The sequence below is a fragment of the Rhododendron vialii genome, chromosome 13a (assembly GCF_030253575.1).
Source record: "Rhododendron vialii isolate Sample 1 chromosome 13a, ASM3025357v1".
Taxonomy (NCBI): domain Eukaryota; kingdom Viridiplantae; phylum Streptophyta; class Magnoliopsida; order Ericales; family Ericaceae; genus Rhododendron; species Rhododendron vialii.
Window position 1 is genome coordinate 26981762 of NC_080569.1, and position 118678 is coordinate 27100439.

The 118678-nt window shown below is 38.7% G+C and overlaps 9 protein-coding genes, 1 long non-coding RNA gene and 1 pseudogene across 11 annotated transcripts; 4 read left to right on the forward strand and 7 right to left on the reverse strand.

The window, feature by feature from the left end:
- Positions 1-5759: 5759 nt before the first annotated feature.
- On the forward strand, positions 5760-20298 carry LOC131313477 (receptor-like protein 4). Its single transcript, XM_058341797.1, has 9 exons — positions 5760-5993; positions 7991-9046; positions 10990-11137; positions 15824-15895; positions 16191-16262; positions 18009-18080; positions 18160-18237; positions 18365-18546; positions 19738-20298. The coding sequence occupies exons 1-9, from the start codon at positions 5924-5926 to the stop codon at positions 19857-19859; spliced, it is 1872 nt and encodes a 623-aa protein (XP_058197780.1). The 5' UTR covers positions 5760-5923; the 3' UTR covers positions 19860-20298.
- A 5131-nt stretch (positions 20299-25429) lies between these two features.
- Positions 25430-32167, reverse strand: LOC131314061 (cucumisin-like; annotated as a pseudogene).
- A 1578-nt stretch (positions 32168-33745) lies between these two features.
- On the reverse strand, positions 33746-34766 carry LOC131313478 (FBD-associated F-box protein At5g22730-like). The gene is made up of 3 exons (XM_058341798.1): positions 34669-34766; positions 34423-34563; positions 33746-34329 (listed from the first exon to the last, which is right to left on the reverse strand). Exons 1-3 carry the CDS (start codon positions 34717-34719, stop codon positions 33997-33999), a joined length of 525 nt encoding a protein of 174 aa, XP_058197781.1. The 5' UTR covers positions 34720-34766; the 3' UTR covers positions 33746-33996.
- A 5329-nt stretch (positions 34767-40095) lies between these two features.
- On the forward strand, positions 40096-51151 carry LOC131313479 (MACPF domain-containing protein NSL1). The gene is made up of 7 exons (XM_058341799.1): positions 40096-40615; positions 44076-44314; positions 45755-45953; positions 46913-46996; positions 47097-47280; positions 49185-49351; positions 50212-51151. The coding sequence occupies exons 1-7, from the start codon at positions 40352-40354 to the stop codon at positions 50896-50898; spliced, it is 1824 nt and encodes a 607-aa protein (XP_058197782.1). The 5' UTR covers positions 40096-40351; the 3' UTR covers positions 50899-51151.
- A 2335-nt stretch (positions 51152-53486) lies between these two features.
- Positions 53487-56874, reverse strand: LOC131313480 (uncharacterized). The gene is made up of 2 exons (XR_009196209.1): positions 56366-56874; positions 53487-53803 (listed from the first exon to the last, which is right to left on the reverse strand). It is a non-coding gene; the product is annotated as an uncharacterized LOC131313480 (long non-coding RNA).
- Positions 56875-61924: 5050 nt separating this feature from the next.
- On the reverse strand, positions 61925-67249 carry LOC131313481 (protein DEHYDRATION-INDUCED 19 homolog 4-like). The gene is made up of 5 exons (XM_058341801.1): positions 66786-67249; positions 66547-66686; positions 63946-64023; positions 63291-63574; positions 61925-62290 (listed from the first exon to the last, which is right to left on the reverse strand). The coding sequence occupies exons 1-5, from the start codon at positions 66868-66870 to the stop codon at positions 62182-62184; spliced, it is 696 nt and encodes a 231-aa protein (XP_058197784.1). The 5' UTR covers positions 66871-67249; the 3' UTR covers positions 61925-62181.
- Positions 67250-68655: 1406 nt separating this feature from the next.
- LOC131313482 (uncharacterized) lies at positions 68656-71311 on the reverse strand. The gene is made up of 3 exons (XM_058341802.1): positions 71054-71311; positions 69652-69816; positions 68656-69107 (listed from the first exon to the last, which is right to left on the reverse strand). The coding sequence occupies exons 1-3, from the start codon at positions 71063-71065 to the stop codon at positions 68859-68861; spliced, it is 426 nt and encodes a 141-aa protein (XP_058197785.1). The 5' UTR covers positions 71066-71311; the 3' UTR covers positions 68656-68858.
- Positions 71312-86459: 15148 nt separating this feature from the next.
- Positions 86460-87437, reverse strand: LOC131314062 (protein E6-like). Its single transcript, XM_058342558.1, has one exon. The coding sequence runs from the start codon at positions 87435-87437 to the stop codon at positions 86460-86462; it is 978 nt and encodes a 325-aa protein (XP_058198541.1).
- Positions 87438-93139: 5702 nt separating this feature from the next.
- On the forward strand, positions 93140-97339 carry LOC131313483 (pentatricopeptide repeat-containing protein At5g46100). Of its 2 annotated transcripts, XR_009196210.1 has the most exons (4): positions 93140-93384; positions 93856-95572; positions 95780-95844; positions 97130-97339. XR_009196210.1 is itself a non-coding variant. In XM_058341803.1 (3 exons), exon 2 carries the CDS (start codon positions 94111-94113, stop codon positions 95521-95523), a length of 1413 nt encoding a protein of 470 aa, XP_058197786.1. In that variant the 5' UTR covers positions 93145-93384; positions 93856-94110; the 3' UTR covers positions 95524-95572; positions 96663-97339. The 2 variants fall into 2 exon arrangements, 1 of the variants encoding a protein (XP_058197786.1); XM_058341803.1 differs by lacking the exon at positions 95780-95844 and having other exon boundaries at positions 93145-93384; positions 96663-97339.
- Positions 97340-100463: 3124 nt separating this feature from the next.
- Positions 100464-101925, forward strand: LOC131313484 (serine/threonine-protein kinase-like protein CR4). Its single transcript, XM_058341804.1, has one exon. It carries the CDS (start codon positions 100640-100642, stop codon positions 101672-101674), a length of 1035 nt encoding a protein of 344 aa, XP_058197787.1. The 5' UTR covers positions 100464-100639; the 3' UTR covers positions 101675-101925.
- A 1322-nt stretch (positions 101926-103247) lies between these two features.
- On the reverse strand, positions 103248-111430 carry LOC131313485 (glutamate--tRNA ligase, cytoplasmic-like). Its single transcript, XM_058341805.1, has 3 exons — positions 110410-111430; positions 108358-109280; positions 103248-103596 (listed from the first exon to the last, which is right to left on the reverse strand). Exons 1-3 carry the CDS (start codon positions 111312-111314, stop codon positions 103331-103333), a joined length of 2094 nt encoding a protein of 697 aa, XP_058197788.1. The 5' UTR covers positions 111315-111430; the 3' UTR covers positions 103248-103330.
- Positions 111431-118678: the final 7248 nt, after the last annotated feature.

Here is a 118678-nt window from a genome sequence, read left to right on the forward strand (position 1 = left end):
AGTGAGGAATAAAGCGCCGATAGAAAGCTGCCAACCCATGAAAACTACGGACGTCAAAGAGGGTCTTTGGTTGAGGCCAGCTCTGAATAGCCTCAATTTTCGATTCATCAACTGAAATTCCATCCTTGGACACGACATAACCTAAGAATAAAACTGAATCAGTCAAGAACACACACTTTTTGATCGCCCCGAATAACTTCTCTCTCCGGAGGACAGTGAGAACATCCCGTAAGTGCTGTAAATGTAACTCAGGCGAGGCACTATAAATCAAGATATCATCGAAATATACCACAACAGACTTACCGATAAAAGGACGCAACGCCTGATTCATCATCCACATAAAGGTGCTTGGTGCATTTGATAATCCAAACGGCATGACCAGCCATTCGTACAGACCTTCCCGCGTTTTGAAGGCTGTTTTCCATTCGTCACCAGGCCGAATACGAAGCTGGTGATAGCCACTTTTCAAGTCCAGCTTTGTAAAAACCTGTGCCCCTACCAATTGATCCAACAAATCATCCAGGCGCGGAATTGGAAAACGATACTTTACTGTTATTTTGTTGATTGCCCTGCTATCAACACACATTCGCCACGTGCCATCCTTCTTGGGAATCAATAATGCCGGTACTGCACAGGGACTAAGGCTCTCTCTAATAAACCCTTTCCTCCGCAGCTCTTCTACCTGCCTCCGCAGCTCTTCATGTTCCTTCGGGCTCATCCGATAATGGGGCCGGTTTGGCAGGCTTGAACTTGGCACTAAGCCAATCTGATGTTGGATATCACGCAAGGGCAGAAGCCCATCCGGTAACTCTATTGGAAACACATCCTGAAATTCTGACAATAGGGGCTGGATAATAGTTGGAACATTCTGATCATGCACTACCTGCGAGCTTACTTTACTCACAAGTACAAAGAACACTTCTGTTTCCAAAATCTCCTCCTCAAACTGCATCCTTGTTAGCAGATTGGTACCCTCCCCAACTGGTGGTTTGGATACAATCTTCTTTGAAGGCAGCAACACCACCTTCGTACCCCCAGAAATGAGTGAATATGTATTAGCGCCCCCGTCATGCATAATCCTGCGGTCAAACTGCCATGGCCTCCCCAACAGGAGATGGCAAACGTCCATCGCCACCACATCACACCAAACCTGATCCTTATATGTAGCGCCAACACAAAACGATAATAAACATCTTTTAGAAACTGACTTCGTTACCTCTTTTTAACCATGCCAGCTTATAAGGATTAAGATGAGGCTCCGTCTTCAACCCAAGCTTCTGGACTGCCTCCTCTGAGACCACATTTTCACAACTCCCTGAATCAATCAAAATCGGCACACCTTTTCTCCGATGGTGCAGGTAGACTGGAATACATTGCTTCGCAGCCACGAGTCACCATTTGCTTCACGAGGGGCATAACAGGCTCGCCGAACCACCAGCATTGGTCCAACATCCCCTACAACTTCTTCTACGTTCTCTTCTGGAAGTTCTGTATCGAATACTGGGTCGTGCTCATACGAACCAACTAGATTATCCTTAGCTTCATCATATTCCAGGAACAAGGCCTTGCCTTCGCGATCACTCTTTCGACATTCGACAGCACGGTGGCCTGGTTCACCACATTTAAAACACTTGAATCTCGGACCACCCGTTGCTTGACCGAAGGGTGGGGCAGCCGGTGGCAGGAGAGCCGCTGGTTTGACGGGGGTAGGAGTTGTGGTCCTTCCCGCACCACTCCAAGTAGTCGGTGGTTTATGACTCGCCTGCTTTTCCAATTGTAATGCCCGTTGATGGGCATCCGACACAGAATACAAATCAAGCATGTTCAAAGAGTATTGAAAAGATTGTCGCAAACCCCCAACATACCTCGAAATCACCTGTTCATCGGTCTCGGCTATGTCGTTTCGTGCTACCAACTGATAGAATTCCATGGTATAATCATCCACGGAACGAGTATTTTGTCGGAGATTCTGGAAGCGTTGGTACATCAATCGGCCGTAGTTGTGTGGGAGGAAAGCAACCCGCATTTTTTTCTTCATCTTTTCCCACGAAGTAAGCTTCTCTTTACCCTGCCTCGATCGGGTCAACTTTAACTGCTGCCACCAAGCCGCAGCCCTACCCCGGAACCTTGTGGCAATTAACGGAACCCGCCTATTGTCCGGAACCTCCTTAAAATCCATGGTTTCCTCAACAGCAGCCATCCAATCCAAGAACTCTTCAGGCGTCACTCCCCCGTGGAACTCAGGAAGTTCAACCTTCAATCCAGCCTCCCACCGGCGAGAATCATGGCGTTCTGCCACAACCTCCCGATCCCTTGGGCGATAGCGACCGGGCCGGCCACTTTCAGCAAAGGGGTTAGCATAAGACTCACCATCCGAGAACCCGTCCTCCTCCTGAAGATGGTGGTTCACAGGACGATGGCGAGGGGGATTACCCATCGTCATGGCAGCGATTTGTTCGGACAGGGCCCCGAACGCATCTTCCACCCGCTGCTCAAGCCGATGGAATCTCTCCTCTGTTCGTGCTTCTCGCGCGACGTCATCACGCTCATAAACTTCTTCCACAAAAGCCGTACGGCCTCCTCCCCTTCGACCTCCAGCACGTCTTGCGGCCATAGTCGAGATCAGAACCTGGCTCTGATACCAACTGATGTAGGGAAGCGTATAAGAAAACTGATGATCGAAGCGATAAGGACAATCACAAACTCAATATTTTAGAGAAACTCTCTCTGACTCTTTTCTTTATCATTAATCAACTGTTTAGCCCTAAGGCATAAAACAGAATATAAAGAACCCTAGAAAACATAAGGAAACAATACCGAAATTAATTCGGACCCACAAACTAGACGGAAAAACAAAACATCAGAAAAAAGAATGGGCTGAATTGGACTTTCCTACGGAAAGTTATTAAAGCGTAAAGAATGGCCCGAAATGGTTCGAAGGCCCAAACGAAGGCCTAAACGGCCTCAAAAGGCTAAAAAACACACGGCAGAGGGCCAAAGGCACTGTGTTCTGACCGTCGGCCCGTTTCCAATCGAACCCAAGCAAGCCCATCGCCTAATTCCACGATCAGTAATATTACGAAAATACCGGTTAGTAGAAATGGGCCTTGGCATGCTTAAAATGGAACTCCTCCTCTTTGGCTACTGCATCAAGTTGCCAACTACTTTGATGCAACTTATTCAAATCATAACCAGAAAATAAAATCATTTCTCAACTTATTTTAAATCATCTTTACTTAATAAAATAAAATAAAGTAAAAAACAAATACTTTAAAAATAAAAATCTAGTCGAAAAATTATTATTTATCTTCATTGAAAGAAAATTTGTTGAAGATATCGACTCAAATTCGATAATAAATTATTTTTACTCTTTAAAATGTAGGGTAAAACTTCAATAGTGCATATTTTATGTACTTTTCTTTTGTTTCTTTTTTAACATTTACGTGTTTTTTACAAGTTTTCTGGATATCAATTATAAAATCTTTTGGATTTTTATATATATACACATATTAGTTTATTAAATTTTGGGTTAGTATTGGACTCTTGGTTCCACCATTGCATATGTGATTCTCTGAAACCCACCAGTGCCATGTGTCCAACCAGTCAAGTGAGGAAGAAAGCTCATAGAGCATTTGCACATACATTTTTTCATCGTACAAGTTAAGAGGACATATGACGATATTGCGACTATAAATACCAAAAGAATGTTCATCTTAAGGGAATCAAAAAACCAAGAGATACATGAGCGACGATAAGCGAGAACCATCCGAGTGTATTCTTTAAAGCTAGAGAGAAATTTGATCGTACGAGGACACGTAACCGGTTGATAACACCGGACCAAAAATGTCCCTAACGATTTTCCTTTTCCATAGTTTGTAAGGAACTGTGCTGCACACACAGTAATCTGTGCACAGATTTCGTTGTGGGGCCCATCACGGATCCCACACAAAATCATCCGAGCCGTTCATTAAATGTAAAATATTTTTTCAAGGGTCCCCGTAAAAAATAAGCTCAATCCAATACCTATAGTTGCTTCATCCAACCATCTAACTTTTCATTCAGATTTTCGGATAATGAAAAGTTATATGATTGGATCGAGCACCTATAAGTATCGATTGAGATTATTTTTTACGGAGATTCTTGATAAAATATTTTACATTTAACAAACGGCTCGAATGATTTATGTGAGCCCCACAACAAAAATTTGTGCACAATCTGTGCACAGATTGTATGTTTGTGTGTAGACTTTCTGGTTTGTAAGTCTAACGGCCAAAGTGTGCATCTTCTAAGCAAGAGAACTCAAAAGAAAAAATATCATAATATCACAAAATGTAGTAATTACATGTGCTCCGGTGATTGCGCAACAAGTCTTGCTAATTGCCCCCTTGATGCGGCCTGATAAAAGGGCCAAATGTCAAAAGGTCTCCAATGCGCAGCCCAAAGTCCAAGTCCTGTTAGAACGACAAGAGTCTTCATCAATCCAATTCAATACTGTATTTACGGGGCAACGTCATCAAAGATCCATCTCCCGTTTTTTAGGGGCTTATAAATTTCAACTAATATAAACCCCCTGTCCACGTCATCACGTGACAGTATTTTGCTACTTCCCCCTCAATTTCTCCTCTCTTCTGCCCACAACAGTATTGTCAAATGGAGTAGCATATGCAAGTGGAGTGGAGTGGAATGCAATTGGTCTTCCTTACATACTCTTATGCACATGGACAGGGTTCGATTCCCGTAAGCCACATCTCCTTCACCCAAGTACCCCTAAGATAGTGTAGATTAGGATTAACGAATTGCAAAAAAAAAAATTACACATCAATTTAAACATTTATATTTTTGTAATTTGATGCAAGAAAAAAAAAACTAAATTAGACACAAAAGTACTTAGTTTTTATTCAAAAATTACATAATTTTGGGTAGTAGATCTTTAATATAGAATGAAAACTTAAAGAGGAATTTGACCAAGTAGATATGAGAAAACAACTAAAGAGCTTGCCTCCCAAAGGTTGCAAGTTCGTATTCCATGAAGAGTCGAAAACCAAACATTCTTAACCTTGAGGCCATTGGAATTTTATCTAGTCGTTAACTTTAGAGTCACATAATTAATCCAGGTGCGCGCAAGTTGATCTGAAAATCAAGTATAACTGTATAAGAAAAATAGTAGTAGAAAAAAGGAGTCCAAAATATTTAAATCTATTTATTTTTCAAAAGTTACATAACGATATTGTAGTTGCCTAAGGACGGAGGGAGTAACAAACTTGAAAAATTATGTGTGAGCTCGGCTGATTAATAGACGAACCGATCTGAAATAAACTTGAATGGAGTCGATCACGATTCACGAGCTAATTTCCAGTAATTTATTTTTTTTAAAACATTGTTAACAAAAACTTGTTTAAACTTAATTCCAAATCTAATTCTGTAATGGATCTAAAATTTTAAACTTAAATTGAAGTTAAATACGAGCTCAGAATGGTAAAGTGAAACTAGCAAATCCTCTTTTCCTCTATCGAAGAATTAATGACGCCACCAATTTGCCCCAGAAGAAATGATGGTCCCCAACCAATCTACGACGCAGGCTCACGCTACCAATGACGCACCCGTATAACTGACCTTACACGTGTCTTCCCTGTCAATCAACGTCGGTGGTTGTTTTTCTTTGGGTCGCAAGCAAATAACTGTGATGACACCTTCATCGAGTTTATGGAGCCTGAGAAGCACATTAACGCCGCCTCTGCACCGGTCAACTAAAACAAAGAAGAAATTACAGTAATTTATTTCAACTGTTTACCTGCCACCACGTCCTAAACAGTCTCTCTCTTCTCTCTCTCTCTCTCTAAAAGCTTGTAGAAATCAGATAGAAGAGGAATGCAGGGGCTTTAGACAGAGGGAGAGAAGCAAAGCAAGGGATTTCGAAGGCACGATGCTCAGGCACAGTCTCGTAGTGTTCCTTACCTTCTGCTTAGCTCTCCGCCTTTCGTATTCTCGACGTGGTTAGCTCTCTCTCTCTCTCTCTAGTAATGTATGTATCCCATGGTTTATCTTCAAATTGTGGTGTAGAGTACGCTTCGAGATTAGGTTAGGCATTCAGAAGTAGAATTTTACTTGCTACTTGATCGATCGGTGTAGTTAACGAGTGCATTGATTTAGTACAAGTAGGTCATGAGGTTATCTTTTTGTTGATGCTTAAATTGCAGTATCAACATGTACAGTTACTCTCGATTAGGTTCACAGAAGTTAGTTGAAGTAGTAGTCTTCCTATTACTTTTTTTCTCCTCTTTTTGTTTTTTTGTTTTTTTGACGAGTGAGATGGCTCAGTCTCGGACTTGGGACTATTGGTTTGGCAATGTTGGAACCTTTTTGGTTAGTGTTAATGGGGATGAGTGTTGGAGGAGAGAGTTACGGGAACAGTTTATTTGTATTTTAGTGTATTAGTTTTGGGATCAATTGGAAGAATTGATTCTTTATTAGCTTATTCCTCAGGCATAATAGAAAGAGTATACTTGCTCCCCAAGTAAGTCCGTGCTAGGCACGAGGCCCATGATGTCTTCTCCGACCGTTTCTGGTCGGTGACGTCATGTATCACGCTCGGTGTCCACGTGGACGGACATGTTTTTGGAACGTAACATTGGGGCGCCATGTAAGTTGCTTTGTCTGTTGAGTCACCTCGCCTGTCGGGCATACTCCTGCCTGGTCCAGCCCTACGGTTTCTATGTGTTGGATAAAATATATGCGATAGGAATTTTCTGATAGAATAATAATTCTAAATAATATTCATCAATCCAATTGACAAAATTAAATAGATAGAGAAAGGAATAAGAATAGCATGTGGGGTGGTCGAGGCACGTGATAGTGCTCTCCTAAGGAACGATATACCCCCTCTTGCACAGGGTTGTATGGTACTCCTCCCCTAAGTTACATCGACCTTCAAGTTTCCTTCTGTGCAGTGAAGCAAACTCACGAACCATGTAGTTTCCCGACACTCGAAATCCGTATGAAATCAGTAGCAAATATATGTATGGAAATTATGATGAAAAACGAGCCGAACGTATAGTAGTAGTATGAGAAGACATAGTGGAGCACAAGATGTTTGCATGAAAAAGAGAAGAAGAGCAAATTCTGCCATATAGAGAAGTCAGAGTATGGAATTAAGAAAAGTATATATTGGCAAACACTACTCCCATCAAATTTATAACCAACGTCCAAGACCACTTGGTTTTTATTTGTAACAAACCATTCCTATAAATTTGCAAGAAATAATAGGAGTATTAATAGGATAATGGTTTGATTAGTTAGAGTAAAAGTAGGAGACTAAGTTAATAAGAGGGTTTACAGCTAATTACCCCACGTTACAAGTCTTACTAGGGGAATAACCTTTTTAAAAGCACACCTTAGTCTCACAAGTAGGTGACAAACTCATTTCAAAGACCAATCAAATTAATATATATGTAAAATATTAATTTAGTAACAACAATACGGACTAGACTCACATGTCATGGGCTTTAATGTACATTTGGCCCGTCCACCCTGCCCGCATGCATTCGGCCCAAGCGGAATGCTCGTGTTGTCAGGCCCTATGTCTAGGTGGGTTCGACCCGCTACATAGCAAAACATACTGGGCCAATACTGTCATAAGTATAAAACATGTGAATGTATATTGGCATATACCATCCATTGATAACGCATTTGATGGGAACATTAACCAAAATATTTAGTGGTTACAATGTTGGTATGAATAACTGAATGAACTGTAAAAGAAATGTGGTGTCCCTTGCCGGGTCAGTGCCCCCATTTTTTGAGAATTGTTGTGGCCCCAGCCCATGTATGTGCTACATAGTCAATTAGTACGAGCACAGTACGAAACTACGAATAGCTATTGTTGCATTGATTTTGTTTGCCAAAGCATGCAGTTGAGGGTTAGAGATTTTTACTTAATCATCTGACTTCTATTATTTGGTGTTCTATTCTGCAAAACTTTTTTTCGATACAGCACCCTATGCTATGCGAATAAGCTGTGGAGCTCGGAATGATGTCCATACTCCACCAACCAATACATTGTGGTATAAGGATTTTGCATATACAGGAGGAATACCCACAAATGGAACACGTCCAAGTTTTATCACACCCCTACTTAATACAGTCCGCTATTTCCCTCTATCTGAGGGTCCAGAAAATTGCTATAACATCAACAGAGTTCCCAAAGGCCACTATTCCGTTAGAATATTTTTTGGATTGGTGGCAGAGCCTAATTTTGACAATGAACCTTTATTTGATGTTTCTGTTGAGGGAACCCAGATTGAATCTCTAAAATCAGGTTGGAGCGAGCACGATGATGAGCAGGCCTTTGTTGAAGCCCTGATATTTCTTACTGTTGGCTCAGCCTCCCTTTGCTTCCATAGCACTGGTCACGGAGATCCCGCAATACTTGCCATTGAAATTCTTCAAGTTGATGATAACGCTTACCACTTTGGCTCACAATGGGGGCAAGGGACTATTCTGAAAACAGACAAAAGACTGAGCTGTGGTGCTAAGAACCCAAAGTTTGATGTAGACTACAGTGGGGACCACTGGGGTGGAGATAGGTTCTGGAACCCCCTTAAAACTTTTGGTCAGAGTTCTGATCAAACTTTCACTACTACAAAAAGCATCAAGCAGACCTCAACGTCGCCAAACTTCTACCCAGAAGCTCTTTATCAGACTGCTCTTGCTAGTACTGATATTCAGCCGGATTTAGCCTATACAATGGATGTGGACCCCAACAGAAACTACTCAATTTGGTTTCACTTTGCGGAGATTGATCCTTCTGTTACTGGCGCAGGTCAAAGGGTATTTGACATCCTAATAAATGGTGATGTTGCTTTTCAAGATGTGGATATTGTGAACATGAGTGGGGGCATTTATAGTGCTTTAGTACTGAACAAGACTGTTGCTATTAATGGGAGAACTTTGACAGTAACCATGCACCCTACAAAAGGTCATGCCCTGATTAACGCTGTGGAAATCTTTGAGGTCATCACAGCTGAGTTTAAAACTTTGCCAGATGAAGGTAATTTATCCTACTCCTTGATTTCAGACGTTGATGAGGGTGGCTAGATTTGCATTTTTAAGTATGAAGACTTCATTCTCTGTTTTGTGATACAAAAATGATATTCATATATATATATTTTTTTGGATCCGCATATTCTTATTTCAAGTGGTCTTGTTTTGTTCTGAAACCCATGCTACTCCATGGAAGCAAACCCAATTTTAACTCCCTCAATGTCACCGAGATCCATATCTACAAAGTTTACATCCAAAGTTACAGTTTATAAATATGCCCATGCCCATGTCTAACATGCAACTCCAATCCGATGTTCAACCATGTAACTCACCAAGCACATGAGCCACTATGCCTCAAACAAGCACTCATGTTGATACATGTTGCTAGCTTGCACACACAATCACACCAATGCACCAATAGTACCAAAACAAAAAGTTTTCATATAATCCAAGCCATAGCCACTAGTCCAATTTCTGAGGCGGCACAAACAAAAACTGATTGAATTATGTTCTGTTTGATTAATTGCCCTGAATCTAGTATATGTAGGTTGACACATTCTTACCAATAAGGTTAATTGGAAGCAGGTGTCACCAAAGAATTCTTACCCTAATTGATGCACATAATTACTGATCAAACTATCGCAGTAGCTTAAACCATTAGTCGTCCTTTTCTTTAGACCCTTTAGAAGACTTCTCTCTAGAATTCTGTGTGAGTATGTGGTAACTCAACAACTGTAAAGCCTAGCGGGAAATTTTTTACCCTATTATGAAATAATTAGAAATAAGTTTACCCGAATTATAAAGCTGCCCACAAGGAAATTATCATTTTTGCTGTATAGAAGGAATATTCTTGGCATTACATTTCTATTTTCATGCCTACAATAGCTTTGCTGCTACATGTGATAAAGTGGAGGGCTGGGGTTTGGTCTTGATAGTGCCTTTTCATATTCACCGTATGATAACCTTGAAACTACCTACCTAAGAAACTCCACTTGTTGGCTGTTGGATGTGTATCTTATTGTTGCGTGAGTTTTTAGCAAATTAGCACTATCAGGGGAACAAAATTGTCCACCAATTGGTTACTGGGGGATATTTGAAATTGAATTTTCTCACTACTATAAAGAAGATACAAAATTGATGAACATTTGTTTCCTTGTTTTTTTTCTTACTTTTGCAGTTTACCTTGTAGAGTTTTTGCTTCTTTCCTTCTATCTTCTACTCCATTTTCTTTATTCTGAAACTCAAAGCCTTGCATGAAGGAAATATTGATTAGTTGTAAACATTATGAGTGCAAAATTGTACTAGGAACTTGGTAAATTAGACGACATCTGTTAAAAAGGAAGTTTAAGTTTGGAAGAAGAAAAATCAAAAGGTTGTACCGTGTGCACAAGTCTCATACGGGCCTGGAAGAGGTAGAAAATGTGTGGGAAGAAAGACCCCTAAGATGCTGTTTCAGCAAGTGAGCAACACAAAGTTAGCTGCTTATTTATTCTTTTTTCCGATTTTGAAAGCACTTTTTTCATTATCATGAGGTACTTCTTCATGTATGAAGTGGAGTTCGTTTATCTTGGATCCTACCATTTGGAAGGTTTCAAAATCCTTTGTGGTGCATGGTGATGCTTTCTGCCTGTGTTTATGAAGTTCTGCAGATTTGTCTTAGTTGGACTCATGCAATACCCAATATGGCTGTGTCACTTGTTTCCATATCTAACTCAGTTATCTTCTGTAGTTCTAGTAGTTAAGAAAGTTGTAGATGTATTGGTGAACTTCCTTCGTTTGTTTGCCAAAAGCAAAGGATTTTCTCCTTGCTTCTTATGAACCTTTGATCTGTTTGCCAAGATTGACATTGGAGATTATGCTTCTTTTCTTCTCATTGACTTTCCATATTTGTCGTTCAGTTTTGGAACTTTTAATGAGCTGTTATCAAAATTTGTCCTCTGTTTATTCTAGTTAGTGCTTTACAAACGTTGAAGAGCGCATTAGGGCTCCCTCTTCGTTTTGGGTGGAATGGTGATCCATGTGTTCCGCAACAACATCCATGGAGTGGGGCAGATTGTCAATTTGACAAAACTAGCAGTAAATGGGTCATCGATGGACTGTAAGTTCTTGATCTTGTGCTTCGATCACATTTATTTCATTTACTTATGTGATCATTGTTTTTCAGGTTACATCGTTATGTCATCTTGTTATGTCTTCAATACGATATTGACACATTTTTTCCTGAAAAAAAGTTGTGTTATGAAGCTTGGTGCAGATCTTCTACTTTTGCCTTAGTTCTCTGTTGCAAACAATCTGATAGCACTCCAATCAAGTTTACTGTATGAGTACCATTGATGGATATAGGTTAAATAATTTCTATCTGACTGCGAGCTTCCCTTTGCAGTGGTATGATTTTAGCTACTAGTAGCTTAATATTATATCATCTCAGACCACGCATTTTCATAAGACTCAAATATTACTGCATGGAGCCATGGACGGGTGGAAATTGTTTCATTGAAACTATTCTGAACTATACTTTAAAACTAACCCTAACTTACTAGTCCACAAATCAGGGGAAGTTAGTGCGCAAATTTTCGGCGAATGAAGAGCCAAAGCGTCGATGTGCGAACTAGCTCGCAGGCCATCAGGACTGTCACCCATGTACCCCGAACCGTGTGACCAAGGACACACTCTATATCTTGTAATCATTTTGAGGCTACTGGCCTCTCCAGTTATTCTATCTCAACTGAGATAAGTCTTATCCTTAGCACTGAGAGCAGGCCACGTGGATCCTTCTTCACAATTCTAATGTTTGTGGCTTTCTTGGACTTCTCCCTTCCTACGTGATTACTTATTGAGACTGGCGCTCCCTATACTAGTGCAAGTTAACAGAAACACTTTCTTTTAATTTTCTGGTACTGCTTTGTAGCTTTTACATAGATGTATCCCAAGCCAGTTTTGACTATTAAACTGTACTGTTGTATTGGATTCGTAGGGCACCACAATATGCTGGTGTTATTTGTAAAAGGAGCATAGTTGACTCAAGGATCACAACAGTAAAATCTCGGGCTTTCATAGCATCATCACAGCAGAGCTTGGATACGTTAGATTCCCCAAATTTTAGAATTTTTTGAGAATTCCTCTCCCATTTTATACTTCCCAAAATTGCTGAACACAGATTCTCTTGCTCCTTCTCTGTACGTATGTCCGTTTCAATCTTCTTCTTTTTTGATAACCGAGGAACAACCCTACAACCGGTCCACAATTGGACCCGACTGCGCAACCCAAACCTCGGGGGAACTAGCGCAGTCACGGCCAACTGTAATTGTGAAAAGGTTGGAAAACCTCTTCAATTTCAAGCTTTTTCCCTCGTTCGTCTTATCTCTCTTGGACACAGGGACTAGAAAGAAAGCACAAAGAAGGAAACTATCCATTCCTACCTGCTAATCTCGATTGTGATAATTCTTCTGTCGGAAGGATAACCACCAAGGCGAGCGAAGCCTTGACTTTATATGTCCTATCTTTTCTTAATAAAGAGATCTGGGCTTGAGCATCTCTCCAGCAAGAATGATTGGTCGATAACAACAGAACGTCACGTCGTCACTTCTTTTTTTGGATGAACCGCTGCGATACGGACTCGACCCGCTCCTGCCCATGTGAGACCCTCTCAGACCTGATATTGAGACCAAGCAAGTCTTTTCTTCGGAAGCGTAATAGAAATAGAATAAATAGAAAAAGCTATTTTCATTCTTTTTCTTAGCTCTTCCGGAACCGGTACAGAAACCTTCGTTTGAGGTTTTTTCCAATTCTTCCAAAAACGGATTCTACGGGCATCCCACTTACTATCAGGGTACTCACCCGGTGGGAAATCGAACCCCTGACCAAGGGGAGTTCTCCCAAAGTCAGTCATTCGCCGTTTCAATCTTGCTATTTTATGTCCATTTCATTCATGTGGCCTTTTTGCCAATGAAATAATAGGTGTTTACATGTGAATGCTACCTCAAGTAGGTCTTTTCTCATGTCTCAGTTAGCATAACGTCTTAAGTTCCAAGTACCAAAATTCATTTTCCTAGTTGTCTGGAACCAACACCAGGGGAAGACCTCTCCTGTTCATTTCTTATATGGCTTTCATGCTTCGAGTTCTACATTAATATGACTTTCCATCCTTGTCAGAATTTGGCAATAAAGTGAGTGTGTTCTTTTTCTCATATATTTTTATCTAATGTACTGGAGATTGATTCATTGCCCGATACATTTCCACCACTGGGTGTAGCATTTGTGCTTTCTAATTTTGTTTTTGTTCTTCAGCTTGCTTCGTTGAGTTCTCGACTCAATGACTCGTAATAAATCTCCTTTCATTTCTAAGTTGTTTTTAACGTTATACTGATGAGACAAGCAATTCAACATCTCAAGTCGTCTATTGTTCCGACTTTAAGAGGGCTGTTCCTGGTGGGGATACAAATTTTGGACTGATTCCCTATTTTCCCACCTTGACTCATCCTGCTTGGCTGCTTATCATAGGAAATGATGAAGAAATTTAGAACTTGTGGAAGGGGAGATTTTGGGTAAAAGTTGTTGACTCAGTTGGGTAGGAGACTGCATTGGGACTTTGCCAGAGCAGCCAGACCAGGCTTATCCATCCCCATAACGACGCTTATGTGACAAGCCACACGGGCTGTTTATTTGAAGTATCTGTGTCTGCTATGGGTCATGACACTACGACATAGGTGTATGTGAGAAAATGGAATATTCGTGTGTTTTCGACTCCTATAAGCACTAATAAAAGCATATCCACAGTCGAACTTGCCGTTGTAATTATACAGAACTTTTTATTATGTTCCTTTATTGTGTGGTTCTTCATGCTGACTCATGTTCCAACCTTGAAGGTCTGTATTGCATACAGACATAATTTACCCAAAGAAATGAAAGGAAAGTAATACAAAAGTTAGTTTTGAGCCATCTACTTGGGTCTTATATTAATAGGATGCTTATGATGCTCATATTTCCGTTTTAGCAACCTATTTTTAAATTTTCAAAAGTACTACTACTGACATAATATATCAGGAGAGTATTGTTGGGATTTGTCCCACATTGGTTAATTATCTCCTCCAAAACTAGTATATGAGCCTGGGCGGCCTCTCCACTCTTTGCCAATTGGTTTGGAGTTGGATGCTTTAACATGGTATCAGAGCTAACCCTAACCTACCACCATAGCCACTGCTGCCCTACACCACCCACCACCACCGCTACCTCAGCCATCATCTTGACGCCAAAAAAAAAAAACCCTAAAACGACCTACCCAAACCCTTTGGAATCCTAAAACAACCTACCCACACTCATCAAAACCCTAAAATGACACTGTTCACGTCACTGTTCATCGTACTGTTCATGCTCACTGTTCATCGGTACTGTTCACACGACACTGTTCGTCGGGAACTGTTCAAGCGGCATTGTTCATTGCGGCATCTGTTGGCGTCAATCTTGCCGTTTTCGATCTGAAACCCCTATTCAATCTACTTCTCTTGGCGATATGATTTAAGGTGATTTTCTAAGATCCAATCTGTTCCTTCTTCGCCCTTGTTTGTGCCATAAGTGCACCATTGTTTATTGTGATCCAAGTGTTATGGATCCTTTGTTTTCCTTTCCATGTGTGAGTTATGGGTCGCACGTGCGGGGGAGTGTTGGGATTTGTCCCACATTGGTTAATTATCTCCTCCAAAACTAGTATATGAGCCTGAGCGGCCTCTCCACTCTTTCCCAATTGGTTTGGAGTTAGATGCTTTGACAAGTATGTCCTGACAAAATTTTGGCAAACGATTGTGGATGCGCAAATTAGAAGTGTTGAACAACCTTATTCGAAAGGTTGCATTCTTGTTCCAGATAACAGAATTCAGTGGTCTCTGATGAACCTAAACTGGAAGGAAGACAATTTTTTGCCCCACTTGTGCTGTATTACTCAAGAAAATGGGAACCCTGTTACATCAACTTGTCAAGGTGTGATCATTTGAGACATTTTCTCATCTTATGGGTTTCAGTTTTGTGGCTAGTCTACTTGGCATCTGTGTGGAACTTTAAAAATTTGCCTCTAGTGTGCCACTATTTCATAAACTCTTGTGGATGCCTGAATGGTCGTTCTTAGTCTTCCTATATGGCAGGATCATGGGAGCGGGTCTTATCTTGTGAATGTTTCGTTGGGACAATTGGTGATGGGTCATGTAATGTGAGTCTGGTCAATGCCTCCTACAATTTTTTTTTTTTATGGACCATTAGGTTTCTCTCTAAGTTCTGTGGCATTGTTACTGGGCTTCCACTTCCGTGTTTTGGGTTTTCTCTTCATGGGTAAACATGTCTTGCCTCCCTAAAATGATGGTTTAGGTGCCTCTTCTTATCACATGTTAAACCAAAATTTATGAGCCATGCAAGTGTTTTCAGTTTTCACTTTGTTGTCTGATTTTCTCTAGCTTATGTTGGACTATATGTCTTTGTTTGTGCCACTCAAACCAAATTCTGGAACTTTTTGCAGGCAAGCTTTTTTTGTAGGTAATTTTATGTGCTTCAATGTATTTTTGCCTAGGAAATTCGTTGAGAAATTAAAGGATCACTTTAATTTTTAGTGTAGTTATGCGTTTCTATATTAATATCTAGTTTCCTTGTCACGTACCAGTTTCATACATGTACTTACCTTTCTAGTATGTTGATTAGTGTGAAATGGTCTTTCTGAGGCTTGTTTTGTCAAAGTAGTTGAGCCTTTTCCATTACTTTCTTTGCACGTTTTCTATTAACTACTTGTGCTCTGCTTAACCAGGGGTTTGGACAACCAAGGTTTGAAGGGATTCTTGCCGAATGACATATCAAAACTGCATCATCTGCAGAACGTGTAAGAGTTTTACTCGAGTTCTTCCTCAACTTTCTTTGAAAAAGTAAAGCATGATTTTCCAGGTTCCAGCTGCAAGGATAACAATCTGCTGTACTCTTTGTGTGTCATAGCAATATTGGTTAGAACTTAGGAACACTCGCTTGTAAATTGTTCAATTTCCTTGCACTTACCTTTCTTCTTGATGAAGTGGGATAGATTCTCCTTTATGACATACACATCTGTAGCTTAGTTTCATTATCCTCCTTTTTAACTTCTTTTTTTGATCCGCCCCTGTTTTAACTTGTTACATTTGCAGAAACCTCAGTGAAAATAGCATTCATGGGCCCATTCCATCTTCAGTGGGAACAATAACAAGCTTAGTGATATTGTAAGTATGCATGTTTATTGTTATATAATTCAACACTGTTGACTGCTTTAGGTTTGTTCTCTAATTGTAAAATCATGTAATTTGATGCAGAAAAGGGGGTGTAATTTTCATCGTATCACTGATACCAATCAAAGTGCGCTAATGTAGTAATTTTAATGGGTTCATAACTGAAATTTTGCAGATGTGTTTCAAAGCAGCGAGTAGGTGGCTTTTTTTGTTTTTGTTTAGTACCTTGATGCTTTCATCAGATAACATGTTCCGCTATACTGATTGTCACTAAATAACTTCATAATTTTTAACTGCCCAAATTCGATCTGCGATTTGCCACGTCTCTGTAGTGTCGTTAGACATCCATATTCTTCCAGAATCATCTGAAACCAGATGTTAAAGCCCATTATATTTCATGCCTTGGATCTTTGTTGCAATTGTTCTTGGAAATGAGGTTAATCATGTTGGTTCCCATCTTGTTTCTTTGTGGTCCACACTTCTTAGCAATATAAGGGTGTGTTCGCAAAAGTTGGGGACACAGATTTTAGATTTTAGCTTCAGATTCTGCTGTAGATTTTAGATTCCGAATTTTAGTGGAAGTTGAGGAACCTGTTTTTTTACAACTGTGAGAGTTTGAGAATTTCATTCCTTTTGTGGAAATTTGTGTTGCAGAATCCCAAAAGCTACCCAAACTCAGTTTTGAAATTTTGAGAATTTGTTTTCTTTGTCAGGTTGTCAGAGATTCTAAAAATCAATCATGTAGAATTTTTGACAAACATTCTTAACTGATTTTTAGAAGCTAGAATCTAAAAATCTATCAAAATAATTTTCACAAACACCCATTGGGTCATGGAGTGTTGTTTATTTGGTTTATGTGTTTATTCCATTATTCTCCCAGGGAAGAGAAGAACACATTTTTTTGGTAGAAGAGCCATTATTAACTCTTGTTAAAGCATCCAACTCAAAACCAATTGGCTATGAGTGGAAAGACCGCCTAGGCTTATGTACTAGTTTTGGAGGAGGTAATTAACTGATTTGGGACAAACTATAACACTCCCCCGGCATGTGCGACCCCCAATGTACACGTGAAGAGGTAAACAAACGATCCATAACACATGGATCACAACAAAAAATGGTGCACTTATGACACAAACAAGGGAGAACAAATTCTCAGAAACCCTAGCTTTGATACCATGTTAAAGCTTCCAACTCAAAATCAATTGGCTATAAGTGGAGAGGCTGCCCAGGCTCATATACTGGTTTGGGAGGAGATAATTAACTGATGCTGGACAAAACTTCAACAACTCTTTTTAATGAACTTGTGTCGAGAAGTTCAGTTATCCATGTGAATTAGTTAAATCTTTATATACGTTAGTTCCCTTTCTTAATCTTGGTGTTCCTTTGTGCATTTTAAAGGTACTAAAGTTAACAAGCTCGATGACCATGAAATGAAACTTGACTAGGCTTGGAAATGGGAATCCTTGATTTATTTTCAAGCTTGTACTTCCAATGGCTCTAGCGAGGAGCAGATAGAACCACTATAGCATTGTGTATTTGTACATTGATTGTGTGATAAGATTGTGTAATGCTGCCATATTTATTTTGAAGACATAAAATGCATTTTCTTGAGATGTTGCACACTGATTAAATGATGTTGTATATAACTCAAGGCATACGCATCTTCATTCCACTTTTTGTGGTTGCCTTCATTTTAAGTTACTCTGTTAATATAATCCTGATGACAGGTCTGTATGACAGGGACCTCTCCTATAACTTTTTCAATGGATCCATTCCTGAAAGCCTTGGACAGTTGACATCTCTACGAAGACTGTAAGATCTTGCTGATGACCTGTTACCGTGAAATGAGAACATGCAAAATAGATTTATAACCTACGCCGTGATGGTGCAGGAACCTCAATAGCAACTCTCTCTCTGGAAGAGTCCCGGCCACTCTAGGTGCAAGGCTTTTACATAGAGCGAGCTTCAAGTATGTATGCACTCAATGAGTTTAAAATCGAGTCAACTTGAGAAAATAAATATAAATGCTAGGGAAATATAAGATGTATGTATAGTGTTTAACTTCTGTCTCAGATGCTTACCCTGGATGCATGCAGCTTTACTGATAATGCAGGACTTTGTGGTATTCCTGGACTCCATTCATGTGGTCCCCACCTCTCCTTTGGTGCGAAGATCGGCATTGCGTTAGGTTCTTGTGTGGCACTCTTACTTATTGTCACCTGCTTAATGTGCTGGTGGAAAAGGCGGCAGAATATTCTCCGAGCTCAGATAATTGCAGGTAACTATGTCCATCCTAAGCTTAAAGAGATAGGAAACATCAAACACATTACGGTGTTAGATATGGTACAGTATTACTACCTGAGTCCCTTGTCCCTCATTTTAGTCCATCTTTCCATTTTGGGATGTCCCAAAATTTTAGTCCTATTTGAAATTTCAAAGGAGAAGTTTGTCAGTTTCCACAATTATTCCTTACCAAGGCTCCGTTTGTTTGGCCGTAAAACCTTTTCCTGTAAAACATTTTACTCACTTTCCGGTGTTTGGTTGCACAACTTATGAGTAAAATGTTTTCCTTTGTTAAATATTTTCCGTCAGTCGGGGTAAAACAACTTACCACCAAAACATGCATAATTCATTTTCCAGTGCCACCGATTCTGTCACTTCCAGCCGTCCACTATATCCATGATCCATCCAGCCATTTATGATACCTCAATTTGACTCTCTCTCTCTCTCTCTCTCTCTCTCTCAATATATATATATATATATATATATATATATATATATATATATATATATATAATATAAATGTATATAAACATACTCGATACAACTATATAGAAGTATATATCTTTACATATGTTACGAAAACCAAAAATATTTTTGTTTTTGCCAAAATATTTTACATGGAAAATAACGATCAACCAAACATCGGAAAAAAAAAAAAAAAAACGGAAATTTTCTTTTTTGCCAAAATGATTTTACATGTGAAACATTTTACACCAAAAAATATTTTACATTGAACCAAACGGAACCAAGTGCTTATCATTTATCAATATTGACAAAAGTGGGAATCCAAGTGTTGGGAATATATGCTTTTCAAATTGGATTTGAGAGTTTAACTGTAAGCCCCCTTAAAAAGTTGGCATCCCAAAAAAGGACTAGCCATTGGTACGCGGAGGGAGTATTGGTCATTTTCTTAGGAGGATTTATTACATGGAAATGTTGATGTTCAATAGTATAACATAAGATCAAGCGTACTAGTGACAACATATCTTCTTCACCACCACCACCATTGTCACCAACATTGCACAAGATAATGGTGGTTATATTAGAAATCCCGTACATAAAGTTTTTGTATCAGCTTCTTCATAACCACCACCACACCAGCAACGTCATCGCCACCATCTCCACAAGCACTCATGCATGGAGTAGCCTTTCCTTCACTAAGATAGACCCTTTCTATTTTCCGCAGCAAGAGAGGCTCCCTATGCAAAGGCGAGGACTCACTTCTCTCGCGATGTGCAAATGACTAGGCCTTATGGGAACGAAAATGCTCGGACAGCTACTGAGAATGGGCCAATCTTGCTTTCATAACCAGTCAACCATATCTCTGAGATACTTGGCATTTCAAGTGTGCTCCTATTTTTTTTGTGGCTGGATGCTGAAGCCTGCCTGCCCACCAGTTCTGTTTGGCTTTACAGGTTGTTTTGATCTTGGTTTATTGCCTCTGGGAATGTGCTTTGATTTCTCTTGTTCCACTCCCACCTCTTGGGCAATTATTATTATTTTTTTGAAAAGTCTCTTGGGCAATTTTTTGTTGTTTTATAAACTCAGGAACCCTGGAAAGAATCACTCTAGAATGTTAGTTCCCTCCTTGGACATAGTGTGTAGCACGATTTGACTAATGCTGTATGGTCCTGCTGTTCCTCAGTTTTGGCAAAATGTGTTACCATGAAGGAAAAACTCCTATATTGCTTCCATATTTAATTCTTTTGGGGCAAAATGTCTTAACAAAATCAAATTTACATGTTCAGTTTCATGCTTTATTTTTATTTTCGGTAAGTTCACATGATATCACTGTCGTAAACTAGTTAATTCTTATATTTCCTTCTTGTTTGGATTTATTCTCACTTATTTTCGCTTACAATTAATAGCAATCGTAGTGTTAAAGCTGTTGGGCCCGGAGTACCTCATGGATTTGGTAATATAATGTCATTTCCAGCAACTGCTCTAAAAACATATTTGCGGGTGCAATGTCGAATGTCATAAAAGACTTAATTGATACCCTCATTAACACCAATTGATTTTAGGAGAGATGGTGGAAAAGCAGTTCGACAAGTAGTATCAGAGCCAGAAAGTCATGGGTTTGAGTCGCGGGAGCCTCATCGCCATGAATTTGATTATACAATGTCAAGGGTGCGATGTTGAATGTCATAAAAGATTTAATTGAAATTCTCGCTAACATCAATTGATGTTAGGAGAGATGGGGAAAAAAGCGGTCCGACAAAAACATTTTATTGAAGCAAACTTTTGGTGATGCAGCATACTAAATTTAGCAACAGACAACTTAGATTTAAACTATCCCCCACCCTATTAAGAACATCCACATCTCTCTCTTTACTCCCCTCTTCAAACTAAATTAAAGAGCCAAAAGAAGAAAAAAAACACCCAAAACCCTTTGCATCAGTCTCTCTTCTTTCCTCTCTACTTTGAAAAACATTGCTACAGTTGCTCGTTTCACTTGCTTCTCATTTTTATATTGTTTCCCAATCCCTCTTATGTACTCCACCTCTTTCTCTCTCTGACTTTTATTCCTTTTCCTGCTTTTGTTTCTTTCTTCGAGGCAAGGGAGAGTATTTAAGGAATATTTAAATATTCATCCTCTTTTTTCATGCTATGTAAGAATTCATTCCTCTTTTTTTCATGCTTATGTTTTCATCCTTGCAATATGTAAATTACCTTTATTACCCTTTATTCTATTTTATATACATATATTAAATATACATACATTTACACATTTATAGGGGGGATAAAAACTGTTTCCTAAATCTGTGGGAAACAGATGGGTTGAATATGGAAGCATCTATGGAATTAGGTGAGATATAATAGGGGAAGAGATGAGGATTTTCAAAATTTCAAATTTCCAACAAAGAAAATCCCACTGATTTCTTGTTCCATTTATATTCCACAAACCAGATGGCCAAAGCCCTGTTCATCATGAATCGTTCTGGTGATTCCACCGTGCAACATGTATCGAATATGTACATGAACATTTCAGCATTATCAATCATTGCAGAATATTGTTAACCATGTTACCTACAAGTTTTGGTGGCATATTAACCATGAAACGTTGGCCAATACATGCCCATATCTCAAATGCCCACAATCAAATTAATACATTTTGAATGCCAATCAAAATAGTTGTGAAACAACTACACAAAACCACATGCACATATTAGATTATACCAATTGAAAAGTATCCATCCATAAGTTAATGGACACTCCAGTTAGGTACATGCAAAATATCAAAATAACATCCAGACTTGCCCGATACGCTGTCTCACGTATTTCTCCCTTATTTTCATCTCGAGGTTTCCTCGAACGAGGATGTTTTACCTTAACCCCTTGTGCTACACTCTCAGATCTTGTGCGTCTCTTGAAGGATCCTTCCATATCAAGATTTTCTTGTGTTCTTGTACCTTTACTACTTCTCTAAACTATCTTCGAAGAAGGTGTATCCTCAACTATTGCAGCCACTTTTCTTTGTTCCAATCTAGCTCCATTTTCCACATCACGAGAGAGCCATTTTTCTTTGTTTCAACCTAGCTCCATTTTCCACATCACGAGGAGTAACTCCTGTGATGATGATAAATAAACCATTATTTCAGAAGAAGCATGGAATATTTCGTGACTAATCACGACCATTTCATGACCTCTCAATACTGGACAATTTATGAAACATGAATAATTTACCATCAAAACTAGTATTGCCTATTGTTTCATGTTCAGTTGACAAAAATTTTGCACGATTTGAATAAGTTAAATTGTTCATGGAAGTATTCAGTTCATGTAAAACGATCAAATCAAAACCGTTCTTACTGAAAACGCCTTATGATTTCATCAATTATTTTGCAACAAAAATGTTCATCCAATATTTTAGCAATAATTGATTATTTTGGCCAACCAGACATGATACGCTGACCATGATAAAGTGACTATGTTTAAGTAAACACTAACAAATAATTATTGGCTAGTTTCAAATAGACTGGTCTTGACTAATGGCAAATTTATCACCTACTAGCATCATTGGACAATGAATTCAGGTTGTCAAATTTACTTCACGGTTGACCATTACAACATGATAACTTGACCCCATATTTGCATGCCTTATTCATTAACCAAGTTAGCCAACCAAACGACAAAAATTCATATTTCCCACTGATCTTGTTTCAACATACATGGCTGAATTACCATCAAAACAAGAAATAACATTACATAATCAAACCATTACATGGTTAAATTACCATTACGATTACAACGTTACATTACCATTCCTAAAATAACTTCGATCCGATTTTAAAAACACATGACATAAACAATTTTAGGATATATTACCACTCCTAATCTAGCTTCGATCCGAGTTTTCTTCATTGTTCAAATTGGCCAACCAGACAACGAAAAGTCATTTCTTCCATGTAGTTTGTTTCACGGAACATGGTTAAATTATCATTAAAAAAAGCACATACTCAAACCTTTAAATGGTTAAATTACCACGACAATACATGGTAACATTACCATGTCGATTAAAACAACAGATTACTGTTAACATTGAAATCATGGAATGCAACTCGCACACTAAAGGATAAAGAATGTATATCATAGTAGGTTGTTTTTTTTATATCGGCTTCAATCTTAATTAGGAACACGAAATCATGAAATTATGAATATCGGCTTCAAGCTTAATTAGGAACACAAAATCATGAATTGATGAATATCGGCTTCAATCTCAGTGAACACAGCCAATTAGCCAAGTGATTCATGCCTTATTGTGACACACAACAACAAATTTAGCACAATGGGCACAAACAAATCAGTTCTATAAGCGTAACCTAGCTCCAACTAGACAAACCAAACAAAACAACCAAAGAACAAAAGGGGATTTGAGGGATATACTTACGAAATCTGGTCATGTTGGTTTCGTCACCTTCTTCTCCGCCGGTTTCTTCGACCACGTACGACTTGATTGATTTTTTCCGTCGCGAATTTTTTCGGTTAAAACCTCGTTCGGAAAGGACGAGGGAGTTCATTCGCCGTTACGGCACCACCGGTATTCAGAAAAAATGGAGGACAGACGAGATTGGGTTCTCCGACTGGTTTGGATTTATACCGACTAGGGTTTTTCAAAAACTTGCAGCCCCAAATTCGAATGGATTGTTTTCGTTTAGGATGGATATGTCGATTGATATCAATCACGACAATCTCGGGACGAGAACGCGAGGATTTCGCAGAACTGCTTCCCAGAAGAAATGAAAATCTTGCGAGGACGAAAAGATTTGGGATCTCGTTCCCAAATTCAAGTCTCTCTATATATAATTGATATAATAGGTAAAACAACTAAAAAAGGGCAGAAGCGGCATAATAACTAAGAGGAGGATGGAATCATAAATAGCTGTAAATGGGAGGACGAAATCATAAATATGGTAGGCTTCTAGGATGAATAATTAAGCTTCCCAGTATTTAATTGAGGTGGATTTGATTATTTATTGAGAGGAGAATGAGGATAATGAGCCTGTAGTTATTTTAAAAGTGGGTAGTTAAAATAATAAAGTGACTTTTTAAGGTATACATTGATCCAAAATATAGAGAGTCTGGTGCGGATGCCTTAAGGACCGAGAGAAGGACCGAGAGAATACAATTCCAAGAAAATTATCCCTCAAAAACCATACACCAAAACTGCAATTTTTTTTTAGTGAAAGTACACGGAAATTCCCTCAACTATCACTTTTTTTACAAAGACCCAATAACATTTAAAATCACTCATATAGACCCATGAACTATAACCGTTAACCAATAAACACCATTTGGTTAAAAAGACCGTTAAGATGAACGGATCAACATGGATAATTTTTGTAGATGAGGAGATCAGTGTGCGATTTTTTAGGGGTAGAATTATCATTTTCCCTTATTCCGTTAATAGAGGTAGTCAAATTTTCATTTCATATAGTTAAGAGGGTCTATATGGACAATTTTAAACGTTAGGGAGTTTTCATGGAAAAAAAAAAGTTGAGGGGGTCTTTATGTACTTTTGCTTTTTTTTTTGTGGGTCCATCGATAGAAGAGATTAATTACAGGTGTGTTTAGATTAAAAAGTCATAATTTTTTTTTTGTCTTTATGCAATTTTTTTATATTTGTTTGTTTTGCGTTAAACTTTTGTAAATTATTGATTCATCACGTCGAAAGCAATCGTAAAAGTAAAAAAGTATGATCAAAACTCATACTAAATTTTTTAATATAGACAAAATAAGTCAAAAAGATAATTTTTTTTATACTTATTTTTGTCTTTTTTAAAAAAATTATAAGTTTCGATCAAAATTTTATACTTTTCTGATTCCTCTCATCGAGACGAATCAATAAGTTATAAAAATTTGACGCAAAACTAACAAATGCGAATTTTTTTTGAATAAAGACAATAAATTACTATTTGACTTTTAAAGCCAAATCCACCCTATATCATATATGAATTTTAAAGTACAAACCCGAAACACTAAATTAATTACTCCCTCCGTCCCAAATTGGATGTCAATTTTTGATATATGTGCCAATTTCAATTACTTATATCTTTCAATATGGATCTCAAAATATATGCAATATGGATTTTGTTTGATAGTTCTTGATTAGTTCTATTATACAAAGTTTTCAAACTCATGAAAAATATTATAAATTGAAAGATATAAGCGATGAAAAATGACACGAATTTCAAAAATTGTCATCCATTTTAGGACGAAAAGAGTATAAAAATTTACGAGATAATCAAATCTAACAACTCAACTAAGCCTGTCATAACAGAGAAAGAAAGGAAAACCCTTAGGAGAGAAAACCCATGTACGGCTGGAGAGATTCGAACCGATGGCCTGATGAACCCAAAACTACTTAAGCCGAAGAACCCAAAACTACTTAAGCCGAAGAATGCGCAACAATGGGACTCCTCACCTGACTCACCCCATCATCCCAAACCAAATAACCCGACGCCAGTCCCCTGCCCACCACTCCACTCACCTTCAACACGAACGCCTGCCTCTGCCTCACCGCCTGAAACGACACCGCGCTCGTTCGACCTCGGCCTCCAGCCCGGGTGGAGCCACCACGGTCGCCCTGTAAGTCGAACCGGGCGGCCCCACGTTCGTCACGGTCCGGCGGAACGCCCGGGCCACGGAGGTTCCGACCGGGCCGGACAGGGCGAAGGAAGGGTAGTTGAGGTCCCAAACGGTGGTGCCGTTTGTGGATGTGGTGCAAGTGGTGGTTTTGGAGCCGGTTATGCGTTGGAGCGAGGCTTCGGTGTAGCCTTGGCCGCAGAGGAACTGGACGTAGTCGGATTCTCCGGCGTCGTAGATTAGGCCCGGGTTCGTGGCTTGACTGGGTCGATTTGGCCGAAGGCGTCGGGGTTTTTTGATGCGTTAAGTGGAGTAGCTGAGGAGAAGAACAAGGAAGGAACGGGTAAGTGATGGGTAATTGGGTATATTTGAAAATTTGTTAGAGTAATGCCAGTCAAATTAAACAAAGGGATCGGATCCTCTCCGGTCCAAAACGAAACATTCCTGATAAAATCAATAGTTCAGATATGTTCCAGGATTCTTGGCGCCAAGAATTCAATATTCAATTCTTCTAGCGACAAGTCCGAACAATTGATTTGCTGTATGCTAGGATTGGACGGTTGAGATTTCGACTGGCTCATCCGGTCCAAAATATGTACCGGGGAGGATCCGCTTCCTAAACAAAACTTTAGAATACAATTCCGCAGAAAAGTGTATCCAAAACCCGTTTATGCATGTATTGAACATCAGGGTGGCCCAATCTTAGTACTGAATTAAAAACTAGATAGTTTGATCAAGGATTGAATTAAAAACTAAATGGTTGGATCAAGGCGTCAAACACCTACATATATGGGATTGAGCTGATTTTATACGTGGGGAAAATTATTTTAAAATTATTAAACGGCTCGAATTATCCGTGTGGAACCCAGAGTGAGTCCCAAGGACCGGGGTGTGCACCATCGGGTGCACTCGTTGGTGCTTGTAGTCAGGTTCATTACTCTCTCTAGCATTTACAATTTTAGTATTTTACAAAAGAATGTGTAATATGAGAGAGTAATCTTATAGAACGATCAATTTGGACGAAAAGCTCATTTGTTTAACAACCTTCTCCCTGGGAAACACTTTCCTACAAAGTAGGTTTTGCCAAAAGGAAGGAATTCTTGTTTTTTCTGCAAGATTTCTTGTCTATAGAACACTCAAACGAAAATGAATTTCATTTTCCTTTACTTCACCTCACTTCACTTTACTTTTCCTGGGAACCAATTTCTTACACAACATTCCCGACAACTGAACGGAACATAAATGAGGCCTTTTTATTTAATAGTTTTGGGAAAGTAAAAGCGTGAAATGTACAATCATACATACACATACTAGCGTCTTGCCCGTTCAATGTACAGGGACGGAAAAAAAACATCAATGAGAACTTTTTTCCTATTGTCTTGTGTATCAATGGGGACTCTTAAAATTTACTCCATTTTCTCGCAAAAAAATTAGGAAAATTCTACAACAATAAAAAAGCAAGATAAAATGAAAGAAGATAGGTTTTATGCAAAAGAAAATCTAGTATTTGTTATGTTATTGCTTGAACTTAGTTTACTTTTTGAGCAAAATAAAGTTCTATACATTTTACATTTCGTAAAAGTGTAGAATAATGAATAAAAAATTGAAAAATTGAGGAAATTCCATAAAGGAGAGAGTGTTGAGGGGAGAGCTTCCTTTTATTTTTGGTAACTACATTCTTTTATAGTATATGGTATGGATGTAGTGAAGCCTCTCAAAATTTGAGGCCCTAGGCACTAGCCTTAATTGCCTAATGCTTGGGCCGCCCTTGTTGGACATAATAGATAATCCTACACCATTTCTACGAATAGTTTGTAAAGTTGCGTCTCCTCCATGATTGGGACCTTTTATCATGAGTCCATGACTTCTACCATCGCAAACCTTATCTGCTATCGTATGAGTAGCATCCCAACGGCTCTAGAATTGTGTTTTAAAGTTGGGGTTTTTGGTTATACACTTGTATTAACTAAACTGTCCATGGGCTAGAAAATTTCTTTATGTCTATGAGGGACCTTTGGGTTTTGTTTCCTATTCAGATTCAAGAATGTAACTAATTCAGCAATCATTATTCTATTTCACTTCATCCAAAAATGGATATTATAAGAACTCCAGATCACATCTCTATATTCCCGTTAAGATTTTTCTTTTAGGCATCTTTTTGGTTTTGTTTTGTTTTTTGGTTTCCAATCAAGATGGCTAAAGAAGGATTCAGTTGGTGTCAGCGCAGTTTACCCTAAATTTTATGTACAGAAATTGAGTCATCTTGTTCCAGTTACCAGTAGTCATAAGAGCAGACTTAATAGCAGCAGGAGACCAAGTTGGGTGAAACGACTTCACATAAGCGGCCGCCCCAGAAACATGTGGGCACGACATGGATGTGCCTGAAATGATATTGTAAGGAACCACTCTCTTGTCTCCTTCTATTCCTGTAACAGTCGTAGCCTGTGACCAAGCAGCAACAATGTCCTCTCCTGGCGCTGTTAAGTCCGGCTGCGCCATAGTTATTTCCCAAAAGTGATCCAATTAAGGATGTACGTTAAATTATTAAACATATGTATTAGTTGCGGATAAATAAGGAATGGATTTACGATTAGTTAATTAGTTAACCTTGAGTATGTCCGCCGTTATTGGATTGGGCCCCCTTGATGAAAACGATGCAACAACGGGTGCCAATTCGTCCTTACTGTCAATATTCTTCACTATGATCGCCATTGGATTACTATAAAACTTATAACATATAAGCATTAATAGTGGCACTGATTTAGAACACATTCCTTGAAGAGTGCTTAGAGAGTATCGGATTTTAGACATTTTTTCAAGAAAAATTTCCTGATTGGGGTTTTTTTTTTTTTTTTTTTTCCCCCATATATAAATGAACAAATCGTTTGTCAAAGTTTAGTACTATAGAATATCATTTTGTTATTCCTCTTTGCATGTACTTGGATATAGGTTTTTCGTCTGGAATCCACTCAGAATATACAATACTTAGGGTTTTAATCAATTGGGACCCCAGGAGGAGTGAGAATTGGAGATTTAGAAGGAAAAATAGAGATGAATTTGAGAGTGAGAATACCTTTGAGCAACAAGGCTTAGTAGTTTGGGGCTCAATTAAGGAAAAAGCTTGAGTAATGGAGTTTGGAGGTTTTTTTTTTTTCTCATCTCACACTAATCTTTATTGATCAATTGTAGATTCTCACCTACCGTGAATGCAAAGTTTTAGCTAAATGCCTATGTCACATCATTTATGGTATTTCCATTTTTTGTTGTGCGCGTTTTTGTATTTTCGTTGGTAGGAGTGGGATATGAACTCTCAACGATTAAAACTCCGGCCCGGATATATATACCTAGTTGCATTGATGTAGAGAGAAATCGCGTGCCATCCGTCAACCCCATGTAGGATGCAGATAAGGGATAGGAGTAGGCAAGATCTTGGAATCCTTCACCTTGCATTATGACACCAATTGCACCTGCATTGAATGGTTCTGTTGCAGTTAGGTGATCACACAAAATGAGTTAACCCTTCACCAAATTCTTGTCCGATGAGCCCAAGACGCAGAACCTGGATTTGATAGGAATGAAAAAAAAAGCCCATGAGATGTAAAAAAAAAAAGTTGCATCCTTCAAAAAAAGAGGTTTTGTTATATGATATCTGTTTACCTAGATCTGGATCCATCGGAACCTGGTTTAGTGTTCGGTACGTCGCCACCATAAACTAGAGGATACATGCTTTGGTTGAGGGTGAAGGTGTTTATCGACACACCCTGCATGTGTTTAAAGAATATTAGGGCTGTGAATAAAGCACAGAGGTAAAACAAAAACAAGACATGAAATTTGGTCCAACATGTTCGTGATACAAACATTATAGGTCTGCAGAAAAAAAGCCGCCAAGAAATCTTCACACCTTGACCTGACAGATGCGACCGCACCATTCCCACAGTAGCCGTAGTTGAAGGGTTTTGGGTGGGTGGGTTGAAAATTTTCATTTAGTTTGTGCAAAAGCTAATCAGGAAATTCCTCTTTGTTGGGGCTATTCTCGGACTTTTGAGCATTTCAGGAAATGATTTTCTTCGAAATGTTTGGAGGAACTGATTTGCCCGGAAGGACTATGATTTTGTACAACTCCAGGACTTGGGTTACGAGTTCTGAATGACAGGATATAATGCAAGTTGATGCCTTACAGAACATTTCGTGAGGTGAGACTCGCATTGTTGCACGTTTATGGGGTTCTCCCATGTAAGAAGTGTTCTGTTTACTATTCTGTGGTTACTAGTTTTTGTGTAAGAAAGAATGTTGTTTTGCATAGTTGCGCAGACAAGAAGAGGATGGGCTTGCTCGCCTCGTAGACCTCATTGTTACCTAGCTGCACCTTGGTGACGAACTTTCTGTCGATGGTGCTAGCAGCAACGGTGAGAGACCAAGGTGAGACATTTGAGATACTTTTGGCACCAGGGCCACTATTGCCGGCTGAGTTGGATGTGAGTATGCCATTCTTCATAGAATGGAAAGCTCCGATGGCTATTGAATCTTTAAAGTAGTCCCTAGTGAAACCCCCAACCGGAAGAGAGATTATATCCACCCCATCTGCTATGGCATCATCAAATGTAGCAAGAATGTCAGCATCCGTACAACCCTTGGACCAACAAATCTTGTACACCGCGATTCGGGCAGATGGAACCCCCCCGCGGGCTGTTCCCACTCCAAGACCTAATAAGCTGGCATTGCTGACTACTCGCCCTGCAGCTGTAGAAGCGGTATGGGTGCCGTGGCCCTGTGAATCTCCGGCCTGATAGTTCCGCGCTCCTATGATTTTACTGCAAAGTTTTGCAATTTTCATTTGCACGGTTACATGGAACGATTCAGAGAAGGTAGTAAGGAGGACACGGGTTCTCTGTTCCCCAAATTACCGTGTTGTATACCTCAATGCTGACAGAAGAAGATCCCAAGATTATGAGGACAGATTTCGGGGACACAAGATCCCATTTAACGTGATTATTGTCGCATGGGCATGGATTTTACCTCAAAAATCACTCCCTACCCCCTGATGCACTCATATGTTTGATCGTAATTCGAGATATGTGTATTTCAGGATTAACCTGCGGGTGCATTGGGAATGAAAGGACAATGATTTCGGTGACAAAAGAGCCAGTGCCCTGCTTTGGTGTCTGTACTGCATAGTAATTTTCTAAATTGGAAGTTTTACTTGTAGCAAGTGAAATTAGATTGGGATTGGCAAGTCCCCTTCCATTTCCTGGGAATGGGACCAAGCCCTTCGTCGTTGAAGCTTTCAGATTCAGGCCAGATCCCGGTATCGAGCACCCCCGCTATAACGTTGCTTTCCAGCCCCGTTGCTCTCGTGACTTCTTGAGGAAATCCCATGACCTCGTTGTGTGCAGCGTCTTCCTTTCGTTTGGGAACACAGAGACTACACTCTCCATGCCTGAACATCGAAATCTCATCAGATTGAAATGGAGACTGCTTTTTTGTAATTCAAGGTATCATTTCTTGATTGTTATTCGCTTACTAGCTATTTTCTTCATCTCTTCTTCTGTCAGTTTTGCTACAAACCCATTGAAGCTCCTCTCGTAGCTGTGGAGTAAAGATTCTGATGCCCTACTGCTGTGATATAAAGTTTCATTTGGTCATAAATAACAAACTGCATTTTAACGAGTTACTATTCTCTCTGCTTTTTTATCTTTCAACTGGCAGGAAAGAAAAGAAGAGATTTTACCTGCCTACAACTTGTTCCAGCATGCTTTTGTGGATGGATGATGCCGAAAAATCAACGCTTGGGCGGTCACCCATGTAGACAATGTAAGTCTGTAGACGTAGATAATAGTAATCACTAAGGTGAAGCAGGGTCAGGAACGCGAAGAACGACTATCTCTTTATGATAAATAGATCCATTATGCAAGTTTGAAAACACTTAGCAATTGAAGCTAGTCTACTTAGCGAAGAAAAAGGAAGTTGTTAAGGAGAATATGCAACTAGAGGTGCTTAGACTACTAAAAAAACAAAGAAATTTGTTAAGGTGAATACAACTGGTGGGTTGCTTATATATTTATTAGGTTCATAGTCCCTCAAAACTATATATATCTTTTTCTTGAAACGTAATGTGAATATTGTGTAGTCCTCATCGCATCCATTTGGTGAGATCCACCTTCACTCTGATTGGGCGTCTTCCGTCGGTCAAGATGATGCTACTGCCACGCTAGACTCCAAACATATATGGGAATTTTTGTTTATCAAAAGAAAATGTGTATAGAAGAATGCTAGTACATGCCAACAAGGCCTAGAAAAGTTTTCAGCAAGAATAAGTAAATGATATCGGCAAAGCCCTTTTCATGCCAAGATGTAACGTCAAAAAATCCACAAGTTATTGAACCTTGAATGGAACATTAAAACCATGTCATATAAAGTAGGGATATATATGCCTTTTGATCACCCTTAGATGCCCCACTGCAGCTAATAAGCTGAGAAAATGCAAGGCTGATTAAGAGAAGCCACGGAGTAAGATGTACGTTGGCAGCCATTGGTGAGGGGTACTTCTTAAGTTGTTGATATTTTCATGCAAACAACCATAATTGGGATTTTATAGCTAGAAAATCTTTATTACCTCGCTTACCTCCCCCGATCGGGGTTTCAAATTGACGTTATTGTAATTGCTAACACAGAAGAATAAATCTGTCCGCCGGCTTAAACGAATATTTTCAAATAGTTTCTCCCAATGAAACTCACATCTTTCTATGACAATGGATGTTATTTGATTCTCAAACATGATTGCTGCCTAATTAATAAATGTACTTCTCTATGTATTTGAAAGTCTGTCAATAAGATTTCCATTTAATAATGTAGTCTTATAGTAAGCATCCAAGAAAATGTGTTTTGAAAAATAGAATAATTCGCCCGTCTTCATATAGTATTCACATTTTGAGGTATAAATGGTTTTCGGTCAAAATATGTGGGGTGTTTTCAAATTGTACTCTCAACCGTAAGTTACTATTAATATAAAAAAAAATTCGATATGTGTTGATGACGAAAATGAAGAAAAAAATGATGCCAAATCACGATTTCTTGCTTGACAATGTCCTCGAATTGCACGGATTAACAAATGATGCTAGCGAAATTCTTGATCAAGACGAAATGACATGAGAACGCATACGTATGAAGCCGTGGACTCGTTATTTTCATCTGTTGATAAAACTCTAAAATGACATTTGGCACTAGTGGTCAGCTAGAGAGCAGGGCTATTCTTCTTCCGGGGGAGATAAAGTAGTCCCTTCTACTGACCAAAACCCATTCTCAGTCGGACGATCTATTAATCCAACTAGTCAAAGATTATAATTGGATTCATTTTTCTCCTAATTAATTTCATTAAAGAATTGCCAATGCCTTCCTAGCTCCAAGGTGCGACATTTTCCCAGTCATTCAATCAACTTGTTTTGTTGGACTATGATTCTTTTTAACATCCGTTTCTTTGTCGGTTCTTATATTGTACGACTTCTTGGACCGTAGCAACAACGTTCACGGAAGTAAACATACACGTTTTTTCCCCCTCCTTTATTGACAACTTGGTTGAAAAAAATTTGCATGGTTTTTTTGTTGGAAGAATGCGCAACTTGCAGAGCCGGTCCCAGGATAAGCCCCACAAGACCTCGGGCTTGGACAACCTCCACGATGGGGCAACAGAAATAATTTTTGGCAACCGCCTACCTGGGTTACATTTTGATTCTAGCAAACAAACAAACAAGAAAGTGAAAAGTAAATTTCCTGTTAAACATTCAAGTCGTGGTTATCACTTCAGCTCCAAATTTACTAGTCATTGATGGTACTCCAAGGTAAATTTACTTAGTCATTGATGTTACTCCATATTAAACTCCGTCAAACAGAATCATGCAAGTCATCAGCTGGTAAAAGTTGCGATATAACGGAACTTGCACGAATCACTCACCCGACGTATTCACGACTAACACTAGTCCATATGAGACCCTTGGTGACATCAAAAGTTCGTTACTACCGGTAGAATGCTTCAATCGAGATCGAATAGTGATTTGGGAAAGGTCATAGGTTTATGTTCGTCAGATAAGTAAAAAGACAGTATAAATTTTCAATGAACCATTGAAGTTGGTTGAAAAATTAAGTGCCACACCAGTATTCCTATTTCTTGCTATCCATAGATAAGAGATCCATAGATCCAAAACTAACAGTGCAGAATATAGCAGATCAGTTGAAACTAACGTATCCCAACAATGTATGGCTACCGACAACGAAACACAAGTTCAAACTGCCAGACATAAAAAAAACCACTAGGAAACCAATGACAACGGGCCTACTTAATCGGACGGGAAGCTAACGATATTGCTCACCACGGAGACGAAAATTCAATCTGACATGTCCTTGAGCTCCTTGGTAACATCAAAAGGCTTCTTGCAACCTCCAACTGTTGTTCTGCAACGTCCTCCGATCCATCGTCAATACTATTGAAAATTTCTATTGTCAGCTTCTCCAAAACTCCAGCATTCTTGAGAAAATACTCCACCATTCTCAGATCCACGGCATTCGCTTCAATGTCTACAAACTTGATTTCCTTGAGGTTCAAGAGTAAACAAGAAGGAACATTGTATTTGTTGTTGTCCTCATCCTCGTCCACGTCCTCATCCCATCCATATCCATTTGATTCATCAATCCAATCTCCCTGTTAGATAATATAGATCAGGGAGGTCACGAGTTAATACGAGTTTCCATACGATTGAAAGTTTTGCAAAGGAAGTTTCTCCGGTCCACACACCTCTTTGAAAACAAGACTTTCTAGACACGGCGACTTCTCTAGAAATTGCAACCACCATTTCCGTAAAACATAGCCCGCACCAAGTACCAAGGAAGTCAAATTATGAAACATTGGCAGCTCAGAATCAAGCTTGAGAACAGCCTTCACACAACAACATTCTACTTGGTCACATATTTGAGAATACCAGGAAATGTTTAACAGGACAAACTGCAAAAAAGGGAAGTACGTAGAATTAAGGAAGCATACCTCTGGTATATCACTGTACAAGTGTAGAGATTGGACTTTGGATATTCCCATGAGAAGATCAATTAGAGACTTACAACGAGTTTTGTCGTATTGCACCCCAATATGTAGGACTAGTAACTAGCAGCAAAAAGTTTATTTTTTTATTTTTGACAAAACTACATTATTTGTAAGTTCTTGTTTGCAGACGGGATAATCATTTTTGGAACGGACATGTTGTGCTAGGACCCAAAAGCCCTCTACTTGACAAGAATTATATTTACCCTTGCGAGGGCATGCTCCTTCCGAGTTCTACTTTAATAATCGAAACCGCTTATACCTTCTAGATTCTCATTCATTAGGAGACAGTGTAAAATTTTTGCTCAATCAGATATGGGTAAGTGCTTAATCTAAAAAAATCTATTCTCAAGTCAATAACTTTGAAGTAAGAGATTAAATTTTGAGATCCAGAACTTATCAATATCTTATTGAACTAAATTTTTGCATGTTCTTCTAACAAATAATACTCAACAATACAGACAATTCTAATTATCACAGTGGGACATGTATCGTGTTGAGAATATAAATAATAAAATTGTCTCTCTCTCTAACAGCTTAAGCTTTTAGATGAGTCGGTGATTAACAATCTAATATGGTATCAGAGCAGGCAATAGATCTTGTGTTCGAACCTCACCGCCCCTCATCGCCTACCTAATGATTAAAATTTACACGTGTTTAGCCCGCTTATGGAAGAGAGTTTGGCTACACGTGAGGGGGCATGTTGAGAATATAAATAATAAAATTGTCCCTCTCTCTAACAGCTTAAGCTTTTAGATGAGTCGGTGGTTAACAATCTAATACATAGAGCACACTTTGGCGAGGGTGAACAAAGTTGGTCTCACAACGAGCCTCAAAATTCACCCAAAACTTTCTAGGGATAAAAAATCGAAAAGTCTAAGCACACATATAAATAGAGTACATATTCTACACAGATTTTTTGTGGGGCCCGCCTCGGATCCCATACAAACGATCTGACTCGTTCATTAAATGTAAAACATTTTTTCAAGGGCTCCCACAAAAAATCACCTCAATCCAATATCAATAAATGCTTGATCCAATCATCTAACTATTCATTATCCGGAAATCAAAATGAAAAATTTGATGATTGGATCGAGCATCTATAGGTATAAAATTTGGCTGATTTTTTGCGGAAGCCCTTGAAAAAATATTTAACATTTAATGAACGGCTCGGATTGTTTGTATGGGATCCGATGTGGACCCCACAAAAATCTGTGTAAAATATGTACCTATTTATATGTGTGAGTAGCATCGTTCATAAAAAATGGAGTAGTGCTACTGGTACAGCAGCTCCTTTGCGCCCGCCTCGGGTCCCGCAAAGATGATCGAAGCCGCTCATTTTGTTCAAAATACGTCGTTTAAGGTCCCTGAAAAAATCACCTCAATCCAATATCGGGAAGGGTATTTACGAATCATCCAACTTTGCTTCAAAATTTAGGCTCTTAAAACGACGTATTTTGAACAAAATGAGCTGCTCCGATCATCTTTGCGGGACCCGAGGCGGGCGCAAATGAAATCTGTACACAGCAGCTGTGTACCAGTAGCGTTTTTGTAAAAAATGGGACTCGAAAGTGAGCTCCACGCACCGTTGGTACATTATTTGTACACTTTTTGCCCATACCAATAGTCGGACTTCACAACCATTAATTGCAACAGAAAAGCTACGTGCACAGCAGCTTGTACACAGCAGCTGTGCACAGATCCCATTTTCTCCCGGCTCGGGTTGGCCTAAATTCTGAAGTGATTTTGGATATTTTGTTAACGCCTCTAACGATATCGAACGAAGCTCATTTTTTACAGAGACCTTAAACGACATATTTAGAACAACATGAGCGGCTCCGATCATCTTTATGCGACCCGAGCCGGAAGAAAATGAGATCTGTGCACAGCTGCTGTGTACAAGCTGCTGTGCACGTAGCATAGCTCTAATTGCAACTAGATTAGCAATCAATACACACACGTTTCCCGAGGAAGTCTCAAAAATATGTAAGGGAATCTTTTCCTGAAAAAAAAAAAAAAACACAAATATTCATCATACCCTGGTATGAGAAGGCCACGGTTCGGCGGCGATGGGCGGCGATCCATATGCTGCCGGGATTTGTGCTACAAGAGGGAGTTGGGTTTTTCCTTTACCTAAAACAACTCACGTATTTCGCTGTGTATTTGTGCCAATTTTCTTATCTCAACCGTTATAGTAACTAACTAAAATCTCAAATAAAAAAATAAAAATAAAAATAACTAAAATCTACTCCGTACTATAAAATCTATAAGTGGTAAGATTGCTGTTAGGCAAGGAAGGGCGTGGGCTTTGAAGGAAATGGACTTGAGCGAATCAAGAGGTGTTAGAGCATCCACAGTGGAATAAGCAAAATAAAAAATTGTTAAAGTTAGCAATATTGGATCAAAAAAGTATTCACATTGGAATAACCAAACCTTAACAACTCATTAAATTTTGGCTATTCAATAATCAAAACTAGCAATATTTTGTCAATAACCAAATTTTATCTCTCAATCAAGTACACCAACATTACACAAAAATATTCTCTCTCTCACCAATGTTTTCAAAAAATAATTTTAAAAAACTGTAACTTTCAGATTATTTTTCTGCTTTTTTTTTCAGAAACTTTTTTTTTTTACAAAATACAATTTTTTCAAAAATTTTAAAAATTGTAAGTAAATAAAGTGTGTTTTTCAAAAAACTGTTTTTGAAATTTCAAAACTATTTTTTTTACACAAAATCTGTTTTTAAAAAACTGTATTTATAGTTTTTAAAATTTCAAAATTATTTGTGTAAATACAATTCTTTCAAAATTTCTCAAAATTGTATTTATAGTTTTTAAGTGAACAAAGTGAGTTTTTTGAAAAACTGTTTTTTGTTTCGAAAAACTTTTTTTTTGGAACTGTTTCTAACATAAACCGTTTTTTTCCTTCAAAAACCGTTTTTTCAAAAAATATGCGTAAAATGAAGGGAAAAAGTTTGAAGGGCCCATTGGTTTTGATTATGGACAAAAAATAACCAATGTGGAATTTGACATTGTTAACTTTACCAACCTCTAAATGGATAATCAAAATCTGATGTGGCATGTTTTGATTATTCACATTTGCTTATTCCATTGCTGATGCTCTTATGTGTCCTTGGTTGGTCACAGAAGGAAAGCCGAGTTCATAGGAGTATATGTGCCCATATATTGGAGCCCTTTTTTTTTTTTTTTTTTTGTCTCTCTCTCTTCCCATTATGCATTTTAAAATTGTGAGTTCGGGATTTTTGTATTGCGGTTAGGAAATAAGTTATGATTTGCGGAGTGTTTGAGAAAAATGTGCAGAATAGATCTTACAATAGATCGTAGTGTTTGAATTAGATTTTTACCATGTTGCCCTTGGTTATTATTAAAATTAAATGTGCATCAGCACCTCTTTTAGATTCACAATTATTTTTAGATATTGTTGATTAAAATATCTTTTGGTCCTTCCACTTGACAAATACCTCTGTCTCATAATTTGCAAGTCTCCTTTTGTTTTTTTTGGCGATCAGAATGTCTTATAAGGTAAGATTATTTTGTGATGGAATTTATAAAGGACGGGTATCAAATTCCCCCGTAATATCCTTTTCATTATTGGTTGACTTATCCTTAAATAGTGGGACACTTGTATTGAATTTGGTAGACAAAGACATATCGTTTTAATTTTAGGATGATTTGAGATTTATTGCCAAATGGCCAAAAGTTGTTTTTGCCATAGCATAAATCTACCGTAGTCACGAACCGAATCAAACCGATCCATATTATGAAATTCGGTCTCGTTCACATTTTCAGGATTTGATGTCTTTCGTCATATCATCGACTAATTTAAATAAGACGCACTCTTTCATTTAAAAGCTAGGGGAAAAAATTTGGCAATTTTAGGACCAATTCCACTCTTCATTTTTTGCTCGATAGGAACTCTTGGCCAAAGAGAAAGTTGCATGCATGAGACGGACTGTAGTGCACTCCTGCACTACACATGTAGTGCGGTTATTCCGGCCGTCCATCTCGGCAATAGACAGCTTAAATTTTCATCTAAACAATGGACGGTTAAAATTTGTAGGAGCTCGAATTAAATCCGAGCCGTCTGTGCCAAGATGAACGGCCGAATTGACCGCATTACCACGGTGTAGTGCGAGGATGCAGTACAAACCCTCCCATTCCGCATGAGACATACTTCGTTGAATCTTTTAGGCATCTATATATTTTTAAAATGGAAAATTCTGTCGCCTTTCCCTAGCAAAAGATTGTTGACCGGAATCTAAGCTCGTCTTTCCCTAGCAAACGATTGTTGACCGGAATCTAAGTATATTAGGTATACATACACTTCAATAGTATTATTGGTTTAGATTAGTTTAACCACTAATTCGTGAGCTAAAAACCGTAGACAAAATCGAACTCTTGTAATTTCCCATCTTGTAGATCAAGACCAAGCCAATCATCTGTAAGATCCGACCAATTCATAGGAATCGCCGGCCTACATGTTTTCACGGTACAAGCGATTTTTTTGGCTTACTAAAAAGTCAAAGAGGATGGCGCTAGCGGTCGGCGTAGTTACCTTTTCAGATTCTAGTTGTGGCAGATTTTTGAATCAAAATGAATTAGTTTAGTCGATTTTTTACCACCCTATCAAGGCGCAAGTACAAAAAGAGAAGAAGATGGTACTTCAATAACTAATTGACGGTTTTTTTGGTACGTAAAATAGATATGCAGACGTGTTAGTTCGCGTATTAGGTGGGAAGTATTGCTCTCAGCAGTCAGCACCATATCAACTATCTAGGGATCTTACTGCACTCATCTCCAACCCATGTAATTAAGATCCCACCCCATGCTATGTTAATGCAAAAAAAAAACACTATGTTGAACTCCACCAAACGACTAGCAAGGCTTAAACTCAATTATTAGCGAAGTACTCAAATACTTTATATTACCCTCTACATCCAAATTTATCTGTTCCTTTTCACTATTTTGAATCTTCTAAAGAATTGTCTATTATTTTTAATTTATATAGAATCAGGTCTTTTTTGAGAGATCTAAAATTGTTACTAAACAGAATTTTCAACATAAAAACGTAATTATAGGTTATGATATATATGCAAGTTGTTCATACCGACTAACAACTTGTCAACAATTTCTTTCTTAACAATTTTTTTCACTCTTATATCCATTTATAACTTATTTACTATCGAAAATAACTAAACATTTTGCAACAACTTATCCACTGTCGAAAACAGCTAACGACTTGATTACAACAAATTCTTTTTTAAAACTTATTTACGACCGGAAACGCCCACTGAACTGCTCCTCTTCGGTCTTCACCACTTGAAAGTGGCATGCATGAAGCAAGTTGTTTGTGCCATTGTTCTTCCCTGCGGTCCGCCCCTTAATTCAGGGCACATGGCCCAGCCGCCAGCAGGCCTTGACCGGCCAACTCCATTCACACTCACCAAAACCCAAAAAGCGCCAAAAATCAAAGTCAAAATACCATAATTTATCTCTCTCTATCAATCCCTATATCTGTACACAGTTTCAATTTTTAAATACTACTTCTCTCTCTCTCTCAACTCTTTCAACTAAAACCCTAGGCCACTCAAAAATCCCCTCAAGAAATGGCGTTCAACAACGCCAATCGGTTTGACCCTCGATCAGCGGCGGAGAAGGCCGTTTCGGTGATCGGAAGCGGGTTCGATCTCGCCACCGATCTCCGCTTATCGGCATGCAAACCCGGCTCGAGCCTGGTCGAGCTCGATCAGGCAAGGACCAAGGATCTGGTCGTGCCCGGTGGGGTCGTGGTGTCGAATGTATCAGCGTCGATAAAGTGCGATAAAGGGGAGCGGACGAGGTTCCGGTCTGATGTTCTGTCTTTTAATCAGGTGATTCCGCGCTCTCTCTCTCTCTCTCTCTCTCTCTCTCTCTTTGAAGTTGGCTTGGATTATGGAGCGTTTGGGAGCTCTTTTTTTGGCACTTTGCATTTTAAATTGTGAATTGTAGATTTTTGGATTATTGTTAGAACTTAGAAGTGATTATGAATCTGCAGATTGTTTGGGAGATATATGCAGAATATATTTGCTACTGAGTGGTGTTTGAGAGGATAATCATAAAAATAGATTGTGAATTGGTTTTTTTATCGTATTGCCCTAGGTTATTTATTGTGGTATTATAATGCGTATGAATAAATGAGAGTCCAATTTTGTTCACCCTCGCCAAACTAGGGTGAACATTACCCCCAATCCTATTGGTTTTTTCTAACTTGTAGACCCTGCCAAGTTTAACCACAATTAACATTAAAAGCCACAATTTAAGGAAGGGGTATAACTGATTCGTATCTTTCTGGGAAAATTATCTCATGCTTTGCAAGAGAATAAGCCGATTGAAACTTCTTCTTAGTTCTTAACCAAATATCAATTGCATGCTTTTGTAAGTTTGTTCATAAGGACAAATCAATTGAGGTTGGGGCTTTTTAATTTGATGGGGATTAATCAATTGACGAGAAAGGGAGAAATCATTGTATCAAAGAGGGCTATTGCTGAACAAACAGTTATAAGTCAGTTTGTTCGGGTCTTTAAAGACATCAAATAATTTCTGAACAAACAAAATATTTTGTTCAGGTCTTTAAACAGTTATATCATTGTATCAAAGACATTGTAAGAATTTGGGTCTGTGATCAAGAAACTCACAATAGCAATCCCCATGAAATCATTGTATCAAAGTGGGAGAAACCCTACTTTTTTCTCTCAATCGGCTTATTCTCTTTCAAAGCATGGGATAGTTTTCTCAATGGAAAGATACGAATAGTTATACTACTTTTTTAAATTGTGGCTTTTAATATTAACTGTGGTTAAACTTAGTAGGGTCTACAAGTTAGAAACAACCAATAGGGGTGAGGGTAACGTTCACCCTCGTTTGGTGATGGTGAACAAAATCAAACTCAATAAATGATCAGGGCAATTCGGTCTTTTTGTGGGGCAAAATGAGAATGCAAAAGCTTTTCTAGGGCTGATACTTAAATTATTATATATCTATATTGTGTGGTTTTGAGAATGCATTCTTGAAAATCGCATTCTTAACCCAGGCTCCCAAACAACCTCAATCCCATAATGCAGAATTAAAAAACTAGGCTCCCTAATGGATCTATGCTGTGTTTTGTTATAGAGAAAAAGAAACTTGGAAAATAGGAGTAAATGATAGGAAATTGGTATCAGAGCAGGTCCATTGCATCCCCAATTAAAGTTGAAATAGCTCACACACCACGATAGACCAAAAAAAAAGCTGTACGAAGATAGACAAAAAAAAATTGGCTACACATGGTAGACCTAAACGCGGCTGCACGTGAGGGGTGTTAAAGAATATTCCCACATTGGTCGGGTATGGAATGGGAGATTACTTAATAACGCGAGGGACCTCTTCCCTCATTGCTAATTGGCTTTGGGTTGGATATGTAGTTTCCATAGTTTGATTGTTGACAAAAATGTTTTCTGCTAGTTTCTCTGAAACAAGACTTCCTAATAGTGAATTATTTATGAAGCCACTGCTGCAGGTTTAGAAGTAATTCAAATGGAAAGATTTGAGAATTGGGCTTTTTGTTTTGTTCTATTGTTTTTTCCCCAAAAAAGAAGATTCACCTCAATGTTGCTTTGGTTGATGCTGAAGTCAATCAAGTGATCTCTGTTTTGTTTATTTGTATATATAGTTTGATTTTGTCTAATTATTATTTCCACAATTGAAACTTTTTGCATGCCTTCAACAACATGATTTTGTGGACACACCAACTATGATTACGAATATTTTACTGAACCATTGCAATTGGGATGTCAAACGAGCTGAGTATGGTTTCGATCTGCAGTGTGCAATCGTTGGCATTTGGCGCATTGTGATTTTAAGGGTTTCAGATGTAAGGTTTTACAGCATCGTACTTTTCAATGTTTTCATGAAGACAAAGTACCGCGCTGTTTGAGGACGATTTGAACTACCTGTGGAATTTTTTTCCCTAACCTCGTTAAGAACCAGCTAACCAAGAACAAGGAGCAAGGGGATAGCCTCGAGAATCCCTAACAACAAAAAGAGACAAGAGACCAAAAGAAACCAAGATCATGATACCAAATAACACAAACAGCCACAGCAGAAAAAGTAACAACTGCAAACGTTCTTTTGCTGAGCAAAAAAATAAAAGAAAAAGAAAAACTAACAAATGCAGAAAGAACAGAAACACCACCCATCAAACTAAGAGCTGAACATTTTGGTGGTGCCTTCCCATTCTTCTACTATTTCAGGTTTTCAGCTGTAGTGGGGAAGTTCCTCCAAGATGCCATACAGTATTTGATCTCCTTGATGATCTTAATCCGTGTAGCTTCCTTATCCATTGTTTGGCTCTGAAAGATTCAGCAGTTCTTCCCACCCCATATGTGTTATACGGCACCAGAAAGAGCAATTCTAAGAACCATAGACTTCAGGATTTTCCATTTGCATAGTGATTGGCCCTAGTAATTGCGTCATCAATCCCGTTAGGAGTCCTGAGTCTTTTGAAAAACCCACACTTTCTGAGCGACAGTTTCCTTGTCCAGCTAGAATAATGGCATTTGAGACTCTATACCATCATCGCACATTACACATATTTCGAGTTAATTATCCTCAAACTAAATAGCCTGTCTCTTGTTCCTAATCTCATATGGAAATCCATCCATTGGATAAAAGCGCATCTAGGGAGATGTTGCGCAAACCAGACCAATTGATAACATTCTGGGATTTAGCACTGAGTGTTTTTTGTGAGGTATTTAGTTTAGCACCGAGTGTTTGTTGTGACTTGTGAGGTACTTAGCTTCATCCTGCCATAATCACTGTTACTTTGTAAACTTCAAATCATAAACCTGGACTCAAGACATAGACAGGACATATACATGACATTATTGGCTACTATACATGTGAATATGACATATAAAATGGTTTCGCTGTGGTAGACAGTGGAAGAATACCCTTGAACCCCCAGTATTTTTGTAATGCATGTTTGTCGTAGTAGCACTCAAGACATAGACAGGACATATACATGACATTATTGGCTACTATACATGTGAATATGACATATAAAATGGTTTCGCTGTGATAGACAGTGGAAGAATACCCTTGAACCCCAAGTATTTTTGTAATGCATGTTTGTCGTAGTAGCTTAGGTATTTACAATGGTCACTGGAAATTTCAACTTCTTTCACAGAGTTAAACTAGTTAGGCGATAAGTTTTTGGTATAGCTTTTCATCCAATCGCTATGCTAGGAAAGATTTCTATCTTAGAATGATGCTGTTGTATTGAGGTGCTTTTTGCATTCTCTAATATTTCCACAGATGTCTGAGCAATTCAATCAAGAGTTGGCTTTATCTGGTAAAATACCATCTGGCCTTTTCAATGCAATGTTCAACTTCAGGGGATGTTGGCAGAAGGATGCAACTACCACAAAAAGTCTTGCTTTTGATGGTTGGTTTATTTCTCTATACAATATTGAGTTGGCAAGATCACAAATAATACTATCTGAGCATGTGAAAAAAGAAGTTCCTGCCTCATGGGATCCTGTTATCCTTGCTGAGTAAGTTCTTTTACTTTAAGCTTAGGAAACACTAGTTTAAAGATTCTGATTTATATGCAGTATGTCGCTTAACACAGCCATTGGAAGGTGGAAGTGGCAATTGGTTCGGAGGAACTAAAAAATGAGAAGGAAATTCATTTTCCTTTGTGCTTTTCCTCGCAATAGAAAGGGAATGAGAACTTTTCACAGAAATGATTAGAGATCACTATTAAGTCGAAGACAAGTGATATTTAAAAGTAAATCGAATGCAATTTTTCATTGTAGCTTCTTTTCGTCACTAGTTTTAGGTGACCAAACCAAATTTAGGGATCCTTATATATCCTGATGATTTTATTTCCCTTTTCTGTCATAATCCATGAATCAAGCATGGCATAAATATTCACTGTATTTTGCTTTACAAATTACACGCTGATGAATAAACATGCACTATGATTAGACCCTCAAATCATTTAATCTTCTTCTAGACGACTGATTTAAACTACCCATTACTAGAAACGTTCATATGCTGATTTTAACATTTAACCTGATGATTTTATTTCCCTTTTCTGTCATAATCCATGAGTCAAGCATGGCATAAATATTCACTGTATTTTGTTTTACAAATTACACGCTGATGAATAAACATGCACTATGATTAGACCCTCAAATCATTTAATCTTCTTCTAGACGACTGATTTAAACTACCCATTACTAGAAACGTTCATATGCTGATTTTAACAGCAAGCAAATTGATTCCCCATTTCACGACAACATAAGGGATTGATGAACATGCAATCACTTTTAAAGGCCTGGAAAACTGGCTTATCAATCATGTAGGGATACAATTGCATGGAGGAGTTTAGATCTCTGGAAATTGTATTTTTGTATCTAGTCTGTAGTCTGCACATAACTGTTTCTGAGGCATATGATCATGTATGTTGTTGTGGAATGTGGATATTCATTACGAAGCTTGGTGCCTCAATACATAGGAGGAATAGTTGGAGTTTTATTTCCATTTTAAGTTTGAGAATTTTCCTTAGAATGAATGGCAGGCACTATTATATTTATTAGATTGTTAACCACCAACTCATCTAAAAGCTTAATCTAAAAGCTTAAGTTGTTAGGTTGTTAATCACCAACTCATCTAAAAGCTTAAGCTGTCAGAGAGAAGGACAACTTTATTACTTATACAGTCATTCCTTCAACACGCCCCCTCATGTGTAGCCAGGCTCTCCTTCATAAGCAAGCTAAACACGTGTAAATATTTTAACATTTGGTAGGCGGTGAGGTTCGAACATAGGATCTATTGCCTGCCATGATACCATATTAGATTGTTAACCACCAACTCATCTAAAAGTTTAATCTGTTAGAGAGAGAGACAACTTTATTACTTATACCTTCAACAATTCTGTTAACTTGGTGATTATTTTCTATTTAATACCTAATCAGACGATTTTCCAGGTTTATTGAGAAATATGGTACTCATATTGTTGTTGGGGTAAAGATGGGAGGTAAAGACGTTATTCATATTAAGCAGCTTCAAAGTTCAAGTCTTCAGCCAACAGAAGTGCAGAAATTGTTGAAAGAATCAGCTGATAAAAGATTTTCTGAAGATGGAAGCTGCGCATCGAACAGTAATAAATTATCAGGAAACAAGAAGGTACACATGGAATTCTAGAATTAAATCACCGCAGCAAAAATTGACTCTCCTGTTTGATCAAATTTGCTTAAAGTCTTGAGCATATGTCTGCGTTCTTCCTCTCTACCATCTGCACCAAGCGGTGGTACTTCACAGTGAACTACTTTTGTTCTTCTAGTAGTAGGTTAGGACACTATTGCAACTATATGCAAATAAGAGCTCATTAGACCCTCTTGGTTATTTGTTCGAGTTTAAGCACAATCACTTTGTGCATTTGCTATGTACTCACTTTACCCATCCCAGACACCCTTTAATGGTGCTAAATGGGTGTAGTTTATTTCTTTATTTTTGTTCCCTAAACCAACAATTTGAATTCTGCAGTGGCACACATAGCCTTTTTTTATAATCCGCAAAAGTCAGTATGGTTGCTAACCTTGGAAGAGGAGTTGAACTCCTGACGTCTTTTCTTTTGACACCTAAGTGCACCCATGATGTCGTTGGACCAAAGGCCTCAAACCCAGAACTATGTTTTGACTGGAAATCCGAAAGGAAAGCAGCATAATAATAAACACTTTGTTTGGTTTTGAGAATTTTTTTTGATGTAATGAGTGGAGAGAGATAGAGAAACTTATTGAGAACCATGCAGAGAGTAAATTTTTTTCCTCAAAACTTGTAGAAGAACAAAGTGAGAGCTCTTTGGTAGTGGACATCTATATTCTATAGCGAGGATTATCCATGCTTTAAAGGTTATACATGGACGTTTTAAGTGTACACCAAATAACAATATTGCTGCAAAGATTGTCCTGCATAATCCTACCGCCTGTTCTGTGTCCTGATATAAATTGATGTCACATCATAGGGCCAGAGAAAAGGATGATGCATAACTACTATGAGACCATGTCACAAACAACATAGAGATGTTGTATAGATTATCCTCATGGCATTGTTGTTTTATTCTAAGCTCCCTGTTTTTGTTCCAGGATGGAAATACCGTCATTTGGGATCGTAATTCACCTTTTATGACTTCACTTGTACCAACCATAACTTCTCTCTCAAAGAATGACGTAAGCTTCCTCATATCTACTGTACTCGTTGCGTATTGAACGGGACCATTGGGGCGCATCCTCATTTTTTGTTCTGTATTTTGATTTTTTCCTTCTGCAGGATATGTTCAGCATTCAAATCCGAAGGGGAGGAATTGATAGCGGCCAAAGTCATAGTCAGTGGCTTTCCACTGTATCACAGTCACCGAATGTCATATCGATGTCCTTTGTGCCTATAGCTTCGCTATTAAGCGGTGTTCGCGGTAGTGGATTCCTAAGCCATGCAATTAATCTCTACCTTCGATGTGAGTACATTTATATCTGTATATCGTAAATTTTCTTCATTGAGCAAAGATTATGTTGATTGCCTTGTAAACATGAAGGAAATGTCAGTGGTTTGTTGGAAGCATGTATAAAATATTAGGAATGGCAACAAAATGCCAGACAAGTGCATATTACTAATTACTATATGTCCAAACCGCTGCCCATGTCAAAAAATGTCTTTGAAAGGGGCTGGGATTTGTCCAAACTTACATTTAAGGTATAAGGAAGTGGGACTGACAATGTCAACTATGATGTGAGAAATTGATATTTGGAGAGGTCTATTTCTGCAAGTTTTGTGGAGAGAGAGGAAGGATGTAGGTTTCTACTTGTCTATCCAATGCATAGAGAAGGGTATAGGTTACTACACAACTTAAGCTTGCTCATACTCCTTTCTTTGGTTCGGAGAACAATCAAGAATCGTTTAACAACAAAGAAAAAAATGATGAATTCCTGAATAGCAGGAAGAAGATCGTAAGATGACGACTAGACCGGTGTTCAAAAAATCTACCTAATAAGTTGTTGGTTTGAGTTTGAGGACACCCATTTTGTGCATTTAATGCCAAAGTTATGCCTATATTCAATCTTGGCTTGCCAGACACCTACGGGTGTGCACCGGTCGGGTTTGACCTTAACCCATTAGCCGACCCAAAATCATCGGTCCCCATTTGTTCACCCGTTTCTGACCGATCTTCCACTCAAACTCGACTGTGTTGCTGTTGTCAGATTGTCAGTCGAGGTCAGTCAGGTTAGTCGGAGTTGAGTCGGCACAGTGAAGAAGACAAAGATGCCAAACTCCATTTTACCCTTATCCAGAGATGAGAGAGAGTGGGACCAAATTAGGGATGAGAGAGAGAGAAGCTTGTGTGAGGTCAGATGAGAGAGAGAGAGAGAGTTAGTGTGTGAGGGCTACACACATGGGTGAGGGAGAGGAGGAACAAATCAAATGTGAGGGCCATGCGGGTGTGAGGCATGGGAGAGTTGTGTGTGAGGGCTAAATGCTTGAGAGAGAGAGAGAGGGCCACGCCGGTGTGTGAGGGGGAGGGAGGGAGGGAGGGAGAGAGTCTCTAATCTTGAGTAGTCCGCAAAAACTTTATTCTCTTGGATTACTAAATTTTGGTAGTAAAATGGTCTTCGCGGGTTCTCGATTTAGTTGGAAGTATAAATTTGAAATGAAAAAATTAGGATAGAGAAGAGTTGACTGCTCATACACATACCGCGTATTGAATGATATGTATGCGTATTGTGTTTGTTTTTATTATCAGCAGTGGGCCGGTTTTAAATGGATGAAAAATAGTTAAACCCGACAGCCAATTCGATACTGAGAATTTGGAGAAGCTGGACCCACTGTTGACAGTCGAAGCTGTCGTAACCGACAGTATCTCATCAGATTGGACTGGATCGGTAGGTTTGGTCGGGTTTCTCGGTTATGTGCTCACCCCTACAGACACCCATTAATGGGTATTAACTAGGTTTACTTCTTTCTGTTCCATTATTTTTGGGATGCCGCACTGTTATAATTAATTTGCAAGATGAAAACCACTGACGTTAATATAATGTGAAAAGATTAGGGTTCTCGTGATTGGTCTTTAGGGTTAGGACTTGGGACCCTCTCCCTCCCTCCCCAACTATGAGTGTGATCAAGTGGGCACTTAGCAACCTTAGTGCTTTTCATTTCTTTAACTATTTTTCTGTCTTGCCCTGTTAGTATTTATTTACGCTCATACATTCTGGTTAGAATGGTTGTATCTACTATGTAATTTGGACATTATAGCGTGTGGTATGTAGACTAGCATTTTATAAAGTGTAACACTTTCGTTCTTCTTACTGGGAGAGTGTTACTTCTCACTTTAGACTTGTTTTTGTATTGGATGATCAAATCATGCAGATAAACCACCTATAGAGGAACTCCATCAATTCCTAGAATTTCAGTTACCTCGACAATGGGCTCCAGTATACGGCGATCTTCCACTTGCACCTCGACACAGAAGACAAGTGTCTCCATCGCTTCAATTCACACTTATGGGCCCCAAGCTTTATGTTAATACCTCAAAGGTAAACATTTGTCTTGCACCTTGTGAAAATTGGGATTTTTGTATTCAAAATTTTTAAATGGTTCTTGTTTTGGAAAGATCATGAGGTAGTTTGTCTTGCACATGTTTGCGTATTTTTTAAAATACTCAGTCGCACATAGGATGGAATAGTGACTTTTTAAAGGGACACGATATACGGGGTTTGAATTCAAATTCAATGCCATTATTTCCTAATATGCCGTAATTTTTTATTTTTTCCACTTCCGAATACCTTTGTATCTATTTGTGATAGATAGTTTTGGAAGTTACAAACTGTTGGCTTTGATTGTTCGTAATGGACTACTTTTGGGACATCAGAAATGGACCAATGAACGGGGCAGTTTGGCCCTGCTGTTGTGCACTTACAGTAGTGTTGAGGTTGAGGGTCAACTTCTATGAAGAGACGAGGTTGATACCCTCTGTAATGGGTGGGCTTCAGCTTGGGGTTGGGGTTGTGTAGATACTTCTAATATGTGGCAAAACAAGAAGGAAGAAGAACCAAGAATATGGGACGAAGGAAGCATGTTACTATGTGAAGGAGTTGATGACCGAAACGCGGTACTTGGGTGCAGAAAATTTGCTTCAAAACATTGTTTATGACTGTTAGCCATGATTGAGTTCCTTTCTTTCTTCCTTTTTTGGTTTTTTTTGGTCTGTGTTTGGAACATGGATTTGTGGAGGAACTTATGGAGGTATAAGAAAAATCATAGAAGATGTAATGAAGTGAAGTAGCTGTATTGAAGTTGCTTCAACTTCATCTCTTCTATAATACAGCTCGAGATCTTTATAATCCAGTTCCGATAGAAAAAGTAATGTGATCTTTATGTATCAACTGCATTGCAGGTTGACTCAGGAAACCGGCCAGTGACAGGGATCCGTTTATACTTAGAAGGTAAGAGGAGTGACCATTTGGCAGTCCATTTGCAACACCTCTCAAGTCTTCCCGAGAGCCTCCAACTCTCAGACGACCCCACTCTTGAGCCAATCAACGAGCCAATCGAACGAGGTTACTTTGAACCCGTGAACTGGAGCATATTCTCTCACGTGTGTACTGCTCCAGTACAACTCGAGGGAGCGAGAATCGATGATTCTGCTTCCATCGTTACAAAGGCCTGGTTTGAAGTAAAGACAGTTGGAATGAAGAAAGTGCTGTTCCTGAGGCTGGGATTCTCTGCGGTGGCATCTGCAAGGCTTCGACGGTCAGAGTGGGACGGCCCCACAACCTCGTCTCGGAAGTCAGGGTTTATGTCGATGTTGATAAGCTCGACGTTCACTGCCGGAATGACTCCAGTTGAGAAGCCCGCCAAAGTGGATTTGAATTCCGCGGTTTATCCTGGGGGTCCACCTTTGCCGAGAAGAGCACCAAAGTTGATGCATTTTGTGGATACAAAGGAAATGGTGAGGGGTCCAGAGTGTCTACCGGGGCATTGGGTAGTCACTGGAGCGAAGCTCTGTGTAGAGGGTGGGAGGATCACGATCAAAGCGAAGTACTCGTTGCTGGCAATGATTCTAGAGGACTCTTTAATGTGAGGAAGTTAAAATGCGGACGCACATTTTTTTTTTTTTTTTGTTACCCTTTCCAATTGTATTGTGTTGCACAAGCCGCGCTGATTTTTTTGTAAAGTAATAGGAGTATTCAATTTTTATCAGTTCCTGTCGCGGTGTAATATAGTAAGTAGTTTTGGTTGATTTCTGACGCTACTAACAGATCTGTGTATCAGCCATATTATTGTTCAACACTGTTAAATGAATATATATCCATCTCAGCTGACAGTTTTGAGTATTTTCAGTTATTTTCTGATGTATCCTTCCTATCATTTGACTCTTATTTCATCCTGTTATTTCTGATGTGTCTCAACGCTGTCTCGTATTATTTCATCCTGTTATTTCTGTATGGCGACAGCTGAAAGATAATACTCAAACGTAACACTGCCTTTAGTCCTCGCAAGAACATGAGCCGTCTCTGAAATGGTGGAACCGATTGTCGTCCCTAACGATGATCTCCCTTGAATGAATTTTACGATTAATGAACTTGAACGCGGTATGGCAACAGAAGCAGACTCGAAAATTCTCCTTAATTGATCATAATTGTAGCTCCTTGCTAGGTGGCAATGAGCCCAAAAGCCACTGCAAGTTTCCCACTTTGTTCAACATCGCGAAGGTCCATCTCCAGCATAGAAACATGCTAAAACGGCAACGCTAAAGCGTGCCGGATTTAGGTCCTCATTGCAGCTTGCTTGGAGCATTCTTCCTCTTCAAAGGTACGTACATCGATCTTAGTGTTTAGTATATAAGGTGAGCACAAAAAAATGTAACTCCCTCCGTCTCATACTGCTTGTCATGTATGAGGAATCCAACTTTAGGGGGACATGTGATTAATGCATGCCTCCCTAGAAAGTTTGATTAGATTTTCAATGTTATCCTTCATTCTCTTCATTGATAACTATTTTTAATCATCAATAAGTTATTTTTTTTGTAAAATTTACACATTTTTGGTTTGACTTTTTAAGAACTACAAACATTTTGGGACATTCCAAAATGAAATACATGACCAACAATATGGGACAGAGAGAGTGGTATTTATGTCACCCCTGACTTAATTTTTTAGAGTCACTCCTCTCTTAAAGAACGTGATAGCGTTCTAAATATCAACCATATGAGGTACCGATTCACATTTCAATTTCGCAAAATCCCTGTACATGGCTTGAAGAGGCCTATACCAGTCATCAGAAGGCAAAAGGCAAATCGACAGGGTCGAATCCGATGGCGGAGACATGATTTGAATTTGGGTTGCGCTGTATGATGAAAGTCCACTTACATTGTTGAATGCTTTTGTAAAAAAATATGAAGCAAGGTTAAGTGTAAAGTCACGTTTTGTCCTGAGCTCGGTCTTTCTTTGTTAGGAAAGAATAAAGGGCTTGATGCAATTCTACTGTATTTTTTGTATGAAATCATTGGGACATTTCTTTTTATGATCCAAACAATTTATTTTCAAACGACTATTTTTTCAGAACTCAGATACTAATAAGTGCCTAATCGACTCCATTACAGCAAATTCTTTTTGAAACCCCCCCTCCATGAAGCACCACCTCTGGTCCAACCTTGGTTTTATCATTTGAAGTCCGATACATCTCCATTATGTTACCTCATCAACCCGCCGCGTAATGAGCCCGAAGTCAACGCAAATGCTCGTCAAACGTAACGGACTCTTGCCCGCCAACTCTGCAAAATCATGAAAAATGCCCCATGCCAAGCTAAAAAAACTGAGACCCCAGTGCAATATCCAGTATCATAGTTGGAAAATGCAATGTCAAGTATCGATTTACAGAGCTGGTATTGTTCCAGATGAAACCTACCCATTTTCAAAAGTAGGTGAAACTGGTAAGATTTGCTTCACCAGCTAATCAAAATCATTTTTCTTGCTCAGGCCGAGAGATGGATCTGGGGGGTGAAAAGGAGTTTTTTTTAAATATGTTTTATCCCCTAAACTATGCCCCTTTTGTCTCATTCATCCGTAAACTACAAAAATCACCTATCTTATCCCTCAACTTCACCTATTTCATCCCTCAACTTTCTGATTGGAACCAATTTAGTATACCATTAACGGATTCCCCAATTTGGACGGAAAAGTCAACGGGTTCCCCAATTTTGTCTAACATTTCATCCACTAAACTATGCTCCGTTTTTCTATTCGTCCTTAAACTATACTCCATTTGTCTACTTCGTTTTTAAAATATACTCCGTTTGGACCGTTTGTCTATTCCATCAACTATTAGTCCAAATTGGTTCCAATCAAAAAGTTGAGGGATGAAATATGTAATTTTTGTAGTTTAAGGACCAAGTAGAAAAACGGAGCATAGATTAGGGGATAAAAACATAACAAAAAAAACTCGATTAAAAACAGAGAAAGGGAATACAAGTCATTTAGATAAATTAGATCATACTCCATAATTTGTAATAACTAGGTTTTAAATAGCGGTATTGGAAAACATAACGGTATCGGTGATACGGCCATATATTGGCTGATATTGGACCGCACCGGACAATACGTAAGTAAATATCAGTATCCGGATGTCCAAAATCCCGTTATGTAACAATAGATACAATACAAAACGCCCTTTTGTTTAAAACCCTGGAACTTATAAAGCAAAAATTAGATGCCATACAATGTTTCGAGCCAAGGGTGTGAAATAAGTACATTACTCTTGAGCTTAAGAGATGGAACAAGTACAGCTTGGTTCCAACATGATGTCATTGATGGTTTCCTTCCATTTTATTCTGTGTTATATTTTCTAGCAATGCTATAAATTGCCTTAAAAATTAGGACAACTATTTGCAGATGCGCTTCGGCAGGTCCAAGCTAGCTAGCTCTCTACCCGGTCCATCGCGAGGAGATCATCCCTGCCCTTTCTATCATCCAATGAATCCCAAGAAACTGCAGCCCAGAAAAGCAAAATACATGTGAAAATATGCAGATAGGTTACTTTAGGCATCACTTTAAACACGAATGTACGACTGCACATGACATCTACCATAGCCAAGGCCAACAAGAACACGGTACTTACGCATGATTAATGAATTACAAACCGAAAGAACCACACCAGTCAGTCAAAACAACACCAGTTTCCCACCTTCCAGAAATATCTACCTCCCTCCCTCCCGTGGTTGACACTTGATATTCAATCCAATTTAGTTTGTACCGAATTCCCATTCAATTCGAATATGAGGCCATAGCTGTATGATTCATGCAACAGCTACATGAATATATATACGTAAATATGTGTATACAACTATACATGTATATCCCCAAAGATCGATTCGCCTCGGTGTCATCTCTCTTTTTCGGTGACGATGAACTCCTCCAAGACGGGGTCACCCTGGACACCAACTTCCAGGTTAACCCTAGATACCAGGAACCACCCAAAAAGTGATGTTTTCCAGTGTCATCTCCCTTTCAAAGTTTCTCATATGTTTTATTTCTAGACAACAGAAAGTTGCTAGTTGATTAAGGTATAAAACTAGAAATCTATTTTGTTGTATTCTGTCGGACTTTTTTTTTTTTTTTTCCCCTTTGTTTTAACTTATTTCCGACATAAATCTTTGTTTCTGATCAAAGAAAGACATATAACAATGTAGGGAATAATTGAGATAATGATTACTTAAATTCACATAAAGAAATGAAGTACAGTAGTAATTAAAATCATTTGAAGAATAATAAAGCAATAAATACAATGTTGCGTCACATCAATAAAATTGATCTTATCCACAAATGAATCCACCTCGTTAACAAGTCATGGCAATCTACTCCACAAAGAAATAGAGACGCAAATTATGTACTACATATAAGGTATACTGTACCTACGTTGACCCAGGAGGAGAAACTTTTATGTATCACCGGCATACATGGGGTTTGGTATCTCCTTCGGAAAGTTTCTAATTTTTCGGTCATTTTTCGATCACATTTGGATGATCGGTTCCGTTCATTTTGTAGAGTTCGGCAAGAATGTTAATCATACAGAAATAGTGTTTATCGGACTTTCATAAATACATGATCGGCACATGTGAAAATTGAAGAGAAAACTAAAACTGGGTTTCGATTCAGTGTGTTTTTGGACCCAATTTTGGTTATTTTTTTTGCAATTTTCATGTGTGCCGATCATATATCTGCTAAAGTCCGATGAACACGATTTTTTATATGATTATAGTTCTCGCCAAACTCTACATAATGAACGGAGCCGATCATGCAAATGTGATCAAAAAATGGCCGAAAATTTAGAAACTCACCGGAGGGGATACCAACTACCCTTGTATACCGGGGATACATAAAAGTTTCTCGACCCAGGAGTTGGCCTATTGTCAAGATTATTGTCAAGAACCGAGACTTATAGATTTTCTTCTCTTTTTAAGTCTCATATTCGAAACTTCTTAGATGCTATCAAGAGGATTAGTCCGTATGGGAATTTTCTGTGTTTCTAAATGAGCCCACATTTGTGGATGGTGGAACTAGTTTCTAAGAATCCGTCGGTGTTGCATAAGTTGTCACCGACACCCTGAATTATAAATTATAAATAGAATACAATATAGGCTGCGGGTTGGATGTATTTTGTGGTTGGTGGACCTATTATTGATATTTGTCAACAGGAAAAGGTCCAAATTTGTATTAAAAGCTACTTAAGTAACAAGCCAAGAAAAATCAGCAAATCATGATTAAGCTCTAACCACACCTAAAGTTTCCAAGTTTTTTAAGACAAGAACCAAATTAAAAGTTTCCAATTCAAATTATGAACTCTTAAAACACTAAAGGCCCCGTTCCGCTAAGGTAAAATAAGTACTTATTTGAAAAATACTAAGTAAAATGAGTTAGCAGAATTGGGGCCTAACTGCGCTGATTTCATGACTTATTTGGAGAGAAATTACTCAATTCCCATACAGGAAATAATAATATTTCTCCACGCTGACCACAAAAGGAACCGAAAGGGTCCTGATAACCATCACCTGATGGGCGATGGATAATAAGCAAATAATGAAAAATGAATTTGGAATTTAAAACACATTTCATGACTATTAATGCACTTTCACACAGTTCAATATATTTTTCTTGAATGTGATGCATGTTTTATGGAGTAATTAAAAAGGAAATGAGGGGGAAAGTTAAAGAGAAATTAGGATGAAAGTTGCATTTGTTTTTGAGATTTTCTCTTCTCTTTCATTAAGAACCAAACAAGAAAAGGGATTTATTTATTTTTTATTTTTGAAAATCTCTCTTCCTTTGCGCAAGTTCCAGACAGAGCCTGAAATTTAGTTTCTAGGGAAAAGAGTTGAATCAAACAATTTTGGCAGGAAACAACAGATTTGAGGACAAGAAGCCATAAATTGATTGCATAGAAAAAAACAGAGAAAAGTTTAAGAATAACCGAAAAAAAGAAGCATTGGAACAGAGTCAAAGGACCAAATTCAGAAGAAATTGGTGAGAGAGAGAGAAAGAGAGAGAGAGTACCTGAGAGATCGAAAGGCGAAGTGAGAGGAGATAGCGTGGAAGAAGAAATTGGCTCCGTGAAGGAACACCACAATTCCCGTGCAACTCAGCAGAAAGAACTCTACTACCATCTTAATTAATTACGTCTCTCTCTCTCTCAAAATCTAATCCGACACAAACACCCAAACAACAAAACCCAGCAAAATTTCCAGATTAAAATGTGGAAAACCAATGACCGGAGTGGTAGTACTTATGATCTGACCGACATGAGAAACGCAAGACTTTATATAGAGATTGCACAGGGAGGGGAGGAAAGGAGAAAGTACGACCAAAGATAAGGAGTAAATAATACAAGTAGTCCCTATACGTTAGTACCTGTGTCACTTTGGGCCTTGTACTCTCAGTTGCGTCAAATTTAACCTTAAAAACTTCAAATGTACTAACTTGGTCCATTAGGAACTAGTACCTTTCAAACGCCAAGTAGTGTGTTGAACCCAAGCTGACTTTGGTAGTCACTATCAGCCTCTTCATCAGTGACCCATTACTGCCACTTTCGACAGCAACCACTAATGTCTCTCCTTTTTCCAACTCCCTTAGACACAATCACCTCTCTCTTCCACACACCCATTTGCCACCATCATTGAATACCGCTAATGCACTGAGCATGAGAGATTTAACATATCCAATGTTGTATTATCGAGTGTGGTTGCCCATGTGGAGAACCTTGTTCCAAAACAAAGCACTACTTTATTTGTTTATAATTACATCTCAAGGTTGTTTACCATATTGATAAAAACCGAGACAACCATTGTAGTATCTACGATGAAAAGACCCAATATCTAAACTCGTCTATAGAGACCCACCATTTCACATTTTTTTAAGAAGTTACTCCCAATGTGAAAACAATCTATGGGTTGGAATTAGGTAGGCAACGAAAGGGCTCCCAATGGAAAAGAGGCGCCATGTGAACGGAGTTATAGGTGGTAATAATGGTGTATAATGGCGGTGGATGGTAGAAGAATGGGGGATTTAGTGACAAGGGAGTTTATTGAGTGTGAACTTGATAAATTTAATGGGGTGAGCTCAAATAATGGGAATATACTACTTTGTCCATAATGGGTAATCACATAACACTCATGAGAATTTACCATCCACATAATTAACCAATTACCTTTTTTAATGGGACAAAATTAGTGCAAAGTTTAAAACTTTTCAATTGAAGTTACAATTACCAAAGTGACACATGGTCTAAATTATAGGGACTCCTGGGATAATTTCCCCAAAGAGAAAATTCTTAAGTTATGATGCCTAGGGTACAAATGGAGCTACTCAACCCTGGTTTGAACATTAGTTTTGTGCGTGAGTATATGGTGCCCATTTTTTTTGGGGGTGAAACTCGAAAGTATATGGTGTCTATCATTGAGCAATCCATCCATCCACTCTAGTCGCTATAATCTTATTTGAGAGCATCGTATCGTATTTTCGTATAACTAGTGAATTCATTCTACTAAAAAATTGCCCCAGGTCTCATGACCCAAGGCCTCAAATTCTTCAATTTACCGCTTGTTTTTAGTTTTGACCTTTTTAATTTATCTGGCTTTTTTATCTGGACTTAAAAAAGAACTTTTCAATATACCATTTATCCACCTAAAAATGAGACGTGGTTTGCCCCAGTAACTGATTTTGCTTCTCAAAAAATCTAGGTACACAATCATCCAAACACAACATCATTCACATTCTCTCACATTGTCCATGCCAAGCTCTTTATTTCAATGAGAAAGAAAAGAATAATCTTGGCTTTATACTCCCCTCACAAAAAGAAAAAAACAAATCCCATGATATCTATATACTATATATATCTTGGTTGAATCTCATTTTTAGTAAAATACTTCTATTTCTTCTTAACCTTTTCTTGGTATATATGTGACTATGGGAGTGAGAGTACTCTATCTGATAGTAGTGAGTACTCTCACTGATAGTGACCCAACCACCGATACCTTAATTTGTGCGATCAGTGATGATGCAACCCCACCGACAGACTGTTGTGTGGTCTCTGCACCCGCCGCCACCACCTCCACCTTCACCCCCACTACCTTGTTCCTCTCGTGTCCTTTCTTTTTCTTTGTTTGGCTGTGGTTTTTTTATTTCATCATCTCATTGAAAACTAAGAAGATAAGAAGATATATACTCCTGTAGTACTAGGATATAATTGAGCCATTGACTTCCATCATCCTGTAGCATCAATGCGATCACCTAATGGGCATGCTCGGGAGCGTGCACGAAAGCGGGAGTAGAGCTGCTGAACGAACCAAGCTATTCGAGTTTGAACTCGTGTCGTTCGTTAAAAATTTGTTCAAGATTGGTTTGTTATTATGTGAACAAGCCAAGCTTGAACATTTTTTTGAAGCTCGTTAAGATTTCAAGCCAAGTTTGAACAAGATACTACTTGGCTAGCTCGTTCGGCTTAATTATGTATAAAAAAATTCAAGCTACTTGAGATCAATTTGTATTTGTCTTAATTAAAACTTGTTTGCGATGGCTCGTCATACAAATAAGCTAAAACTCAAAATATATTTTTGAAACTCCTTGTGTTATCAAACCAAGTTTGATCAACTACTAGCTTAACTCGTTTGATTTGTTTATCACCTCTAATGACGCAACAAAATTAACAAGAGAATAGTTGCGTACTAATCTGCGTACTAATCCAAACGAGGGTAAAACTCAATGGAATTGACTTGTTTATCACCCCTAACGACGCAACGCCAAAAAAAAAAAAAAACTTCAGCCCATTTCGTTTTGGCCTGATCCGAACTTGTCCAAAAAGTGAACTCTACTTCAACGTGAGTGAAATTTTTTTTATCGGAAAATTATGTGACCTAGATCTGACCGATTCCCAGTAATGTCATGCCACGTCAATTTTAAGAAAATTTGGATTTTTTCCAAATTATCAGAACGGAACAAATTAGTAAATAAAATGATCCTCATTGATATTCAGCTACCTACCCACCCGACAAAATTATCCCGATATAACAAAAGGTAAATAACTCTTGGTCTCACTTAAAGTCTGGATGTACCTATTTTAATTTTGTACCGTAGAAGAATTGCTATTTCCAACTTAGTTCTCTTGAACTTAATATAAACTTTACTTAAATTTAAAAATTGTTCTTATTTAAATTTTTTTCGCATTTGTTAGTTTTGTGTCAAACTTTTGTGGGTTATTGATTCGTCTCGACTAGAGGAATCGGAAAAGTAAAATTTTAGCACTTTTACCCAAGTATTTTGAGAAATAATTATTTTTTAGCAAAAAAATGTAAACTTAGCTTAAATCTGAAAGTTGTCCTTGTTTGAATTTTTTTTGCATTTGTTAATTTTTCGCTAAACTTTTGTGGATTATTGATTTGTCTCGACGAGAGGAATCGAAAAAGTAAAATTTTGGCACTTTTACCCAAGTATTTTGAGAAATAACCATTTTTTGTGCCAAAATTTTACTTTTCCGATTCTACTCTTCGAGACGAGTAAATAAAACACAAAAGTTTGGCGCGAAACTAACAAATACAAAAAAAATTCAAATAAAGACAAAATTGACAGATTTAAGTGTAGTTCAAGAGAATGGGGCCTTAGACATTCTGCATTCTCATGAACTTAACTTAAATCTGAAAGTTTTGTTCTTATTTAAATTTATTTCGCATTTGTTAGTTTTTTGACAAACTTTTGTGAGTTATTGATTCATCTCAGCGGAAAGAATCGGAAAAGTAATTTTTTTTTTTTTACTTTTACCTAAGTATTTTGAGAAATAACCATTTTTTAGGCTAAAAATTTGGCGCAAAACTAACAAATACGAAAAAAATTCAAATAAGAACAAAACTTTGACTTAAGTTTAACTTGACTTTGAAATTTAAGTTAAGTTAAAAGAGAAATCAGTATGGTTGTATATAGTAATGCCACGTCATAAATTGTTGATTCCACGCAATAGCAATTGTGTTTAATACGGAGTAATTCAAAAGAAAATGCTTCCGAGATAAGAAATACTAATATAGCAATCATTCTACTACCACACTCAACTACATACCCAATCACACACTCACACTCATAATAGGGGTAGAGCCTGCTCATACTACACACCCAATGTGTGTAGGACTCACCCCTACTGTGAGTGTGGATGTGTAGTTAGGTGTGGTGTTAGAATTATTGATAATATAGACCCTGCTCATGGATCCGGAGACCAGAAGTGAGAAAAGTCACTACAATAGACCCTGCTCATGGATTTGGAGATCCAGTGGTGAGCAAAGTCACTACAAAGTTACAATGAGCATCTTAGCCATCAATACAAATAATTGACGATCTGGACTTAAAACAAACTCTTTCATGGAAATTATTATTATTTTTTTAATCCGGGCTATTGAAAACACATTTGGACGGCTGAAATTGCTCACTGCATCAGTATATCTATACCGGTTCCGGTTGGAATTCTGTGAATCAAGAAAAGACATAGCCGTCAATGCTTGAGAATATCTCTTACTATATAAGAGTGTGTGTGTACACACACACACAACTGGAGTAGTGTGGATTGAAATTAAAGTATGTACGGATAGATGGTTATTAGCGAAAACGTACCTCCAGTGAGATTTTGAGAGAGCAACAAGATATCATTTGAATGATAATGGTAATGGTAATGGTGGAGATCTACTCCAGTTGACAATGAAGTGCTGGAGTTGAGCACTCATTCAGAAATTCCATGACTACTCCAGCTGTGAAACTGTTCCTCAGCTAATTTTTAATCTATTCAATTTGTAAGGTTTTCATGTTTCAACACGTGGTGTTGCCGAGCGGCATCTCTGTAAAGCGATGCCAAGTGGTCGATCCAGCCGTTCATCTAAGCCATCGATTGTCGAGATGAACGGTCGGATTGACCGCTCTGCACTCACTTTGCAAGGGGGGCTTGGCGCATCCCACATCCCACCTCTCGACTCCTCCAAACGAGAAATTATTAATTGTTCTTGGAGCATCGCCACGTGATAATACTCTAAGGGTCTCCACCATCACATATTCACATGAATGTGCGGTAGTAAAAGCTCCTAGAATACCACGTGGCGGTTTTTCAAGAGCATTGAATAATCACCCCTTCCAAATTACGTGAATATGTGCTGGTAATAGCCCTAACACACCACGTGACGGTATTTCAGGAACACTCAATAATCACCCCTCAAAATTTTCATCATGGGAACAGCTGAGAAGAATGATGCCAACAAATCCCACTTTAGTCGAAGAAAATGAAAGCAAAGAAAATACAGGAGCAATTTCTACCCAGGGGGAATAGGTCCTAGACCTATTCCCCCCTTCTGGCTCTATCCTTAATAGAAATGCAAAGGAGTCAAGCCGGGCTTTGTAGTGTTCCTCGGCTCGATTCATTTACTAAACAAAGCCTCTATGAACAAAACAAGCCAAACTCGGAGTGTTCGAGGCCATAACAGGCCGAGCCTCGAACAAGTAGCTTGGTTCATTTGCAGCCCAAGGAGCAAGGGCCATATGAAGCAAAAGGAAACAAAGAGACATAACAAATCACACTCCAACTCCAAATCATAACAAATATTCTCTAATGATTCAAGAAAGGATGTTAAATTTTACAGCTTTAGTGGAGTAATACATAACAACAGGAAATTTATGAGTAAGCAATTTGGCTAATGCTGCTGCTACAATTACAACACTAAAAATGAGGCAGGTATTTGGTAGCTGAAAATTGTGAAATCTTACATTAACAACAGAAACTGCCTCTTATCGGGATTACTGAATAAGTTAATTTCAACATTATTTTGTTTTTGGAACTTAAAACTGCTCCGCTAGTCACCTAGTAGAGTTGAGACTAGAAGATCCTGGAGAAATACAGCTCTTCCAGAAGCCTGTCTCCTCCTTTTCTCCCGCTCTTCTTTGCTCAGTGACGGATCCAAACTGCAGAGAAAGAGAGAGAGAGGTTGAAAAAATACTTAACAGAGAAGGGTTACAGCTGCTCTGTGCAAATCATCAAAATAATGGTTTTGCATAAACTTGTTTTGTATCAGATGATTTTCAATAGGAGAGTGGCTAACAAGGTCCCTGATGTACTTTCAAAGACATTCAATGAACATGAAGTTTCTTCAGAAAGATGGTATGTTTACCCAAGTAATGGCAGAAATACCGAATAAGTCTAAACTAAGATGACCACAAATTAATCCATTAAAAAAGTGACATGTTTCCTAAACTCGTAGAAGAACTCTATTTGTCAGAACACCAGATCGGAGGATAGTACCTGAAATCTTAAAGATGCGGATCTCTCCTAAAAGTTTACAAATATCAAAATCTTTTATGAACTCGATCCTGACTACTTGCACCATACTCCAACCTTTATAGTCCAAATTTTACCATCATGTGACCTTCCATCCTCTAAATGCAAATTAATTGATAACAAGCCATTTTTCCTTTTCGGGATCATTTTTAAAGTTTTTGGGACTAGTTTTCAGTCGTTACTTAACATTTTATTAGACCTCAGGTTGGGGAGGTCTTGGTTTCAGTGGGCCTGTTTAAATTTGTTTTCCCATTCTCATTTATCTTTCCCAGCATGTTTGGATGTTTGCATCAGCACATGTGAGACACAGTTGACGTGAGGGAGAATGCTTTTTCTTTTCCAGTAAAACCAAACAGAACTCAAAACAGGAATCTCATGTGGCAACACAGGCAAAGGAAACTGAAATCTAGGATCTTTAACTATTCAATAGCTTAGGTTGATGTGCATTTTTGGGCCATTCTCCAACGGCTTAAGCTTTTGGAACAATTGGCAATAGAGCAAAGGACCCTATGTGTAGCGCATGGGTGTGGTGAAAACAACTTGTAGATGTAAACAGGTTGAAGAGTACCTAGGGTGCTTAAAAACGAATAAGACTGTTCTATGATAAAAAGAAAATTGATCCGCTACCTTGCTTTCCATATAGGTGAGGAGTTCACACGCTTAGTAGAACCGTCCTCAGCACACGATAGCACGGATTTTGAAATATCTTCCGATTCAGATGCAGGGAAATTCAAAATAAGAGAAGAAAGGAATGGATCAGTGGCGGCATTAGTTGAATTTGCATTGCTTGACCGGTATCCACTGCCTCCCAGAAGCACCTGCAGATGGGCCTCACGAAGATCCCTTCCAAGGAGGGAGAGTGCCTGACTGTTGGGAATCGCAACTCTACGTAATCTGCGACGTCTCTGCAAGTAGTATTCCATCAAAGAAAATCTAGGAGCTGAACATAGATCTAAAGCTAACTGCTATTTTATATAGACACAAATATAGGAGTTTGGTGCAAGCATATGTCCAAGTGTCTGATTCATATTATTTTAATCTCAAGGACACGGGAACATGGCTAAATATTTATTATATTATGTGTACTTCTTGATTGTGCAGGGAAAATTTGTGTTCACAAGGTGCTAAAGAGCATGTCGGACACATCTTATAGCATCATGACGGTGGAATATCCGATGCCAGTATTCTAAAAAAACCTGAGAAGTCTTGTAATGCTATGTTTTTAGCACTCTTTAACCCAGAATGAGGAAAGAATAAACAGAAATAACATTTCAAAGGATATCTTGAATAAATTCCCATGTTGCAGAGTGATATGACTTAGCATGTCCCTTGGAACTCTTACAGAGCAAACGGGGCAAACCTGAAAGGAAAGATGAATGCAGTGTGAGATTCCTGTACAAGTTTGGTTTGACAAATAAACTAAATTAAATACTAAAGGCAAGCATTTTAAACAAATACACCCTATGATCAATCAAGACATTCACTTCTCTCTCATTTTCTCTCCTTTTGTTTCAACTTTTCCCTATCGGATGAAACGCTTTCAATTCCATTTCAACCCTTTTGAACTAGTGCAACTGTATTGAAATGCTTTCGATTCCATTTCACCTTCTCCTTTGTTTCAATTTTGTACTCCTATTAGGTAACAAACAAATTGAAACAAAGGCTTCCAACCTGATTAAGTCATCCTTTAAGAACATTGTACAAACGTGACCATCTTAGAAAAGACCACTATACAATGTAATAGAAGTTTGCCTTGGAGAAGTTAGAGACAAAGTGCCAAGACAATTTCAATCATATGCCCGTGCTTACCTCTTTATTTAGGAGAAGAAGTGATCACAAGCAACAAAAAGATGAATAAATACTCGGCAAGCCAAGAGGGAAGAAACAGGTAAGCATGAAGAATTGTTTGCCTTCAAGGATGTTGGACCAAATGCATTCCATTACCAAGAGATGCAGAGAAAATTTTACCATCAGCGTGTTCAAGAGGGGGTGGGGAACTGAGGGACGTTTGTCAGGCGATCAAGCTGAGAGATGTTGGATGACTTATGAAGTGATCACAACAAAGAAGATATGCACACAATATAAAGAGTCAAGTCAAGGTTGGGAGTTTGTATACTGGCCAGCCGCCAACCTCTCCGAAAATAGTTGAAAGGAAGGTTGTTGAAAGGCATTGACCGAGGAGAAAAAGTGCTCCAGACTATTTTGTTAGCAAAATAGAGCTTATGCAGCAATTACACAAGACTGGAAGTTTTTATGGCAATTTATGATATCGTTGTATTGTCAAACGCCTATTTAGTGTTTCACCAAATAAGGCCTCTTGTTATTCCCCTGGACTTATCCATATTAAGCCACTATCATGGTCTTATTCCTACCGTTCCTTATTGTTTGTCACTTTGTCCATCTTCGGTAGTTGGGCCTTCGATCAACCAGATCAAAAAATCATGTATTTCTGTGATCAATTAGTCATTTTTCTTACACAATTCATAAGCCTTTTTCAAACTTGTGTACCATGATGCATGAGAACCCCACGCGAAAGACAAGGAAGTGATATTCCCTCTGTCCCTTATATGGCTTTAATTTTCTAAAGTAAATCCTTTTGCCTATTGAACTCTCTGCTTTGAGAAAAGACTTATATCTGCAGAACTTCAACTGTTATATCTTTCAACTAGTATACTTTATTTTCAACCAATATGAGGATTTCAGTCACCACAACATCCATATTACTTCTCCATTTCATGTGGTCTGTCATGTTACCAAGTTAAATAGATATCCTCATCTGCAACGTTGCAACCAATAGGATAGTCAAATATGATATCCATATATCCATTCAAAAACCCCCTTCTTCTTTTTTTGGTCAAGCGGAAAATACCATGCTATTTGAAATTCACTTACTAGTCTCAGTTTTGAAAAATAAATATGTCCGAAATTCACAACCTGCTAACCTACTCCCTCTGTGATTTCTATTTTGTCCCACCAACAAAAAGTAGTTCACATAACACCTTAATGTGAGGTCAGATTGGGAATACAAAATACATCTCCAAATGTAGTAGAGCTACCTTGTAAACCTAGGTTATAGCCTATCTTCCTATGTATGACCGACGGACCAACCAAACACAAAGATAGCGACCCCCCCCCCCCCCCCCCCCCCCCCCCCCACATACCAAACCAGGTAAAACTATTCTTTTTCACTTAATACTTGAAATACTAGGCCAAGGGGAGCCTCAATTCACTTGGCCCAATATGGTACAAAGGATATGAATTTCTTAAACGTAAGCAAACACACAGCCGGTCACAAACGACTTGGCGGAAAAGTGAAATCAGGTTCGTGTTGATTGGTACAAGGTTTTTACTGGCTTGGTCTCAACTTGATAACCTATACCCACTATACGGAAAATGAAAAACGTAAAAAAAGATTGACAGAATCAAGCCAGACCTAAAGGATCACTTAGCACACCAGGGTTTAGAAAATTTATTACTAACACTTTCCACAAATAGATCGGATCAGATGAATTCAGACAATCAGCAGCACAAACAAGATCACAAATTTCCAACAAAAGATGCAAACTTGAGCATAACCCAACAGGGAAAACAATGGTAAATACAAAAAATGATGAAAATCTTGTCCAATTTTTAAGTTCCCGTTTTGCGGACAGGACAAATATTTTGGGCTGGAGGTAGTAACATTTTCCACAAATAGATAAGATCAGATGCATTCAGGCAATCAGCACCAAAAAGATCACAACTTTCCATCAAATGATGCAAACTTGATCATAACCCAACAAGGAAAACAATAGTAAACACTAAAAATTGATGAAAAAACAATCACATCATTTACGACATACATCCGTGCGTTGTCGTACACCACGTTTAAAGAGAAACTCACGGCGGATTTGGACTCGAACGAGTGCTCATCCTCTAGGTGGGAGCAGAGGGACGCGATGTCGAAGTCCTCGTAACAGTACGGACACGGGAAATCGGGTCGGACCTCATCCTCAACCTCGAAATCGTCGATGTTCAGCCGATCTGAAAAAACATTAAAAAAAAAAAATACACCGCCAAATTAGTCAAACAAAAAGAAAACGTTTTGGGAAACCATTTACGGATAGATCAAAGGAAACGGACCCAGTTGGGAGGTGTTGTGGTGGCTCTGCAACGTGAATTGGCGCTTGGCGGCGGCCAGGCGGGAGGTCCAGAAATCTGAATCCATCTAGAGAGAGAAGGAGAAGGGGAGAGAGAGTTTGGAGGTGGTTTTTTTTTTTTTTAATGTTGGGTTGTTTGTTTGGTGGTGGTTTTTTTTTTAAAGATTTTGGTTTAGATTTTCGAGAGGTTTTTTTTTTTAGACTTTTTCTTGGTTCGCCGTGTGCCAGGTTCCAGATGACTCGATGCGGAGAGAGAGACAGTGTGTGTGTGTCACTGTGTGTGAGAGAGAGAGAGATGTGGGGGAATTTTTACAGTATGTGGCCGTGCAATGACGACAAATGAGGTGAGAGGAGAGAGAGAGATTGTCGGATTATTTTGCTCCAGTGGTTTTTGCTTTTTTTGTGGTCTAAAATTACTCGTATACTAGTAGAAGTGCGGTGTTTTCTGTTTCATCAACGAGTATTGCTTACAGGATCCTATAAACAGACAATCAGGGACGTTGAAACGGTGGACGGAAATTTGTGTTAGCCTGCCAAGACCTGATTTTTCCATGTCGCCAATCATATGGAATATCTAGTGGTATTGGAGCATCGTCACGTATAATGTTTTGTAATTGTTTTTACTACACATTGTGCCGGAATTCTAATACAAAGTATGATCTTGGCTCAAACTAGAATGAATTGCGCTCTCAAGAAAGAAAAGAACTAAAATGAATTGAAAATGGTTTAGAACACTACGAGATGATGCTCTTTGAGCAATGAATAATCACTCTATTCTAAGACTCATCGTGCATGTTTCTTCGGCCTGAGAGGAAATGCATGTGCTCTAGTTTGACGGATAAAGAATTAGCTTGATGCAGACGGTGATTTTTCTATTCATCTCCACAACCGGATTGATGGGCTCTAACATGAAGGCTGATTTTTCATGATTTTTTTTTTTTGTATTTTGTATTTTTTTTTTCCTTGCATTTCCTTGGATTTTTTTTTATCCAATATTTGTTTGGACTTTACATCCTTTGTATCAGTTGTTTTAGTAATATATAACTGCATTCTACGATTTTTCAAGAAAATATTTTGTTTGTGTAATCATTGGTTCAAGTAATTGTGGTCGTAGCAAACCTCTTACGCCCAAACAGAAGGAGCTTGGTTTCACTTTTTTCTATTCTTACTGGTGATTTTTGCTCTTTTTTTCTGTCATTAACCTCTTTCACATGGTTTTCAGAATGAAACCAACAATTCAGTAGACATGCCTTATCATTTCCTTCCCAAAGGCCACACCCTGCCCCTCTTTCCCCCGGTCATTATACGAACTTCTGTTGATTCTAAGAGCTCAATGCTTAAACCAAGAGCCATTTGAAGCCATCGCCAATGATTTTTTGAAGGTTATCCCCCACCTTCTACTTTTTCGTTGAATTGGACATGAAAAATACAAGCAATTTGAGAGTCTGATCATTTTTTAACAATCAAGCAATCCAAGGTTGAGACATTACTGTCGGTGGTTGCGCTGGGGTGGTGTGGTGGCTGCGGTTGGTGGCTGTTGTTGGTGGCCGGTCTTGGAGGGGGACGATGGTTCTGTTGTAATCGGTAGGTTTAGGGTTTTTTCTTTTAGGTTCTGGACTTGGCCTAATAGGTGTTCTGGGGCTTGGTCTTTTAGGTGTGGGCTTGTCCCAATGGGTGTTTCCTTGGTTGACATCTTACCAATCTCAGATTTGGGTCTCGAATTGTTAGGCACAAGATTGTTTGTTCTCTTAGCTTTGTTTAGAGATATGATGCCGTCAAATCCTTGTTAAAAAGAAAAAAAAAAAGTAATCCAAGGTTGACCCTCTAGATCATCTTTACATCAAGACCTAGTCTTAGGGAAATCAAGAACCACCATTTCATACTTCAAAGAACTTTTGTCTAGACAATTTGCCCCTCTCCATATTATTCGAAAAGCATTCCAAGTAACAAGTGAATCACACTATGAATCAGCCATTTACAACGCATACAGGCGACAAAGTTTGTACATGAAGTATGCCTTGAACAAATGTCATCGAGACATTACTGTCGAACTCGCTCACCGGCTCGAGTTGCTTCTACTTCTGGTCATCTTCATTAAGATACTAACTAGTAGAGGAACACAAATTCCCCTACTAGACAATTCTTCAACTCGGTTCCCAGTTGCATCCGGGAACGATATCCTCTCTGATGTACTCTCATGTTGCTCAACGCTGCTTGTTCTTGGGAAGTACCCTCTGTCCTGTGGTTTAATTCCCATTAGCCGGCCCAGTGAAACGCTATGGTCTTGGAAGAAAGATGCTGTGGACTGCGCAAGCAGCAACATCATATACACTAATTAGATCGAAAGGCTTCAATATTTCAATCCTAATAAAGCAAAAATTCAAGGACAACAGAGATTTAACTTTCTTGTTGCCCACCGGAATCTACACAATGGTTAACTACCAATGCCCTAAAAAAAGACTAGCAGAATCCTTATTTCAAAGGCTGTGTTTGGATCATGGATTTTGTGGTGAGATTCAGAGAAACGAAAAGGATAGGCCGGGGGGCCAAAGAAGGAAAATTTCTCCTTCGCTTTGTCTTTTCCTTCCCCTTCTACAAAAGTTCCTCCACAAATCAATGATCCAATCATGGCCTCAATCTGTAAATCTCTCTAACAAATGGAAAATGGTTCTAAAATTTTCTACAGGAGACTAGCTTCAGTCTAATTAACCACCTCTAAATTGACAGATAATGCTAGAAGAGACGTTCTTTCTTGAAGTTGCCATTGACACGATTTTAGGGTGAAGGAGAAAGGGATGGAAATAAGTAGATAAGCGAAGAAACCGATAAGGTGATGAAGAACAACTTACCTCGGTTTCAAGGTTGGAGGACAAAAATGAAGAGAAACTGGATGAATGTGCATGTAAAGAGTACGGTTCTGCTTCTGCTGCAACAGGTTGTTGGCTCTCTGTCACTCTGAGTCTTAGGTTCAAGTTTCCCAATCCGAGAGGCCATCCGGTTGGCGTACCACGGTCCTGGGACAATCATCAACACATAGCAGCATGAAATTCGTCATGATCAGCTTGAACCCCCGAAAGTCACCCAAAATCCAAATCCAAAATCCTCAAAACGAACAGGCCCCAACTGGTAAAATTTACCACTCTTTGGTAAAAAATGTAAAACCACTGCAAGGCTTTCCACTGTTCTGGCAAAGAATTTTCCTGTTTTACGAAGTACCATTCTATTGGGACTAATTTAGGCGGTACTTTTTCACCTTGCATTGGCTAATTTTGATGAAAACCTGCGCGCATTAGGTCTGTTTTGAATTGTTTTTGCTTTCTTCGTTCTCACTTTCATTGTTCCCGCAAAAAATGAATGAAAAGTTTGAAAACAATCATCGTTTCTAAAACGGTTTCCAATTCTGCGCCAAAAGCAATTTTCATCAATTCGAAACAGTAACAAAAAGGCTACAAGGTGCAGGAGCCTCCCGTTGGCTGCTATAGGGTCTGGGAATGGGTTAGATGAACGCAATCTTACTCCCACAAGCGGAAAGGCTATTTTCACGACTCAAATATGTGACCGCCAAGTCAATCACATTGGGACAACCTTACGGTTGCACTCGGGCCGCCCTTTGCAGCAATAGCAATACCAAATGGGTATCAATTGCTATTCCATCTTTGTAATTGGCTTTAAGAGCAATAACATGGGTGAATGGTGATGGGTACCACAATAATTGTTGTATATGTAACAACTCCAGGGTTTCAGAAAGTAACTTTTAGAAACCTGTCCAAATTCTCTCTCTTTTTCAATCAATCAACAAACTGATTGTGGTATCACCCTCCAAAATAAAGAAAGGGGAAGGATTGGTCGCAGGTTCCCTGGTTTATTTTATCCCATTCAGTTTTATAGGACATAAAAAAACAAATCCTGGAATCGAAGTAATAAAAATTTGTGGGGTCTGAAACTTCTTAATTACTCCTAACTAATGTCACCAAACAAGAAATTTTCATAAACTACTCAAACCAAGCAAGTCGTATGAAACAATAAAACAACAGAGTAAATAACCAGAGATCATTCAATAGAATGAAACCCATGAAATTGAGGCAAGGCTGCGAGAGAAAAATCTCTTGTGAATTCCCAGTCCCAATGGTATGCCTTCAATCGGACCGGGGAAGAGAATACTCGAAGTGTGCATAAACTAGCTCGGACACCTGGCTGTCGAAAAAAGAAAGAGGAATAAAAGTACCCCGGGAAAAAAGTTGAGCTATTTACCTGTTCAACCATGGTGTAAGGAGGGATGGATTCCGCAGAGCAAATGGATGAATGAGGAGGAGGAGGAGGAGGAGGATGAAGATGGTGATCACAGATTGATTTTTCAAAGATGGGTAGTAATTGGTTTCGGAAAGACGAAGACCAATGATGAATAGGGAAGACTCCAAACTCTGAAGAAGCACTGTAGGCCACTGGGTCTTGGTCCCACCAAAGAGTTGAAGCCTCTACATCGCCATGGATCTCCTTCGTATACCACTTTTTCACTCAACAACTGAACACTAGCTAACAAAATTATACTTCTTTCGGTTGTGCACGATCCGGATCGGTTCGGATTCTTACGAATTCAATCCTAATTTGTGAGTCATGATTTTTAAAAAATATAATTCGTGTTCGAATCAAAAGTCTCACGGTCCGGTTTTAATCCAATCCGCGAGTTACGGATCGATTACGGTTTTAACCACGGATTAGAGTCTACCCACCTGCGTGTGGGTGTTCTTTCCTTAGAGGGCTTTTTCTTTCTTTTTTTGTCTCATAAACTCTCACAATTAATATAGTGTCCCAAATTTATATTTTATATTTTATATTTTATATCTGATGTAAAATAATCTCTTCCACCAATTTATAAAAAAAAAACCAAATAAAAAGTGAAAGTCTACTATCGGGTGATTATCAAACATCTCGTTACTGTATTTTTTCCACGCACGATATGATTGAAATTCTTACACGATGGCCGGTCAGATGTACCCAAATCGCACGGGTCAGGCTCCCATCCAGTGGGCTTTACTATCCAGTTCAGGTCAGTCGGTCATTTTTCCGAGAACGTCAATTTCAGTCAATGATCGGATTCGTTCATATTGTAGATCTCGTTGAGACGCATAATCATGTCAATCGGATATTGTTCAATACACTATCAGAACACATTTATTTTGAACAAATGGATGAGAGGGCTTCCAATCTTGTGTGGGTGTGTATTTTTTTCCGAAATAGATGTGTTCCGATGGTGCATTGAACGATATCCATTGGATATGATTTTTGAAATCATTATTCGTCTCAACAAGATCTACAATATTAACGGATCCGATCATTGAAAAAAACTGATGTTCACCAGAAAATAGCCGACTGGCTCAAACTGGACAATAAAGCCCACTGGATGGGAGCTTGTTGCACATAGATGCCGTGCCAGGCGTGCAACATTCTCAAAGTCACTCAGCTTGGGAGTCGGTGGGATGCTGGGGGGCTGCTGTCCCCTTAGGGGCAGCAGCGCGCTGCTATCCCAGAATTTGGGCCCATTCCGGTCTTGATCCAATAATCGGAAGCGTTCACTTCGTAGAGCTCGTTGAGTAGAACAACTATGCAAAAAATTAGCTTAATTGGATATCATTAAGTGTCTGATTGGAACCCATATAATTCTCGGTCCATGGGTTACAATGGATTTGACCTAGTGTTTCGGATCCATTCTTTTCAAGATATAAAGGTTCCGATCAGGCACTTAATGATATCCAATTAAGCTGATTTTTTACATAGTTGTTCTACTCGATGAGCTTTACGAAGTGAACGCTTTCGATTATCAAAGCAAGACCGGAGTAGACCCCAAATTTGGGGGTTAGCAGCTCCCAGCGTCCGAGTCATATTCTTGCTGTGCTAGATTTATTGCGCAACATTAACCCCAAATCCGAAGTTATTGACTTCAACCACCAAACCTTTTTTCCCTTAAATGGCGGAAGAGTCCTACAGCCAAGCTATTAAATGGACCCGACTGTATGTGCAATCCAAACCTTCGAAGAGTCAGCGCGACCAGTGGCGGACCAAGAATTTACCTCACGTGGAGGCACATTATAATAATATCTTTAAGCAAAAATCGAAATTAAGCGCAAAGGCACATGCTATGAAAAATTGAATTATAAATTTCATTCATTAGGTAAAAACTAAGTAAAGAAATGAAAGCCTAATTTTTCCAAACAATTAAGATATGTATTACGAACCTTATAAGAAAAGAATAAAAAGTCCTAAATTATGTAGCCCCAAATTAAAAATTATTTCAATAAAATGTTACTTTTGCCGTCCGAACCTTTAAGGGTAATTTTTTTTTATTAGGTCTTAGGCACTAAAAATCTTTGAATTGGCCCCGACTTCCAAAGTCTTGATATCCGTCCGAACCATTGGGACAACCCCAGGTGTGTTGAACCACCAAACTTGAAATCAACTTTCTGGCATCAGATCCGATATGGCTTTCATTTGGGGTTAACTAAAAAGAGTTACTAATGTTTAGTACCGATATGTAGGGTCAAGTGAGAGACAATCATTAGAGATTAAAGAATGATGGGTCCCTTGAGGGATCAGTAGTAGCAGAAGATAATTGATCGGTCAACAATTTGCTGAAAGACTGAAGTTATGGTTTTGATGTGCCCTAATTTTGGATTTATTCATTTCAAAAAAAAAAAAAAAAGGATTTATTAATGAAGGGACTAATATAATTAAGGTTGTCGGTTATTACCACCGTGGACTGCACGTAGTTTGACTCATCTTTAAATCTTGTTTTTTTGAGTTAGTTGTTGTCAGTTGAACTTTGAAATTGGCCCCTAAACAATAAACATATATTTTATCCGGACATCAGGAGTTGCAAACGAATCAAGTCGGGTTAATTTACTTAATGCTCTCATTAAACGAGCATAATCTAGCCGATAAAAAAAAAAAACGAGCATAGGGTATACAAACGAGTCGAGCTTTTGAGTATTGAGCTCGGCTCATTTACTAAACAAGACTAAAACTCGAGTTCGACCTCAGCTCGATTTCTTAAAGAATCGAGCCAAGTCAAGCTAAGCTTTAACGAGACGAGTCACAAGCGGCTTGGTTCGTTTGCAATCCTGGCGGACACCATTTGTTGTGTGAAAATAAGCACTTCCCTCGTGGCCTGTGGGTACTACACAATGCAGTTGGCTTTTTACGGGGCCATATAGGGTTCACGTTAACGATAGAAAACAGACCACTGAGAAGTCGTTTTCTAATAAGTAGGATTAACTATCCTCGTCTCTACATAAGATGAGGAAATTCCTCATCTTTATGTACAAAAGTAAAAACCTGTTTTCTTTCCCTTTAAAAATAAGGCTCCGTTTGTTTGGGTGTAAAAATATTTTACCTATATTTTATCTATTTTTCGGTGTTTGATTGTACAAAATATGAGGAAAATATTTTACAGGTAAAACATTTTTCATTAATTGGATAAAAATGACTTACCCTTAAATCTTTCGTAAGTTATTTTTCGAAATAAACATGCTACATCTTACTGCAATTCTCACTACTCAGTTTTCTCGATCGTTAGTCTTGACCCATGTTCAATTCCCCTATTTTCAGATATCTCTCTCTCTCTCTCTCTCTCTCTCTCTACACTATTTTGTCGATTTCTGAAAATATTTTTCAAGTGCCAACCAAACATCAAAAAATAAAAGTTTAAAGTTTATTTTCTAAAAAAAATATTTTACATGAAAAATATTTTACATTGAAAAACATTTTGGAGTATATCGAAACAAACGGAGCCTAAAGGACACGATATCTTTGATCTGCAAATATGATTTTACAAGCGGAGAGAAATCAAAAGATTTATGCTTGAAAACGAGAATGCATTGTTGATAGATTTTTTTAGTTTAACCGGTTGGAAAGATTGCATTCAAAGGGTTATCATAACGGGGCATTAAATCAATCATGTGAAGTTCGCAACAAAAATCAAGATTTTTTTTTTTTGATCCGAACAAGAATCAAGTTCACTTCTACGAAACTCCCCGAAAAGAGCTAACCCCATACATGGACTAAATAAATGAACAGAACTGCTAGGGACAAAGAAAATTTACCCCAAAACTACCCAGAAAAAATCAACTAATGGTTGAAATTCACTTTGATGTATGTGACACAATCAAACTAACTGGGTGTTGTGTTGCTAACGAAATACTCTTACATGTAAAAAGAGAACTAATAATCAATTCTTGCCTTTGACGAGTGTTGACTACGTGGCCTCCGGAGGTCATTTTGGTCATTTCACATGCTCTTATGAACGTGGTGATGTGCCAACGTGTGGCAATGGATTAGCACCTTGTTTTGGCCGCAAGAACAAGAAGTGGAACTCCCACCCAAAGTTGTCAATACCGTACCGGCTAGCGTACCGTTTTCACTACTGGAATGGTACGTACCAGTACCGGGCTGTATCTCGGTACCGTTCTGGATTTATCGCAATTAATTATATATATATATATATCTACCATGTTGCATAATTTTAAGTATAAACATAAACAAAATGTAAAAAAAAAAGAAAAAAAAGAGAGAGAAGGTAATTTTGTACCGGCCGGAACACTGAAAAATGTCCGAAACAGACCGGTATCGTCCGGTACATCCGGTATTGGCCGGAACAGGCCGGTATTTTGACCGGAACGGAACTTGAATTTTTGTGTTCCGTTTAAGTGCCGGTACGGTACATACCGGGCGGTACGGAACGGATTTTACAACTCTGCTCCCACCGATACTGCCATCTCCCCTTATTCCAAGTCCCACGTCCCAAGTGACACGGCACTTTGCACAATGCAACAAGTCAATCTCCCGCCTCCGGCTATTTCTAATCGATCACTCCTCCGGCAGCCGTATCACATGCTTATGAGTGAGGTGAGACGGCCCCAAGAGTGAAGAATCGAACCTGAGATCTTCTTAAGAAGAAGCAAACTCATAAGTTTTAGGCTATGACTACTAGGCCAACGGTTCATGGATTTTGACCGGTGTAGTTGGCCAAACAGTTATGTAGATGTATTTTAGTACAGTGAGGTTGTAGATTTAATTCCTATAGAGAGGACATTGATACTCTTGTTGATTGGCTGGGGTAATACAGGTTCTTTTAGAGTATAACAATTAAAAAAAAAGCCCGTTGCAAGCCCGCACTCTGAGGTCATTTCTGTGAACTATAAACCCATACATTTTGCAAGATTTTCTAGACTAACTAATCATTGTGTAAAAAATCACGTTGATTGAACATCGATAATCATCCTATCGACTTTCATTTGTTTGGAGGAAAGGTATAATTTCTAGAATAGACATTTTAATTTTTCTAAGACGAGTGAGTGTGCTTTGAAAAGGTAGTTATCAATCCTTAATCAACGTAATTTTTTTGCACAAATGTTGTATTCATAAAACCCTACAAGATAAATGGTTCGAATTATGAAGGTGACTTCAAGGTAGGCCCATAATGGATATCTCAACTCCACAGTGAAATTGAGATCTCCAACTTTAGCGAATCATGGTTAGGACTGAATTGTTTTAAGTATATATATAAAAATAAGGGAAAATGACGGCCAAGGACGTGTTTGATAATTAATACCTTCCAAGGACATTTTCAGCATTAACAAATGTTCTCAAATGTTCTAAGCTTGTCCTTGGCGGGTATTAATTATCAAAATACGTCCTGGGCCGTTATTTTCCCTAAAAATAAGCCCATTGGCATCTCAAGTTTTAAGTAAAGATCCAAAAGTTAAACCCAAAAAAAAATATGGACTTGATTGGGCTGTAATTGTCTTGGTTTTGGCCCAATAGTTAACGTGGTTAGGACTTGTTAAAAATCTGTTATGTGGACCAGATTACTTAGGAAGAAAAGAGACGCTGGCAAATTTATTCGATGAAACATTTGCCAAAATATATCTTGAAAAGTTTTTGTTACCGAAATATGAATGCCATCAAAGTCATAAAATTATATTCGCGTTTTCCAAAATTAATCTTTAATGTTTAAAATTTGGGAGTAATAGCTTGCATGTGAGTGGCAACGGGGAAACAAATCTACCCTCGTTGTGATGTTGCCTTCTTTATTTTGTCCCTATATATCATTGCATCCTTTGCATTTGATTAATAAAATTCTTTCCGCCTTCAAAAAAAACTGCGGAAAAAAATCTCGCATATATGAGTTAGTGGAAAAGCAGGGGAAATTTGAAATTCAATTTGTTGATAGCTTGGTCCATGTATTTTCTTGCGTTGCTTAGCGAGTAACAAGAAGACAACTTTTTAATTTTCTTGTGTTGCTTTCCACTCTGTCATTCTATTCCTATTTATCATATAGTAAAATTTACTACACCATCCGTCTCACGAAAGGGAAAATACATTGTGCACTCTCCCGGGCTCGGTGATTAGGGTTTCCTTGGAGGAGGGGCGGCGCCTTTGCTCTGTTCGCCGCCCTTGTGGCAGCGGTGGTGGCAGCAGTGAGCGTTGCGGTCTTGATCGGTTGGATTTAAGTGTGTGGGTCTGTTGTTTGCTTGTATGTACTGTTTTGGTTTTGTTATTGTTTTGCTGTTTTTTGTTGGTGTTTGTGTGTGCCTTTCTCCCATGCGCGGGACTTTTTCACCTCTTGTGGGAGTTGTTGTGGAGGATTTTCTACGTCGTCTTGATGGCTTTTTGAGGTCGGAGACGAGTCTTGTTTGTGTGAGCTTCTGAATATTCTTCTGTGAGTTTAGACCTCCTTTGTGGTTGCTTTCTGGCTGCCCGTTCCCGATGTTTATATGGGTTTCATATCAATGAAAAATTATTCTAAAGATGGACAAAAAAAGAACTCTCACTTGAGGGTCTCACACAATTAATCCAAATTGTTCATTAATTTTAAAATAATTTTCTGAAAAGCTCCTAAAAAAATAAGCTTAATTAGATATGTGTAAGTAATTTAGGAGATAAAGCTAAGAGAGGTTCATAGCCCGTGAAATGTGAACACACATATATATATATTTATATTATACAGGAGATAGGAGATCAAATAAGTTTGGAGCAAAAACTTAAGTGGCCTTAAGCAGCATGTAGATTAAACAACAATTCTGAATACCAATAACTAGCACGAATTAAGCAAAAGCAACTGAACGGCATCGCACAATTGTTGAAAAATATTGATATTAACCCACTAAATATGGAAGACAAAATTAAAGTATGACAACAACATTAAAAGTGATTTTTTTATAAGTGAAAATCGACATTATTAGATGAGTATATATATATAAATATAGGTGATCGATTTGGTCCGGTTTATCCCAGATTACATGGTGACGAATCGAACCAGGCTGATTTTCTTCGATTTGACTTTTGTTTCACTATAAAAGCCAAACCGTATTGAACTGTTTACAACTAAACCCAAACAAAATTATTGGTTTGGTCTAGCTTTTCTTGCAATTCGAAATGTTTTTTTTATATTGATCTGTCCAACAGGGTGTCCTAACCAAGAGTCGGTTAGCCAAACAGTTACCCATTTCCTTCGTGATTGCAACGTCGCCCAACAGTTGTGGAATGGTGTTGGGATTCCTTTTAATGTTAGCAACTCCTTCTTGCTTCCGTTTGAGTCATGTTCATGATAATTGTAAGTGTAAGGTCCTTCACCCGTGGTGTGTCCTGTTCCCGATTGTCTGAGATCTATTAGACTTGCCAGAAATCGTCGTATTTATGATGGTCCCAACACTCTTCCTTCTGATATTTTTGTCGTAGTCAGAAATTCTATTAATTTAGCCCTTGAATGATATCTTGCTTGTGTTAGTGGTTCTACAAACCTTGGCAATCAAACTCTCCTAATAGGTTGGAAACCCCCTCCGGTTGGGCAATTTAAGCTCAACACTGATGGCGCCTTCAATCCTCGATTGAGGTCAGGTATGGCAGTGTTGGAAATTTTTTAGGAAAATCGGATGAATAAAATTGAGGCATACGGAGGGTCTCTCGAGGCAACCGATAGGCCTCTATTTGGTTCAACGAATCTGGACGTGTACTAGGACCAAGAGTTACAACATGGTTTACTCCTCCCCGTTATGAAGCTAATGGCAGATTTGAATTCTTAAATTCATTGCGGGAGTTACATGCAATTCAATTTCCGAATTCATTACAGGAGGTTTCCTTCCTTTGTATTGGTGTATCACGTTTTGGTAGAGATACCAGAGTTTCGTATTGCTCCATATGCTCTGAATATTGTTCTTGTGAGAGAGAGGCAGACGATTGTTTAGTTTGCCAAGGTAGTCAACGGTGCTGTTCCGATGACTTGTGGTTTAGCCGAGCCAACTCTGGGAGGAAGACGCTGACGAATCCTACAACACCCTTGGTGGGCGGCGAATCTTTCTTAAGGTGACTATAGTATCACACAGGACTCGGCTCGTGATTCAGAAAATACTGTTTGTATCTCGTTCATTACTTACAATTAATCTGTTTTGTCTATGTAATCTGTAATTACGAAAATATCAATGAAATTGTTTTTTTGGAATTCCGTTGTTGCCGAATTTTTTCCAACAGGCAGGATGTCTTATTTGTGATGGTCATGGAGATTGGGTTGTGGCCTTGTGAGTACGTTTCCCAAAAAAAATCAAGGCAGCTTCCTAAGTGTTTTATTTTCTTCTGTACTATGGTGGAGTGTTGGACACTTCATGATGGTCTAAAATTAGCTTTAGAGAGTACGTAATTTACGGGGCCTTCTTGTAAAGATAAATTTTATGGCTCTAGTTCGACTCCTTGATGAAAAAAGATTGGATACTCATGAATTAAATAATATTTTTAATAATTGCAGGTTCTTGATCGATTTAAAGGAGGAGTTCAACATGTATTTCGGGAAGCAAATCGGAATGCCGATGTGATTGACAATTCTAGAAGAGTTATATTCCCCATTACTATGTTTTACTACTAGTTTTTGTAATATTCCAGTTAATAATAAATAAACAAATAAAAAACCCCACTAAACTATTTCACTAGCTAGTAGAAGCTAGGCGCAACTAGTTAGTCGGTCATTCAAGGAGGTACTATAATTTATACAGTAGACTATAGGTGTCACCTTTTCTGCTCTTAATTTTTGGGCTGACCCAACCTAGCCTCCAGGCCCTCCACTGAAAGTGGTTCACCTATTTAGTGCGAATGCCGGTAGATGTGTCACCTTGCCGACAATTGACGGGGCCTCCCTGTTAAATACAGTACTATTCTCTCCGTTCAAATTTGTTTGTCTAATTTCGACATATGTTTCATTTAAAAAATTATCTATATCTTACAATTCATAATATTTTATATAATTTTGAAAATGTCGTATTATAGACATAATCGAGATTTATGTAAACACTCCAATCTGGGCTTCTAGATTAGTTTACTTTCCGTTTTTGATTCCCTAATGATGAAATGAATCCAGAACACTCCGAGAATGATAAGTGCTTGAGTTTTGAGTGTTTGAAAATTTTTTGAACTTAACCTAATCCTAAGTCACTTCAAAAAGAAAAATCAAAAAAACCCTACTGGAATGCTTTGGTTGAGAGCCTGCGCGCGCGGATCAACTTGACAGGTGTTGGTCAATGGTCAAAGCTTGACCGCTGACCAACGCGTGAGTAGGTGGTACACGCGCGCGCTGCTCCCAAACCCGCGTGCGCGAGTCAAGCTGCCAGATGTGGTCAACAGCCAAAGCTTGACCGTTGACCCACGCGCGCCAGGGCGCAACCCTCGCGCGCCGGACTGACTCTCGCATGCGCTGGTCTCAACCTGTCCCTATCACCTTTATCAGATGGGAAGCTTAGCTACCAAGCAAACCTCAGCCAGGCTCGTGGATTGACTGAGCTCCTCTCTTTGCACCTACTAGATTTACCACCATCCCTCCCTATATATACCCCATTTTGTTCATCTTTTAAAGGGTTCAAAAAATCTATACATCTTGAGTTAGAAAAATATACACCTTGGGTTCAAAAATTTTAAGAAAAATTACACACACCATCCTCCATTTTCACACCTCAACCAAGTAACATAGTTTGTTCTTTGCTTCTACCTTTTCAAACACCTCAATCAAGTTTCAAACCTCAAAACTCAATCTCTTTCAAACCTCAAAACTCAATCTCTTTCAAACTCAATCTAGGTATAACATACCTACTGTTCTCCGTTCGGATCCCTGAGGGGGGTTGACAGAGCCAATGCTGGTAATCAATACCAATCCTGGTCCTAAAGCCGGTAGGGTTTCAAAAACTATTATGGTAGGAACCAGTGCGCGACGGTCCCAATCTCGCGCGCGACACTCCGTGGCCGCGCGCGCAGGATTGCGTGGGGATTGATTTCCTACTGTTTTTATGTCTTTTTGTTTATATAGATCACTTTGCAAGTTTGATAAAAACTAGTTTACTGCTTTCCTTAGATCAAACTGCTAGTTTGTAGTTAATTTTGCATTTCTGCTGTTATGGAGTATCCATGGGATCATTCTGAACCTGTCCCAGGACCCAAAAATATGTAAACCGAAGACTGGTTAAAAGGCTCAGACTCGAGCGCGCCAGGGTGCGACACTCGCGTGCCGGAGCGCCATAAGCGCGCGCTAGACTGCCTCCGACCAGTGGCTGGTCTTGCATGGGTAACTTGGCCTTAGGTCGTTATTTTGTCTCCACACTGTTTTATGGAGTGTTTTGTTAATTTGTAGGGTTTTTTCAGCCTTTAAATTGTATATTAACTGCTTATTAACTATTTATAACTGCTTGATTTGTCCTGGGTGTGCACTGGTCCTTCTAGAGCCCAGAGGGTTTGAGAATAAGAGTTGTGGGTTTGAGCTCACTGTCGCGCGCGTGTCTTGGAGTCGCGCGTGCAGGAGTGAACAACATGCAGTGACTTGTTCAGTGGATGCTGGTTTCTTTCTGCGCACGTCATTCCAAAACAGGGGCTTTCCAGTTTGTTTAAACTCCCACAGCAGTCTGTTCTCATCCTATACTAACTGCACATCTATGCTATCATTCACATCCTGCAAACATATTATAGCTTTAATCCCATTAAATTGTTCCCCTTGGCTAAAGAATTGATTAATCAAACAGAATGGCAAAAGTTTTCGCAAATGCCTAAGTAGAGACCGATCTCTGGATTGGGCGAGAAGGGTGCCTTAAAACTCATCCCCTCTTGTAACCTGGCTCCCGAACCCAGATATGATTATGACGGATTGATTCCTTCACTTTTTCAAATCAAATAGCGCAACGAGCGTTTCAAGTTCGGTTCCTTGGGTGTTTGACCTTCAAACCCAAGTGACAACTCTAAATTGAGCGTTCGTTTGCCAAAAAGCGCCCTCATCGATCCACATTTTCTTAGGACATACTGCCCACAATCTATCAAATAAGATCCATATTGTATATACAAAATATTATAGACCGAAACATATAGACAATTTTATAGGAGATCCCAAATAATGAAAATGAACAAACAAATTAGAACGGAGGAAGTACTCACTACTACTGCCCCGCCAGTACTGATACTACCAATGTTATTAATTCCGTACCATACCGGCCGGTACGTACCAGATTTCAAAGAAATCGGTACCCTAACTCCCCAATACCGTTCCGGACCAAATACCGGCCGATACCGGTCATCTTAGAAAATACCGGACTGAGATTTTGCAATTTTTTTTTTTTGCGGTCATGTTATCATTTTTGGTCAAAAAAGGAAAAAAAAAAACGTTTCAGATTTTTTTCTTTAGGTTATCTTAACCCCAAAAAAAATAAAAGAAAAGTTTTTCAGAATTTTAGCAAAACGTGGGCTTAACCATATTACGTGCGCGAGGCTCAAATCCCGGATTTGCACCCCCCCTGCGCGCGAATAACCCGTGACGCGCACCCTGTTAATTGGTTTCCGAATCAATTTTTCCAAATTGTCTTCGGCCACGGCCCATTTTCCCAAGCGCGCGAGGCCTCTCCTTAGGTCCTCATTTACAAGTCCACTAGTGTGCAAAGTCATTTAAAGTGAAAAAGAGTTTTGTAATTAAGCAATGTGGGACTAGATTATCTCTAGTAGAGATATTTTATGATGAATTGTATGATATGGGGGGTTTTTTTGAATTATAATTATATATAATTATTATATATATTGTAGTTGCGGTAAATTCGAAACGGTACCCGGTACCTGATCGGTACCGGTACGTACCGTACCAGTAAAAAAATCGGTACCCTGTCCGAAACGATATTCAGAACTATGGATACTACTACTAATTACTAATATTCACAAGTTTGCAATTTTACCAACCAAGAAGATTAGAGGGAATGGTAGAAACATACTATAGTATATGTTTGTTTAACAATTATTGTCTTAGCCCCATTTCGGAACGTGAAATAAGTACTTATTTTTTAAGAATACAATTTCAAACTAAAAAATGATGAGTTTGTTGAAATTTAAAAATATGCAAATGGATCTTGTTTGAAAGATCTTATTGAGATTTTTAATACGGTGCAAAAAAAAATCAAAAAATTATTTTTTATTTACATTTTTTTTAGTTTGAAAATGTGAAATAAGTACTTATTTTTTAAGAAGGCAATTTCCAGCTAAAAAATGATGGGTTTATTGAAATTTAAAAATATGCAATATGGATATTATTTGAAAGATCTCATTGAGATTTTTAATACGGTGCAAAAAAAATTAAAAAATTATTTTTCATTTACATTTTTTTAGTTTGAAAATATGAAATAAGTACTTATTTTTTAAGAAGGCGTTCTGGAACGGACTCTAAGTATTATAAACACCGGAGAATTTCATATGGAACTTTACACATATTTATGCGCAATTTATATTTTCCTTCCGTTCAAACTAAAAAAAAAAAAAAAACACTTTCCACTATGGCTTATAGTACTACTAAAAATACCATTGGCAAATCTCTTATCTCTCTCTATTTTTTATGTTCTCTCTTCCAATATTTAGATGTACTCAATAGTCAAGAATTACCAGTCGAGTTCTCTGTAAAAAGTATTATAAAAATAAAAATTAAAACATTTAGCTGAGTTGGCTGGCGAAAGCTTTAATAAGTAATCTCGATGACATTCCATGTTCGAATTTCACGAAACCCAAAAATTCTAAACTTCTACGTCACCGGAGATTTGCCTGAAATTAGTCGAAATGAACAAACTGGATTGGACATTTGTTTTTTGTTTTTTTTGTTTTTTGAAAAAGAAACAAAAAGAAGAAGAGAGACATTTAATTTGGTTGTCCTTCTCTGTGTCAGGAGGTCCCATATAAAATTACTCCATAAGTGGATTTCCAACTGCAAAAAAAACAGGGACTTCGATCAATGCATCACACTCGATCTGGTCCCGCCACATGAGACGGTCTTTAATTACTCGTCACGTAAGTGGCAACTGCTATTCGTTTGGTGGACCCTAGTGTAGGAGAGGGACTAAGGGAGACTGTTTTTGAGACACCCACCGTACCTACTCGGTTTACTTGCAGACAGATACTAGAACTACCTACAAGCATTTAAAACTGGCGCAGAAGGTTGTCGGACATGGATGCTCCAGCGTAAGCATGCTTGGACACACATGGATGCTCTCGCGTAAGTTAGCATCGCGTAAGCTTGCTCGGACACATACATGGATCTCGCATAAGTTAGCATTGCGTAAATTTGCTCGGACACACATAAATGCTCTCGCATAAACTTGCTCGGACACTTGTGTTATTTATAAGAAAAGATGTCTCGTGGGTGGAGTGTGATGATCCTCTCGTATAACTCTAGCGTGACAAAAAACAAGACTCACCGCTGTTCATTTGATGGACCGATGCGTTTATTTTGTAGATACTTTGTTCCTCTTAAGAGCTTTATGGACTTTTTGAGTATTGTTTTTGTTCAAAATTTTTACCCGTTTTTTAGTTTTGCGTCAAATTTTGGGAATTTTTGTTTTGTTTGTATCGTCTTGTCGAGGCAAATCGAAAAAGTAAAAAATTATGACTTTTACCTAAATATTTTTGAAAATATCTACGATAAAGTCCAAAAAGTATTATTATTATTTTTTAATTTTTCGATTCCATTCGTTGAGACGAGTCAATAATTCACAAATTTTTTATGCAAAACTAAAAAATGAGAAAAAAAAATTGAATAAGGACAAAACTCAACCCAAAAAAAAACCTCCTAAAACTCTTAATTTTGTAATTAAGCAAACATTAGATTGTTCGGACACATAAATATTCCCGCGAGCAAAGAATACATTGTCACGGGAGAAATGAATGGGTAATGTCTAATAGCTCATTTTTCTCTTTTGAAAAATACTGCGGTATTAGATTAAGCTAGATTAAGCTTTTATCGATATCTGATCAATTTGACTTTTTGAAATAGACAAAAAACATGCATAGATTTACAAAATAAACGGATTAGGTCGTCAAATGGGACCGTATGGAGGTTTGAAATCTTAATTTGTATCACCTTATGTCACATGAGAACATCTTAATCCCTAGAAGTTCACAGGGGTAGGGATGGCAATTCCGGCCGCCCCGATCCAACCCGTCCCGTTCCCCGCCCCAAATGGGTAGGGGATTCGAGAATTATTTGGGAATCGGGTAGGGTATGGGGATAATTTTTTAAAAAAAAGTGGGAAACGGGTAGGGGGTGGATATGAGGTAGTACCCGCCCGATCCCCACCCCGCCCCGATCCCCGCCCCATTAGCCTACTATATATAATACATAATTATATATATATACACACACATAAGTTAGGGACTTAGGATTCCCGATCCCCGCCCCAGCCCCACTAGCCTATTCGTCTTGTTTGTTTGAAACTGTTTTTATTTCAATTTGGTTTGTAATGCACTATGGCAGCAACTATGTGACTGTTTTAATTTAAATTTGGTTTATAATGGCACTACGGCAGCAGATGTGACTGTTTTCATTTTGATTTGATTTATAATAACACTATGGCAGCAACTGTGGCTATTTTCCTTGGCATTTGGTTTGTAATGGCAGCGTAAATTATTATTATTATTTTTTATTTTTGAATTTAGTTTCTTGGTTCGTATTTTATGGCAAGTGACTTTTTTTTAAAAAGTTTTGGGATCTTTGGATCTCCGATTCCCCACGGGGATTCCCGTTCCCCGTTTGGGGCGGGGATTGAGGATAAAAATAAATTTCTGGTGGGGATTGGGGGGGGATGGGGAGGGATTTGAGTTCGGAAATCGGGGACGGGGATAGTGGTATCCACCCCCGACCCTCCCCATTGCCATCCCTACACAGGGGATCTTCTATTCTCAAAATTGCTTAAATTATCTACTGTACGAAACGCACCATAACATAATGCTCCCGCGCATTCGAACAAGGAAGAAATAGTTTTTGTGACAGCGAAAAAGTAATTAGATTTCTCACCAACTCTTGATGGGAGACATAAAAGGAGAGGTTTTTTTTTTACAAATAATTAATTCAAAAAATTACGACAAAAAACTCAACAAAAAATTAAAATAAAGTAAGAAAATACAGACATAAAAATTTACAAGAACTCGGGCTTAATTTAGTTGAAGTGCCTTGATCATCACCAATTACAACATAATTAGCCTCTCACACTTCTCCTGTACCAGAACATAATTAAAGACCACGAAAGCACATTTAACCCAATCCATAAAATTTAACCACAATATATAGGAAATGAAACAATTGATCAAACATCACGTGACAAAGGTGGACCGGGGAAGCTCAAGGCACGTACTCTGCTTCACTCTCTTGGAACTGGTCATCTTGGTTCTGGTACCCTTCCATTGAGTTCCCATTGTAATTCCCATAATAACCCCTGTTGTTGTGATTAACTCTCCTCGAATTCTGATACCCATTTCGGTAATTTTCCTCGCTGTTGATGTCATAGTAGTACCTCCCATTCTCCAAGAACCTCGTATCGCTCATCCCCTGTTGCTGAGGATTGTAGTTTCTGCCACCGCCGTTGTTGCTTGACGTGGCGGCAGTGGTGGTGTAGCCGCGGTCCATGAACCTGGTGTCATGACTCATGCCTTCATGTGGGTCACTCACGTATGCTTCCTTGTTATAGTAATTGTTGTTGTCCTCGTTAATGGTGGTGGTGGGGTAGGATTCTCCGGACTCGGTTTTGTAAGGGAGGTTGTTGGCGGTGTAGGGTGTACCACTGGTGGCGGTAGTGGTGGTGTAGCTCCGGTCCATGAACCTTTTGTCACTTACGCCTTGTGGGTCATTCACAGCTTCATTCTTGTAGTAATTGTTGTTGCTGCTGCTTGTGGTGGTGGTGTAACGGCCGTCCATGAATCTTGTGTCACTCACCATCCCTTGGGGGTCACTCACATACGCTTCGCCTTCATTCTTGTAGTAATTGTTGTCGTTGTTGTTGTTGCTTGCGGTGGTGGTGTAGGGCTCAAAGGATTCGATTTCGGATGGCTGGTTGGTGGCGGCGGCGTGGCGGCCGCCGGAATTCTGGCCATACAGGCCATAGCCGCTTTGGGTATCTGGGATGAAATTTGGGTCTTGCTCTCGAACATTGCTTTTGTTGGGCATGGCTTCTTCTACTATTGTTTCTTTTGCATTATTGTTGGTGGGGGTGGCGGTGGCTTTGTTAAAGAAATAGTAGCTCTCTCTGGCATGGGAATGGAGAGAGGAGGACAAGAGCGCAAAGAAGAGGAGGAAGGGGAAATGTTTGGCTGAGGGAGCCATCAAAAGGATAGAGGAAAAGATTGTGTTAATTTGTTGTTGTGGAGAGTGTAGTGTATGTAGTGATGGATAGTCTCTATATAGAACCCCCTCTCCACAAAGCTTTAATTTCTATGGATTAGGTGTAGAGCTAGACTGCTAGAGGGGTATGGGAAACCTGTTGATGGCTGTGGTCCTCGAGATAAAAGCACCTAAACAAAAGATTCCCCCCTTATTCTGAGCAAAAATGCTATAAGCACAATAATCTAAACACAACATCAAATATAATCTCTTACATGCACGTGGGTTCTACATATATTAGCATGTGTAAGCCCCACGTATATGTGAAAAGTTATGTTTAATGTTGTGTTCTTAGCATTTTTGTATTCTGAGGCTTTTGTTTTTATTTTGTTTTTCGTTTGCATATATAATGATTTGGGGATAGGGCTGCAAACGAGCCGAGCCGAGCCGAGTTTTAGAGTGTTCGAGCTCGGCTCGGCAAAAATTTAGTTGGCTCGAGCTTGGCTCGAGCTCGTAACGAGCTGCAGGACTCGAGCTCGAGCTCGACTCGATAGGTATTTACGGAGCTCGAGCTCGGCTCGTTCGGCTCGTTTATGAAACAAATATATATAAATATATTATATAATCAAGCTCACGAGCCAATTCGAGCCGAGTTTCGACTAGCTCGAGCTCGGCTCGTTTATGAAACGAGCCCAGGACTCGAGCTCGAGCTCGAGCTCGGCTCGTTTTTGTCTTGAACCGAGCCGAGCCGAGCCGTTATCGAGCCGAGCTCCGAGCCGCTCGCGAGCGGCTCGGATCGTTTGCAGCCCTATTTGGGGATTGATAGGAAACATGGAAACTTTCCATGAAAGTAGATACGTGAAAAGTTTCATACGGCTCGGATCGTTTGCAGCCCTATTTGGGGATTGATAGGAAACATGGAAACTTTCCATGAAAGTAGATACGTGAAAAGTTTCATAAAAAGTTTTCATGTTTCATAGTAACATTTTCCTAATGTTTCGGTTCTGTCCAGGAATGATGGTCAGATGAGTCTTCTCCCTCAAAAAATTATCTATGTTTCATAATGTTGAACAAAATTAATTGAGATCTATTAAACAAAATTTTTATTAAATATAAAAATATTATAAATTAAAAGATACAAATAATTTTTTGGGAAGTCCCAAAAAAAAAAAAATATAGGCGCAACAATTTAGGACGGGAGATTAACAAAATCCGAAACACATTTTTAATCATGCTTTGAGAACAGTGTTATGTAGAATTTCACGCTGACAATAACTTTTTGAGTGAATTTATTTCTCTACTTTAGTGACGGTCAGTATAATATATAGTACTCCTATATAGTAGTATCATTAAACACAAATTTGTAGGAGTTCACAATATTAAGAAACTTGTCGACTTGATAACAGGTTAAACCTTAATAAACGGAAGGTTTGTTTGTGGAATTTGAGGTGTAAAAAGGGATATATTTACGTTTTTTTTGGACTGACGAGGTAATTATATATGCCGGGACTATGAAGTGATTTTGGTGTGACCAATTTTTGAAGCCACGTCACACAAGTGATTTCCGTAATTTCTTATCGAAAATTTAAGTATTTATAGTTACTTTTAATGTACCATTAACTAATTATTATGAGCAAAAGTCGATTGAAAACCACCTATTATAACCACCACTTCCCCAGTGTCTCCACCAATCCTAATTTTTTTTTAAAATGTGCAAACATATTTTGTTCGCTTTGGTTTTTCTAGAACCAACGTCTCTCTCTCAGCACGGTCTCTAGTAGTAACTTTTAATGTTCCATTAACTAATTATTATAGGCAAAATAGTAAATTGATTAAAAACCACCTACTATAAGTCTATAATCACCACTGTCCGAGTGTCTCCACCAATCCTAATTTTCCTAAAATTGTGCAAACATATTTTGTTTCTTTTTGGTTTTCTAACCCCCCCTCTGCAGGGTCTCTAGCACGTTTTATCTTCTATTATTACTTTAATTTCTATCTAGCTCTCCACCCGTTGCCCAAGAACCCTTGTACTAAACCTAAAACAAACAAAGTTTCGCCATCCCTCCAGCGGAAATAATGGCATTCAGTGCTTGCTGCATGTGCCCTTGAAAGCGTGTCCAATCTAAATGACAAACCTAACCTTTTCAATGTGGGCAATTGCTGGCCCCCATCTCCTGGACAATTACAGTGTGCCCCAGGGCAATTTTTTTTGGGTGCACAAAATACAAATGCGTAATTTTTTTTATCTTTTTTGGAACGGCTCCGGCCTTTTTGTCATCATTGCCAATATTCCCACTACAATGAGAGCGGCCTTTTTGGTCACAAAGTGTGATACTCCCTCCGTCCCATATTATTTGGACTTTTTCAATATCTGTGTCAGTTTTCAATCGTTTGTATCTTCCAATGTGAATCTCCAACAATATGCAATATGGATCTTGTTTGATAGTTCTCGATTAGATCTATAATACAAAATTTTCAAAATTATAAAAAATATCATAAATTGGGAAATATAAGAGTTTAAAGAACGGCGCGAATATTGAAAAATACCAAATATTTTGGGACGGAGGGAGTATTTTTATTTTGGGAAAATGACGGTCAATAACGTGTTTTGATAATTAATATCCATCAATAATATGCTCTTAACGAGTATTAATTATCAAAATACGTTCTGAGCTATCATTTTCCTTTTTATTTTACTCTTATATTCTCTGCCAAAAATGTGACGGAGAAAAAGAGCCACACAAAGATGCAGAGGCGAGAGCGTTAGGGCCTTTGGGCCCTCATCGCTCAACCCCACCCTTGTTGCTCAACCCCGCATATGTTGATCGACTACTATTGACATAATCATGTATTCATTCCATCACAAAAAATTTAGTTCTTCTTACTAAATCATGGTATTGTTTGATCCAAACTCTCTTTTTTTGGGCCTTTTTGAAAATAATTTCCAAGATTTCAATCGATTTTTAAAATTGATGATGAAAAATTCTAAAAGTTATTCACAAAAGAAAATATGATCTTTCTTAACATTTCAAAATTTCTAAATATACAACTCACATAATTAGGAATTGACATAAATTTGTGATAAATTAAACCCGGTGACATATAAACATTTTTGCAACATTATATTATAGATTAAGATTGAGTTTTTTTTGGGTCCAACAATGTGACCCTCTTAGTCACAATGATATATTTTAGGTAATATGGAAGTTATCTTAAGATGTCATTCCTCATTACTAGCATTTTCCATAAATAAAATTAAAAAAAAACAAAAACAATGGGCTGATATGGTTGAAAATGACCCTTTCTTTTGGCAACTCTGCTCTACTTTTGGTCAGTCAAAAAATGCAGAGTTTCCCTCTGTTGGGGAAAAGTAAAAATTAAGCTCCGTTCCGGAATAAAAAATAAGCATTTATTTTTTAAGAAGGCAATTTCAAGCTTAAAAATTATGGATTTACTGAAATCTAAAAATATGCAATATAGATCTTGTTTGGAAGATCTCGATGAGATTTTTTATACGATGCAAAAAAAAATTAAAAATTTATTTTTCATTTACTTTATATTTGAGTTTAAAAATGTGAAATAAACTACTTATTTTTTAAGAAGATTTCTGGAACGGGACATTTCAGCAGTTGGATTAGTTCTGAATGCCCTGCAAAGTAATTATTCAATACTAGTACTCCATCTCGTGGTTGTGGTTAAGCTTTCATGATTAATTAATTAGCTTCCCTACTGCAACTACTTTTATTGGTACTATTATTCAGTTATGGTTGCCCTCTAGCTTCTTATATTAAATGTTGTAAAGCTGATAGATAAAGTAAGGACTAAGGAGTAGTAATTTGAAACTTTAAAAACTCAACAACCCAACATGTTGGAACTAGTACTTTGGACAGAGCAAACTACTGTCAATTTCACTAGCCTCTTTTGTTTGGTAAATTGTACGTGCCAAAATATAAACCTTGGCTAACGTTTAAATTTCAATTTTTTGAAGTAATACGGTAGCTATAAGAATTAACAAATGCTGATCGCAGAGCTATTGTGGGGTCGAAAGCGGTCATAGCTGCACTCAATTTCATTTCATTTCATTTTGGCACACTAAATTATAGTAAGTGATACCGTGTGCATGGTGATGATACTAAGTGTAGTCGAATGGCATGATGGCAACAATAATACCCTAGATTAATTGTTCTATTGAAGAAAACCTTTTGTGAGAAATTGAATTACTGAATTTCGTCTTCAAAAATCATCGAACCAAAGTTTCTTTCATTGTTCGGCTCCCTCCGATTATTATTATTATTTTTTCCGTGACTCCGCCATTGCTTATACAATCATCATAAGTAAAACCTCTATGGCAGCATGCAACTTGGTCCACAAGGGACCGTAATACCTTTCCATGGAATTGCGGTGTATCTGTATTGATCAAGTTTTCCTTTCCGTGTTTATCTTAATTGTTAGTTCAGTTTATGAATGGTTAAAAGGGGCATTGGAATGGTCTTAAAGCTCACTTATGTAAAGTGAGCCAGATTACATCCAAGCAAAAGTAGGCTGTTTTTCTTCTTTCTTCCAGCACCACACCTAATTCAAAGTGGTAGAGAAAACTGTTTTCGGGAATCCTTGCCAAAATATAAAAGGTCCCTTTCTCTTGTTTTTCAAAACTGGGTACTTGTTTGTCCTAATATTTTTATGGTCAAATTGCATGGAAACCCCCTCATTTATACATTTTGAACACAAACACCCCATAATCTTTAAAAATGCCCAAAAGCACCTCCTCATCTATAACCGTTAACCAATTAGCACCCTTTTATCAAAAGACCATTAAGATGAAGGGGTCAGCATGAATACTTTTTTATAACGGGGGGGAGAGAGTTTTAAAGGGTAAAATCGTCATTTCTCCTCATTTTGTTAACCAAGTTGGCCAATTTTTTATTTTATGTAGATGAGGGGGTCTGAATGGGCGATTTTAAACATTAGGGCGTCTTTGTATCCAAAATGTATAAATGAGGAGGTCTCGGTGTAATTATTACTACTACTTCAAAATTTAGGCTATTGTTGTGTTAATTTACTTATCTTAAAATTTTTTCTTGTTGATTAACTATCATCCTCAATAGATTTTGGTATAAAATTTCTACCTCAAACCTCATTTGCATTGCTTCACTATATTCTCTTATCTTTTAACCTTTTACTCGAACTTCTTTTTTTTTTTTTCCAGGTAATAATGTTTTTTGTGGATGTTTCTGTGGATATTTTTGCAGCCGCACACTCTAAATTTTATGGCTGTCTTTTTAGGATGGTGACTGGTGGTATAATGGTTTTGGTTAGGGGTGCCTGGTTGTATATCTTTTAAATTGATGTTTTTGTGGATATGTTTGACATGGTGGACTCGTTCAGTAATTGACCCGAGCTCAAGCTCAAGTTTTAGGTTTATGTAGTAAACAAGCCGAATTTGACACTCTAAAGTTTAGCTCTGCCCGTTTGTTTAGGCCCAAATCATTTATCTGGACTCGTTTGATGTTTAGTAAACGAACTGGGCTCAGCTCGTCTGTAAACAAGCCGAGCTCGAGTTTGAGTTTTAGATTTTTTCGGTAAGCAAAGCGAGTTCGATCACAACAAAGCTCGGCTCGGCTCGCTTGCACCGTTGTAGTTGAAGTGCTCCATGAGTTACACATGGACCTCCGCTTAACTGCTCACATTTTTGTGTTGGGCTCTTGCTCTCAACTCAAGGGATATATGCTAGTATCATCCAGTCATCAAACCCCACCTTCAGCCCACCAGCCTACCTTTTATTTGAACACAAGAAGCCCACCCATTTAGTATAAAGTTCTGTTTTTGAAAGCATATACTATTCGTTTTCATTGAAGAAGCAAGACGACCCCAACAAAACCTTCCATTACTGAAGCTATACATTCTCCACCATTTTTCATTATTCGACGCCGGCGTCGGGTTATTTCAGGTTTGATGAGCCTCTAAGTTGGATATATCTGAATATGAATGTTAATAAAGAAGCAAATATGTGAGATGATTACCTGATAATTACCTGTCCTCCAGCTGTTTGATGAAATGTCTAAGCCAAAAGCATTTTTTTATGCTTTGCAGTTGGTTGTCGATTGGCATATATTTTGGTTTTTTTTTGTTTGTTTTTGTTTTAACAAGTGCCAACAAGTGTTTTGTTTCGAACTTGGTCTTTAGCATTATATAAGTGAGAAGTAAGCGAGTGTTTGGATCATTTGTCCCTGATGGCTTCGCTATGGTTTTAATTGGGCCCCCGCTACTGCCAGTGGATGGGGGGATTCACCCCCAGTCTAGAACGTGGAAGATGATATTCTTTGAACTATCGTCGTACTCTCATCTTTTCGGGTTTTAAACAGGTATCCTTTTCTACTCAGGAATATGAAACATGGGTTTCTTGTTTTTTTATTTCCAGGATCAGTGAATTCCTCCTTGCCTCGAGATTGGTCCAAGTAAGTCTAGCCAAAACGTTACTGATAAAACTAAATTGGTGTGAGTTCAGTGTATCATTTTTTCCTACTTAGAAATTGGGTGAATTTTAAAGTGGCGATTGTCGGGCCAATCGTTAAGCGAGTTTTCCAATTGTGATCAAGCTTAGGAGATGGTCATGTCTTGATAAAATCTGTTCATTTTTTGGGAGAGAGGTATTGCAGAAATTGGAAGAAAGACAATGATCAAATGGCCGAAACAAATCACAGCAACTCTAGTTGAACAGTTGATTAAAGCAGAAAAAGACTTACAGAAAGCTGTACTTATATTTGATGCTGCAACGGGGGAGTACACTAATGGGTTTCGGCATGATCTCAGCACTTTCGGTCTAATGATCTCCAGATTCGTCTCTGTGAACCAATTCAGAGCAGCTGAGGATATGCTGAATAGAATGAAGGATGAAAAATGTAACATCACAGAAGATATTTTTCTTTCCATTTGTAGAGGTTATGGCCGGGTTCACAAACCGCTTGAGGCGATTAGGGTTTTCCAGAGGATGAAAGAATATGATTGTGAACCTACCCACAAATCCTACATTACAGTCTTTTCCATTCTTGCTGATGAAAACCAGTTAAAGTTGGCTTTGAGATTTTATAGGTATATGAGAGAATTGGGTATTCCTCCAAGTGTTACTTCCCTCAATGTTTTGATCAAAGCGCTTTGCAAGAACAGTGGAACAATGGATGCTGCTCTTCGAATTTTCCGCGAGATGCCTAATCGCGGGTGTATTCCCGATTCCTACACGTATGGTACTTTGATTAATGGGTTGTGTAGATTTGAAAAGATTAGTGAGGCAAAGGAGCTTTTCATGGAGATGTCTGATAAAGGTTGTTCACCAACTGTTGTCACCTATACTTCTTTAATTCATGGTTTATGCCAATCAAATAATCTGGACGAGGCTATGGGGCTGCTTGAAGAGATGAAGAGCAAAGGTATTGAGCCCAATGTGTTTACTTACAGCTCCCTCATGGACGGACTTTGCAAGGGTGGATGCAGTTCACAAGCCATGGCACTTTTGGAAATAATGCTTAGCAAACGCCATAAGCCTAACATGGTAACATATAGTACTTTAATTCATGGACTCTGTAAAGAGGGAAAACTTAGAGAAGCTTTAGAGATTCTTGATAGGATGAAGCTACAGGGATTGAAGCCAGATGCAGGATTATACTCCAAAATCATAAATGGCTTTTGTGATGTACACAAGTTCCAGAAAGCTGCGAATTTCCTTGATGAGATGGTGCTTGAGGGGATCTCACCAAATCGACTAACATGGAGCCTCCATGTTAGAATTCACAATACTGTGGTCCAAGGCCTTTTATCAGAAATTGATCCAAATCGGGCTTTTCAGTTGTATCTAAGCATGCGTACTAGGGGCCTTTCTGTTGAGGCCAAAACTTTTGATTCTCTTGTCCATTGTTTTTGCAAGAAAGGAGACCTTCATAAAGCAGCACGCATATTTGAAGAGATGGTGGTTGATGGGTGTATCCCTGATGAGGGAACATGGACTGCTATTGTGAGTGGACTTTGGGATCGAAAGAAGGTGCGGGAAGCTGCTGAGTCAATACAGATTGAAGTGATTGGTAATGTTTTTTAGGCTGCAATATAAATCATTCGCTGAGATTAAGCATGGGCTACCTTCATGGGTATGGTTATAATTACTCATTTATGATATATGAACTTAAAAACTTTCTTTTATTGTGTACTCTTCGTTGGAAGCATGCGTTCCTGGACTAGATCTCTCTTTTCTTTTGTTTGTTTGTTTCCGTTCACTGTTTACAGAATATTAACATTGACCTGCCTCATTTGGTACCGTTCGCATGACAATAATGCACATGTTTCACATTTTGCAGGGTCAGATATATCTTGTTTGATAACTTGGCTGCAGGGTGTGAAGCAATTTTCTCAAGTGGAGATTAAAGTTGATAAAAATTCTTAAGAAAATAGACACCCCCACACACCATTATCTATTCTTGGAGCTCGTTTATCCTTTGGAAGTGTGTGATATTTACCACTTGGTGCGTGGCACAATGTCCCCATCACTTTTGGTTTCTTCATATTAATTTAAAGGTAACGTGCGGATCCGACTGTACCAATTAGGGGCTATAGAAGGATGTGGAGATTGGAGAATGTTCTTGCATCTCTAAAGTACATAGGAGGCACTTTCAGATAGCCACATGCATATTTAAGGTCAACAGGTGAAGATCATATCATATCCTTGCATGTTAGGGTCTTTCTGCAATAGGTAGAGAGACAAAGGGTTCTGAAAAGAACTTTGGTTATATACAAAACTTCAGTCATGATAAACAAGAAGGATTTTGTGAGAAGTTCATCTTTGGCACTGTGATAGTACAATTGATTTAGCAGTTTAGCGGTTTTGGTTTCTCATGATATAGTTGCTATGGATGTTGCAAACTATGGGAAGAATTCTATTGATTTTTAGAGCCTTTGATAATTTCAAAATTCAAACTAATATGAAGGGAAGCATGCTTCTCTTTTTGCATGTTTCTCTGTTTGATTATTGTTTTTCAAATACTTCTCGATTTTTAATATTCTTTTCAGCATTGCCAGTTAGTGCCTGATCTGTACTTGCATTGCAACTTTTCTGGTCTTGGTTCTGTTGATAAAGATTCTCTTTCTAGAATCAATAATTTTGTGCACCTTGCACTTGCAAGTTTCAAAGTGAAACTTTGAACGGAATGACTCCCTATAATTAAGTTAATGGTTTCACTGCAGGGGAAGATTATTGTTCAATCTCAGAGAGAACCAAAAGAGGGAGAATGAGGGGTTATCTCGGAAAAGCAGAGTTGTACAATCAAAAGCACATAGAATTTTCTTGCACCAAGTTATGAAGATGAGATTGTTGGCAGTCAGCGAGGGGGAAGCCAATTCCATGAAGTTGGGTTGGGAAGTGAACAAATAGCATAATGCACATGAGCCCGATTCTGACTAGTAGTGCTGTGAGGAGCTCTTTGATCTTTTATGATGGTGTTTGGTGGAAGCATGTCACAACATTTTGATCAAGCAGTGCAACAGCTGTAAAGATCATCAATATTGAAATGAAGGCATGTGTGAAGTCTACAAAAGTTCAGCCCGTACATAGAAGCATCTTAAGTTGAGCCATCAATGACCCACGAGCCGAGGAACATTGCCAACTGGTGACAATATATTCCTTGTCATCCTTTAGGTTGTGTTTGGATCACAAATTTATGTGGGGAATGGAAAAGATGAAAAGATAACAAATTGACGAAACTATATTTTTGTCCGTGGTTGTCATGTATATAGGGGCGGATTCAGTTAAGGCACAAGAGGTCATGTGACTATCCTGAAATTATCAGGATTTTTGTGTGTGAATTAAAACAGATAGTAATATATACTGTATTAAACTGCCCAATATAGAGAAAGATTGACGTCTAGTTCACGTGGTAAGGTCTCTGGCCTCTACTTGTATGGTCGTGAGTTCGAAACTCGTTGGGGAAAAAAAACTCTTTCAAAACTTGTAGTTCGTAGGAGTTGAACTGCGTCCCTCGTGGTTCAATCAAGGTAGTGGTGCCCCAAAGGCCAACACATACAATTCTACTAATTACAAAAATAAAATTGTAATATCACCTAAAGAAAATGTAAGAAGACTAGAACATTGATTTTGTATTCTCGTTTATTTTGGCCGCATGTTCTCTTTATATTGGATTATGAGTATTTTTATTAAGTTTATGCTGGAAATGTGACCCTTCTATTTGAATTTTCTGGATCCATTTGAATTTTCTGGATCCACCACTGGTCATGTACTTACCTTTGTTTGTGAAAATATGTGATAGAAGTTGGGAAGCAAGAACTGACCCAGTAATTAAATATTGCCTGAATGGGTTGTGCTTTGAAGTGTCTGGCTAATTGATTTCTCTTCTATTTTAGTTGGAGTTCCTTCTGTTTTTGTGTTCAAGTTATAATTGGCTGCAGCCATGTAATATCTCTGGATTGGACGGCAAGGTTTTATACGTAGGGCCAGCTGCTATCTTTATCTCGCTTGCTGTGTATATTTTCTTCTACCGATCAAGTTAGAATGGAATAAATATATAAGTTCTAGAGATTTTCCAAATGTAAGGGTTTGATGTGAGACAAAGGTGAATGACTAGTGATAACAACAGATAGCTCTAGTATATCGCTTATAGCCCCTTTGGATGGTGAGAAAGGGTAAGATAAGAAAGGGCTTCCCTCGCACCAAATCTCACCATTTTGTTGAGATTGGATGAGAAAGGGGACGAACCAATCAAGAAATTTCATTTCGGTACTTTTCTCTCCATTTTTTGCCAAAATACTCCATCCAAATTACTGAATGAGTAATTTGGATAGGAACCACAACCCTTTCTTTTCGTTTCTCTCTTCTTCTTCTTTTTTTTTCCTCATGAAATCTATCCATTCAAAGGGGCTCTTAGTTCTGCAGCAATTCGGCTCATTGGTAAATTCTGTTCTGCCCAAGATTTTTTGGTGGTTTTTCTTGTTGCATTTGTTTTGTTCTCTGCCACCTATTGAAGGCATCAAGTTGTGCGTTCATGGTGGCTAAAACGCCCAATAAGTCTCATTTGTCTAACCTATTGGAGACGTTTGCATTTAAGCTTCAGCGCTTTAGGGTTTAGCAGTTTATATTTGCTGGGGATGTATGAATGATTGGAGTCACACATAAGATACAGATACTCTAGGGATGGCAATATGCCACCTGATCCGCCCCGATGGGTGTCATCGACTCTTTGGAGTGCATTAACCCCATTTGTTCCAACTGACTTACTACTAATTTGGAGGTTGCCATGTTCCAATCCATCTTTTCTTACAGCATCAGATTGAAACATTTACGACAGTTTGTTTTCGTGAGAAGGAAAATTTGCACCAAAACCAGCTTTAGTTTGTACTTTCTCAACAAAAAAATGGTTACTTTTGTTTATAGCGTTCGCTTTGTGACGTCAAGAGGCTTCAGTACTTGTTTTACACCTCCTTTTGGTCTGGTGGTTGAACTGACTTACTAATTTGGAGGTTGCCATGTTCCAATCAATCATTACTTACATCATCAGATTGAAATGAGATCAAACATGAAACTTGTTTTCATTTTAGCTAAAATTTGCACACATGACACATATTTGCATGCAAGCGCGCGCTCCCACACACATATATAACAATGAACTTGCTTTGTGCAAAGGTGATGAGTTTTCTAGAATTGTTTTGAGGGTAGAGTTTGTCTTAGGTCTTTTGGCCTACCAATTTTGTTTATATGATAGGGTTGTTGGTTTCGTTTAGGCCCTGTTTTGTGTTGGTCCCTTGCCAACTTCTTCCCTTCCTTTTTGGGTGGAAAGGCATGTGATTGTCGGGTAGTTAGGGTGTCAACCTGGTTTAAGATATGCTTTCTACTTGTCGTGATGCCGTCTTGTTCTTTTTTCCCTTTTAATCTTTGTAATAATTGTTCAAAGATTAATAAATTATCTTTTCTTCGCTGTTCAAAAGAAAAAATTCGTGCGTAACAAGAAAAATTTGATAGTGTGAATGGATGTCCATGAAGAGGGAGAGAGGAGTGGGGGATGATTGTAATTTGTGGTCTGGGATATTTTTATGGGCCTGGATACTCCAAACTACAAGGCTTTTTAGGTGGAAGAAGTACAATTTTGAATTGGGTTGTTACAACCAAACTGTTATAACAACTCATTTGACAAATTACTTTTTGTTGTATATATCCATCTGTGCTTCCACTAGTAAATTTCACGTGAACCAAAAGAAATCATATTAGGCATAGAGGTGATAGAGATCCACAAGAAAATTAATGTGTTAAATATATAGAGAGCAATCACCTATAGATATTAGATACTAATTGAGTGCATTGAATAGTTAATTTTTCATGTTTCGGCCACTATTTGTTGTGAGAGATTCATATGCTGGTCAAATGGACCGTACTTGTCCCCTTATAGACAAATTACCATACGTAATGTGGTTACGATATCTGATCGTCTATGCAATCCGTCGTGAAATAACCAATCATAGCTTATAAAAAAAGACAAGTGATATGGGTTTAGTTTCTTAGTACCGGAACCAAAGTGTCATGGGAGAATTGAATAGTGCTAAACCTAAGTGTCAAATTTTAAGCCAAACATGGGAGGTGTCCATAAGTTTCAAAGACTTACATAGCGTAAACTTTTTTGAATACTCCATGGTAGTTATAAATTCAACATTTGGTTAGAGCTAGGGAGGGATCCGGGGATCTTGCAGGGCATCCTATAGGGCACAATCACAGTCGTCTAAAAGTGCTTCCAACGTTTGGAAGAGTTTGTTTTTAAACCCTTGCATGAGGTCTTGGAGGTGCTCTGTAGGGTGCACTACAGGATGTTCCTGCCTGACAGAATTTCTGATTCCGAGAGGGAGGGTGTCAAATTCACATAAATCGACATCCTTAAATTTGAAGCAAGTATTGGAGATGTTCAAAAAATTCTCAACTTGACCATGTATTTTTCAAATAGAAGGGGGCAGCCAACCATGAATTATCAAACCAACTCTATACTTTTCAAAGCGGACACATTCACGCCAACTAGCTAGCTAACTAGATACCCTTCTTTTTCTTTCACTAATTTTCTCTATAACATCCCTTCCATTATCTCACCCATGGATGGATAAGCCAAATTCCCCTCTAGACAACCTGAAGGCCTGAAAACTAGCAAACCAATTGTTCGATTTTTCTCAACATGAGCTATGGGGAACACATCGGTTTCGATTCCTTCATGGCCTTCCTTTCTGTCTCCCTCATCGTCCTCGCCGCGGTCCTCTTTTTCCTCTACAAGAAACGGCACGTTGATCAACCCGAAGAAAGTACCGTCGATGTTGCTCCGATTACCAAGCTTTGTGCATGTCCATATTCCCTGATGGACGCAGATGCGGCCACGGATGGGTTCAACCAGAGGCGGATTATCGGGAAAGGGAGGCTCGGAACTGTCTACGCGGCCTTGTTGCCAAGCGGGGAACTAGTTGCGGTGAAGAGGATTCATCCCCGACTAGTTCTGAGCAATGCTGGTTTCGGGTTTTCGTCGACGCTCAAATGGCTCTCTCTAGCCCATCACCCAAACCTAGTCTCCATTCTGGGGTTTTCCGAGGCGCCAGGTGAGAGGATCATCCTGATGGAGTTCGTAGGTGGCACCATGAGTCTGGACTACTTTCTGAACGATCAAGATTCCAATAAGGCGACTCTCTTGGACTGGGGCCAGCGCCTGAAGATCGTGGCGGGGGTGGCCAGAGGGGTTGAGTACTTGCATGAAGTAGTGGCACCACCTATAGTCCATGGTTGCATCAAGCCCTCAAATGTACTAATCGACGTCAAGCGTTGTGCTAGGGTTTGCGATTACGGGCTATCTTTTTTGTTTCCCTTCGATAGGAGAGGGCTCGAGGGGTACGTGGACGACGAGTATTGGGTGGAGAGAAGAGGGGCTTCCAAGGAGTGTGATGTCTATGGACTTGGGGTGATCTTGCTTGAGCTTTTGAGTGGGAAGAGGAATGGAGATGGGAACTTGCTTGTGAGTTGGGCATTGCCTTTGATCAGAGAAATGAAGTTTTGTGAACTCTTGGATTCCAGGCTTGTGACTCCCTCTGATGTGAAGCCTCTTGTCAGATTGGCCAAAGTTGCATCAGCTTGTGTTGGGAATTCTAGGAAGAATAGGCCTTCCATTGTTGAAGTGGCAGCAATTTTGAATAATGTGGAGATGGGGCTGAGTTCATCTGCTACATGAGTTCCTGCGTCATGCGTACGTCATACCGGTCTTTAAGGCCGTGTTATAGATTTTAAATTTCGCTTAATTTGTTCGTCCGCACAATTCTATAGACTCGTACATCTGTATTGATTCCTAAAAAAACTGCAGCCTCAACGTGAAACAAATCGTGGTCATGTAACTTGTTCAAGAGCTAGATGAAGTACTCTAGATACCCGATTCAAGAAAGTGAAAAAAACTGGCATGATTCTAAGTCTTTGATATTTTGCAAACGTATTCTATATGCTCAAGTGCCTTTGCTAGCAGTGTCGGATCGGATCCTGTCCATTTGGTACTGATCAATTCGGTCCATCTGGGCCGTTCAAAAGTGTTTTGGACGGCCCAGATTCTAAGATGGCGTTTTTGTTTTTTGTTTTTCCAAAACACTCTTTTAAATTTGGGCCGTTTATAATACTTTTGGATGGCTCCGGATGCACCAAATGGACTGAACTACTTGGCAGCCAAATTGACGTGATCCGGCCACCCCTCAACCACCACAAGAGTATTGGGGCAATTTTGAAGAGAGAGAGAGAGAGAGAGAGAGAGAGAGAGAGAGAGAGAGAGAAAAGTTGGGGGTGGGTTGTGCCTACCGTACACGTCAAAAAGTTACGAATTATTTCGAGGTTAGTCATGAACCATCTTAATTAGATTACGCAAATAGTAATCAAAATGTGTCGTATGTTTCTCCATAAGTATACTTTAAGAGCTAGCCGGTAGATATACCCACCAGGATGGTTGGTGGAAATATTCTCCAGCTCTATTTACTGATTTATACAATAAGTTATCTGATTATGAGGTAGACATCAGTTCCTCCATAAGATTATGGGAATATCAAGTGCTTCAAATTTTATATTGACTTAATATTAGCGCCAACGCAAAAGTAAAACGAGAATAACTTAAATGAGGATTTTAATTAGCATGGACGATGGAGTATATTTTAATGTAGGAGTTGCGTACAAGTATAATCATCGGATTCTTTCAGATGATGTTGCTTCATAATCTAGCACAAATGGACCTTTTGTATGCAGAGAACTCTTTAAACTATTCCGGTTATCAATCCAATTACATGAAAATAAGTAGCCGGATATTGAGTTATCAACAAGAATTGAATCACAAAAAAAAAAAAAAAAACGTAGATTTGTATGGTAAATTTTTCTACATCAGGATCAAGGTTTGGAGGCTATGGAAGTGGAGTCGGATTCAGAGGTGGCAGTTTCAATGATCAATGGGGACTGTCCCGAACACTCCCATGACAGGGTCCTCATCAAAGAATGCAACGCTTTGATGACAGCCACTGGATGCAGTTTGAAACATATCTATAGGGAAGGCAACCAAGCTGTGGATCGTCTTGCCAACACGGGAGTCGACAACATGGGAGTTGATCAAGAGAAAAGAATGGTGTCTCACGCGATCCCGCAGGATGAGATTTTATCCCTCTGTTGGTGGGCGGACATGGTCACATGAGAGGAGTGTCTTTTGAGAGAATCTAGTTTCTTTTTTTCGAAAACCGAATGAGCTGGTAGTAAAAGTTGATGATTAACAAGTTTTGTAAAGTTTAGAAACGTTCATTAGTAATACTTACATCTAGACTTCAACTATGCAAGTCAAATTCCAGATGAGTGAAAACTGAAAGAGGTCCTACATCAATGCCCTCTTCTGTTGCCTACCATCTGGAATAGCAAAGAGAACAATGGGATTAGAAGGCCCAACGAAGGGCACATCACATCTAAAATAGCCTTTTCTCTCCAACTGCAGTACCTCCCCATGCTGCAAGTTCCGCATGTTCGAATCCCCCAGCGCTGCAGTCTCCTTTCTCGTATTTTCGTTAAGCACGTCAAGGAAATCCTCGCCTTCATCGACCTTCTTTTTGGTAATTAGATAGTCAAACTCCACCAGAGAGAGATGTTGGGAATGCCTTGTTTATGCCTTGTATTCTTTAGTCCCACATTGGTTAACTATGTTGCTCCTATTTATGTAGCCTATTATAAATAGGGCTTTTGGGGAACTTCTATGGTATCCTTTTGGGGCTGTCATATTGGTGGCCTTTCTAGACGAGTTACGGATCATAGCCGGCTCTTTGTATCTCTTCTTCACGTTGGTTAGTGAATCCTCTCTCTCCTCGCCCGTGGACGTACCCAATTTGGGGAACCACGTATATCTTGTGTCTTTGTGATTTCTTGTTTAGTTTTCAATTTCTCGTTCTTAGCTTGCATTCATAGCGTTCGTTACAACAAACTGGTATCAGAGCCTTAGGTTGCAAAAAACTAGGGTTTCGTTTCCGATTGTGGCTATGGCGGCTAAATTTGAGATTGCGAAGTTTGATGGGCAGAGCAGCAGTTTCAGTCTTTGGAGAGTAAAGATGAAGGCTCTGCTAACCCAACAAGGATTGCACAAGGTTTTGTTAGGCAAGACTAGTTCTGGAATCAAAGAGGAAGATTGGGATGATACGGATGCCAAAGCTCTGAGTTCTATTCAGTTGAGTCTGGCAGATGACGTTCTTCGCGAGGTGGAAGAAGAAACTTCAGCAGCAGGAATTTGGCTGAAGTTGGAAGGCATATATATGACGAAGTCGCTCACCAACAGGTTATATCTCAAACAACGTCTTTATACGTTTCGTATGCGAGAAGGTATACCTGTTAAAGATCATTTAGACGAGTTCAACCGTATTATTATGGATCTGAAAAATATTGATAGTAAAATTGAGGATGAGGACCAAGCCCTAATTTTGCTATGTTCTTTACCACTTTCGTATGAGCACTTTGTTACAACCCTATTGTATGGCAAAGACACGATATCCATGGAGGATGTTAAGGCCAGCCTATATTCGAAAGAATTGAGGAAAAAAGTGTCAGGTGAGGGTGATGCCCATGCGGAGGGTTTATTTGTTAGGGGAAGAACAACAGAAAGGGTGGAGTCGAGTAATAGGGGAAGATCCAAGTCATCAGGTAAGAAGAAGGGAAAGTGTAATTATTGCAAGAAACCCGGGCACTGGAAAAGTGACTGTTTAAAACTCAAAGAGAAGGAAAAAGAAGACCAGAAAGGGGGTAAAGTAATTGCTGGAATTGCTGAAAGTTCAGATGAGTCAGATAATGTGTTATCAGTTACAGAGGGCGATTCTCGCTCTAATACCGAGTGGATTCTAGATTCTGGATGTTCATACCATATGTGTCCGCATAGAGAGTGGTTTTCTACTTATGAGGCGGTCAATGGTGGTACAGTTTTGATGGGCAACAACATGGCCTGTAAGACTGTTGGTTCAGGAACGATTCAGCTTAGGATGCATGACGGTATTGTTAGGACTTTATCTGAGGTTCGACATGTTCCGGATTTGAAGAAAAATCTTATATCCCTGGGTGCTCTTGATTCTCATGGTTGCAAATTCCTCGGTGAAGGTGGAGTTTTGAAAGTCTCAAGGGGTGCATTAGTACTGATGAAGGGTCAAAAGCGTGGTAACCTTTATACACTCCAGGGCAGTACAGTTTTAGGTGCTGCAGCAACGGTTGCTTCATCCAAGGTTTCAGATTCAGACTTGACTCGTTTGTGGCATATGCGCCTTGGGCATATGAGCGAGAGGGGGATGACGGTTTTGAGCAAACAGGGTTTGCTATGTGGCCAGAAAATTGAGAAGCTGGATTTCTGTGAGCATTGTGTTTACGGCAAGCAGTGCAGGGTAAAATTCAGTACAGCTGTTCATCGCACCAAAGGCACGGTGGATTATTTTCACTCGGATCTTTGGGGTCCCGCAGAGGTAACTTCTAAAGGTGGTTTTCGATATTTTATGAGTATTATAGATGATTTCTCTCGTAAAGTTTGGGTGTATATGTTGAAACATAAGAGTGACGCCTTTAATACATTCAAACAGTTTAAAACTTTGATTGAGAATCAGACTGGTAAGAAAATAAAACGTTTGAGAACTGACAATGGTATGGAGTTTTGTCTTGGTGAGTTTGATAGGTTCTGCAGTGATGAGGGCATTGTGAGGCATCACACAGTGAGAAAAACCCCTCAGCAGAATGGTGTGGCTGAACGAATGAACAGGACTCTTTTGGAGAAGGCACGTTGTATGTTGTCCAATTCCGGATTGGGCAAAGAATTTTGGGCTGAAGCCGTTTCCACAACATGCTATTTGGTGAACAGGTCTCCGTCGACTGCTATTGAGTGTAAGACTCCGTTTGAGGTATGGTCAGGTCATCCGGCTGATTATTCTGTGTTGCGTGTTTTTGGGTGTCCAGCTTACGCTCATGTCAATGAGGGTAAATTGGAGCCACGGGCCAAGAAGTGTATTTTCTTGGGTTATGCAGCAGGTGTCAAAGGGTACAGGTTGTGGTGCTCTGATGATTTGAAGTTTTTGATCAGTAGGGATGTGACTTTTGATGAAAATTATCTGATTAAGGGGTCTAAGCAGGTTGATGATACAGTTCAGGAACATAGTGTTCCAAAGCAGGTGGAGTTTATGGGTGAATCTTTCGACTCAGGGAAGAAGCATATTGAGAAGCCAATTGAAGAGGAGTTCAAGAGTTCAGACACAGAGGTTGATGCGTTAGTTGAGCAACCACGCACTATTGCTAAAGATAGGCCAAGGAGGGAGATTCGGCCTCCTGAAAGGTATTCGGCTTATTCTGAGATGGTGGCCTATGCTTTATCAGTTGCTGAGACAGTTGAGTATGAAGAGCCTTCCAGCTATACGGAAGCTATTTCGAGCACTGAGTCTGCACAGTGGTTTGTTGCTATGAATGAGGAGATTGAGTCTCTTCAGAAGAATCAGACATGGGAGTTAGTAGAACCGCTGAAAGGGAAGAGGATTGTTGGATGCAAGTGGATCTTCAAGCGCAAACCAGGTATTCCAGGGGTAGAAGACGCTCGGTTTAAAGCTCGGCTAGTGGCGAAAGGATACAGCCAGAAGGAGGGTGTTGATTACAATGAGGTATTTTCACCAGTTGTAAAACATAGTTCCATTCGCACTATACTTGCTATTGTTGCATGTTATGATCTTGAGTTAGAGCAACTTGATGTCAAAACTGCGTTTTTGCACGGCGAGCTTGAAGAACAGATTTATATGCGTCAGCCTGAGGGATTTGTTGTTTCTGGTAAGGAGGATCACGTTTGTTTACTTCGTAAGTCTTTGTATGGCCTCAAACAATCCCCTAGGCAGTGGTATAAGCGGTTTGATACTTTTATGATAAGCCAGTCATATTCTAGGAGTGAGTATGACAGTTGTGTGTATTTTCGAAAACTTTCAGATGGTTCATTTGTTTATCTACTGTTGTATGTTGATGATATGCTTATTGCTGCCAAGAGTGTATCAGAAATCAACAGGTTGAAACAACAGTTAGGTGGTGAATTTGAGATGAAAGATTTGGGTGCAGCAAAACGTATTTTGGGTATGGAGATTTGCAGAGATCGAGTAGCTGGCAAACTATTTTTGAATCAGAAGTCTTATGTTCTTAAAGTGCTTGAGCGCTTTGCCATGCAGAACTCGAAGCCAGTCAGTACCCCTTTGGCAGCACACTTTCGACTTTCAGCTGAGTTGTCACCACAGTCGGAGGATGAGGAGAAGTATATGTCTCAGGTTCCATATTCGTGCGCAGTTGGGAGCCTTATGTACGCCATGGTATGTACTCGTCCTGATATTTCACATGCAGTTAGTGTCGTTAGTCGTTATATGGGGCGTCCAGGAAAGGCACATTGGGAGGCTGTGAAATGGATACTACGGTATTTGTGCGGAACTGCAGGTGTTGGTCTATTGTTTGGGATTGTCAATTCTGGTGATCATGCTGTTGGTTATGTTGATTCGGATTTTGCCGGTGACCACGATAAGAGTAGGTCTCTGACAGGTTATGTCTTTACTCTGTCCGGAAGTGCCATTAGTTGGAAAGCTACTTTACAGGCTACAGTTGCGCTGTCTACAACAGAAGCGGAGTATATGGCCATTGCTGAAGCTGTGAAGGAGGCATTGTGGATGAGAGGTTTGCTTTGTGAGCTTGGTCTTACACAGGGTGTGAGTTCAGTATTTTGTGATTCGCAGAGTGCTATACATTTGACTAAAAATCTGATGTATCATGAGAGGACCAAGCATATCGATGTCAGGTATCACTTCGTTCGGGATATCATCTCACAGAAGCAAGTTGAGGTGAAGAAAGTGGGTACGGCAGATAACCCAGCAGATATGTTGACTAAACCGGTTCCGGTTGCCAAGTTCAAGCATTGCTTGGGCTTGCTTGGTATTTGCAGTTGATCGCCCCTCGGGGGCATTTGGCGAGTGAGAGGTTAGAAGGGGATAGCTATATTTGGTGATTTGGTTCGGTGGAATTCAAGTCAAGGTGGAGAATTGTTGGGAATGCCTTGTTTATGCCTTGTATTCTTTAGTCCCACATTGGTTAACTATGTTGCTCCTATTTATGTAGCCTATTATAAATAGGGCTTTTGGGGAACTTCTATGGTATCCTTTTGGGGCTGTCATATTGGTGGCCTTTCTAGACGAGTTACGGATCATAGCCGGCTCTTTGTATCTCTTCTTCACGTTGGTTAGTGAATCCTCTCTCTCCTCGCCCGTGGACGTACCCAATTTGGGGAACCACGTATATCTTGTGTCTTTGTGATTTCTTGTTTAGTTTTCAATTTCTCGTTCTTAGCTTGCATTCATAGCGTTCGTTACAACAAGAGATTCACCAGCTCGCTCGTCTCGGGTAACCAGGCGAGCTTCAACCTTGTGGTCTTGACGGATCCTTCAAGATGCAAAACCCCAGTCAACTGCACAATACAATCATTCTCATCCTTCATGATTTCTTTCACTATCGCATTGCCCCAGTCCATTAGAGTTATTTCCTCATCAATCGAGATGGATTTGGCATCAACAGAGTCGATCCATATCTGCCTTGTGTACGTCGTAGTCTTTTGTCCAGCACCTTCGAACTTCTTATGCCTGGGTATGATGCGGACAAATGGTTTCTCTGGCCCATCAGTTAGGGTTAACATGACACGTCCTTCTTCAATCACAGCAGTATGTCTGGGACAATAACGATCGATTTCTTTCTTATTTATGGTCCAGAGTTTATCCCATTCCATGAGATTCAGATTCTTTGAAGCTCCTTGATAAACAACAAACTTTATCAGCGCCTCGATGGTCAGACCTCTCCGCACGATTCCTTGAACCGTTGGGAAGCGGGGATCATCCCATCCTTCGACCGTTCCATGGTCGACGAACCAAGCAAGCTTTCGCTTGCTCAGTAGGGTATAAACAAAGTTCAATCTACTAAACTCGTATATTTCGACATTTGCAAGTCCCATGTCTTCCTGAATCCTATGATACTGAGCATTGCGGTCATGATACTCACTAGACCGCAATGCATGCGTCACCCCCGTCAACGCATCCACAATTGGACATGCAAAATCATAAGTTGGATATATCTTGTAACTTGAGCCAACACGGTGGTGAGGAATTGGATTACAGCGGTAATAGACCGGATCCCGCAGTGACTTGTTTGGATCCTGCATATCCAACTTACCGCGTAGACAGCACTGCAATCCCCTTTCAGATCCAGCACTCATTTCCTTCCACAATTTCATATTCCCCTCTGTGCTGTTATTCCTACACCTTGACTTAGGGGTGGCAAATTGAACCCAGACCCATTAACAAATCCAGACCCATCAACTAAAAAATAGACCCAACCCAACCCATTTATTAGTTGGGTAAGAATGGGTTCAAACCCAGTTAACCCATTATTAGTTGGGTCATAATTGAGCATTAATTGGGTCAACTTAAATGACCCAATGGGCAATGAAAGTAACCCACCAAATTCCATCTATTAATTGGTCTCTTTTGCAATTAGAAAGTGGAAGAGTATGACCCCCCTCTCTCTCTCTCCCCGCTCCCCTCCCCACCCCAGGAGCTCTCTCTCTCCCCCCACCCACCCACCCACCCACCCACCCAATCTTCACTCTCTCCCTCCCCCAGGAGCTCTCTCTCTCTCTCTCTCTCCGCCCCCCCCCCCCCCCCGCCAATCTTCACTCTCTCTCTCTCTCCCTCTCCCCGCCCCACCCCAACCTCCAGGAGCATGGCCTTCTCTCTCTTTTATTCAATTGTTTTGTGCTAAATCACACGCGTCCAAAAATATTTTGAATGGTCCGAATTAAAAATCAATTGTGACCGGTAATAATTATTTTGACCAGTCAAAATTGAAAACACATCTCATCCATTAATTACGCGAATGGACCCGTGAAATTGTGCTTCGCCGTGAATAAATTTCTCTCATGGTAGTCCCGCAAAGGGTTTGGATTAAAAAATTGACTTATTTTTTTGTTCTTATTCAAATTTTTTTTTGCATTTTTTTTGTTTTGTGTCATATTTTTGTGACTTATTAATTTGTTTTGATGAGAGGAATCGGAAAAGTAAAAAAATTTGATCGAAACTTATAATTTTCTGAATAAAGACAAAAAAAAATCAATAAGACAAAAAAAATTACTTATTCTCGTCTTTTTGAAAAAATTTATGAGTTTCGATCATAATTTTTTTTTACTTTTCTAATTTTCCGATCATAATTTTTAGTATATATGTAATTGGGTTAATGGGCGGGTCGGGTTTGCTTTAAAATAAATGGGTCGGGTTGGGTATGGGTAATTAGACTCATAGTTAATGGGTCTAAATGGATCAATGACCCATTAAAGACCCAACCCACTAACAACGTACCCAATTTGACCCAAACCCGCCCGTTTGCCACCCCTGGCTTGACTCAGTGCCATCCATTCTCTCTTTCTGCATTTGCTCACGCGGTGTATCATCAACATAAGCCTTCCCTTGAATAATCAACTCCTCAGCCATTTTCATTAGTTTCGGGAAGTAATCAGAAGTATAAGTTACTTCATCATACTTGATACCCAAAGTTTCTATATCCTTGAGTATATTTACCACAAAGTCATTGCTCTCTTTGGCAGGATTAGTATCATCAAAGCGCACAATCACTTTCCCTTTGAACTCTTGAGCAAAATACTGGTTTAATAAGGCTGCTTTAGAATGTCCAATGTGAAGGTAACCGCTGGGTTCTGGTGCAAAACGCAAGCGAACTTTACCGACGACGGCATTCTTGAGATCGAGCACTCCTTTTCCGTTGCCACCAACATGCCTGTTGGCTCGCTCTTTCCCTTTTACTTTAGCCGCAATCGACTTTCCCAAACCGAGATCAGTTATAGTATTGTTTTTGATCAGGACATCAGCATATTGCAATGATAATAAGTTGAACCACCGCACTAGGTTAGGGAATTTCTTTGACTTCCTCAGACTTTCCCATCTCTGCCCACTTCCTGCAAGGCCAACCCAGATTGCTATGTCTACAACAGAGATAAAATCTCCAGCCAGATAGGTACGCTTGAGCAAATACGCATCGGCGAGACTACAACACGCTGCCTCCTCAAGTGCATACCTAATAAGCAATTCATCAATCTGGCAAGCAGCAGCTGATTCCAAGTCACGCGCGTACCTACAAAAATCATCAGTCTGGCAAGCGTCAAAAGCCTTGCGTAAAGGAATCTTGAGAATGCTTGCCGTCCCAACCGCTAGATTCTGCAGAAACTTTTGAGCTTCCAGTTCATGCCGCGCCGGACAAGGGGAGGCTTCCACCGCTACCATGTTTGGGAACGAACAAAGTCTCTTATCGGAGATGATCGAGAGGCCGGAGAAAGAATAGAGTGATGGTTTCGGTAACTGTGTGTGTGCGCTCGCGTTTTATATCTCGATTAGGTTAGGGTTTTGTGGCTTCTCCCCTTGGAGAAGACGCAAAGAAAGAGGCGGTTCCAACGCTGCATCGTGGCCGTTCCGAGAGAAGTTCAATTTCCAATTTATGGGTGGGTGAGTATCTTGCCGTATTTGTATTCGTGTCAGAATTCTTTCAATCCTAACATGATTTGTTTAATTTTTCGTGTATTTGTATCACATCATATTCGAGTTTCGTGTCAAGAATAGCCAATCCTAACCCGCTAATTTTGTGTTGGGTTCATATCGTGTTATCCTGTCCTTTCATATATTCTCGTGTCGTGTCATCTCATGTTTGTGTCAGAATTCTTTCAACCCTAACCCAACTTGTTTAGCTTTTCGTATTATCGTGTTGTATCATATTTGTGTTTCGTATAAAAATTACATGACACTAACCCTCTAATTTTGTGGCGTATTCGTGTCGGAAATTTCCACCTCTAATTTCCATTGTGTACCAATAAAAAACCGAAAAGAGCCATGTTGAGGTTGGGCTGAAGTTGAGTCCGAGACTTTAGCAGAGTGGGCTGATTTTGTGCTTGGGCTTGAGGCCTTTGTAAATGGCCTGGCCTGTGTCACATGCGAAAGCTATAATGGTTGAAGCTTTGTATGGGCTTTTACATGCCCTAGCTTTAATGTATTCCTAGAGATACTTACTTGATAAAAAGGGAAAACATGACCAAAACATAAAAAAAGGGAAAATAAAATTTAAATACAATAAAGATCAACCGGATTTTATTGAAGAATAACCACGGGTAGTCAAGGGGGATTGTGAAGTTACACAAATAAAATCGGGATTATTTACGTGATATAGTAGCACAGACCTTTTTTGGTGCTTTACTTGCTGGTAGTGCTGGAGTCTTTTTTCTGTGATCGAAAGAAAATGAAATAATAAAATTGATTTTTGTGGCTGAAAAGTAATACTAGAAAAAAGGAATTCATGTTTTCCAGTAAATGAAATTTTAATTTAATTAGTCTTTAGAAAATCATTTGAAACCACCCAGTCTTAATGTAGAGACTTGTATTTAATTTATTTAATTTCAATGTTTAATTGAGGAAAATGAAAAATGTGATGTGTTAAAAGGATTTGGGACTAATGTCATAAGATGGTTAGTTGAAGGGTGTAAGTGTGATTTGCGAATATATGAGTATATATAGGAGGGTGAGAGAGTAGAGGATTATATTTCTCCCCTCCATCTCTCACGCCTCACTCTCCTCTCTCTCTCTCCAAATTTCACCCAATAACTCAAAATTCACTCAAAACTACCTTCAATCTTTCACTTCTACGCATATTGTGGCTCGTATTTTGCTGGTTTGAGCTCGATGTAGGCGTATCCCTTCCGATTTCAAGGTTCGAAGTTAGGGCTTGGAGAATCTTTTGATTTTGTTCTTCAATTTTGAAGGAGTTCTAACTTTCAATATATGTTTATGACTTGTTTCCTAGAGCTTAAACCTTGCCATTTGTTGTTATTATGGTTGATGTTGAGAAACTCATGAAAATCTGCAGAAAATCTGCTCGAATAGTCCTGGTATCGACATCATTTATCTTAGGTATCGATACCTTTGCATTATCAAACCAAGAAAACACATTGGTATCGATACCATTCTTCATGGGTGTCGATACCCTTGCATCTGGAACGCTTCTTAACCCAATGGTATCGATACTATTTTGCTAGGTATCGATACCTGTTGCTTAGGGACAGTTTTTCAGCCTTTGATCCAAACTTCATCTTTTTGACCCCCGATCACTTCTAATTTGTTCCAAACACTTTCAAAATACCCTATTACGTGATTAACTGTATTCGATGAGTTTGTGAAGTATCTTTGCATCTATTGTACTTGTTCGGTGGAAATTTTACATTGATTATCGTATGAACCATGATTGAATTGAAACGGCGTAATACGAGGATACGTGATGCTTGAACATTCATTGACACAACGCGAACATTCAGGACTCATCGACGGGTGAGTGCCTGGCAGAGGACATCGGGATCCTTTAATTGACCTGGCAGGAGTTATATGCTCATATTGGATACTTCAGGACCTCCTAATGGGTAAGGTGTCTGGCAGAGGACATCAGGGTCCTTTAACTGACCCGGTAAGGGCCACGGCTCAAGACACTTGTACGAGACACATTTGGACACATGGTACTTTCAAAGGTTTCTCATCAAGTATTCGGTTGGTTCTGGAATTGGAGTGTTGGGTTATCGGTTGTTGTTACTGTCTATTTTTTAGTGTAACGACCCGGATTTTTGACCCAATTTTTTTTTTCTAAATATAATATTATTTAGAATTATTTTCCTTAATGTAATTTTTTTTTAAATACAATTATGCATGTAATATATACATGTATTCTTTTTAAAATTTTCCTACACACAAATTACATGCATGCACAAATACAAACTCCTTCCATCTCTCCGTCTCCTACTCAGTCTCTACTTCCTCCCTAACCCTTAAATCAAGCCAAATTCGTCCATTCCAAATCCCATGAACCCAACCCCATTAAATTCACTCTTATCCTCTTCCATCAAAATTCTCCTATAAATACCCCATCCCATTGACTCACGAAATTTACACCACAATATTCCCCACGCCCCACCAGTCCAAAAGAGAGAGAAAAACAGAAGAAACCCAAGCTCCAATCAATGGAGTTTTAGAGAGAGAAAGAAAGAGAGAGAAAAGTGGGTTTTGTACCAAGACCCGACCGAAATCCAATTCGATCGTTCCAAACTCTTCCCACAACTCCTAGCATCACCAAACATCGTCCAATTTGGTTCCAAAGTCTCCCGATCAAAGAACCCGAAGTTTTCTTCCTCAAAATTCAAGATTCGTTTTTAAATCAATTCGATCCGATTAAAGGTATTATAATCCTATCCAACCTCTTCTCCAAGTATATTAAGTGTTTATATGCTTAACCCTATGTCCCGTACGGAAAAAATATAGTTCAATGCGCGTTTTCTGCCGTATTCACCAATTTGATATTATTTTTGAGCCCGACACTTTATTTGTGAAGAAGATGACCCTTCTGATATTTATTTTACAACCTTTTTGATATTAATATTATAAAAAATTACTGACTTGATATTATATTCTTACAAAATAATATCACCTTAGTATAAAACGTATTAATTATATCAGTTTAATTTATCTGGTAGATTGAGTTAGTTTTAAACATTTCGAAACAATTTTGTGACCTTCCAAACATCGTTTATGACGCCCGAACTATTTTTTCTAGACTTTTCACACCTCAAAGATCATAACTTGTTAAGATCATTTTTTTATTTAATTATCTATTTATTAAATTATTTATTAGTTATCTATCAAAGTTTACAAACGAAAAATCATTGCGACCTTCCAAACAACGTTTTAACACCCAAACTAATTTTTCCTAAACTTCTTGCATCTTAAAGATGATATTTTGTTAAATTAATATTTTTTTATTTAATTTACTATTTATTGTTATTTCTATAGCATTTCCGATCAAAAATTCTTTACGACCTTATAAACCTTATTATAAATGCCCGAATAATTTTATTTAGACTCTCTATATTCTGAAGATGAAATTTTGTTAACTGTAACATATTTTAAATTTGTAAATTATTTATTATCTATTTACTTCACTTTCGGCCACTTTATTTAACATCTTTATTTAAATTAATCCCGTGACCCTCCGAACCCAACTTTTGACACTCCACTGGTTGCGTAGGACCTTTAGGACTCTTATTTAGGTCATGATAAATATTTCAATATTTTTATCTAATTAATGTATTTTATTAGTTTTTAATTAATCTATTATCTTAGAATTAATTAATAAGAGCTCAGAAAATTTTCCTTTTAATTTCTTTTAAAACTCTTACTTTATTATTGACATTGTGACTATACAAGATTAAGGGCAACGGCCCGTTCATAATAAGTTGCGTGATTACATTGTTTATTAATTGTTTTAATTATTATTGATTTGTTGTATATTGCATCGATACTTGATTTGAGTGCAAGATTGGACCCTAGAGACATGGGGTGGTATGCGAATAGAATTCACTTAGACGGTGCTAAGTAATGGATGAATTGAAAAGTTTTATTTCTAGATTGCCTGCAGGCGTGATGTTGAGAATTGTGATGAAATTGAAACTGGCGAGTGTCCAGTGATGAATTGATAAACTGGCGTGTGTCCAGTGATGATGGTGAAGTGGTATATAAGATAGGCGAACCTTAGTTGTGATTCAGGCATGATAAGCTTTCCCCTTGTTGTAGTTATTGGGATGCATACTCGGTACATAACTTAGGTGTATCTGCGACAGCAAAGGGAAGTGACCTCATGGGACCGAGCATGGCTAGCGGTTGAGGGAGGAAAGATCTCGCGGAGAGATCTTAGATTTCGCATTAGGATAATGAATAGTAGTAAATTGGTGTTTGTAAATCCTTATTCTGCTCTTTCGCATTATTATTATCTTGTTGCTTGTTAGCTGCAAAGTAAGAGGGGTGGTTGGGTTGGATTATTCTACTGGGTGATTTATCACTCACGAATACGTCTGTATCCTGGCAAATCGTTTGCTTCGGCGATCAATTTACCAGAGGGCGCATGATTCACTGGAGAGGATTCAAAGATGGTGCAGTTCGACACGAGAAGAATATCAGGAACGAAGATCGAGTGTGCTTCGGATTTGTATCAAGCCTAGAGTCAGCTCAGAAGTTAATGTATTTTGAATCAGTAAATTTATCTTGTGACTGTAATAGCTAAACTTTATTTTGGAAAATTATTTTTATTTAGCAAATTTTCTTAAGATTTTATTTTATATTGCTTCCGGAAAGTCGGGGCGTTACATTGAGTATCTGTATCACTGTTCACCATGTGATCTTCCTTACAGTTCATGTGCATAAATTGTTAGATTAGAGTTTTCTACTGGACTAGTATAGCTCAAATCTTACATTATTTTTCAGATACTAACTCTGGACAATAGTCACATGCTTGGGAGTGCCTGGATGTAGAAAATTCTTTTGAAAGCTAATCTTTGAGAAGTTACTTGTTCATCTTTGCATGTCATCTTTTTGGAAGATGTATTAGTAACTTTAAATGTAAATCTTTTGACTATGGACGTTGTAATCCTCAACTCTTTCGATACTCTATACTTACGTTATTTGGGCCGTTGAGCCAATGATGTAATTTAATAGAAACTTGAATGGCAAAGTCCAATTATGGAGGTGAAATGTTAAATTCTTTTGAGGTATTGTACAGATTTTTATGAGATTTTATTTGTGAAAACCTTTTATATTTATGTTGAAAATCGAGAGAATGACACTTAAGAAGTAGTAGCTATTTCTTTTGAAATTGATGGTGACTCTATTGATTTTCTTTCACTTTTCCAATTTTTTTTCTTGCTTGAATTGTTTATATTTCGCTAAAATTTGTTATTTTCTTTCAGTATTCCTATTTGTTTACTTGCTTGTTTTCCCTTAGCTATATATGACCCGTACGGCAAGAAAATTGGAATGACAACGTATCCTTCATAATTTTGTTATTATTGATGATCTTTTTCCTTCTTCCTTTTCCCCTTCGTTTTTCTTTTTCTTTTAATAACAAATCTATGACTCAACATACTCTCTAAAGGTATTTTACTAATATTTGTTCTTTTCGATTAGTACCCATTCGTGCTTTAATTATGGCGAATTGTTGTTAAAAATTCGCTCCAGTACAGTTGTAGAATCATTACTACTACTAATCTGTGATCATTTTTAATTTTGCAATTAATCTATGTTTGAATGGACCACGAAAAATTTCCTCGAAAATGTCATCGAAAGTAATATTAATAATTGAGATTCATTTTAAAGTTTGAGATCCGTACATCAGAGTAATTAAATCTCAACCACTGGTTTCTCTTTCGGGAACATTTTCAAGGTAAATTTTCGAAGTCTCTAGCATTGATGTAAGATCTAGATGCCCACTAGAATTTTTATTTTCCTGAAAGATTCATGTCCATCATATGCGCGTCCTTCCTGTGCATAAGACGGGTTCATTGAATTAAAGTTTTCTATGTAATGACGCAAAAAGATCTAGGAAATCCCAATAAAATTTACTCTCTCCGTCTCAAAATATTTGTTCATGCAAAATGATGACGTAAAAATAATTCAAGTTTTGCAAGAAAAATTTAAATTTTTTCAACAATTTACTAGATCTCGACGAGTTTTTTTATTTATAAAAAAAGTTTGAATTTTTTTTTAAAAGAAACGCATTATTTTTTAGTCATCGTTTTGCGGACCGGACAAACAATTTGGGACGAAAGGAGTACATTTTGGGTTCGACTTCTATGTTCGTAATGTGAATCAATGATAAAAATGAATATAGTACTCCACGAGAAATTTTCAATGCCGGGTGGGTACCACATAATGTCCGCTTGGCGCATCCGGGTCATCCATTTCGGTTTTCGACGGCTCGGATTTGGAGAGAGAAAAAAGAGAGAAAGTGCGCTTCAATCTAGGCCATCCAATACACTTTTGAACAGTCCGAATGGACTTCTCAGACACCACGTGGTACTCATCCGGTACCGAAAAATTTCTCCAAGTCCACGTATATTTTCCGAGATTTTTTCCTCAACGCGTATAGACGAGGTGGGAAAAGACTTATTACTCCTATCTGCTTAATTTCCAGAACGGGAAACAGGAAATCGACATTATCCTAAAACCCTCATCCATACGTTTAAGTAAACCCTAGAAACGAAGCTTCCTGGCTAAGTTTTGTGTTGCGTCGCGTATCTGAGAAGCTCAACGCATGACTTTGACAGTTGGACGTTGGACCCCACCCCCTTCAATCAATAAATAAAATATCAACAACATATGGAAACACTCCACTACTATCAACTTTCTTTCCAAGCACTTTGCAATCGACTGCGTGCCAGCTGAAAAACAGCCCACGTCAAACGATCTAGGTGATCATACGTACACATGAGCATGCTGCGTGTTGGTCCCATCTGAACAGTCCATGCTCAGCAATGGACGGCTCAGATTTTATCTCGGCAGAACAGATCTCAGCCGTTCATTCGTCAATTGCCGAGATGAAATATGAGCCGTCTATTGCCGTCCATGGACGACACGCATGGGCCAACACGCATGCGCCCCCATTACTTCCATTATTTCAGTTTACCTTAATTTCTTTTAATATGCCATACTTCCTACTTGACATGGACAAACCTAGTTTATTAACGTACGGTTAAGTACTTTTTTGAACTAGCTAGCGATGCATTGATCTAAAA

Coding starts and splice junctions, on each gene's coding strand:
- LOC131313477 (XM_058341797.1), top strand. CDS start 5,924: ATGCTCAGGCACAGTCTCGTAGTGTTCCTTACCTTCTGCTTAGCTCTC. Junction 15,896..16,190: donor CTGCATCATCTGCAGAACGT/GTAAGAGTTTTA, acceptor TTACATTTGCAG/AAACCTCAGTGAAAATAGCA. Junction 18,238..18,364: donor TTACATAGAGCGAGCTTCAA/GTATGTATGCAC, acceptor GGATGCATGCAG/CTTTACTGATAATGCAGGAC.
- LOC131313478 (XM_058341798.1), bottom strand. CDS start 34,719: ATGGGAATATCCAAAGTCCAATCTCTACACTTGTACAGTGATATACCA. Junction 34,564..34,668: donor TGTACAGTGATATACCAGAG/GTATGCTTCCTT, acceptor TGTTGTGTGAAG/GCTGTTCTCAAGCTTGATTC. Junction 34,330..34,422: donor AAAGTCTTGTTTTCAAAGAG/GTGTGTGGACCG, acceptor ATTATCTAACAG/GGAGATTGGATTGATGAATC.
- LOC131313479 (XM_058341799.1), top strand. CDS start 40,352: ATGGCGTTCAACAACGCCAATCGGTTTGACCCTCGATCAGCGGCGGAG. Junction 40,616..44,075: donor ATGTTCTGTCTTTTAATCAG/GTGATTCCGCGC, acceptor ATATTTCCACAG/ATGTCTGAGCAATTCAATCA. Junction 46,997..47,096: donor CTTCTCTCTCAAAGAATGAC/GTAAGCTTCCTC, acceptor TTCCTTCTGCAG/GATATGTTCAGCATTCAAAT.
- LOC131313481 (XM_058341801.1), bottom strand. CDS start 66,870: ATGGATTCAGATTTCTGGACCTCCCGCCTGGCCGCCGCCAAGCGCCAA. Junction 66,687..66,785: donor CCACAACACCTCCCAACTGG/GTCCGTTTCCTT, acceptor ATGTTTTTTCAG/ATCGGCTGAACATCGACGAT. Junction 62,291..63,290: donor TCACCTATATGGAAAGCAAG/GTAGCGGATCAA, acceptor CTTTCTCTGCAG/TTTGGATCCGTCACTGAGCA.
- LOC131313482 (XM_058341802.1), bottom strand. Junction 69,108..69,651: donor CCTCCAACCTTGAAACCGAG/GTAAGTTGTTCT, acceptor CTGCTTGCGCAG/TCCACAGCATCTTTCTTCCA.
- LOC131314062 (XM_058342558.1), bottom strand. CDS start 87,437: ATGGCTCCCTCAGCCAAACATTTCCCCTTCCTCCTCTTCTTTGCGCTC.
- LOC131313483 (XM_058341803.1), top strand. CDS start 94,111: ATGATCAAATGGCCGAAACAAATCACAGCAACTCTAGTTGAACAGTTG.
- LOC131313484 (XM_058341804.1), top strand. CDS start 100,640: ATGAGCTATGGGGAACACATCGGTTTCGATTCCTTCATGGCCTTCCTT.
- LOC131313485 (XM_058341805.1), bottom strand. CDS start 111,314: ATGGTAGCGGTGGAAGCCTCCCCTTGTCCGGCGCGGCATGAACTGGAA. Junction 109,281..110,409: donor GGCACTGAGTCAAGCCAGGG/GTGGCAAACGGG, acceptor GTCAAGGTGTAG/GAATAACAGCACAGAGGGGA. Junction 103,597..108,357: donor CGAGACGAGCGAGCTGGTGA/ATCTCTTGTTGT, acceptor GGCATTCCCAAC/ATCTCTCTCTGGTGGAGTTT.